General features: G+C 46.6%; 1 protein-coding gene across 1 annotated transcript; it reads right to left on the reverse strand.

Annotated features, from left to right (window-relative positions):
* Positions 1-11,269: 11,269 nt before the first annotated feature.
* LOC141222263 (protein kinase C theta type-like) lies at positions 11,270-112,888 on the reverse strand. Its single transcript, XM_073666653.1, has 4 exons — positions 112,373-112,888; positions 19,996-20,075; positions 12,677-12,807; positions 11,270-11,382 (listed from the first exon to the last, which is right to left on the reverse strand). Exons 1-3 carry the CDS (start codon positions 112,760-112,762, stop codon positions 12,747-12,749), a joined length of 531 nt encoding a protein of 176 aa, XP_073522754.1. The 5' UTR covers positions 112,763-112,888; the 3' UTR covers positions 11,270-11,382; positions 12,677-12,746.
* Between the last annotated feature and the right edge of the window lie 31,291 nt (positions 112,889-144,179).

Consider the following 144,179-nt stretch of genomic DNA (forward strand, 5'->3'; position numbering starts at 1 on the left):
TCCAGCCTGCCCCCTCCCATATATCTGTCCTAAAGCCCCATGTGTCAAGCCTGCCCCCCCATATATCCATCCTGGCCTCCATGTGTCCAGCATGCCCCCCCTACATATCCATCCTGGCCTCCATGTGTCCAGCCTGCCCCCCCCAATATATCCATCCTGGCCTCCATGTTTCCAGCCTGCCCCCCATATATCCATCCTGGCCTCCATGTGTCCAGCCTGCCCCCTCATATATCCATCCTGCCCTTCCCCCCTGCATATATCCATCCTGACACCCCCCCATATATCCATACTGGCCCCCATATGTCCAGCGTGGCCCCTCCATATATTTATCCTGGCCCACGTGTATCGAGCCTGCCCCCCCACATACCTATCCTAGCCCCCCATGTGTCCAGACTGCCCCCCACATATCCATCCTGGCCATCATGTGTCCAGCCTGCCCCGCCCCCCATATATCCGGCCCCCCATATATCCATCCCCCTCACATATCCATCCTGGCCTCCATGTGTCCAGCCTGCCCCACCATATAGCCATCCTGCCCACCCTTTCCCATGTGTCCAGCCAGGCTCCCCCCCTTGTGTGTCCAGCCAGGGTTCCCCCTTGTGTGTCCAGCCAGGCTCACACACTTGTGTGTCCAGCCAGGGTTCCCCCTTGTGTGTCCAGCCAGGCTCTCACCCTTGTGTGTCCAGCCAGTGTTCCCCCTTGTGTGTCCAGCCAGGGTTCCCCCTTGTGTGTCCAGCCAGGGTTCCCTCTTGTGTGTCCAGTCAGGGCTTCCCCTTGTGTGTCCAGCCAGGGCTCCCCCTTGTGGGTCCAGCCAGGGTTCCCCCTTGTGTGTCCATCCAGCTCCCCCCTTGTGTGTCCAGCCAGGGCTCCCCCTTGTGTGTCCAGTCAGGGCTCCCCCTTGTGTGTCCAGCCAGGGCTTCTCCTTGTGTGTCCAGCCAGGGCTCCCCCTTGTGTGTCCAGCCAGGGTTCCCCCTTGTGTGTCCAGCCAGGGCTCCCCCTTGTGTGTCCAGCAAGGCCCCCCTTGTGTGTCCATCCGGTCCCCCCCTTGTGTGTCCAGCCAGGGTCCCCCCTTGTGTGTCTAGCCGGGCCCCCCCTTGTGTGTCCAGCCAGGGGCCCATCCCATTCTGCATCCACTCATATACACACAGACACACACACAGACACCTCTTACCTTCCTGCTCTCCCGTGCGGTGTCCTCCTTCTCCGGCGGCTGAGTTGCGCGCCTCCTTCACTGCAGGCGCATGACGATGACGTCATACGCCGGCCGGGGAAGGGAGACGCGCAGCTTCAGCTGCTTCACTGGGACGTGTGTCGCGGCGGTTCAGGTAATGAACGCCGCGTGAGCGCGTCCCTGCATACACTGTGCCTGCGCTTTTAAAGGGCCCGTGCCCCTTAAAACCGCAGGTTTTTTTATTTTTTCATTCTCTTCTCCCCCTCTCCTCTGCAGAAGGGTACCCCGCCAGCCCAGTCCCACCCTGTTGATGACTTATCCTAAAATCGGTCATTAATATATAAGTCCTGGACAGTCCCGTTAAGCTTGTTTTACCTAGTTATAAAAGCCCTTTAAGTCCTCATTATAAGGTAAGGTATGAATGGATCTAATTAAATTCTCCAAAGAGAACTATTTATACATTTTAGTCACTGTGAGCTTTCTACAAGATATTGCGGGCAGTATATAGCGAATATACGGACACAGAGCCATTCGCCGGCTCAGATTGCCAATAAGCACCTTGTAAATATGAGACCTTGACATCATAGGTTACTTGGCTTAATATGAAATTGTCCCTCATGTGTACCGCATTGTGGGCAGGGACTATATGTACATCACTGCAGAATATGTTGGCAATAAAAAGTCAACAGAAATGAATATCATGCAGATCCTCACCAGGACTCCAGCAGTGTCACCATCCTGCCACCATACAGCTATAGAAGGACAATAAACCTGCAGGGTTCTCCCCTCAGTTATTTTTTCCTTTAATTTTATTATCTGTTTCTTACTCACAGTGACAGAACAGTCATCAGATATTTTATTGTTCACTTTTTATTTTACAGTCTCAGCTCTGAAGAATAGAACGTCTTATGAATAAATGACAGCTCACTTATTACAGTGGTGGCCAAAAGTATTGGCACCCCTGCAATTCTATCAGATAATACTCAGTTTCTTCCTGAAAATGATTGCAATCACAAATTCTTTGGTATTATTATCTTCATTTAATTTGCTTGCAAGGAAAAAACACAAAAGAGAATGAAGCAAAAATCAAAACCTTGATCATTTCACACAAAACTCCAAAAATGGGCCAGACAAAAGTATTGGCACCCTCAGCCTAATACTTGGTTGCACAACCTTTAGCCAAAATAACTGCGAACAACCGCTTCCGGTAACCATCAATGAGTTTCTTACAATGCTCTGCTGGAATCGTAGACCATTCTTCTTTGGCAAACTGCTCCAGGTCCCTGATATTTCAAGGGAGCCTTCTCCAAACTGCCATTTTGTGATCTCTCCACAGGTGTTCTATGGGACTCAGGTCTGGACTCATTGCTGGCCACCTTAGAAGTCTCCAGTGCTTTCTCTAAAACCATTTTATAGTGCTTTTGGAAGTGTGTTTTGGGTCATTGTCCTGCTGGAAGACCCATGACCTCTAAGGGCGACCCAGCTTTCTCACACTGGGCCCTACATTATGCTGCAAAATTTGTTGGTAGTCTTCAGACTTCATAATGCCATGCACACGGTCAAGCAGTCCAGTGCCAGAGGCAGCAAAGCAACCCCAAAACATCAGGGAACCTCCGCCATGTTTGACTGTAGGGACCATGTTCTTTTCTTTGAATGCCTCTTTTTTTTTCCTGTACACTCTATGTTGATGGTTTTTCCCAAAAAGCTCGACTTTTGTCTCATCTGACCAGAGAACATTCTTCCAAAACATAGTAACATAGTTTGTAAACATAGTTAGTAAAAGGCGAATAAAGACTTGCGTCCATCAAGTTCGACCTGTTAGTTCTGTAATTGGTAAAGTTGATCCAGAGGAGGGCAAAAACCCCAAATGATTTGGCCAATCTTCACCTGAGGAAAAATTCCCTCCTGACTCTGAAACCAGCAGTCAGAATAAATCCCTGTATCAACTTACTATTTTATTTTATTTTTAAGTATATGCTGAAATCTGCCTGGTATCTAGAAATGCATCCAGTCCCCGCTTGAACTGGTGTAGTGAATCTGACATCACCGTCTCCTCACTCAGTGAATTCCATATTCTCACTGCTCTTACCGTAAAGAACCCCTTCCTATGCTGGTGCTGAAACCTTTTCTCTTCCAGTCTTAGTGAATGCCCTCTTGTTACCGTAATATCCCTCCTTCTGAACAAATCCCTGGCAAGGTCTCTATACTGTCCCCTAACATATTTGTACACATTTATTATGTCCCCCCTCAACCTTCTCTTTTCCAGGCTGAATAGTCCTAGTTTTGCCAACCTCTCTGGGTATTGCAGTCCCTCCATTCCCTTTATTAATTTTGTTGCCCTCCTTTGTACCTTTTCAAGCTCATTTATATCCTTTCTATATATTGGGGCCCATAACTGAGCACAGTATTCCAAGTGTGGTCTGACCAGTGCTTTGTACAGTGGAAGAACAATGTTCTCATCCTTTGCAGCTATACCTCTTCTGATACATCCCATTACCCTGTTTGCCCTTACAGCAGCGGCCTGACTTTGGGCACTCCAATTTAGTTTGCCATCAATTAAGATGCCCAAGTCCTTCTCCATCTCTGAATTCCCCAATGATTTCCCATTCAGTGAGTACTGGTGACTTCCATTTTTCCTTCCCATATGTATGACCTTACATTTCTCCTCGTTAAACCTCATTTGCCATTTAATGCTCCACCTACCCAGCTTATCCAAATCCCTCTGTAGGTCTGCACTGTCCTCTTTTGTATTAATTGTTTTACATAACTTTGTGTCATCTGCAAATATTGATATTTTACTATTTATCCCGTTGACTATGTCGTTAATAAAGATATTAAATAACATTGGGCCTAGTACAGACCCCTGTGGTACCCCACTAGTGACGCTTACCCAATCTGAGTATATTCCATTTATAACCACCCTCTGCCTTCTATCCCTTAGCCAGTTAGCTACCCACTTGCAGACATTTTCCCCCAGCCCCATCATTCTCATTTTGTATACCAACCTATTATGTGGCACGCTATCGAAAGCTTTTGAGAAGTCGAGATACACGACATCCACTGGTTCCCCCTGATCTACTCGAGAGCTAACCTCCTCGTAGAAGTCAATCAGGTTTGTTTGGCAGGAGCGATTCCTCATGAATCCATGTTGGTTCGGGATTAAAAGATTATTAGCATCAAGATGCTCCGCAATCGCCTCTTTAATGAAGCTTTCAAAAATTTTGCCCACAACGGACGTCAGACTCACCGGCCGATAGTTTCCGGCTTCACTTTTTGCTCCCTTTTTGAATATTGGCACTACATTCGCCTGTCGCCAATCAAGTGGCACAGACCCAGTCTCAACAGAGTCCTTAAATATAAGATATAACGGTCTGTCTATCACATTACTTAGTTCCCTTAGTACCCGTGGGTGTATGCCATCAGGTCCTGGTGATTTGTTTATTTTAATGTTACTGAGGCGTTTCTGTACCCCAGCTTGGGTTAGATTTGTCATACTTAGTGGAGGATTAAGCTTGTCACTTCTCATTTCTCCTGTTAGTTCGATTTCCTTTGTGAAAGTTGTCGAAAAAAAATTATTTAATAGATTAGCTTTATCCTCATCTTTCTCTATGATTTTGCCTTCCTCACTTTTTATTGGTCCAATATTATCCGATTTAATCCTTTTACTATTTATATACGTAAAGAACAGTTTGGGATTTGATCTACTTTCCCTAGCAATACGTCTCTCTGTTTCCTCCTTCGCTATTTTTATTTGTTTTTTACAGGTTCTCGTTTTTTCCTTGTAACACATTAGTGCCTCCTTACTGTTTTCCTGTTTTAATCTCTTGAATGCCTCTTTTTTGCTATTTAACGCCCCTTTTACGTTCTTGTTCAACCATACTGGTTTCCTCTTATTTCTGGCCCTTTTATTCCCATACGGTATATACCTCTCGCACTGAGTATTCAGAATTCTTTTGAAGGTTTCCCATTTACTTTTCGTATTCCTTTGATTAAGAATTTTGTCCCAGTCAATAAGTTGAAGGCTTTCTTTCAGCTGATCAAACTTCGCCCTCCTAAAGTTTAATGTTTTTGTTGTTCCCTTATTGATAACCCTACTGAAGGGCATTTTGAAGTCGATAATATTATGGTCGCTATTACCTAGGTGCCCCCCTATCTGTACCTCAGTTATTCTATCAGGCCTATTAGTCAATATTAAGTCCAACACGGCCTTCCCTCTCGTTGGTTCCTGCACTAGTTGGGAGAGATAATTATCCTTAATATTTGTCAAGAACCTTTTTCCTTTCTGAGATCTACAGGTTTCTGTTTCCCAGTCAATATCCGGGTAGTTGAAGTCCCCCATAACAATCACTTCATTATGTTTTGCTACTTTGTCTATTTGTCCTAATAGCAGATTCTCATTCTCCTCTGTTATATTTGGTGGCTTATAGCAGACCCCCAGTAATATTTTATTATTTTTTGCCCCCTCTATCTCTACCCACATGGACTCGACCCCCTCTTCTCCCTCTCCTATATCTTCCCTTAGTCTGGGCTTTAGACATGACTTTACATATAAAGTCTCTGTTATACCTACGATGTCATACCTCTCCTCCGATATAAGCGCCCGCAGCTCATCCGCCTTATTGGTCAGGCTTCTTGCGTTGGTCAGCATGCAAGATAAAACTTTGGGGTTATTTAGCATCCTATTCTTCTCTAACGATCTAACTGTACTATCCCCACCCCCCTCTCCACCCTCATTATATTCACTTCTCCCGTTCCCCCTTGCTTGCCTCACATCCCACCTATTTCCTTGGTCCCCCCCCCATCTCTAGTTTAAAAACTCCTCCAACCTATTAGCCATCTTCTTCCCCAGCACCGCTGCACCCTCCCCATTGAGGTGCAGCCCGTCCCTACGGTAGAGCCTGTAGCCGACCGCGAAGTCGGCCCAGTTCTCCATGAACCCAAACCCTTCTGCCTTGCACCAACTCTTTAGCCACTTATTCACCTCCCTAACCTCCCGTTGGCGCTCCTGTGTGGCTCGCGGGATTGGTAGTATTTCTGAGAAAACTACCTTGGAGGTCCTTGCCCTAAGCTTCCTACCTAGGTCCCTGAAATCATTTTTAAGGACCCTCCATCTACCACTCACTTTGTCATTGGTGCCGATGTGGACCATGACCGCTGGGTCTTCGCCAGCCCCACCCAGTAACCTGTCAACCCGATCCGCGATGTGCCGGACTCGAGCGCCAGGGAGGCAGCACACCGTTCGGCGATCCCGGTCTTTGTGACAGATTGCCCTGTCTGTCCCCCTAATAATAGAGTCACCCACTACCAGAACCTGTCTTGCCTGCCCTACACTTCCCCCCTCCCCCTCATTACTGGAGCATACACTCCCCCGGCGGTCAGAGGATCTGTCGTGCTCCAATAATGCCGGTTCTGAACCAGCCTTCCTATACTTCTTCCTTCTATCCCTCCTAACTGTTATCCAGCTCCCTGCCTGTTCAGCCTGCACTTCCCCTCTATGCTCCACCCCCAGTATTGACCCATTGAGTGTCTGCTCGGTGAGCAGCAAACTCCGTTCCATGTTGTCGATGCTCCTCAGTACCGCTATCTGAGCACTTAGATCCAGAATTTGGGCTTCCAAGTGCACGATATGCTCACATCTCTCGCAGCAGTATGGATCCTCGAGCGGATGCTCACGGAATGCATACATTGCGCAAGATGTACACTGCACGGCTCCGGCCAACATGGACGTCATTCTAAATATGGGGATACAGTCAGTATATATATACAAGTACAAAACACAATTATTTATATATAGGTGTATGGACGGGGATCAATTAGGGATGTGCAGGTGTATCAATTAGATATCGGTGGGGGATCAGTTAAGTATGGACGGGGGATCAATTAAGTATCAAGTATGGATGGGGAAATCAGCTAAGTAGGTCAGGTGGATTAATCAAGTAAAAAGTAAAGTAAAGAAATTAATGAAATACAGTCAGCAATTCAGTCCAAAGTCCTTCCTTCCAAACTCCCTGAAAACAAAGTCACTGAAAAACAAGTCACACACTTACTTTCGTTCGCACTTACGCTCCGGACACACGCAGCTCGTTCACACTCACAAACTAAGAGATTTAAAGAGTTTTTTGTTGTTGTTTTTTTGTTTTTTTTTCCTTTTCCAGCAATGTACCCTTCACCTCAATGCACTTCCAAAGGACTTGATGCCCAACCAGCTGTCCCTTATAAACGCTTAATTATGACCCCTTCCCCTTAATTAACCCCTTGTGAGTAAATCTACACCTCAGGATTTTAGTGCAATGTAGTTAACCCTTAAATACACAGGTAGTAAACTAAGAAACTAAAACTGTAATGAGAAAATAGATTTTAAAAAGCCCAATAAATCTAAACAGGTAGAAAAGCACTCAGCAGGTCACAATGCAGCCACTCACCGCAATTCACACAGGTATTTTCTGCAGGATTCCCAAATACCTCTTCACTGAAAAACAAGTCACACACTTACTTTCGTTCGCACTTACGCTCCGGACACACGCAGCTCGTTCACACTCGCAAACTAAGAGATTTAAAGAGTTTTTTTTTTTTTTTCCTTTTCCAGCAATGTACCCTTCACCTCAATGCACTTCCAAAGGAGAGGTAGGATATGCGCCAAAACGCTGACCACCTCAGGCCTAGCCGCTACTACATACATGCGCTTGCATTCCAACAAAACAAAGCAGATGCTAACTTGTATCATCATCATCATGGTCCTCACCTTGGCACTCTCAACTCCCCTGATGGAGAAGCCAGGGCCCACCGGAGGAGTCTGGTTCTCTGGTGGGCTCGTCCAATGCTGCCCTAAAGCAGGCCAGGCTAAGAAAAGTGTGTGGGGGGATGTTCCAAGGAGAAATAGGGGCGGCTGGGGACCATTTATGGACACCCGGCTGCCCCCAGGCGGCTGGGGACCGTGTGTGAACACCCGGCCGCGGGGCGGCTGGGGACCGAGTATGGACACCCGGCAGCCGGGGACTGAGTATGGATTCCAGGCCGCCAATGCTGCCATGACGCGGTGGTCAGATTCTGCCTCCACGTGCCTAAAAAGGCCCAATTTCAAGTGCAAGCAAGCAAGCAGTATGGTATTGCAGCCTGGCGGTGGGTGGGTGGCAGGCTGCACACTTACGCTTGCATTCCAAGAAAACAAAGCAGATGCTAACTTGTATCATCATCATCATGGTCCTCACCTTGTCACTCTCAACTCCCCTGATGGAGAAGCCAGGGCCCACCGGAGGAGTCTGGTTCTCTGGTGGGCTCGTCCAATGCTGCCCTAAAGCAGGCCAGGCTAAGAAAAGTGTGTGGGGGGATGTTCCAAGGAGAAAGAGGGGCGGCTAGGGACCATTTATGGACACCCGGCTGCCCCCAGGTGGCTGGGGACCGAGTATGGACACCCGGCCGCCCCCTGGCGGTTGGGGACCGAGTGTGGACACCCCGCCGCCGGGCGGCTGGGGACTGGATACCAGGCCGCCAACGCTGCCATGACATGGTGGCCAGATTCCGCCTCCACATGCCTAAAAGGCCCAATTTCAAGTGCAAGCAAGCAGTATGGTATTGCAGCCTGGGGGTGGGTGGGTGGGTGGTTGGCTGCATATTTGCGCTTGCATTGCAAGGAATGGGGGAGGTACAATTGAACACTGCCCTGGGACAAGAACTTGCACGGGGATAGTTGCAAGTCTGCATCTTCTGATGCGGCAAGGATGACTTCTGATGGGCACACTTTTAGGCAGTGACCGGGGAGTCAGAGATGCTTCCAGGGGTCTTCCCCATGCTGTCCCCATGTCTTTTCAGCACTGTATGCATGTGTCACACAGCACATGGCCAGATAAGGTTGTAAAATGTTAAAATGACATTTCCCGGTGAATGCATTTGTCACGGTTGAAGCAATACAAAAGTGCAAAAACGCATTAAAAATGCTACTTGTGAACATAGCCCAAGGTGTGGAGGAGTATTTATTTTTTTTGTTATTTATTTTACCTTATACACAAGTCTTTACCCTGGAAAGGAACTTCCTTAACATATTTCACAGGAAAGCAGTTTCAGTTTAGTTTTTGAACGTTTTATTGTGAGCCCTTAAAAGTGGCTTAATACCTCTGACCACGTTGTTGGCAGCAGTGACCTGGGGGTCAGAAATGCTTCCTGGGGCGATCCCCATGCTGTCCCCATGTTATTTGAGCACTGTCACTATCGTTTTGGGCACTTGTTAGGCTTTTAAAAGACAGCCGGGGATGCCGCCGCGAAAATGCTCGGGTCTCCCATAGACTAACATTGGGCTCGTGGCTCAGGTCGAGCAACTGAGTATCATGGCGAGCTCGGCCCGAGCTTTGAGCACCCGAGCATTTTAGTGCTCGCTCTTCACTACTAAATACCCTTCATTATTTATTATTTTTGCACTTTGCGATTTACCCATTTACTTCCAGTTACTTGGGTATTTTGCTTGCTGTTGGTTTTTCTTTGTCTAGTGGCCTTGTGTGAACATGCATTTACATTTTGCATGCACATCAATTTATGTTTCAGTTCAGACTTCTAGGTTTTTTCTTTGTAGTTCAGTGTGCTTTAGTACATATTAGGGTGTGGCCACCCTTTGTCTGAGCTGAAATGTTTATTCTGCCTCAGGTCTATGCTTCTACTAGGGGGTCAGTCTCTCTGCCCTTAGCCATATGTACGTCACTTGACAAATGGTAAGGTTTTAATATTAGCGTTAGGACTGTCCCATAAGGGTTGCCGTGATGTGGCAGGATAGCTTTTACATTATTTTTATCAAAATTATGTTAACTAAATACCCTTCATTATTTATTATTTTTGCACTTTGCGATTTACCCATTCACTTCCGGTTACTTGGGTATTTTGCTTGTCTTTGGTTTTTCTTTGTCTAGTGGCCTTGTGAGAACATGCATTTACATTTTCCATGCACATCAATTTATGTTTCAGTTCAGACTTCTAGGTTTTTTCTTTATATGCTATATATGCTGTATGTGCGGGAAGGGAGCTTGTCTGTACACTGCTTGCTATGTGTGGGGGAGGGAAGCTGTTGGACAAAGAGGGGTCCTGCAAACATCCAACTAATGGCCCCCCATATATATTACAGGAAGGTAGGTCAAACCTAAGGATTTTTGCTGGAGCAGCCGACCATGTGCTGTGTATGGGGCCATCTCCCCCACACATATAACCACATTCATGTATATGGGGGAGTCGGGATGTGTTGTGTGGACAAGCGTCCGGTCTAAAACTAACTAGTGTATGGGCACCTGAGACTAAGGCAAGTTATCATCCAGAAAGTCATTCTCCAGCCTGCTGCAAAAATGCCGGATAGAGAAAGGCTTTTATCACCTAAGCCAGATCTCACTGGAGGGGAAGCAAGAAGAAAAAAGGAGAAATGTAAAATAAGACACAAGTCCAGACAGTTGTCATCCAAAACTTTATCTGGTATCGACCAAGAAAATTACAATCAGTAAAAGTATAATCCACATTTAGGAAAAACACAGATGAGCTGCGGGACCATCGCTTCTTCTTCTGGGACTTTTAGGCGGACAGGTTGCTCTGCTGTCGGAGGCCTTTCTTGTGCTTGGACTTCTCCTTCATGTGGATTCTGAAGACTAGGAGGCTCCTGAGGGTCCATCTCTCCTGCCGGCAGCTCAGAATGACTTGGAGATATGTTTCCTTCAGTCCAGGAAAGCAAGAGAGGAAAAAGATGAATGTGATGTAATAACAAGACAAAGCTAAAAAAAAAACATGTATAAAAAATCATGTAACTGCAAACTGCACAAAAATGACCCCAATAACGTAAGTGCTGTAGTATTAAAGAACCTGCAAAACGAGTGGTGTGAAAAGACCTGGGACTTGTCAGAAATATGTAATGTTTTGTCTAAAATGACAAAAAAAAAGAAAAGATTCAAGGGATGAGCAGCATTTTATAACAGGTAAAAAATATACAAATTTGTGACAAGTGATCGGTATTAAGTATTGTGGATGATAACCAGACGTTTATTTCAAATGAAGAGTTTAATGAACGTCTTGTATTTGGCCAATTGGAACCTTCCCGGAAATGTCTGCGCCGGTGATAAAATCTACTTACTAATAGAGCTCCCGACTGGACACAAAGAACTGCAGCTCATGGAGGAATGAAGCTTCTTTCCTTCTCAGCCAAGAACTTCTTATACCAGTCCCGTATGGCCTCTATCATGTGCTGATATCTAGCAGAAAGAGAAAAAATCAATTATAAACTAAATAAAATTTATTAAAGAAAAAAAAACCTCCTGCAAACATGAAGCATTTGTAGCAAAGCACAGCCATTATTTACAGGGCACAATTGTTTTACTTTATTCTATATTAGTGGCCGCTCTGTGCAAAAACTTGTGGGAAATTACTGCAGCACTAATATTGTCCGTCCAGAGAGCACCCAAGTATTCCCCAATTTCTGACTCCACCGCCCGATTGCCCCCACAAGCACAATGCTGCACCGCTGTCACCTGCCTGGTACAGGCTCCTTTATAGGGTCCTTTCAGCTGTTGTTCACCAAGATGTGAAGTAATCCGAGTACAGGGTTTCCCATGTCTGAGTGCAGGGGTGGAGAGCAGAGAGGATCAGACAGAGACAGGCCCATACACAGACTGCTGGTATATAGAGGACAAATCTCACTGAACAGCAGCCACAAGAAGCTTCTGGATGGGGGCAGTGGGGGTGAGACAGCACTTCAGCAACGTGTTTGGGAGAGAAGGAAGAAAATAAGCAAATGAAGAAAATTTATAAAGTTCACAAGTCTGCAATGTGAGGAGGATAATTACATGAAGAAAACCCTCTAGGTGCAGCGTCGGCAACCGGAAAACCGCCCCAAGGTCCACCTGTGTCATCAGCGCCCCCCTGCTGGACCCCTAATCAGTTGTACTGCAGACTCTGATGATTGATAGTGACACTAGGTCAGCTCTTTCCCTATGGCGGCACTAGCTGACCATCCTGTGGATAGGACAGGTGCCGGATCATTCAGTCCTTTCCCTCTTCCCCAACGTGAAGCAAACATCCCTCTGACCAGACAAACATCCCTCTGACCAGACAAACATCCCCCTGACCAGGCAAACATCCCCCTGACCAGGCAAACATTCCCCTGACCAGGCAAACATCCCCCTGACCAGGCAAACATCCCTCTGACCAGGCAAACATACAACCCCTTATTTTCTTTCCCATTTTACTTCCTTTATTAATTTCTCCTCCAACATTACTGACAACTCCAAGTTCAATAGTTTGATAGTCTCATCTCCTGCCTTTGTATGTGGAGGAGGCAATAAACAGCCGTATACATCCTAAACCTGTCACAAGGACTTTCTCTGCAACTCCCTACTCTCAGCTGTCCCCCTGTAACAATCCACCTTTTTCTCTTTCTCGCTCATACATTTCAGACACTTTATTAACTTGTTAATCATATTTCCAAACTTACTGCATTCCACTTCATCTGATCATACATCACCGTTTAAAAGAATCACAATCACTTACTTGTCTGCTGCTGTAATTCTTGGATTGTTTTCTTGCTGTTACTTGGTCTTATTTTGCTTTTTTGCTGTCCTTAAACCACCATCTGCCGCACAGAGTCCACATCTTGTTCCACCGGGTCGCTCTTTTGATCCCTGCAACAACAGACACTATGCGAGTATGACTTCACATGTGACATTTCCAAGTCCCTTTACCATTGTGGTGCCAATGGAGTACCCCTTTTCTCATTATCATGCCCCCGAAGCACCCCATTTCCCGCTAGCATGCCACCGTAGCACACCTTTTCCCGTTAGTATGCCACCGGGCACACCTATTCCCGTTAGCATGCCACCGGAGCACACCTTTACCGTTAGCATGTGACCGGAGCACACCTTTACCGTTAGCATGCCACCGGAGCACACCTTTACCATTAGCATGCCACCGGAGCACGCCACTTTCCCGTTGGCTTGCCACCGGAGCACGCCACTTCCCCGTTGGCTTGCCACCGGAGCACGCCAATTCCCCGTTGGCTTGCCACCGGAGCACGCCACTTCCCCGTTTGGTTGCCACCGGAGCACGCCACTTTCCCGTTTGCTTGCCACCGCAGCACGCCACTTTCCCGTTGGCTTGCCACCGCAGCACGCCACTTTCCCGTTGGCTTGCCACCGGAGCACGCCTCTTTCCCGTTGGCTTGCCACCGGAGCACGCCTCTTTCCCGTTGGCTTGCCACCGGAGCACGCCACTTTCCCGTTGGCTTGCCACCGGAGCACGCCACTTTCCCGTTGGCTGGCCACCGGAGCACGCCACTTTCCCGTTGGCTGGCCACCGGAGCACGCCACTTTCCCGTTGGCTGGCCACCGGAGCACGCCACTTTCCCGTTGGCTTGTCACCGCAGCACGCCACTTTCCCGTTGGCTTGCCACCGGAGCACGCCACTTTCCCGTTGGCTTGCCACCGGAGCACGCCACTTTCCCGTTGGCTTGCCACCGGAGCACGCCACTTTCCCATTGGCTTGCCACCGGAGCACGCCACTTCCCAGTTGGCTTGCCACCGGAGCACGCCACTTCCCAGTTGGCTTGCCACCGGAGCACGCCACGTCCCCGTTGGCTTGCCACCGGAGCACGCCACTTCCCCGTTGGCTTGCCACCGGAGCACGCCACTTTCCCGTTGGCTTGCCACCGGAGCACGCCACAGTCCCGTTGGCTTGCCACCGGAGCACGCCACTTTCCCGTTGGCTTGCCACCGGAGCACGCCACTTCCCCGTTGGCTTGCCACCGGAGCACGCCACTTTCCCGTTGGCTTGCCACCGGAGCACGCCACTTTCCCGTTGGCTTGCCACCGGAGCACGCCACTTTCCCGTTGGCTTGCCACCGGAGCACGCCACTTTCCCGTTGGCTTGCCACCGGAGCACGCCACTTTCCCGTTGGCTTGCCACCGGAGCACGCCACTTTCCCGTTGGCTTGCCACCGGAGCACGCCACTTTCCCGTTGGCTTGCCACCGGAGCACGCCACTTTCCCGTTGGCTTGCCACCGGAGCACGCCACTTCCCCGTTGGCTTGCCACCGGAGCACGCCACTTCCCCGTTGGCTTGCCACCGGAGCACGCCACTTCCCCCTTGGCTTGCCACCGGAGCACGCCACAGTCCCGTTGGCTTGCCACCGGAGCACGCCACAGTCCCGTTGGCTTGCCACCGGAGCACGCCACTTTCCCGTTGGCTTGCCACCGGAGCACGCCACTTTCCCGTTGGCTTGCCACCGGAGCACGCCACTTTCCCGTTGGCTTGCCACCGGAGCACGCCACTTTCCCGTTGGCTTGCCACCGGAGCACGCCACTTTCCCGTTGGCTTGCCACCGGAGCACGCCACTCTCCCGTTGGCTTGCCACCGGAGCACGCCACTTTCCCGTTGGCTTGCCACCGGAGCACGCCACTTTCCCGTTGGCTTGCCACCGGAGCACGCCACAGTCCCGTTGGCTTGCCACCGGAGCACGCCACAATCCCGTTGGCTTGCCACCGGAGCACTCCACAGTCCCGTTGGCTTGCCACCGGAGCACGCCACAGTCCCGTTGGCTTGCCACCGGAGCACGCCACAGTCCCGTTGGCTTGCCACTGGAGCACGCCACTTTCCCGTTGGCTTGCCACCGGAGCACGCCACTTTCCCGTTGGCTTGCCACCGGAGCACGCCACTTTCCCGTTGGCTTGCCACAGGAGCACGCCACTTTCCCGTTGGCTTGCCACCGGAGCACGCCACTTCCCCGTTGGCTTGCCACCGGAGCACGCCACTTTCCCGTTGGCTTTCCACCGGAGCACGCCACTTTCCCGTTGGCTTGCCACCGGAGCACGCCACTTTCCCGTTGGCTTGCCACCGAAGCACGCCACTTTCCCGTTGGCTTGCCACCGGAGCACGCCACTTTCCCGTTGGCTTGCCACCGAAGCACGCCACTTTCCCGTTGGCTTGCCACCGGAGCACACCACTTTCCCGCTGGCTTGCCACCGGAGCACACCATCATCCATTTAATAAAATGGGCCACACTTAGCTTTTTCTTTTATATAATGGGCCCATATAGTTTTTCATTGAATATATTGGGCCCCACATAACCTTACATTTAATATATATAATCGTCTTATCATGTCTGTCTGTCTGTCCTTCTGTCCAGGAAGTCCTGCGTCGCTGATTGGTCCGACCGTGGTCAATCAGCGACGTGGGATTTCAGAAAAAGATGGCGGCCATTAGCGGCTCATCTGCCGCACGGAGGTCAGCGGCGATGAAGCCGGGAGATGACCGGCGCTAGCGGTCAACTTCCGGCTCGCAGCAGAAGTACCCCGACCGGCGGCGCCGCTGACCTCCATGCGGCTACCATCGGGAAATCAGCGGTTAGGGCTGCTGATCTTCCGACGGCAAGTGTGAAGGGAGGATCGGGGAGCGGCGCCACCGGTCGGGATACTTCTGCTGCGAGCAGCCGGTCATCTCCCGGCTGCTCGCAGCGGAAGTACCCGCACAGGCAGCGCCGCTCCCCTGTCCTCACTAATACGATTCGGCGGCCGCGACCAATCAGCGATATTGGCTCCAAATTTAAACACCGCTCTGCACAGAGGTCAGTGGCGATGCAGCCGGTCATCTCCCAGCTGCTCGCAGCAGAAGTACCCCGACCGGCGGCGCCGCTGACCTCCATGCGGCTACCGTCGCTAGATCAGTGGCTAGGGCCGCTTATCTCCCGACGGCAAGTGTGAAGGGAGGACCGGGGAGCGGCGCCGCCGGTTGGGATACTTCTGCTGCGAGCAGCCGGTCATCTCCCGGCTGCTCACAGTGGAAGTACCCGCTCCCCGGTTCTCACTAATACGATTCGCTGATTGGTCGCGGCCGCCGTCCGTGACCAATCACCGGTTTTGGCGCCAAATTTAAACATGCTCTCCGGTCCTCACTAACACGGTTCGCTGATTGGTCGCGGCCGGCCGCATACATATTCTAGAATAACCGATGAGTTAGAATCGGGCCACCATCTACTTTAATATAATGGGTCACAAATTGCCTTCTACTTATTACAAGAGGTCCTGCATAGTCTTCCATTTATTTTAATAGGCCCCATATAACCTTTCAGCATCTGAAACAACGGATACTGAAAGCCTGTGCTAGCATTTCTTCTGCGGTGTTGCTATCAGTGTGTCAAGAGTGGGAGAAGAGGGTTGCATTGACAATCCAACACAATGGGCAGTACTTTGAACACATTTTATAAGTGGTCATAAACTTGTAAAAAATTCATGAAAGAATAAAGTTATGTTAAAACCAAGCACGCCATTGTATTTTCTTATGAAATTCTCAATGAGTTTGATGTGTCACATGACCCTCTTCCCATTGAAAAAAATAAAGTTAGATCCAAAATGGCCGACTTCAAAATGGCCGCCATAGTCACCACCCATCTGGAAAAGTTTCCCCCTCCCATATACTAATGTGTCATAAACAGGAAGTTGACATCACCAACCATTCCCATTTAATTTAGGTGTATCCATATAAATAGCCCACCCTGTATTATTACCATTTTTATTATTGCTGTACATACTGTAGCTTTTCATTTAATTTATTGGGCCCCATATAGGCTTCCATTTAATATAATGGGCCCCACATAGCCTTCCATTTAATTTAATGGGGTCCACATAGCCTTCCATTTAATTTAATGGTGTCCTCATAGCCTTCCATTTAATTTAATGGGGCCCACACATGTTTTTATTTAATATAAAGAGCCCCACATAAGCCCCTAATTAATATAATGGGCCCCACCTTGCTTTCCATATAAAATAATGGGTCCCACATAGCCCTCCCTTTTGTTATCATGAGCCTTACATATCACACCATTTCCCGATGGTCTGCCACCGAAGTACACCATTGGCTGCTGGGGTGCCACTGGAACACACTCTTTACAGTTGGGGTGCCAACAGAGCACACCTTTCACCATTAGCATGCCACCGGAGTACACTTTTTGCCACTGGCATGCCACTGAAGCACACCCTTTACCATTGGAGTACCATCGGGCACACCCTTTACCGTTGGCGTGCCATCGGAGAACTCTATTTCCCGTAGGCCTACCAGAGGGGCCCAATATGTGACCTTTTTTGCTTACCACTGGGGCACCCATCTTGAGCTTTTTAGCTTCCACCGGGGTGCACTCTTTGGCCTTTTAGCTTACCACCGGGGCACCCATCTTGGGCTTTTTAACTGCGACCGGGGTACACTCTGACCATTTTGCTTACCACCGGGGCACTCTTAGGCTTTTTTAGCCTGCTACCGGAGTGCACTTTTTGGCCTTATTGCTTACCACTGGGGCGCACTCTAGGGCTTTTTAGCCTGCCACCAGGGTGCATTCTTTGGCCCCTATTGCTTACCACTGGGGCGCATTCTAGGGCTGCTCAGTCTGCCACCAGGGTCTACTCTTTGGCCTTTTTGCCATTGGTGTGCCACCAGAGCACACCCTATGACGTTGGAGTGCCACCGGAGCACACCCTTTACCTTTGGAGTGCCACCGGAGCACACAATTTGCCATTGGCAAAATTATAATGGACCCCCACATAGAATTCTATAAAGTATAATGGCCCCCACATAGCCCTCTATATAGTATAATGAGCCGCACATTGCCTTCCATGTACTATAATTTAATTTATTGGGCTCCACATAGCTTTTCATTTAATTTATTGAACCCCATATAACCTTCAATTTAATATAATAGGCCGCACTGGACTCCATTTAATATATTGGACCTGACATAGCCTTCCATTTAATAAAATGGGGCCAAAATATCCCTCTATTTAATATAATGGGCACCAAAAAGCCTTCCATGTTTTATATTGGGCACCACATAGCCCTCTATTTAATACAATTGGCCCCACTTAACCTTCCATTTAAAATATTGGGCCCCACATAGCTTTACATTTAATTTACTGGGCTCCATATAGGCTTCCATTTAATATAATGGGCCCCACATAACCCTCCATTTAATATAATGGTCCCCACATTGCCTTCCATTTATTATAATGGAGGCAAGATACATCTCTATTTAATATAATGGACAAAACATAGGCTTCCATTTAATATAATTGGCGCTACATAGCCCTTTATTTGATAAATGTGCCTCACATAGCCCTCCATATAATATTATGGGCTCCGCAACGCTTTCCATTTAATTTAATAGGCCTCACATAACCCTCAATTTAATACAGAGGGACCCACAAAACCTTCCAGATAACATAGTGGGCCCCAATATAGCTTTCTTTTTAATGTATTGGTCCACACATAGCCCTCTATTAAATATAATGGGCTCCACATAGCCTTCCATTTAATATCATGTGCCCCACATAGAATTTATCATAATTAAATGGGCCCCGCATAGCCTTCCATTAAATATAATGGAACACACAGTCATCCATTTAATATAATGGGCCCCATATAGTCATACATTTATTATAATGGGCCATACGTAGCTCTCTCTTTAATATAATGGGCCCCACATAGCCATCCATTTAATATAATGGGCCCTACGTAGATGTCCCTTTAAGATAACGGGCCCCACATAGCTTTCCCTTTAATATAATGGGCCCCACATAGCTTTCCCTTTAATATAATAGGCCCCACATAGCTTTCTCTTTAATATAATGGGCCCCACATAGCTTTCCCTTTAATATAATGGGCCCACATAGCTTTCTCTTTAATATAATGGGCCCCACATAGCTTTCCCTTTAATATAATTGGCCCCACATAGCTTTCTCTTTAATATAATGGGCCCCACATAGCTTTCCCTTTAATATAATGGGCCCCACATAGCTTTCTCTTTAATATAATGGGCCCCACATAGCTTTCCCTTTAATATAATGGGCACCACATAGATTTTATTATTATATAATGGGCCCCACATAGCTTTCCTTTTAATATAATGGGCCCCACATAGCTTTCCCTTTAATATAATGGGCCCCACATAGCTTTCTCTTTAATATAATGGGCCCCACATAGCTATCCCTTTAATATAATGGGCCCCACATAGCTTTCCCTTTAATATAATGGGCCCCACATAGCTTTCTCTTTAATATAATGGGCCCCACATAGCTTTCTCTTTAATATAATGGGCCCCACATAGCTTTCTCTTTAATATAATGGGCCCCACATAGCTTTCTCTTTAATATAATGGGCCCCACATAGCTTTCTCTTTAATATAATGGGCCCCACATAGCTTTCTCTTTAATATAATGGGCCCCACATAGCTTTCTCTTTAATATAATGGGCCCCACATAGCTTTCTCTTTAATATAATGGGCCCCACATAGCTTTCTCTTTAATATAATGGGCCCCACATAGCTTTCTCTTTAATATAATGGGCCCCACATAGCTTTCCCTTTAATATAATGGGCCCCACATAGCTTTCTCTTTAATATAATGGGCCCCACATAGCTTTCTCTTTAATATAATGGGCCCCACATAGCTTTCCCTTTAATATAATGGGCCCCACATAGCTTTCCCTTTAATATAATGGGCCCCACATAGCTTTATCTTTAATATATTGGGCCCCTCATAGCTTTCCCCTTAATATAATTGGCCCCACATAGCTTTCCCTTTAATATAATTGGCCCCATATAGCTTTATCTTTAATATATTGGGCCCCACATAGCTTTCCCTTTAATATAATGGGCACCACATAGATTTTATTATTATATAATGGGCCCCACATATCCGTCCCTTTAATATTATGGACCCCACATAGATTTGTTATAATATAATGGGCCCCACATAGATTTATTATAATATAATGGGCCCCACCTAACCCTCCAGTTTATACACTGCAGTCGCTCTCTTTCTTCTCTTCTTTACCTAGTCCAGTCTTTCGTGACGACTTCCCGCCATGATTCGTCTTTGCAGTTTGCTGTCCAGGTTTCGGCTGCTCCGCACTCCTGAAAAACAAAAATGTTACAAATATAAGCGACTTAAATAAATAATGCCGCCCACTGTGCCACCAAATGCAAATATGTGCCACACTGTGCCCATGAGTATATCATTCACCGCAATGAAGTCTGCTCCACTGAGAATATAAATCAGTCACTAGCTTGTGCTCCCATTATAAATAGTGTTGAGCGAGCACTAAAATGCTCGGGTGCTCGAAGCTCGGCCCGAGCTCGCCGTGATACTCGAGTGCTCGACCTGAGCAACGAGCCCATGTTAGTCTATGGGAGACCCGAGCATTTTTGCGGCGGCACCCCTGGCAGTCTGTAGAAAGCCTAAAAAGTGCCCAAAATGATAGTGACAGTGCTCAGATGACATGGGGACAGCATGGGGATCGCCCCAGGAAGCATTTATGACCCCCAGGTCACTGTTGTCAACTATGTGTTCAGAGGTATTAAGCCACTTTTACAGGCTCATAAGAAAACGTTCAAAAACGAAAGTGAAACTTTTTTCCTGTGAAATATGTTAAGGAACATCCTTTCCAGGGTAAAGACTTGTGTATAAGGTAAAATAAATAACCAAAAACAAAAATACTCCTCCACACCTTGGGCTACGTTCACAAGTAGCATTTTTTATGCGTTTTTGCACTTTTGTATTGCTTTCAACTGTGACAAATGCATTCACTGGGAAATGTCATTTAAACATTTTACAACCTTATCTGGCCATGTGCTGTGTGACACATGCATACAGTGCTGAAAAGACATGGGAACAGCATGGGGAAGCATCTCTGACTCCCAGGTCACTGCCTAAGTGTGCCCATCAGATGTGATCCTTGCCGCATCAGAAGATGCAGACTTGCAACTATCCCCGTGCAAGTCCTTGTCCCAGGGCAGTGTTCAATTGTACCTCCCCCATTCCTTGCAATGCAAGCGCAAATATGCAGCCAACCACCCACCCCCAGGCTGCAATACCATACTGCTAGCTTGCACTTGAAATGGGGCCTTTTAGTTTTGAGGAGGCCGAAGCTGGCCACTACCTCATGGCTGCTTCGGCAGCGAGGTATCCATACTCAGTCCCCAGCCGCCCGGCGGCCGGGTGTCCACACTCGGTCCCCAGCCGCCCCGCGGCTGGGTGTCCACACCTGGTCCCCAGCCGCCTGGGGGCAGCGGGGTGTCCATAGACAGTCCCCAGCCACCCCGATTTCTCCGCGGAACATCCCCACACACTTTTCTTAGACTGGCCTGCTTTAGGGCAGCATTGGACGAGCCCACTAGAGAACCCGACTCCATCAGGGGAGGTGAGAATGCCAAGGTGAGGAGCATGATGATGATAGAAGTTAGCATCTGCATTGTTTTGTTGGAATGCAAGCATAAGTGTGCAACCTGCCACCAACCCACCCCCAGGCTGCAATACCATACTGCTAGCTTGCGTGCACTTGAAATTGGGCCTTTTAGGCATGTGGAGGCCGAAGCTGGCCACTATCTCATGGCTGCTGCGGCAGCGAGGTATCCATACTCAGTCCCCAGCCGCCCGGCGGCTGGGTGTCCACGCACGGTCCCCAGTCGCCAGGGGGCGGCCGGGTGTCCACACTCGGTCCCCAGCCGCCCCGCGGCCAGGTGTCCATAAACGGTCCCCAGCCGCCCCGATTTCACCGCGGAACATCCCCACACACTTTTCTTAGACTGGCCTGCTTTAGGGCAGCATTGGACGAGCCCACCAGAGAACCCGACTTCTCCGGTGGGCCCCGGCTTCTCTATCAGGGGAGTTGAGAGTGCCAAGGTGAGGAGCATGATGAGGATGATAGAAGTTAGCATCTGCTTTGTTTTCAAGGAATGCAAGCGCATGTATGTAGTAGCGGCTAGGCCTGAGGTGGTCAGCGTTTTGGTGCATATCCTACCTCCTCTGAGGATTGCTGGATGTTTTCCTGCTACTATCCAAGTTCTATGACTCTCGTTAAAACAAAGCTTCAAGTGATAAATGATGGATGAGGTAGTGGCAAAGGAGAAAGAGCAGGAGGAACAGGGACCATTCACATCAATATCAGGCCAGTCAACCACATATGTCTTGTAGGATATGTTTCTGTAATAAAAAGAGCGGTTCGGCTACACAGTTATAGGGCATACAGTGAGTGCAATGCCTACCAAAACTTTTGAGGCACTCCAATGCCCCTTGGAAATGACATGGAGGTCAGAGGGCCTTAACTAAACCTTTTTTTCCATTTATAGCAACTGGGTCTCCTGTGCACTGTTGGCCTAAGCAGTGAATGGAAGGCTTTCCAAAATTATGAGGAACTGCAATGCCCCTTGGAAATGACATGGAGATCAGAGGGCCTTAACTAAACCGTTTTTCCATTTATAGCAACTGGGTCTCCTGTACACTGTTGGCCTAAGCAGTGAATGGAAGGCTTTCCAAAAATTATGAGGAACTGCAATGCCCCTTGAAACAGACGTGGATTACAGCGTACTAAAAACCTTCTACCCATTATTGGGGAGTGTGTTTCCCTTAGTTTTCACCTTTGCATTGAAAAGCAAAAGCTGACTAAAATTAGGAGGAAATGCAATGCCCGTTGGAAGAGTCGTGGAGATTAGAGGTAAGGTAATTAAAAACAACATTTCAATGCCCCTTGGAAGAGCTGTGGAGTTCAGAGTGGCTTAAGAAGACGCTTTTAATGCCCCTTTGAAGAGACGTGGAGGTCACAGTAGCTTAACAAGATGGTTTTAATGCCCCTTACAAGAGCCATACATGACAGCATCTTAAAAACATTATTCCCATTATTGGGGAGTGGGTCTCCCATAGTATTTGCTTATGCCTTCCAAGCAAAAGCTTCCAAAAATTATGAGGAAATGCAATGCCCGTTCGAAGAGTCGTGGAGGTCCCAGTAGCTTAACAAGACGCTTTTAATGCCCCTCAGAAGAGACGTGGATGACAGAGTGGTATAACAAGACGCTTTTAATGCCCCTTACAAGACACGTGGAGGTCAGAGTGGTATAACAAGACGCTTTTAATGCCCCTTACAAGACAACTGGAGGTCAGAGTGGTATAACAAGACGCTTTTAATGCCCCTCAGAAGAGACGTGGAGGTCAGAGTGGTATAACAAGACGGTTTTAATGCCCCTTACAAGAGACGTGGAGGTCAGAGAGGTATAATAAGATGGTTTTAATGCCCCTCAGAAGAGACGTGGAGGTCAGAGTGGTATAACAAGATGGTTTTAATGCCCCTTACAAGAGATGTGGAGGTCAGAGTGGTATAACAAGACTCTTTTAATGGCCCTCAGAAGAGACGCGGAGGTCAGAGTGGTATAGCAAGACGCTTTTAATGCCCCTTACAAGAGACGCTCATTATTCTGGCATTTGGCAAATATTAAAAATTATGGTAATCCTAATTGACCTAAAATGGGAAAGGTTTATTCTGATTTCATGTCAGATATTGAGAAAAACATGCAGATGTGTCTATTTATACAGTGTATGGAAACTTCTGATTTCAACTGTATATATATATATGTATATGTGTATATATTATATACACGGCGAAGCTCACACACCACAACACCCACAGCAGAGGAACGGGCTGCACACACACCTGCTCCTGTCAGTGCTGTGAGCGCCCCTCATATCGCTGCTGGCTCCGCCCCTCATGTCGCTGCTGGCTCCACCCCTCACATCGCTGCTGGCTCCGCCCCTCGTGTCGCTGTTGGCTCCACCCCTCATATCGCTGCTGGCTCCGCCCCTCATGTCGCTGTTGGCTCCGCCCCTCATATCGCTGCTGGCTCCGCCCCTCATGTCGCTGCTGGCTCCGCCCCTCATGTCGCTGCTGGCGCTCCGCCCCTCATATCGCTGCTGGCTCCGCCCCTCACATTGCTGCTGGCTCCGCCCATCAGCCGCTCACAGTCCTCAGCAATATGGAGACATCCGCACTGATCAGAATCCTCGGGGGCGTGGCCTGTCACTGTAGTCACACAAGGGTTGTCATGGAGATCTCAAGGGAAGGCAGGTGGGCGGGGCTTAGAGCAGGAAGTAGACGCCGTGCAGTGTGATTGGCTCCTTACCTTCTGCCAGTAATGGAGCAGATATATGGCTCCTATATAATGGAGGGGGCTCAGGAGGGGTTCCCCACCCTAAAGGTCAGGGGATAAATAATACTGGACATGAGCGAGGGCAGGAGGACATTATTCTATATTGTAAGAAATCTGATTTCTTCTTTCCTCACAGTTTTTCCTGTGCAAGGCCACATGTATTGTGCGATAATCTGTGAATATGGGGGGGATCTGCTCCTCACATCCACATCAATCCCCCCACGTCTGAGCTCTCCCTTACAGGGGTCTTCTGCTCTGCACATTGATGCCGTATCCATGGAGATGACATCATGGCCGGTACATGCGGATCTCCCCGATGGGACCCTCATGTATCTGGAGGACGAGGCACTGCTGCTCCTCGGGGAGAGGGGGCACAATTCCTGTACACATGATACAGGGGCTTCTGCCATCTCTGGGCTGAGAATAATGCTGGCAGCGCGCAGTCTACATGATGTGAGGATTACAAGTCTGCAGTCACAGAGAGTCACACAGGTGACTGCAGGCCTTCAGCTTCACACCGGACAATCCCTTTAAATACATGTATATTGCTCTAAAAAGACTTTTTACTATTTCTCTTCATGTAACATTTGCTCTGTTCGGCCTTTACCAGCTTTTTGTTTCCCAGCAGCACATTGATGGCTGCAGAATGAGTTAACTTGAGATTCAGTCAGTGAGCTCCTTATGATGTGGAGTTTCCAGCTCTTTTATTTCTGCGATGATTTATGACTGAATCAGAGATCAGCCCAACTTTCATGCTGGTCTGTGAACATAATCAGCACAGAGAAGGTCAGAATGAGCTCACTGATAAATTCTCAGTGAGCTCAATCTGCAACTAGCAATGCAAAGGAAATAAAAAAGCCAAATTGTTTATGAAACGTTATTGAAAAAATATTTGTATGTATATATTTAGCCCAAAATGTCTGAGTGTCCATATCCTTAGTACCAGCACAGCTGAGGATTTGGTACAATCAGGGGCGTACATAGGAATCATGGGGCCCCATAGCAGAAGTTCTAATTGGGCCCCCCCCCGAAAATTTTTTTTTAAAAATGTAAATAATTGTCGGAGTCACAGAAGAGCAGATCTCACAACCTTCCAACCTTTACATAGTAATTTTCCTCCTGCTGAAGTCCTACATCCCTTTTTCATTGCCCATAAAGTGTGGTGCCAACAAAAGTGCCCCCCAAACATGCTATGATACCCCCATGGTGAATTCCTCCATATGCGCAGTATAATGATCCTACTGTACCCGACCTCAACTCCCAGGGTAAAGTATGATCCCCCAACTGCCCCACACCTCTCCACACTCCATAGAGTATAATGCATTGGCCATGGTCCTCCACACAGTATAAGACTCTCGCCATGGTTCTCCACGCAGTATAATGCACTCCCTCGTGGTCCTCCACGCAGTATAATGCACTCCCTCGTGGTCCTCCACGCAGTATAATGCACTCCCACGTGGTCCTCCACACAGTACAATGCACTCCCCCATGGTCCTTCACACAGTACAATGCACTCCCCCATGGTCCTCCACACAGTACAATGCACTCCCCCATGGTCCTCCACTCAGTATAATGCACTCCTCCATGGTCCTGTACGCAGTATAATGCAGTCCCCCATAGGGTAAAATGCAGCCCCACCCCCCACCCGTAGGGTAAAATGCAGCCCCCCCGTAGGGTAAAATGCAGCCCCAGTCCTCCAGTATTATCAGTACACACTGATTTAAAAAATAAATACATACTTACCGCTCCTCGTTCCCCGCTGCTTCAGTCTCTGCAGCTGATCACCTCAGCAGCTGCCAGCTCCACTGTCTGACACAGCGTGGCGCGTCATCATGCCGCTGCGTCAGACGCAGAGGAGGAATGATGGGAGAGGGAGTGTCACATGATGCTCCCTCCTCCAGGTTTTCGTGGGCCCCGGGCGAAAGAGTCTCAGTGGCCCCTTTAACACAGCCAACCATTCATGATGCACAGATACAGCAGAGAAATTATAGATATAGATATAGTACAATGCCAAAAATGTCACTGACTTCTTACATTTCATGAGTGATATCTATTGTAAATTCTACAATAGCTCAGAAACCGGTGAATCCTCACAGCGCACAGTGCAGACCGGACAGTATAGTCCTCCATACAGTGTTATGGCACCACTAAGTCCTCCATACAATATTATGGGCACCACATAGTCCTCCATACAGTATTATGAGCCCCATATAATGCTCCATACAAAATACTGGATCCCATATAATTCACCATAGAGAATACTGCCTGGTCCCCATGTAATGCCATATGCAGGCTGGACCCCATACAGAGGCCCCACAAGCCCGCTGCATCCTCCCCGGGGCCCCCACAAGCCGGCTGCATACCCCCGGGGCCCCCACAAGCCTGCAGCACCCCACCCCAGAGCCCCCACAAGCCTGCAGCATCCCCCCCAGAGACCCCACAAGCCTGCAGCATCCCCCCCAGAGCACCCACAAGCCCGCAGCATTCCCCCCTAGAGCACCCACAAGCCCGCAGAATCCCCCCCAGGGCCCCACAAGCCCACAGCATCCCCTTAGGGCCCCCACAATCCTGCAGCATCCCCCCATGGCCCCCACAAGCCCTGGACCGTTCCTGCATCACCACCAGTAAAGGTATTGAAGTTTACCCTTGTGTGTGTGCCTGTACTTCCTCTGGGACCGTCCTGCCGTCTCCCTCCTGCTTCCACCATCTTTCTACACCTCTACACTGCCCTGAGGCCTGCTCTACCTGTGGGGAGCCGTCCCATCATAGCTGCCCCTAACATCAGCCTCAGTGGACTGTCGCAGCGCTGGTAACCTCTTACCAGAATCCACAGGTGGCGTCACGACAAATTCCCCTATAAGCATTCCCCCCCTTTTGAGTGACCGCCCTGAGCCATGGACCGGGCCAGCCACCGTGATATCCCCCGGCAACCAGAGGCCCGGCTGCCGAGTGCCCCACGGCCCTGGGGGCGAGTCACTATGCACAGTGGTTCATGAATTAATATTCACAGTGACCCTCCATCCTGTGATTAAAAGGGTCCGTACATTTGACACCTCCGTCTGACTCCCACAGTCTCCTCCGCACAGATCGATATTAAGATGGCCACCGCAATGGCATGGGGAGTGCAGCGGTGAGTCCAGAGCGCAGCTCCTCGCTCTAAAATGCCCATCAGAAAGAAGAGGTCAGACATTTATTTTCTATGAGCGCTCTATTATCCTATTTATCAAACATCAGCACTACAAGAATCCGTCCTGAGCCGTGCTGGGATCTTTGAACGTGGGCCCCCGGGAGGATCGGGCCCCTCATGGTGGAGCAGATCACACTCATTATAATCCATCACTGATAGAAGATACATAAACAACAATACAGGATGATTGTAAAACAGTGAGGCAATATTTTATTGAGCCACCAAACACACAATAAACATATCGAACAGTCCCAGCAAATACCTAATATGGTGCAAATTACAGAGTCTCACCCTTCCGCTGACTCGCCGGGATTAAAGCAGCTGCCAATCTGAGGGGCTTATGGGGCTGACTACCCCCACCAATGGCACCCCCACCAAAGAGCACCCACAAAGAGGAGGTAACAACAAGCTTAGAAAGCTGACAGTCCATTGAGGTACGTGGCCAGGAGACCAGAAAGTTCCAACCTGGCTTCTCCGAACATATCCATGGAACTAGGTGATCGGAAGGTCCCGACTTGGCTTTTTCCGAGCATATTCACGAGTTCCAGGTGGCCGGAGTGTCCCAACCTGGCTACTCCAAACATCTCCATGGGACCAGGTGACTGGTGGGTCCCAACCTGGTTTTCCCAGATGTATCCATGGGTTCTGTGGTAGTCAATGGAGCAGATCTGTATTCCTCCAGCCAGGGCTGTGGTCCCTTAAGCTGGCATCCTGTAGAAACCAAATCTGTGTCCCTCTTAATGGATTTATGGTGTTCTGTAGAGCTGTCCCATAGAGTGTTCCTGGCAGTGGTTTTGTAAAAAGACTCCTTTATGTAGTTCACAACTGTCCTTCTTCATGACTTCATCCACAGGTCAAGAGAAAGGGGTGGTGTTACTAATTCCCATTACTGGAGCATCCACAGTTCATCCCCCAATGTTGACTTGCAAACATTGCAAACATTGAAGGATAAACTATAAATTCCGAAACAATGCAAGTCAACAAATTGCATGGACTTATAAAATGGTAATCAACATATTTAGCAAACATCCATTGTTCAAAGAGCCTGCGTCCCTGTATTGTAAAGATAACAGTACAATAAACCAGAAGAGTTGATATAAGAGGTAAATAACCATTTATCAATTAACAAATATCACCTCAACCTACAAGATGAGTCAACATTCAGACTCATGACAAAAGATTATGTGCGTTGACCAACCGAAGAAAGAAACACATAAATTCAATAGTTAATAATTCAGGCAATAGTCTATCATTCTGGGCCTATGGAATTTACATCTGGATAATTACGATTAAATGCTGTGTCGTCACAGGCCCCTTTAGTTTTAGGGACTGGCAGGGGTCCTTTACAGTTGCTCTCCCACTAGTTCATCCTTCTTCCCTTTACTCCATTTCAATAAAATATTTGGAAATATACAAAGTAAAAACTCAAATATAATTTTTTTTCTTACATTAAAACTTGATTTTATTAAAATAAACCCCCAAAAAACAAGAACAAAAAAACTAAACCTGATTAACATCGCAAAGAACAACAACCCAAACAGTACAACGATCACATGATTTATCCGGCACGAAAAACAGCATCAAGAATAAAATAGTAATAATTAATGGCAAAATTGTAGCTTTTGTTCATTTTGTCTCTATACTGCACGATAAACGCTGGAAAGAAAAAATATAAGAACCATTCCTGGGGTTTTGCCATTGAATGCTGGAAAAAATAAAAAAACATCAGCAGAATTGTTTTTTTATTAATCTCACGCAAAAGAAAAATGGAATAAAAATTATAAAAACTTTGTTCCCCAAAATGTTCCCAGTGAATCCTATAGCAGCTCCGCATGGACCCAAACTGGTAAACTAAAAACTCCTGCATGCCCCGTGTGTGTGTATGTATATATATATATATATATACATACACATATATATATACTCCTCTGTACTATATACACGGCAGAGCTCACACACCACAACACGCTCCGCTGCGGCGCCACAAAAAGAGCGGACCTGGCTGCACACACACCTGCTCCTGTCACCTGTATACACGGTTGAAACCAGAAATTTACATACACTATATAAATGTTAGAACCCTCCTGTTTGTTTTTCCATCTTGTGTTTTGCGGTCATGTGACCATCTGCCTTTATATTCCAGCTCCGCCCTTTTGGCTGTGTTGGACTTCAGTGTTGTTTGACTGCTTTGCTAGCCAAGTGCTTCTGTGCCTTTCTCTGTCAGTTCGCTTGGTCCTTCTGGGACCTCTAGTACCTTTTTGTCAGTTTATCTTTTTGTGTTCTGTAACAACTTCTCTGTTTAGGAGATGTCCCATTTTTGTTCCAGTCCTTAGTTCTTTTAGGGACCCCTCTCCTTTATGCTATAGGTCTTCGTTCAGACTAGCCGAGGACTAAGGCGGGTCTGTTCGCTAGGAACAGGCAGTCCGCTACATCGTAGGGATTCAGCTTAGTCTTACTGTAGGGACAGCTTTCTCCCTTCTTTCCTTAGTACTTGTTGCAGATCATAACAATAAAAAGACACATCTGCATGTTTTTCTCAATATCTGACATGAAATCAGAATAAACCTTTCCCGTTTTAGGTCAATTAGGATTACCATCATTTTTAAGATTTGCCAAATGCCAGAATAATAAGAGAGAGAGAGAATGTTTTAAAGCATTTTTATTACTTACTGCAAAGTCATAAGTTTACATACACTAATATTGCTATACCTTTAACAAATTCTGGACTGCCCATATGATGATGTCATGTGTTTGGAAACTTCTGATAGCTTTTTTGGCAACATCTCAGTTAATTAGAGACACACCAGTGGATGTATTTTAATGCACACCTGAAACACACTGCTTCTTTGTGTAGCATCATGGGAAAGTCTAAAGAAATCAACCAAGATATCAGGAAGAGAATTGTGGACTTGCACAAGTCTGGCTCATCCTTGGGTACAATTTCAAGATACCTGAAGGTGTCTCGTTAATCTGTACAAACAATTATATGCAAGTACAAACAAGATGGGAATGTTCAGCCATCATACCGCTCAGGAAGGAGACGGGTTCTGTGTCCCAGAGATGAACGTGCTTTGGTCCGATATGTGCATATCAAGGACAAAAGCAAAAGATCTTGTGAAGATGATAGGGGAAGCTGATAAGATTGTGTCAATATCCACAGTGAAATGAGTACTGTATCAATATAGGCTGAAAGGCCACTGTGCCAGGAAGAAGCCATTACTCCAAAAGAAAGCTAAAAAAGCCAGATTAATGTTTGCAAATGCACACAGGAACAAAGACCTTAATTTTTGGAGACATGTCCCGTGGTCTGATGAAACTAAAATTGAACTTTTTGGGCATAGTGACCATCGTTACTTTTGTAAGGAAAAAGGAGAAGCTTGGAAGCCTAAGAACACCATCCCAACTGTGAAACATGGGGGTGGCAGCATCATGTGGGGTTGATTTCCTGTAGGAGGGACTGGCGATAGCGCCACTCACAGGCATCACGTGACCTCCCGGCTGCAGCCGGCTCTTTCTTCCGCTGATGTCACGTCAAATGAGGGGTGACATTCGAGTCGCGGACCCCGCGGTGGATGCTGGGCTGTGGGCGGGGGTTACCCCGCGCGTCCCACCCAGCATCCTCCGCGCCCCACTCCCAATGAATGAGGAGAGGGAAAGAGGGAAACTTTTGACTTAGCAGTAAGTAATAAAAATGTCCTAAAACATTCTCTCTCTCCCATTATTCTGGCATTTGGCAAATATTAAAAATGATGGTAATCCTAATTGACCTAAAATGGGAAAGGTTTATTCTGATTTCATGTCAGATATTGAGAAAAACCTGCAGATGTGTCTATTTATACAGTGTATGGAAACTTCTGATTTCAACTCTGTATATATATATATATATATGTGTATAATATATACACGGCGAAGCTCACACAACACAACACCCACAGCAGAGGAACTGGCTGCACACACACCTGCTCCTGTCAGTGCTGTGAGCGCCCCTCATATCGCTGCTGGCTCCGCCCCTCATGTCGCTGCTGGCTCCACCCCTCACATCGCTGCTGGCTCCGCCCCTCATGTCGCTGCTGGCTCCGCCCCTCATGTCGCTGCTGGCTCCGCCCCTCATATCACTGCTGGCTCCGCCCATCATATCTCTGCTGGCTCCGCCCCTCATATAGCTGCTGGCTCCGCCTCTCATATCGCTGCTGGCTCCGCCCTCATATCGCTGCTGGCTCCGCCCCTCATGTCGCTGCTGGCTCCGCCCTTCATATCGCTGCTGGCTCTGCCCATCATATCGATGCTGGCTCCGCCCCTCATGTCGCTGCTGGCTCCACCCCTCATATCGCTGCTGGCTCCGCCCCTCACGTCGCTGCTGGCTCCGCTCCTCATGTCGCTGCTGGCTCAGCCCCTCATATCGCTGCTGGCTCTGCCACTCACATCGCTGCTGGCTCCGCCCCTCATGTCGCTGCTGGCTCCGCCCCTCACATCGCTGCTGGCTCCGCCCCTCACATCGCTGCTGGCTCCGCCCCTCACATCGCTGCTGGCTCCGCCCCTCATGTCGCTGCTGGCTCCGCCCCTCACATCGCTGCTGGCTCCGCCCCTCACATTGCTGCTGGCTCCGCCCATCAGCCGCTCACAGTCCTCAGCAATATGGAGACATCCGCACTGGTCAGAATCCTCGGGGGCGTGGCCTGTCACTGTAGTCACACAAGGGTTGTCATGGAGATCTCAAGGGAAGGCAGGTGGGCGGGGCTTAGAGCAGGAAGTAGAAGCCGTGCAGTGTGATTGGCTCCTTACCTTCTGCCAGTAATGGAGCAGATATATGGCTCCTATATAATGGAGGGGGCTCAGGAGGGGTTCCCCACCCAAAAGGTCAGGGGATAAATAATACTGGACATGAGCGAGGGCAGGAGGACATTATTCTATATTGTAAGAAATCTGATTTCTTCTTTCCTCACAGTTTTTCCTGTGCAAGGCCACATGTATTGTGCGATAATCTGTGAATATGGGGGGATCTGCTCCTCACATCCACATCAATCCCCCCACGTCTGAGCTCTCCCTTACAGGGGTCTTCTGCTCTGCACATTGATGCCGTATCCATGGACATGACATCATGGCCGGTACATGCGGATCTCCCCGATGGGACCCTCATGTATCTGGAGGACGAGGCACTGCTGCTCCTCGGGGAGAGGGGGCACAATTCCTGTACACATGATACAGGGGCTTCTGCCCTCTCTGGGCTGAGAATAATGCTGGCAGCGCGCAGTCTACATGATGTGAGGATTACAAGTCTGCAGTCACAGAGAGTCACACAGATGACTGCAGGCCTTCAGCTTCACACCGGACAATCCCTTTAAATACATGTATATTGCTCTAAAAATACTTTTTACTATTTCTCTTCATGTAACATTTGCTCTGTTCGGCCTTTACCAGCTTTTTGTTTCCCAGCAGCACATTGATGGCTGCAGAATGAGTTAACTTGATTTCTGCGATGATTTATGACTGCATCAGAGATCAGCCCAACTTTCATGCTGGTCTGTGAACATAATCAGCACAGAGAAGGTCAGAATGAGCTCACTGATAAATTCTCAGTGAGCTCATTCTGCAACTAGCAATGCAAAGGAAATAAAAAAGCCAAATTGTTTATGAAACGTTATTGAAAAAATATTTGTATGTATATATTTAGCCCAAAATGTCTGAGTGTCCATATCCTTAGTACCAGCACAGCTGAGGATTTGGTACAATCAGGGGCGTACATAGGAATCATGGGGCCCCATAGCAGAAGTTCTAATTGGGCCCCCCCCCAACAAAAAAATGTAAAAATGTAAATAATTGTCGGAGTCACAGAAGAGCAGATCTCACAACCTTCCAACCTTTACATAGTAATTTTCCTCCTGCTGAAGTCCTAGATCCCTTTTTCATTGCCCATAAAGTGTGGTGCCAACAAAAGTGCCCCCCAAACACGGTATGATACCCCCAAGGTGAATTCCTCCATATGCGCAGTATAATGACCCCACTGTACCCGACCTCAACTCCCAGGGTAAAGTATGATCCCCCAACTGCCCCACACCTCTCCACACTCCATAGAGTATAATGCACTCAGTATAAGACTCTCGCCATGGTTCTCCACACAGTATAAGGCACTCGCCATGGTCCTCCACACAGTATAAGACTCTCGCCATGGTTCTCCACACAGTATAAGGCACTCGCCATGGTCCTCCACGCAGTATAATGCACTCCCTCGTGGTCCTCCACGCAGTATAATGCACTCCCTCGTGGTCCTCCATGCAGTATAATGCACTCCCACGTGGTCATCAACACAGTACAATGCACTCCCCGTGGTCCTCCACACAGTATAATGCACTCCCCCATGGTCCTCCACACAGTACAATGCACTCCCCCATGGTCCTTCACACAGTACAATGCACTCCCCCATGGTCCTCCACACAGTACAATGCACTCCCCCATGGTCCTCCACACAGTATAAGACACTCGCCATGGCTCCCCACTCAGTATAATGCACTTCTCCATGGTCCTGTACGCAGTATAATGCAGCCCCCCATAGGGTAAAATGCAGCCCCCCCCCCCCCACCCGTAGGGTAAAATGCAGCCCCCCCCACCCGTAGGGTAAAATGCAGCCCCAGTCCTCCAGTATTATCAGTACACACTGATTTAAAAAATAAATACATACTTACCGCTCCTCGTTCCCTGCTGCTTCAGTCTCTGCAGCTGATCACCTCAGCAGCTGCCAGCTCCACTGTCTGACACAGCGTGGCGCGTCATCATGCCGCTGCGTCAGACGCAGAGGAGGAATGATGGGAGAGGGAGTGTCACATGATGCTCCCTCCTCCAGGTTTTCGTGGGCCCCGGGCGAAAGAGTCTCAGTGGCCCCTTTAACACATCCAACCATTCATGATGCACAGATACAGCAGAGAAATTATAGATATAGATATAGTACAATGCCAAACATTTCACTGACTTCTTACATTTCATGAGTGATATCTACTGTAAATTCTACAATAGCTCAGAAACCGGTGAATCCTCACAGCGCACAGTGCAGACCGGACAGTATAGTCCTCCATACAGTGTTATGGCACCACTAAGTCCTCCATACAATATTATGGGCACCACATAGTCCTCCATACAGTATTATGAGCCCCATATAATGCTCCATACAAAATACTGGATCCCATATAATTCACCATAGAGAATACTGCCTGGTCCCCATGTAATGCCATATGCAGGCTGGACCCCATACAGAGGCCCCACAAGCCCGCTGCATCCTCCCCGGGGCCCCCACAAGCCGGCTGCATACCCCCGGGGCCCCCACAAGCCTGCAGCACCCCCCCCAGAGCCCCCACAAGCCTGCAGCATCCCCCCCAGAGACCCCACAAGCCTGCAGCATCCCCCCCAGAGCACCCACAAGCCCGCAGCATTCCCCCCTAGAGCACCCACAAGCCCGCAGAATCCCCCCCAGGGCCCCACAAGCCCGCAGCATCCCCTTAGGGCCCCCACAAGCCTGCAGCATCCCCCCCGGGGCCCCCAGAAGCCCAGGACCGTACCTGCATCACCACCAGTAAAGGTATTGAAGTTTACCCTTGTGTGTGTGCCTGTACTTCCTCTGGGACCGTCCTGCCGTCTCCCTCCTGCTTCCACCATCTTTCTACACCTCTACACTGCCCTGAGGCCTGCTCCACCTGTGGGGAGCCGTCCCATCATAGCTGCCCCTAACATCAGCCTCAGTGGACTGTCGCAGCGCTGCTAACCTCTTACCAGAATCCACAGGTGGCGTCACGACAATTTCCCCTATAAGCATTCCCCCCCTTTTGAGTGACCGCCCTGGGCCACGGACCGGGCCAGCCACCGTGATATCCCCCGGCAACCAGAGGCCCGGCTGCCGAGTGCCCCACGGCCCTGGGGGCGAGTCACTATGCACAGTGGTTCATGAATTAATATTCACAGTGACCCTCCATCCTGTGATTAAAAGGGTCCGTACATTTGACACCTCCGTCTGACTCCCACAGTCTCCTCCGCACAGATCGATATTAAGATGGCCACCGCAATGGCATGGGGAGTGCAGCGGTGAGTCCAGAGCGCAGCTCCTCGCTCTAAAATGCCCATCAGAAAGAAGAGGTCAGACATTTATTTTCTATGAGCGCTCTATTATCCAATTTATCAAACATCAGCACTACAAGAATCCGTCCTGAGCCGTGCTGGGATCTTTGAACGTGGGCCCCCGGGAGGATCGGGCCCCTCATGGTGGAGCAGATCACACTCATTATAATCCATCACTGATAGAAGATACATAAACAACAACACAGGATGATTGTAAAACAGTGAGGCAATATTTTATTGAGCCACCAAACACACAATAAACATATCGAACAGTCCCAGCAAATACCTAATATGGTGCAAATTACAGAGTCTCACCCTTCCGCTGACTCGCTGGGATTAAAGCAGCTGCCAATCCGAGGGGCTTCTGGGGCTGACTACCCCCACCAATGGCACCCCCACCAAAGAGCACCCACAAAGAGGAGGTAACAACAAGCTTAGAAAGCTGACAGTCCATTGAGGTACGTGGCCAGGAGACCAGAAAGTTCCAACCTGGCTTCTCCGAACATATCCATGGAACTAGGTGACCGGAAGGTCCCGACTTGGCTTTTTCCGAGCATATTCACGAGTTCCAGGTGGCCGGAGTGTCCCAACCTGGCTACTCCAAACATCTCCATGGGACCAGGTGACTGGTGGGTCCCAACCTGGTTTTCCCAGATGTATCCATGGGTTCTATAGTAGTCAATGGAGCAGATCTGTATTCCTCCAGCCAGGGCTGTGGTCCCTTAAGCTGGCATCCTGTAGAAACCAAATCTATGTCCCTCTTAATGGATTCATGGTGTTCTGTAGAGCTGTCCCATAGAGTGTTCCTGGCAGTGGTTTTGTAAAAAGACTCCTTTATGTAGTTCACAACTGTCCTTCTTCAAGACTTCATCCACAGGTCAAGAGAAAAGGGTGGTGTTACTAATTCCCATTACTGGAGCATCCACAGTTCATCCCCCAATGTTGACTTGCAAACATTGCAAACATTGAAGGATAAACTATAAATTCCGAAACAATGCAAGTCAACAAATTGCATGGACTTATAAAATGGTAATCAACATATTTAGCAAACATCCATTGTTCAAAGAGCCTGCGTCCCTGTATTGCAAAGATAACAGTACAATAAACCAGAAGAGTTGATATAAGAGGTAAATAACCATTTATCAATGAACAAATATCACCTCAACCTACAAGATGAGTCAACATTCGGACTAATGACAAAAGATCATGTGCGTTGACCAACCGAAGAAAGAAACACATAAATTTAATAGTTAATAATTCAGGCAATAGTCTATCATTCTGGGCCTATGGAATTTACATCTGGATAATTACGATTAAATGCTGTGTCGTCACAGGCCCCTTTAGTTTTAGGGACTGGCAGGGGTCCTTTACAGTTGCTCTCCCACTAGTTCATCCTTCTTTCCTTTACTCCGTTTCAATAAAATATTTGGAAATATACAAAGTAAAAACTCAAATAAATTTTTTTTTCTTACATTAAAACTAGATTTTATTAAAATAAACCCCCAAAAAACAAGAACAAAAAAACTAAACCTGATTAACATCGCAGAGAACAACAATCCAAACTGTACAACGATCACATGATTTATCCGGCACGAAAAACAGCATCAAGAATAAAATAGTAATAATTAATGGCAAAATTGTAGCTTTTGTTCATTTTGTCTCTATACTGCACGATAAACGCTGGAAAGAAAAAATATAAGAACCATTCCTGGGGTTTTGCCATTGAATGCTGGAAAAAATAAAAAAACATCAGCAGAATTGTTTTTTTATTAATCTCACGCAAAAGAAAAATGGAATAAAAATTATAAAAACGTCTGTTCCCCAAAATGTTACCAGTGAATCCTATAGCAGCTCCGCATGGACCCAAACTGGTAAACTAAAAACTCCTGCATGCCCCGTGTGTGTGTATGTATATATATATATATATACATACACATATATATATACTCCTCTGTACTATATACACGGCAGAGCTCACACACCACAACACGCTCCGCTGCGGCGCCACAAAAAGAGCGGACCTGGCTGCACACACACCTGCTCCTGTCACCTGTATACACAGTTGAAACCAGAAATTTACATACACTATATAAATGTTAGAACCCTCCTGTTTGTTTTTTCCATCTTGTGTTTTGCGGTCACAAGACCATCTGCCTTTATATTCCAGCTCCGCCCTTTTGGCTGTGTTGGACTTCAGTGTTGTTTGACTGCTTTTCTAGCCAGGTGCTTCTGTGCCTTTCTCTGTCAGTTCGCTTGGTCCTTCTGGGACCTCTAGTACCTTTTTGTCAGTTTATCTTTTTGTGTTCTGTAACAACTTCTCTGTTTAGGAGATGTCCCATTTTTGTTCCAGTCCTTAGTTCTTTTTGGGACCCCTCTCCTTTATGCTATAGGTCTTCGTTCAGACTAGCCGAGGACTAAGGCGGGTCTGTTCGCTAGGAACAGGCAGCCGCTACATCGTAGGGATTCAGCTTAGTCTTACTGTAGGGATAGCTTTCTCCTTTCTTTCCTTAGTACTTGTTGCAGATCATAACAATAAAAAGACACATCTGCATGTTTTTCTCAATATCTGACATGAAATCAGAATAAACCTTCCCGTTTTAGGTCAATTAGGATTACCATAATTTTTAAGATTTGCCAAATGCCAGAATAATAAGAGAGAGAGAGAATGTTTTAAAGCATTTTTATTACTTACTGCAAAGTCATAAGTTTACATACACTAATATTGCTATACCTTTAAACAATTCTGGACTGCCCATATGATGATGTCATGTGTTTGGAAACTTCTGATAGTTTTTTTGGCAACATCTCAGTTAATTAGAGACACACCTGTGGATGTATTTTAATGCACACCTGAAACACACTGCTTCTTTGTGTAGCATCATGGGAAAGTCTAAAGAAATCAACCAAGATATCAGGAAGAGAATTGTGGACTTGCACAAGTCTGGCTCATCCTTGGGTACAATTTCAAGATACCTGAAGGTGCCTCGTTAATCTGTACAAACAATTATATGCAAGTACAAACAAGATGGGAATGTCCAGCCATCATACCGCTCAGGAAGGAGACGGGTTCTGTGTCCCAGACATGAACGTGCTTTGGTCCGATATGTGCATATCAAGGACAAAAGCAAAAGATCTTGTGAAGATGATAGGGAAAGCTGATAAGATTGTGTCAATATCCCCAGTGAAATGAGCACTGTATCAATATAGGCTGAAAGGCCACTGTGCCAGGAAGAAGCCATTACTCCAAAAGAAAGCTAAAAAAGCCAGATTAATGTTTGCAAATGCACACAGGAACAAAGACCTTAATTTTTGGAGACATGTCCCGTGGTCTGATGAAACTAAAATTGAACTTTTTGGGCATAGTGACCATCGTTACTTTTGGAAGAAAAAAGGAGAAGCTTGGAAGCCTAAGAACACCATCCCAACTGTGAAACACGGGGGAGGCAGCATCATGTGGGGTTGATTTCCTGTAGAAGGGACTGGCGATAGCGCCACTCACAGGCATCACGTGACCTCGCGGCTGCAGCCGGCTCTTTCTTCCGCTGATGTCACGTCAAATGAGGCGTAACATTAGTGTCGCGGACCCCGCGGTGGATGCTGGGCTGTGGGCGGGGGTTACCCCGCGCGTCCCACCCAGCATCCTCCGCGCCCCACTCCCAATGAATGAGGAGAGGGAAAGAGGTAAACTATTGACTTAGCAGTAAGTAATAAAAATGTCCTAAAACATTCTTTCTCTCTCATTATTCTGGCATTTGGCAAATATTAAAAATGATGGTAATCCTAATTGACCTAAAAAGGGAAAGGTTTATTCTGATTTCATGTCAGATATTGAGAAAAACCTGCAGATGTGTCTATTTATACAGTGTATGGAAACTTCTGATTTCAACTGTGTGTATATATATATATATATATATATATATATATATATATGTGTGTATATTATATACACGGCGAAGCTCACACACCACAACACCCACAACAGAGGAACTGGCTGCACACACACTTGCTCCTGTCAGTGCTGTGAGCGCCCCTCATATCGCTGCTGGCTAAGCCCCTCATATCGCTGCTGGCTCCGCCCCTCATATCGCTGCTGGCTCCGTCCCTCATATCGCTGCTGGCTCCGCCTCTCATATCGCTGCTGGCTCCGACCCTCATATCGCTGCTGGCTCCGCCCCTCATATCGCTGCTGGCTCCGCCCCTCATATCGCTGCTGGCTCCGCCCCTCATATCGCTGCTGGCTCCGCCCCTCATATCGCTGCTGGCTCCGCCCATCATATCGCTGCTGGCTCTGCCCCTCATATCGCTGCTGGCTCCGCCCATCATATCGCTGCTGGCTCCGCTCCTCATATCGCTGCTGGCTCCGCCCATCATATCGCTGCTGGCTCTGCCCCTCATATCGCTGCTGGCTCTGCCCCTCATATCGCTGCTGGCTCTGCCCCTCATATCGCTGCTGGCTCTGCCCCTCATATCGCTGCTGGCTCTGCCCCTCATATCGCTGCTGGCTCCGCCCCTCATATCGCTGCTGGCTCCGCCCATCATATCGCTGCTGGCTCTGCCCCTCATACCGCTGCTGGCTCTGCCCCTCATATCGCTGCTGGCTCCGCCCATCATATCGCTGCTGGCTCTGCCCCTCATATCGCTGCTGGCTCTGCCCCTCATATCGCTGCTGGCTCCGCTCCTCATATCGCTGCTGGCTCCGCCCATCATATCGCTGCTGGCTCTGCCCCTCATATCGCTGCTGGCTCTGCCCCTCATATCGCTGCTGGCTCTGCCCCTCATATCGCTGCTGGCTCCGCCCATCATATCGCTGCTGGCTCTGCCCCTCATATCGCTGCTGGCTCCGCCCCTCACATCGCTGCTGGCTCCGCCCATCAGCCGCTCACAGTCCTCAGCAATATGGAGACGTCCGCACTGATCAGAATCCTCGGGGGCGTGGCCTGTCACTGTAGTCACACAAGGGTTGTCATGGAGATCTCAAGGGAAGGCAGGTGGGCGGGGCTTAGAGCAGGAAGTAGAAGCCGTGCAGTGTGATTGGCTCCTTACCTTCTGCCAGTAATGGAGCAGATATATGGCTCCTATATAATGGAGGGGGCTCAGGAGGGGTTCCCCACCCAAAAGGTCAGGGGATAAATAATACTGGACATGAGCGAGGGCAGGAGGACATTATTCTATATTGTAAGAAATCTGATTTCTTCTTTCCTCACAGTTTTTCCTGTGCAAGGCCACATGTATTGTGCGATAATCTGTGAATATGGGGGGGATCTGCTCCTCGCATCCACATCAATCCCCCCACGTCTGAGCTCTCCCTTACAGGGGTCTTCTGCCGTATCCATGGAGATGACATCATGGCCGGTACATGCGGATCTCCCCGATGGGACCCTCATGTATCTGGAGGACGAGGCACTGCTGCTCCTCGGGGAGAGGGGGCACAATTCCTGTACACATGATACAGGGGCTTCTGCCATCTCTGGGCTGAGAATAATGCTGGCAGCGCGCAGTCTACATGATGTGAGGATTACAAGTCTGCAGTCACAGAGAGTCACACAGATGACTGCAGCCTTCAGCTTCACACCGGACAATCCCTTTAAATACATGTATATTTCTCTAAAAATACTTTTTACTATTTCTCTTCATGTAACATTTGCTCTGTTCGGCCTTTACCAGCTTTTTGTTTCCCAGCAGCACATTGATGGCTGCAGAATGAGTTAACTTGAGATTCAGTCAGTGAGCTCCTTACGAAGTGGAGTTTCCAGCTCTTTTATTTCTGCGATGATTTATGACTGCATCAGAGATCAGCCCAACTTTCATGCTGGTCTGTGAACATAATCAGCACAGAGAAGGTCAGAATGAGCTCACTGATAAATTCTCAGTGAGCTCATTCTGCAACTAGCAATGCAAAGGAAATAAAAAAGCCAAATTGTTTATGAAACGTTATTGAAAAAATATTTGTATGTATATATTTAGCCCAAAATGTCTGAGTGTCCATATCCTTAGTACCAGCACAGCTGAGGATTTGGTACAATCAGGGGCGGACATAGGAATCATGGGGCCCCATAGCAGAAGTTCTAATTGGGCCCCCACCCAACAAAAATATGTAAAAATGTAAATAATTGTCGGGGTCACAGAAGAGCAGATCTCACAACCTTCCAGCCTTTACATAGTAATTTTCCTCCTGCTGAAGTCCTAGATCCCTTTTTCATTGCCCATAAAGTGTGGTGCTAACAAAAGTGCCCCCCAAACACGGTATGATACCCCCATGGTGAATTCCTCCATATGCGCAGTATAATGACCCTACTGTACCCCACCTCAACTCACAGGGTAAAGTATGACACCAACACAGTATGATCCCCCAACTGCCCCACACCTCTCCACACTCCATAGAGTACAATGCACTCGCCATGGTCCTCCACACAGTATAAGACTTTCGCCATGGTCCTCCACACAGTATAAGGCACTCGCCATGGTCCTCCACGCAGTATAATACACTCCCCATGGTCCTCCACGCAGTATAATGCACTCCATCGTGGTCCTCCACGCAGTATAATGCACTCCCTCGTGGTCCTCCACGCAGTATAATGCACTCCCACGTGGTCCTCCACACAGTACAATGCACTCTCCGTGGTCCTCCACACAGTACAATGCACTCCCCCATGGTCCTCCACACAGTACAATGTACTCCCCCATGGTCCTCCACACAGTATAAGACACTCGCCATGGTTCTCCACTCAGTATAATGCATTCCCCCATGGTCCTGTACGCAGTATAATGCAGCCCCCCATAGGGTAAAATGCAGCCCCCCCCCCCCCACCCGTAGGGTAAAATGCAGCCCCAGTCCTCCAGTATTATCAGTACACACTGATTTAAAAATAAATACATACTTACCGCTCCTCGTTCCCTGCTGCTTCAGTCTCTGCAGCTGATCACCTCAGCAGCTGCCAGCTCCACTGTCTGACACAGCGTGGCGCGTCATCATGCCGCTGCGTCAGACGCAGAGGAGGAATGATGGGAGAGGGAGTGTCACATGATGCTCCCTCCTCCAGGTTTTCGTGGGCCCCGGGCGAAAGAGTCTCAGTGGCCCCTTTAACACATCCAACCATTCATGATGCACAGATACAGCAGAGAAATTATAGATATAGATATAGTACAATGCCAAACATTTCACTGACTTCTTACATTTCATGAGTGATATCTATTGTAAATTCTACAATAGCTCAGAAACCGGTGAATCCTCACAGCGCACAGTGCAGACCGGACAGTATAGTCCTCCATACAGTGTTATGGCACCACTAAGTCCTCCATACAATATTATGGGCACAACATAGTCCTCCATACAGTATTATGAGCCCCATATAATGCTCCATACAAAATACTGGATCTCATATAATTCACCATAGAGAATACTGCCTGGTCCCCATGTAATGCCATATGCAGGCTGGACCCCATACAGAGGCCCCACAAGCCCCCCACAAGCCTGCAGCATCCCCCCCAGAGCCCCCACAAGCCTGCAGCATCCCCCCCCAGAGCACCCACAAGCCGGCAGCATCCCCCCCAGAGCACCCACAAGCCCGCTGCATCCCCCCCAGAGCACCCACAAGCCCGATGCATCCCCCCCAGGGCCCCCACAAGCCTGCTGCATCCCCCCGGGGCCCCCACGAGCCTGCAGCACACACCCCCAGAGCTCCCACAAGCTCGCAGTATCCCCCAAGGGCCCCCACAAGCCCACAGCATCCCCCCCAGGGCCCCCACAAGCCCACAGCATCCCCCCACCAGAGCCCCCACAAGCCCGCAGCATCCCCCCCCAGAGCACCCACAAGCCCACAGCAACCCCCCCAGAGCACCCACAAGCCCGCAGCATTCCCCCCTAGAGCACCCACAAGCCCGCAGAATCCCCCCCAGGGCCCCACAAGCCCACAGCATCCCCTTAGGGCCCCCACAAGCACGCATTATCCCTGCATTATTCCCCAGAGCCCCCTAAGATCTCCACAAGCATTAATTAACCCCACCAGACTGCCCTCCAGCATTAACCCCCCCAAATCCCTCACTCGCAAGTATCAAGCCCCCTCACCCCAAAAACAACAAGAAGAAAAGACATCAGACCAGCAATTAATAGAACAATCTCCTGTTTCTCAGCTTAGGATACTGACCTCCTCCTGCAGCTTCACCGGCAGCTCTGTCTCTGCATGAGACTCTGGCATCTGGTGCTGAATTAGAACACGCCCCCGGAAATGACATCATACCTGGAAGGATCCCATACATTCTAGCGTCTAGGGCACCGGAAGAGGTAAGTATTGTGTCGGCCGGTGCCCTGAGCAGGCGGGGGTGGCCCATGGCGCGCCGGGATGCCCGACGGCGAGTAAGCCCCCCGCCTGCTCAGGGCCCCTCCGCTTGCCTGGGTGCAGGAGGGGGACCCGATGCGGGGGTACACAGTGCAGGCGACTGCTATGGGGCCCCCCCAGCTCACGGGCCCCATAGCAGTCGCGTGGCCTGCCGCCATTGGCGGGTCGCCACTGGGTACAATGGTGTCTGGCCTGGACAATCCTCTGTAAGGGAAACCAAGTCCAAACTGATAGATTTTCCCAGCACTGATACATTGTAGCAAACGGTCAGGACAGGAGGGGGATCGTCTAGACTGAATACCATTGTAATAAATGCTCCGCTGCTGTCAGGATTAGATTTTTTTCAGGTTCTGGATATTAACAAGAATGATTTTATTCTCAGACAACAAGCAGAGATCTTACAAATGGCAGAAAAGTTGAATAATCCTTCATTGCAGAGAGGAGAACTTTCCTCCTGTATCCGGCGGATCGTCCTGTGGCTGAGAACAGTGTTTGCGGAGCGATTCCTTACTATGAGGGGAACGTCGGCGCGGTGGAGCTGCTGTATCAGCCACGGAGGGGAATGAAGAGCAAGATAGATTTATCCCTCATCCTGGAGGATCCGGAGCTGAAGACTGCGGAGATCAAAGCTGAAGGTGAAGCCACATGTGATCTGTATACATCGGCAGAGGGGTCGTCACATGAGGAAATCCCCCCATATATATGGAGATGGCGATCTGTGGGGGCCGGACACAGAATGGGTGTGTGGTGTAACCAAAGAGAACACTAAGTCAGCACAGGAGCTGTGTACACAAAACGGAAGCATTCTGCAAAGTTACTTTATTCTCTTTATCCCCTTCCCGACATCCGCAGAATTTAAGTGTCGCAATTCCAATGAGTTGTGGATTTTTGGTTCAAGTTGCCCAACGGGACCAAAAAATAATGTGATAGAAAAGTATTAAAATTGAAATTTATATATATAAAAAAAATCCTTTGAAATTTCCTACCTCCATTTGTCAATACAAAGCAAGACTAAAAGATTATATATATATATATTTATTTATTTAGTATTGACACACTGACAAAAAGTCCGATCTATCAAATCATAAATATATTAACCCCTACAGCAAATGCCCAACAGCAAAGATAATCTAAACACCCAATTTTTTTTTCTTTTTGGGTAATTTTACCTCCCAAAAAATGCATCAAAAAGAGATGAAAAGTTTGTAGACAGCAGAGAATGGCATCAATAACCCCCGCAGGTCGGCGAGCAGAAAGCGAACCTCGCCCAGATTCATCAGCAGAAACATGGAACAAATGCAGGGTCCCACAAAATGGTGACACAATACCGGGTTATTTATTACTGTTTGGTGACACCATAATACAGCAATTCTGGCTTCTTAATTTATTTTTCCGCTATTTAACGTGCGGTTTAAATAATTTGGGCTTTGATAGGTCGGACTTTTACAGACACGACAATATAAAATGTTTCTTTTTTAATTTCTTTTTTTTTACCTCGGAAAATAGGGGTGATTTAACATTTTTGTTTATTTTTTTTCCTTTATAAAACTTTTTCTTTTTTTTCCATTTTTACTTTCTTTTTTTATGTCCCCTTAGGGCACTTGAACCTGCAATCTCTTGACTGCTTATTCTATATACAGTAATCCTCTAGTAATGCAGTATACAGTTTATAAGATTAAGTTCAGACTGTGGATGAACTTCACAGGAGTACCAAGATGGCAGCCATGCAGGCCTTCACCATTCCCCTGACTGCCATTGTCATCCATTTCCTGGCGATAGCTCAATTTAAATGCCGCTGTTGGCTCAGGTGGCCACAGTCTACTCAAGTCGCTGCTGTCGGCTCAGGTCACCGCTGTTCTGGGCTGGCTGGCAAATTGCACACAGTAGCAACCCATCCTTATTGAGTTTTATCTGTGGCTGATTCATAAAGTGAGTAAAGGTTACAAAGCTTTAAAAAGATAAAGCCAGTGTTATGATGTAATAGTTGAGGTCAAATGCCGACTAGATTCTCATCCACTTCTATCAGTGGGCTACTCAGAGAGGTGTCTGAGACTCTAGCCAGCATGTGACCGGGCTCGGACTGGCCTGCTGGGGAATTCCCCGGTGGGCTCCACTGCAGGGCCAGCACTGACAAGAGAAGGAAGGCTCCTCCCACTCCTACCCTAGCACAGCTATGCACTTGTCTATACATCGTATGCTGTGTGTGTGGGGGTGTGTGGTTTGACTTGTCTATATACCGTATGCTGTGTGTGGGGGGGACTTGTCTATATACTGTATGCTGTGTGTGTGGGGGGGGACTTGTCTATATACCGTATGCTGTGTGTGGGGGACTTGTCTATATACCGTATGCTGTGTGTGGGGGACTTATCTATATACTGTATGCTGTGTGTGGGGGACTTGTCTATATACCGTATGCTGTGTGTGGGGGACTTGTCTATATACTGCATGCTGTGTGTGGGGACTTGTCTATATACCGTATGCTGTGTGTGGGGGACTTGTCTATATACCGTATGCTGTGTGTGGGGGACTTATCTATATACTGTATGGTGTGTGTGGGGGACTTGTCTATATACCGTATGCTGTGTGTGGGGGACTTGTCTATATACTGTATGCTGTGTGTGGGGGACTTGTCTATATACCGTATGCTGTGTGGGGGACTTGTCTATATACTGTATGCTGTGTGTGGGGGACTTGTCTATATACAGTATGCTGCGTGTGGGGGACTTGTCTATATACTGTATGCTGTGTGTGGGGTACTTGTCTATATACTGTATGCTGTGTGTGGGTGACTCGTCTATATACTGTATGCTGCGTGTGGGGGACTTGTCTATATACCGTATGCTGTGTGTGGGGGACTTGTCTATATACTGTATGCTGTGTGTGGGGGACTTGTCTATATACCGTATGCTGTGTGTGGGGGACTTGTCTATATACCGTATGCTGTGTGGGGGGACTTGTCTATATACTGTATGCTGTGTGGGGGGACTTGTCTATATACCGTATGCTGTGTGGGGGGACTTGTCTATATACCGTATGCTGTGTGGGGGGACTTGTCTATATACTGTATGCTGTGTGTGGGGGACTTGTCTATATACCGTATGCTGTGTGGGGGGACTTGTCTATATACTGTATGCTGTGTGTGGGGGACTTGTCTATATACCGTATGCTGTGTGTGGGGGACTTGTCTATATACCGTATGCTGTGTGGGGGGACTTGTCTATATACCGTATGCTGTGTGTGGGGGACTTGTCTATATACCGTACGCTGTGTGGGGGGACTTGTCTATATACTGTATGCTGTGTGGGGGGACTTGTCTATATACTGTATGCTGTGTGTGGGGAACTTGTCTATATACCGTATGCTGTGTGTGGGGAACTTGTCTTTATACCGTATGCTGTGTGTGGGGAACTTGTCTATATACCGTATGCTGTGTGTGGGGGACTTGTCTATATACCGTATGCTGTGTGTGGGGGACTTGTCTATATACTGTATGCTGTGTGTGGGGGACTTGTCTATATACCGTATGCTGTGGGGGGGACTTGTCTATATACTGTATGCTGTGTGTGGGGAACTTGTCTATATACCGTATGCTGTGTGTGGGGGACTTGTCTATATACCGTATGCTGTGTGTGGGGAACTTGTCTATATACCGTATGCTGTGTGGGGGGACTTGTCTATATACCGTATGCTGTGTGTGGGGGACTTGTCTATATACCGTATGCTGTGTGTGGGGGACTTGTCTATATACAGTATGCTGTGTGTGGGGGACTTGTCTATATACCGTATGCTGTGTGTGGGGGACTTGTCTACATACCGTATGCTGTGTTGGGGAGACTTGTCTATATACCGTATGCTGTGTGTGGGGGACTTGTCTATATACCGTATGCTGTGTGTGGGGGACTTGTCTATATACCGTATGATGTGTGGGGGGGACTTGTCTATATACCGTATGCTGTGTGTGGGGGACTTGTCTATATACCGTATGATGTGTGGGGGGGACTTGTCTATATACCGTATGCTGTGTGTGGGGGACTTGTCTATATACCGTATGCTGTGTTGGGGGGACTTGTCTATATACCGTATGATGTGTGGGGGGGACTTGTCTATATACCGTATGCTGTGTGTGGGGGGGACTTGTCTATATACCGTATGATGTGTGGGGGGGACTTGTCTATATACCGTATGCTGTGTGTGGGGGGGACTTGTCTATATACCGTATGATGTGTGGGGGGGACTTGTCTATATACCGTATGCTGTGTGTGGGGGACTTGTCTATATACCGTATGATGTGTGTGGGGGACTTGTCTATATACCGTATGCTGTGTGTGGGGGACTTGTCTATATACTGTATGCTATGTGTGGGGGACTTGTCTATATACCGTATGCTGTGTGTGGGGGACTTGTCTATATACCGTATGCTGTGTGTGGGGGACTTGTCTCTATACCGTATGCTGTGTGGGGGACTTGTCTATATACTGTATTCTGTGTGTGGGGGACTTGTCTATATACCGTATGCTATGTGGAGGACTTGTCTATATACCGTATGCTGTGTGTGGGGGACTTGTCTATATACTGTATGCTGTGTGGGGGACTTGTCTATATACTGTATGCTGTGTGTGGGGGACTTGTCTATATACCGTATGCTATGTGGAGGACTTGTCTATATACTGTATGCTGTGGGGGGGGGGGGACTTCTCTATATACCGTATGCTGTGTGGGGGGGACTTGTCTATATACCGTATGCTGTGTGTGGGGGGGACTTGTCTATATACCGTATGCTGTGTGGGGGGACTTGTCTATATACTGTATGCTGTGTGGGGGGGACTTGTCTATATACCGTATGCTGTGTGGGGGGGACTTGTCTATATACTGTATGCTGTGTGTGGGGGGGACTTGTCTATATACCGTATGCTGTGTGTGGTGGACTTGTCTATATACTGTATGCTGTGTGGGGGGGACTTGTCTATATACCGTATGCTGTGTGGGGGACTTGTCTATATACCGTATGCTGTGTGTGGGGGACTTGTCTATATACTGTATGCTGTGTGTGGGGGGGGACTTGTCTATATACCGTATGCTGTGTGGGGGGACTTGTCTATATACCATATGCTGTGTGTGGGGGACTTGTCTATATACTGTATGCTGTGTGGGGGGACTTGTCTATATACCGTATGCTGTGTGGGGGGGACTTGTCTATATACTGTATGCTGTGTGTGGGGGGGACTTGTCTATATACCGTATGCTGTGTGGGGGGACTTGTCTATATACCGTATGCTGTGTGTGGGGGACTTGTCTATATACCGTATGGGGGGGACTTGTCTATATACCGTATGCTGTGTGTGGTGGACTTGTCTATATACTGTATGCTGTGTAGGGGGGACTTGTCTATATACCGTAAGCTGTGTGTGGGGGACTTGTCTATATACTGTATGCTGTGTGGGGGGACTTGTCTATATACCTTATGCTGTGGGGGGGGACTTGTCTATATACCTTATGCTGTGTGTGGGGGGACTTGTCTATATACCGTATGCTGTGTGTGGGGGACTTGTCTATATACTGTATGCTGTGTGTGGGGGACTTGTCTATATACCGTATGCTGTGTGGGGGGGACTTGTCTATATACTGTATGCTGTGTGGGGGGACTTGTCTATATACCGTATGCTGTGTATGGGGGACTTGTCTATATACCATATGCTGTGGGGGGGGACTTGTCTATATACCTTATGCTGTGTGTGGGGGGACTTGTCTATATACCGTATGCTGTGTGTGGGGGACTTGTCTATATACTGTATGCTGTGTGTGGGGGACTTGTCTATATACCGTATGCTGTGTGGGGGGGACTTGTCTATATACTGTATGCTGTGTGGGGGGACTTGTCTATATACCGTATGCTGTGTATGGGGGACTTGTCTATATACCGTATGCTGTGTGGGGGGGACTTGTCTATATACCGTAAGCTGTGTGTGGGGGACTTGTCTATATACTGTTTGCTGTGTGGGGGGGACTTGTCTATATACCGTATGCTGTGTGGGGGGGACTTGTCTATATACTGAATGCTGTGTGTGGGGGACTTGTCTATATACTGTATGCTGTGTGGGGGGACTTGTCTATATACTGTATTCTGTGTGTGGGGGACTTGTCTATATACTGTATGCTGTGTGGGGGGACTTGTCTATATACTGTATGCTGTGTATGGGGGACTTGTCTATATACTGTATGCTGTGTGTGGGGGACTTGTCTATATACCGTATGCTGTGTGGGGGGGACTTGTCTATATACTGTATGCTGTGTGGGGGGACTTGTCTATATACTGTATGCTGTGTGGGGGGACTTGTCTATATACTGTATTCTGTGTGTGGGGGACTTGTCTATATACTGTATGCTGTGTGGGGGGACTTGTCTATATACTGTATGCTGTGTATGGGGGACTTGTCTATATACTGTATGCTGTGTGTGGGGGACTTGTCTATATACTGTATGCTGTGTATGGGGGACTTGTCTATATACCGTATGCTGTGTGTGGGGGACTTGTCTATATACCGTATGCTGTGTGTGAGGGACTTGTCTATATACTGTATGCTGTGTGTGGGGGACTTGTCTATATACCGTATGCTGTGTGTGAGGGACTTGTCTATATACTGTATGCTGTGTATGGGGGACTTGTCTATATACCGTATGCTGTGTGTGGGGGGACTTGTCTATATACCGTATGCTGTGTGTGGGGGACTTGTCTATATACTGTATGCTGTGTGGGGGGGACTTGTCTATATACCGTATGCTGTGTGGGGGGGACTTGTCTATATACCGTATGCTGTGTGGGGGGGACTTGTCTATATACCGTATGCTGTGTGTGGGGGACTTGTCTATATACTGTATGCTGTGTATGGGGGACTTGTCTATATACTGTATGCTGTGTGTGGGGGACTTGTCTATATACCGTATGCTGTGTGTGGGGGGCTTGTCTATATACTGTATTCTGTGTGTGGGGGACTTGTCTATATACCGTATGCTGTGTGGGGGGGACTTGTCTATATACCGTATGCTGTGTGTGGGGGACTTGTCTATATACCGTATGCTGTGTATGGGGGACTTGTCTATATACCGTATGCTGTGTGTGGGGGACTTGTCTATATACTGTATGCTGTGTGTGGGGGACTTGTCTATATACCGTATGCTGTGTGTGGGGGACTTGTCTATATACCGTATGCTGTGTGTGGGGGACTTGTCTATATACTGTATGCTGTGTGTGGGGGACTTGTCTATATACCGTATGCTGTGTATGGGGGACTTGTCTATATACTGTATGCTGTGTGTGGGGGACTTGTCTATATACCGTATGCTGTGTGTGGGGGACTTGTCTATATACCGTATGCTGTGTGTGGGGGACTTGTCTATATACCGTATGCTGTGTATGGGGGACTTGTCTATATACCGTATGCTGTGTGGGGGGGACTTGTCTATATACTGTATGCTGTGTGTGGGGGACTTGTCTATATACTGTATGCTGTGTGGGGGGACTTGTCTATATACTGTATGCTGTGTGTGGGGGACTTGTCTATATACTGTATGCTGTGTGGGGGGACTTGTCTATATATCGTATGCTGTGTGGGGGGACTTGTCTATATACTGTATGCTGTGTGGGGGGGACTTGTCTATATACCGTATGCTGTGTGTGGGGGACTTGTCTATATACTGTATGCTGTGTGTGTGGGGGGGGACTTGTCTATATACCGTATGCTGTGTGGGGGGGACTTGTCTATATACTGTATGCTGTGTGGGGGACTTGTCTATATACTGTATGCTGTGTGGGGGGGACTTGTCTATATACTGTATGCTGTGTGTGTGGGGGGGGACTTGTCTATATACCGTATGCTGTGTGGGGGGGACTTGTCTATATACTGTATGCTGTGTGGGGGACTTGTCTATATACCGTATGCTGTGTGTGGGGGACTTGTCTATATACCGTATGCTGTGTGTGGGGGACTCGTCTATATACCGTATGCTGTGTGTGGGGGTCTTGTCTATATACCGTATGCTGTGTGGTGGGGGAGGGGGTGCTGGACTTGGTTCTCTTTGCTATATGTGGGGGAGGGAGACCTGGATAAATATGCTATACATGGAGAAGGGGATCTTGGCTATATACTTTGTGTGGGGGAGCGGAGACCTGGATAAATATGCTATACATGGAGGAGGGGACCTTGGCTATATACTGTGTGTGGGGGAGCGGAGACCTGGATAAATATGCTATACATGGAGGAGGGGACCTTGGCTATATACTGTGTGTGGGGGAGCGGGGACCTGGCTATATACTTTGTGTGGGGGAGCGGGGACCTGGCTATATACTTTGTGTGGGGGAGGGAGACCTGGGTAAATATGCTATACATGGAGGAGGGGAGCTTGGCTATATACTTTGTGTGGGGGAGCGGGGGCCTGGCTATATACTTTGTGTGGGCGAGCGGGGACCTTGGCTCTATACTTTGTGTGGGGGAGCGGGGGCCTGGTTATATACTTTGTGTGGGGGAGCGGGGACCTTGGCTCTATACTTTGTGTGGGGGAGCGGGGACCTGGCTATATACTTTGTGTGGGGGAGCGGGGACCTTGGCTATATACTTTGTGTGGGGGAGCGGGGACCTTGGCTATATACTGTGTGTGGGGGAGGGAGACCTGGATAAATATGCTATACATGGAGGAGGGGACCTTGTCTATATAATTTGTGTGGGGGAGCGGGGACCTGGCTATATACTTTGTGTGGGGGAGCGGGGACCTGGCTATATACTGTGTGTGGGGGAGCGGGGACCTGGCTATATACTGTGTGTGGGGGAGCGGGGACCTGGCTGTATACTGTGTGTGGGGGAGCGGGGATCTTGGCTATATACTGTGTGTGGGGGAGCGGGGACCTGGCTATATACTGTGTGTGGGGGAGCGGGGACCTGGCTATATACTGTGTGTGGGGGAGCGGGGGCCTGGCTATATACTGTGTGTGGGGGAGCGGGGATCTTGGCTATATACTGTGTGTGGGGGAGCGGGGACCTGGCTATATACTGTGTGTGGGGGAGTGGGGACCTGGCTATATACTGTGTGTGGGGGAGCGGGGACCTGGCTATATACTTTGTGTGGGGGAGCGGGGACCTGGCTATATACTTTGTGTGGGGGAGCGGGGACCTGGCTATATACTGTGTGTAGGGGAGCGGGGACCTGGCTATATACTGTGTGTGGGGGAGCGGGGACCTGGCTATATACTGTGTGTGGGGGAGCTGGGACCTGGCTATATGTGGTAGGTGTGGGGCAGTTGATGTTACGGGGGCAGCTTTATTGTGAATGTATATGTAGTGGGTACAATGTGGAGGACTCTTTATAGATCACAGACATCATATGTGCTGATCAGGAGCCTTTCTGTGAATGCTATGTGTCAGGTCAGAGCTGCACTATTGCTAGATGATCTTGTGGGTGAACGTCTCATTCAGACGTCTGTTTTTTTACATCCATGTTATTGACAGACATAATACGTACCTTTATCATCTATGGGGCAGCTCACATATCCATATATATATATATTTTTTTATTTGCATATAGTAACAAACATTGATACAATTCGGATCGATCCCTTTGATGAAAATCAGTTTTGTTTTTTTTCCTTTTTTTTATGTACCAGAAAACTACAGATGTCTGAATGAGGCCTGAAGATCTGTTCAAATGTGGCAGATTGTTCCTGGAGGATTTCCATAGAAAATCAGAGCAAATTAGGAAAAATCCGCAAGAAAATCCACAACAGCAAATTTGCACTCCATGATTTTGGTGCAGATCTTTCTGGTAATTCACTGTGGAAAACAGCAGCGTGTAAAATAAAAAGAAATAAACTTGCTGGGAGTTGTAGTCCCTCACCACATACTGCAGTGCTATTATGACGCAGTGATGATTTAGTTACATGATCGGTGCCTGCGCTGTCACTTGCTGGGAGTTGTAGTCCCTCACCACATACTGCAGTGCTATTATAACGCAGTGATGGTTTAGTTAAATGACCAGTGCCTGCGCTGTCACTTGCTGGGAGTTGTAGTCCCTCACCACATACTGCAGTGCTATTATGACGCAGTGATGGTTTAGTTACATGATCGGTGCCTGCACTGTCACTTGCTGGGAGTTGTAGTCCCTTACCACATACTGCAGTGCTATTATGACGCAGTGATGGTGAACTGTGTATCTAATCCTATCCTGTGTGATACTGTTTGCTGAGCCATGTATCTAATCCCGCCCTGTGCGATACTGTCTGCTGAGCCGTGTATCTAATCCACTCCTGTGTGATACTGTCTGCTGAGCTGTGTTTCTAATCCTATGCTGTGTGATACTGTCTGGTGAGTAGTGTATCTAATCCTCTCTTGTGTGATACTGTCTGCTGAGCTGTGTATCTAATCCTCTCCTGTGTGATACTGTCTGCTGAGCCGTGTATCTAATCCTCTCCTGGTGAAACTGTGTGCTGAGCTGTGTATCTAATGCCATCCTGTGTGATAATGTCTGCTGAGCAGTGTATCTAATCCTCTCCTGTGTGATACTGTCTGCTGAGCTGTGTATCTAATCCTCTAATGTGTGATACTGTCTGCTGAGCTGTGTATCTAATCGTCTCCTGTGTGATACTGTCTGATGAACTGTGTATCTAATCCTATCCTGTGTGATACTGTCTGCTGAGCCGTGTATCTAATCCCGCCCTGTGCGATACTGTCTGCTGAGCCGTGTATCTAATCCACTCCTGTGTGATACTGTCTGCTGAGCTGTGTATCTAATCCTATGCTGTGTGATACTGTCAGCTGAGCTGTGTATCTAATCCTCTTCTGTGTGATACTGTCTGCTGAGCCGTGTATCTAATCCTCTGTGTAATACTGTGTGTTGAGCCGTGTATCTAATCCTCTCCTGTGTGATACTGTCTGCTGAGCAGTGTAACTAATCTTATCCTGTGTGATACTGTCTGCTGAGCTTTGTATCTAATCCGCTCCTGTGTGATACTGTCTGCTGAGCTGTGTATCTAATCCTATGATGTGTATCTAATCCTCTCCTGTGTGATACTGTCTACTGAGCCGTGTATCTAATCCCCTCCTGTGATACTGTCTGCTGAGCCGTGTATCTAATCCTATCCTGTGTGATACTGTCTGCTGAGCTGTGTATCTAATCCTATCCTGTGTGATACCATCTGCTGAGCAGTGTATCTAATCCTATCCTGTGTGATACTGTTTGCTGACCTGTGTATCTAATCCTATTCTGTGTGATACTGTCTGGTGAGCTGTGTATCTAATCCTGTACAGTGATACTGTCTGCTGAGCAGTGTATCTAATCCTATCCTGTGTGATACTGTCTGCTGAGCTGTGTATCTAATCCTGTCCTGTGTGATACTGTCTGCTGAGCTGTGCATCTAATCCTATCCTGTGTGATACTATCTGCTAAACAGTGTATCTAATCATCCCCTGTGTGATACTGTCTGCTGAGCTGTGTATCTAATCCTCTCCTATGTGATACTGTCTGCTGGGCCGTGTATCTAATCCTATCCTGTGTGATACTGTCTGCTGAGCCGTGTATCTCTAATCCTACCCTGTGGGACACTGTCTGCTGAGCTGTGTATCTAATCCTCTCCTGTGTGATACCGTCTGCTGAGCTGTGTATCTAATTCTCTCCTGTGTGATACCGTCTGCTGAGCTGTGTATCTAATACTTTCCTGTGTGATACTGTCTGCTGAGCAGTGTATCTAATACTCTCCTGTGTGATACTGTCTGCTGAACCGTGTATCTAATCCCGCCCTGTGCGATACTGTCTGCTCAGCCGTGTATCTAATCCACTCCTGTGTGATACTGTCTGCTGAGCTGTGTATCTAATCCTATGCTGTGTGATACTGTCTGCTGATCTGTGTATCTAATCCTCTCCTGTGTGATACTGTCTGCTGAGCTGTGTATCTAATCCTACGCTGTGTGATACTGTCTGCTGAGCTGTGTATCTAATCCTCTCCTGTGTGATACTGTCTGCTGAGCTGTGTATCTAATCCTGTCCTGTGTGATACTGTCTGCTGAGCCGTGTATCTAATCCTATGCTGTGTGATACTGTCTGCTGAGCTGTGCATCTAATCCTCTCCTGTGTGATACTGTCTGCTGAGCTGTGTATCTAATCCTGTCCTGTGTGATACTGTCTGCTGAGCCGTGTATCTAATCCTATGCTGTGCGATACTGTCTGCTGAGCTGTGTATCTAATCCTATGCTGTGTGATACTGTCTGCTGAGCTGTGTATCTAATCCTATGCTGTGTGATACTGCCTGCTGAGCTGTGTATCTAATCCTATGCTGTGTGATACTGTCTCCTCAGCTGTGTATCTAATCCCCTCCTGTGTGATACTGTCTGCTGAGCCGTGTATCTAATCCTATGCTGTGTGATACTGTCTGCTGAGCCATGTATCTAATCCTCTCCTGTGAGATACTGTCTGCTGAGCTGTGTATCTAATCCTCTCCTGTGTGATACTGTCTGCTGAGCCGTGTATCTAATCCTCTCCTGTGTGATACTGTCTGCTGAGCTGTGCATCTAATCCTCTCCTGTGTAATACTGTCTGCTGAGCTGTGTATCTAATCTTATCCTGTGTGATACTGTCTGCTGAGCTGTGTATCTAATCTTATCCTGTGTGATACTGTCTGCTGAGCTGTGTATCTAATCCTCTTCTGTGTGATACTGTCTGCTGAGCCGTGTATCTAATCCTCTGTGTAATACTGTGTGTTGAGCCGTGTATCTAATCCTCTCCTGTGTGATACTGTCTGCTGAGCAGTGTAACTAATCTTATCCTGTGTGATACTGTCTGCTGAGCTTTGTATCTAATCCCATCCTGTGTGATACTGTCTGCTGAGCTGTGTATCTAATCCTATGATGTGTATCTAATCCTCTCCTGTGTGATACTGTCTACTGAGCCGTGTATCTAATCCCCTCCTGTGATACTGTCTGCTGAGCCGTGTATCTAATCCTATCCTGTGTGATACTGTCTGCTGAGCTGTGTATCTAATCCTATCCTGTGTGATACCATCTGCTGAGCAGTGTATCTAATCCTATCCTGTGTGATACTGTTTGCTGACCTGTGTATCTAATCCTATTCTGTGTGATACTGTCTGGTGAGCTGTGTATCTAATCCTGTACAGTGATACTGTCTGCTGAGCAGTGTATCTAATCCTATCCTGTGTGATACTGTCTGCTGAGCTGTGTATCTAATCCTGTCCTGTGTGATACTGTCTGCTGAGCTGTGCATCTAATCCTATCCTGTGTGATACTATCTGCTAAACAGTGTATCTAATCATCCCCTGTGTGATACTGTCTGCTGAGCTGTGTATCTAATCCTCTCCTATGTGATACTGTCTGCTGGGCCGTGTATCTAATCCTATCCTGTGTGATACTGTCTGCTGAGCCGTGTATCTCTAATCCTACCCTGTGGGACACTGTCTGCTGAGCTGTGTATCTAATCCTCTCCTGTGTGATACCGTCTGCTGAGCTGTGTATCTAATTCTCTCCTGTGTGATACCGTCTGCTGAGCTGTGTATCTAATACTTTCCTGTGTGATACTGTCTGCTGAGCAGTGTATCTAATACTCTCCTGTGTGATACTGTCTGCTGAACCGTGTATCTAATCCCGCCCTGTGCGATACTGTCTGCTCAGCCGTGTATCTAATCCACTCCTGTGTGATACTGTCTGCTGAGCTGTGTATCTAATCCTATGCTGTGTGATACTGTCTGCTGATCTGTGTATCTAATCCTCTCCTGTGTGATACTGTCTGCTGAGCTGTGTATCTAATCCTACGCTGTGTGATACTGTCTGCTGAGCTGTGTATCTAATCCTCTCCTGTGTGATACTGTCTGCTGAGCTGTGTATCTAATCCTGTCCTGTGTGATACTGTCTGCTGAGCCGTGTATCTAATCCTATGCTGTGTGATACTGTCTGCTGAGCTGTGCATCTAATCCTCTCCTGTGTGATACTGTCTGCTGAGCTGTGTATCTAATCCTGTCCTGTGTGATACTGTCTGCTGAGCCGTGTATCTAATCCTATGCTGTGCGATACTGTCTGCTGAGCTGTGTATCTAATCCTATGCTGTGTGATACTGTCTGCTGAGCTGTGTATCTAATCCTATGCTGTGTGATACTGCCTGCTGAGCTGTGTATCTAATCCTATGCTGTGTGATACTGTCTCCTCAGCTGTGTATCTAATCCCCTCCTGTGTGATACTGTCTGCTGAGCCGTGTATCTAATCCTATGCTGTGTGATACTGTCTGCTGAGCCATGTATCTAATCCTCTCCTGTGAGATACTGTCTGCTGAGCTGCGTATCTAATCCTCTCCTGTGTGATACTGTCTGCTGAGCCGTGTATCTAATCCTCTCCTGTGTGATACTGTCTGCTGAGCTGTGCATCTAATCCTCTCCTGTGTAATACTGTCTGCTGAGCTGTGTATCTAATCTTATCCTGTGTGATACTGTCTGCTGAGCTGTGTATCTAATCTTATCCTGTGTGATACTGTCTGCTGAGCTGTGTATCTAATCCTCTTCTGTGTGATACTGTCTGCTGAGCCGTGTATCTAATCCTCTGTGTAATACTGTGTGTTGAGCCGTGTATCTAATCCTCTCCTGTGTGATACTGTCTGCTGAGCAGTGTAACTAATCTTATCCTGTGTGATACTGTCTGCTGAGCTTTGTATCTAATCCCCTCCTGTGTGATACTGTCTGCTGAGCTGTGTATCTAATCCTATGATGTGTATCTAATCCTCTCCTGTGTGATACTGTCTACTGAGCCGTGTATCTAATCCCCTCCTGTGATACTGTCTGCTGAGCCGTGTATCTAATCCTATCCTGTGTGATACTGTCTGCTGAGCTGTGTATCTAATCCTATCCTGTGTGATACCATCTGCTGAGCAGTGTATCTAATCCTATCCTGTGTGATACTGTTTGCTGACCTGTGTATCTAATCCTATTCTGTGTGATACTGTCTGGTGAGCTGTGTATCTAATCCTGTACAGTGATACTGTCTGCTGAGCAGTGTATCTAATCCTATCCTGTGTGATACTGTCTGCTGAGCTGTGTATCTAATCCTGTCCTGTGTGATACTGTCTGCTGAGCTGTGCATCTAATCCTATCCTGTGTGATACTATCTGCTAAACAGTGTATCTAATCATCCCCTGTGTGATACTGTCTGCTGAGCTGTGTATCTAATCCTCTCCTATGTGATACTGTCTGCTGGGCCGTGTATCTAATCCTATCCTGTGTGATACTGTCTGCTGAGCCGTGTATCTCTAATCCTACCCTGTGGGACACTGTCTGCTGAGCTGTGTATCTAATCCTCTCCTGTGTGATACTGTCTGCTGAGCTGTGCATCTAATCCTCTCCTGTGTGATACTGTCTGCTGAGCTGTGTATCTAATTCTCTCCTGTGTGATACCGTCTGCTGAGCTGTGTATCTAATACTTTCCTGTGTGATACTGTCTGCTGAGCAGTGTATCTAATACTCTCCTGTGTGATACTGTCTGCTGAACCGTGTATCTAATCCCGCCCTGTGCGATACTGTCTGCTCAGCCGTGTATCTAATCCACTCCTGTGTGATACTGTCTGCTGAGCTGTGTATCTAATCCTATGCTGTGTGATACTGTCTGCTGATCTGTGTATCTAATCCTCTCCTGTGTGATACTGTCTGCTGAGCTGTGTATCTAATCCTACGCTGTGTGATACTGTCTGCTGAGCTGTGTATCTAATCCTCTCCTGTGTGATACTGTCTGCTGAGCTGTGTATCTAATCCTGTCCTGTGTGATACTGTCTGCTGAGCCGTGTATCTAATCCTATGCTGTGTGATACTGTCTGCTGAGCTGTGCATCTAATCCTCTCCTGTGTGATACTGTCTGCTGAGCTGTGTATCTAATCCTGTCCTGTGTGATACTGTCTGCTGAGCCGTGTATCTAATCCTATGCTGTGCGATACTGTCTGCTGAGCTGTGTATCTAATCCTATGCTGTGTGATACTGTCTGCTGAGCTGTGTATCTAATCCTATGCTGTGTGATACTGCCTGCTGAGCTGTGTATCTAATCCTATGCTGTGTGATACTGTCTCCTCAGCTGTGTATCTAATCCCCTCCTGTGTGATACTGTCTGCTGAGCCGTGTATCTAATCCTATGCTGTGTGATACTGTCTGCTGAGCCATGTATCTAATCCTCTCCTGTGAGATACTGTCTGCTGAGCTGCGTATCTAATCCTCTCCTGTGTGATACTGTCTGCTGAGCCGTGTATCTAATCCTCTCCTGTGTGATACTGTCTGCTGAGCTGTGCATCTAATCCTCTCCTGTGTAATACTGTCTGCTGAGCTGTGTATCTAATCTTATCCTGTGTGATACTGTCTGCTGAGCTGTGTATCTAATCTTATCCTGTGTGATACTGTCTGCTGAGCTGTGTATCTAATCCCCTCCTCTGTGATACTGTCTGCTGAGCTGTGTATCTAATCCCCTCCTGTGTGATACTGTCTGTTGAGCCGTGTATCTAATCCTATGCTGTGTGATACTGCCTGCTGAGCTGTGTATCTAAACCTATGCTGTGTATCTCATCCTCTCCTGTGTGATACTGTCTGCTGAGCTGTGTATCTAATCCTCTCCTGTGTGATACTGTCTGCTGAGCTATGTATCTAATCCTGTGTGATACTGTCTGCTGAGCTGTGTATCTAATTCTCTTCTGTGAGATACCGTCTGCTGAGCTGTGTATCTAATCCTGTCCTGTGTGATACTGTCTGCTGAGCCGTGTATCTAATCCTATGCTGTGCGATACTGTCTGCTGAGCTGTGTATCTAATCCTATGCTGTGTGATACTGTCTGCTGAGCTGTGTATCTAATCCTATGCTGTGTGATACTGCCTGCTGAGCTGTGTATCTAATCCTATGCTGTGTGATACTGTCTCCTCAGCTGTGTATCTAATCCCCTCCTGTGTGATACTGTCTGCTGAGCCGTGTATCTAATCCTATGCTGTGTGATACTGTCTGCTGAGCCATGTATCTAATCCTCTCCTGTGAGATACTGTCTGCTGAGCTGCGTATCTAATCCTCTCCTGTGTGATACTGTCTGCTGAGCCGTGTATCTAATCCTCTCCTGTGTGATACTGTCTGCTGAGCTGTGCATCTAATCCTCTCCTGTGTAATACTGTCTGCTGAGCTGTGTATCTAATCTTATCCTGTGTGATACTGTCTGCTGAGCTGTGTATCTAATCTTATCCTGTGTGATACTGTCTGCTGAGCTGTGTATCTAATCCCCTCCTCTGTGATACTGTCTGCTGAGCTGTGTATCTAATCCCCTCCTGTGTGATACTGTCTGTTGAGCCGTGTATCTAATCCTATGCTGTGTGATACTGCCTGCTGAGCTGTGTATCTAAACCTATGCTGTGTATCTCATCCTCTCCTGTGTGATACTGTCTGCTGAGCTGTGTATCTAATCCTCTCCTGTGTGATACTGTCTGCTGAGCTATGTATCTAATCCTGTGTGATACTGTCTGCTGAGCTGTGTATCTAATTCTCTTCTGTGTGATATTGTCTGCTGAGCAGTGTATCTCATCCTCTCCTGTGTGATACTGTCTGCTGAGCTGTGTATCTAATCCTCTCCTGTGTGATACTGTCTGCTGAGCTATGTATCTAATCCTGTGTGATACCGTCTGCTGAGCTGTGTATCTAATACTCTCCTGTGTGATACTGTCTGCTGAGCCATGTATCTAATCCTGTGTGATACCGTCTGCTGAGCAGTGTATCTAATACTCTCCTGTGTGATACTGTCTGATGAACCGTGTATCTAATCCCGCCCTGTGCGATACTGTCTGCTGAGCCGTGTATCTAATCCACTCCTGTGTGATAATGTCTGCTGAGCTGTGTATCTAATCCTATGCTGTGTGATACTGTCTGCTGATCTGTGTATCTAATCCTCTCCTGTGTGATACTGTCTGCTGAGCTGTTTATCTAATCCTCTCCTTTGTGATACTGTCTGCTGAGCTGTGTATCTAATCTTGTCCTGTGTGATACCGTCTGCTGAGCTATGCATCTAATCCTGTCCTGTGTGATACCGTCTGCTGAGCAGTGTATCTAATCTTATCCTGTGATACTGTCTGCGGAGCTGTGTATCTAATCCCCTCCTGTGTGATTCTGTCTGCTGAGAAGTGTATCTAATCCTATGCTGTGTGATACTGTCTGCTGAGCTGTGTATCTAATCCTATGCTGTGTATCTAATCATCTCCTGTGTGATAATGTCTGCTGAGCCGTGTATCTAATCCTATCCTGTGTGATACTGTCAGCTGAGCTGTGTATCTAATCCTATCCTGTGTAATACCATCTGCTGAGCAGTGTATCTAATCCTATCCTGTGTGATACTGTCTGCTGAGCTGTGTATCTAATCCTCTCCTGTGTGATACTGTCTGCTGAGCCGTGTATCTAATCCTCTCCTGTGTGATACTGTGTGCTGAGCTGTGTATCTAATCCTCTCCTGTGCGTTACTGTCTGCTGAGCTCTGTATCTAATCCTCTCCTGTGTGATACTGTCTGATGAACTGTGTATCTAATCCTGTCCTATGTGATACTGTCAGCTGAGCTGTGTATCTAATCCTCTCCTGTGTGATACTGTCTGCTGAGTCATATATCTAATACCGCCCTGTGCGATACTGTCTGCTGAGCCGTGTATCTAATCCACTCCTGTGTGAAACTGTCTGATGAACTGTGTATCTAATCCTGTCCTATGTGATACTGTCAGCTGAGCTGTGTATCTAATCCTCTCCTGTGTGATACTGTCTGCTGAGCTGTGCATCTAATCCTGTCCTGTGATACCGTCTGCTGAGCTATGTATCTAATCCTTTCCTGTGTGATACTGTCTGCTGAGCTGTGTATCTAATCCTCTCCTGTGCGATACTGTCTGCTGAGCCGTGTATCTAATCCTCTCCTGTGCGATACTGTCTGCTGAGCAGTGTGTCTAATCCTTTCCTGTGCGATACTGTCTGCTGAGCTGTGTATCTAATCCTCTCCTGTGTGATACTGTCTGCTGAGCAGTGTATCTAATCTTATACTGTGTGATACTGTCTGCTGAGCTGTGTATCTAATCTCCTCCTGTGTGATACTGTCTGATGAGCTGTGTATCTAATCCTCTCCTGTGTGATACTGTCTGCTGAGCTGTGTGTCTAATCCTATCCTGTGTGATACTGTCTGCTGAGCCGTGTATCTAATCCTCTCCTGTGTGATACTGTCTGCTGAGCCGTGTATCTAATCCTCTCCTGTGTGATACTGTGTGCTGAGCTGTGTATCTAATCCTCTCCTGTGCGTTACTGTCTGCTGAGCTGTGTATCTAATCCTCTCCTGTGTGATACTGTCTGCTGAGCCGTGTATCTAATCCCATCCTGTGTGATACTGTCTGCTGAGCTGTGTATCTAATCATGTAATGTGTGATACTGTCTGCTGAGCTGTGTATCTAATCGTCTCCTGTGTGATACTGTCTGATGAACTGTGTATCTAATCCTATCTTTCGTGATACTGTCTGCTGAGCCGTGTATCTAATCCACTCCTGTGTGATACTGTCTGATGAACTGTGTATCTAATCCTGTCCTATGTGATACTGTCAGCTGAGCTGTGTATCTAATCCTCTCCTGTGTGATACTGTCTGCTGAGCTGTGCATCTAATCCTGTCCTGTGTGATACCGTCTGCTGAGCTATGTATCTAATCCTTTCCTGTGTGATACCATCTGCTGAGCTGTGTATCTAATCCTCTCCTGTGTGATACTGTCTGTGGAGCCGTGTATCTAATCCTCTCCTGTGCGATACCGTCTGCTGAGCTGTGTATCTAATCCTCTCCTGTGCGATACTGTCTGCTGAGCTGTGTATCTAATCCTCTCTTGTGTGATACTGTCTGCTGAGCAGTGTATCTAATCTTATACTGTGTGATACTGTCTGCTGAGCTGTGTATCTAATCCTCTCCTGTGTGATACTGTCTGCTGAGCTGTGTATCTAATCCTCTCCTGTGTGATACTGTCTGCTGAGCCGTGTATCTAATCCTATGCTGTGATAATCTGCTGAGCAGTGTATCTAATCTTATACTGCGTGATACTGTCTTCTGAGCTGTGTATCTAATCCCCTCCTGTTTGATACTGTCTGCTGAGCTGTGTATCTAATCCTCTCCTGTGTGATACTGTCTGCTGAGCAGTGTATCTAATCTTATACTGTGTGGTACTGTCTGCTGAGCTGTGTATCTAATCCCCTCCTGTGTGATACTGTCTGCTGAGCCGTGTATCTAATCCTCTCCTGTGTGATACCGTCTGCTGAGCTATGTATCTAATCCTGTCCTGTGTGATACTGTCTGCTGAGCTGTGTATGTATCTAATCCCCTCCTGTGTGATAATGTCTGCTGAGCTGTGTATCTAATCCTCTCCTGTGTGATAATGTCTGCTGAGCTGTGTATCTAATCCTGTCCTGTGTGATACCGTCTGCTGAGCTGTGTATCTAATCCTATCCTGTGTGATACTATCTGCTGAGCCGTGTATCTAATCCTCTCCTGTGTGATACTATCTGCTGAGCTGTGTATCTAATCCTACCCTGTATGATACTGTCTGCTGAGCCGTGTATCTAATCCTCTCCTGTGTGATACTGTCTGCTGAGCTATGTATCTAATCCTCTCCTGTGTGATACTGTCTGCTGAGCCGTGTATCTAATCCTCTCCTGTGTCATACTGTCTGCTGAGCCGTGTATCTAATCCTCTCCTGTGTGATACTGTCTGCTGAGCTGTATCTCTAATCCTCTCCTGTGTGATACCATCTGCTGAGCCGTGTATCTAATCCTCTCCTGTGTGATACTGTCTGCTGAGCCGTGTATCTAATCCTCTCCTGTGTGATACTGTCTGCTGAGCCGTGTATCTAATCCTCTCCTGTGTGATACTGTCTACTGAGCATTGTATCTAATCCTCTCCTGTGTGATACTGTCTGCTGAGCAGTGTTTCTAATCCTCTCCTGTGTGATACTGTGTGCTGTGTATCTAATCCTCTCCTGTGTGATACTGTCTGCTGAGCTGTGTATCTAATCTTCTCCTGTGTGATACTGTCTGCTGAGATGTGTATCTAATCTTCTCCTGTGTGATACTGTCTGCTGAGCTGTGTATCTAATCCTATTCGGTGTGATACTGTCTGCTGAGCAGTGTATCTAATCCTCTCCTGTGTGATACTGTCTGCTGAGCAGTGTATCTAATCTTATACTGTGTGATACTGTCTGCTGAGCTGTGTATCTAATCCCCTCCTGTGTGATACTGTCTGATGAGCTGTGTATCTAATCCTCTCCTGTGTGATACTGTCTGCTGAGCTGTGTGTCTAATCCTATCCTGTGTGATACTGTCTGCTGAGCCGTGTATCTAATCCTCTCCTGTGTGATACTGTCTGCTGAGCCGTGTATCTAATCCTCTCCTGTGTGATACTGTGTGCTGAGCTGTGTATCTAATCCTCTCCTGTGCGTTACTGTCTGCTGAGCTGTGTATCTAATCCTCTCCTGTGTGATACTGTCTGCTGAGCCGTGTATCTAATCCCATCCTGTGTGATACTGTCTGCTGAGCTGTGTATCTAATCATGTAATGTGTGATACTGTCTGCTGAGCTGTGTATCTAATCGTCTCCTGTGTGATACTGTCTGATGAACTGTGTATCTAATCCTATCTTTCGTGATACTGTCTGCTGAGCCGTGTATCTAATCCACTCCTGTGTGATACTGTCTGATGAACTGTGTATCTAATCATGTCCTATGTGATACTGTCAGCTGAGCTGTGTATCTAATCCTCTCCTGTGTGATACTGTCTGCTGAGCTGTGCATCTAATCCTGTCCTGTGTGATACCGTCTGCTGAGCTATGTATCTAATCCTTTCCTGTGTGATACCATCTGCTGAGCTGTGTATCTAATCCTCTCCTGTGTGATACTGTCTGTGGAGCCGTGTATCTAATCCTCTCCTGTGCGATACCGTCTGCTGAGCTGTGTATCTAATCCTCTCCTGTGCGATACTGTCTGCTGAGCTGTGTATCTAATCCTCTCTTGTGTGATACTGTCTGCTGAGCAGTGTATCTAATCTTATACTGTGTGATACTGTCTGCTGAGCTGTGTATCTAATCCTCTCCTGTGTGATACTGTCTGCTGAGCTGTGTATCTAATCCTCTCCTGTGTGATACTGTCTGCTGAGCCGTGTATCTAATCCTATGCTGTGATAATCTGCTGAGCAGTGTATCTAATCTTATACTGCGTGATACTGTCTTCTGAGCTGTGTATCTAATCCCCTCCTGTTTGATACTGTCTGCTGAGCTGTGTATCTAATCCTCTCCTGTGTGATACTGTCTGCTGAGCAGTGTATCTAATCTTATACTGTGTGGTACTGTCTGCTGAGCTGTGTATCTAATCCCCTCCTGTGTGATACTGTCTGCTGAGCCGTGTATCTAATCCTCTCTTGTGTGATACCGTCTGCTGAGCTATGTATCTAATCCTGTCCTGTGTGATACTGTCTGCTGAGCTGTGTATGTATCTAATCCCCTCCTGTGTGATAATGTCTGCTGAGCTGTGTATCTAATCCTCTCCTGTGTGATAATGTCTGCTGAGCTGTGTATCTAATCCTGTCCTGTGTGATACCGTCTGCTGAGCTGTGTATCTAATCCTATCCTGTGTGATACTATCTGCTGAGCCGTGTATCTAATCCTCTCCTGTGTGATACTATCTGCTGAGCTGTGTATCTAATCCTACCCTGTATGATACTGTCTGCTGAGCCGTGTATCTAATCCTCTCCTGTGTGATACTGTCTGCTGAGCTATGTATCTAATCCTCTCCTGTGTGATACTGTCTGCTGAGCCGTGTATCTAATCCTCTCCTGTGTCATACTGTCTGCTGAGCCGTGTATCTAATCCTCTCCTGTGTGATACTGTCTGCTGAGCTGTATCTCTAATCCTCTCCTGTGTGATACCATCTGCTGAGCCGTGTATCTAATCCTCTCCTGTGTGATACTGTCTGCTGAGCCGTGTATCTAATCCTCTCCTGTGTGATACTGTCTGCTGAGCCGTGTATCTAATCCTCTCCTGTGTGATACTGTCTACTGAGCATTGTATCTAATCCTCTCCTGTGTGATACTGTCTGCTGAGCAGTGTTTCTAATCCTCTCCTGTGTGATACTGTGTGCTGTGTATCTAATCCTCTCCTGTGTGATACTGTCTGCTGAGCTGTGTATCTAATCTTCTCCTGTGTGATACTGTCTGCTGAGATGTGTATCTAATCTTCTCCTGTGTGATACTGTCTGCTGAGCTGTGTATCTAATCCTATTCGGTGTGATACTGTCTGCTGAGCAGTGTATCTAATCCTCTCCTGTGTGATACTGTCTGCTGAGCAGTGTATCTAATCTTATACTGTGTGATACTGTCTGCTGAGCTGTGTATCTAATCCCCTCCTGTGTGATACTGTCTGATGAGCTGTGTATCTAATCCTCTCCTGTGTGATACTGTCTGCTGAGCTGTGTGTCTAATCCTATCCTGTGTGATACTGTCTGCTGAGCCGTGTATCTAATCCTCTCCTGTGTGATACTGTCTGCTGAGCCGTGTATCTAATCCTCTCCTGTGTGATACTGTGTGCTGAGCTGTGTATCTAATCCTCTCCTGTGCGTTACTGTCTGCTGAGCTGTGTATCTAATCCTCTCCTGTGTGATACTGTCTGCTGAGCCGTGTATCTAATCCCATCCTGTGTGATACTGTCTGCTGAGCTGTGTATCTAATCATGTAATGTGTGATACTGTCTGCTGAGCTGTGTATCTAATCGTCTCCTGTGTGATACTGTCTGATGAACTGTGTATCTAATCCTATCTTTCGTGATACTGTCTGCTGAGCCGTGTATCTAATCCACTCCTGTGTGATACTGTCTGATGAACTGTGTATCTAATCATGTCCTATGTGATACTGTCAGCTGAGCTGTGTATCTAATCCTCTCCTGTGTGATACTGTCTGCTGAGCTGTGCATCTAATCCTGTCCTGTGTGATACCGTCTGCTGAGCTATGTATCTAATCCTTTCCTGTGTGATACCATCTGCTGAGCTGTGTATCTAATCCTCTCCTGTGTGATACTGTCTGTGGAGCCGTGTATCTAATCCTCTCCTGTGCGATACCGTCTGCTGAGCTGTGTATCTAATCCTCTCCTGTGCGATACTGTCTGCTGAGCTGTGTATCTAATCCTCTCTTGTGTGATACTGTCTGCTGAGCAGTGTATCTAATCTTATACTGTGTGATACTGTCTGCTGAGCTGTGTATCTAATCCTCTCCTGTGTGATACTGTCTGCTGAGCTGTGTATCTAATCCTCTCCTGTGTGATACTGTCTGCTGAGCCGTGTATCTAATCCTATGCTGTGATAATCTGCTGAGCAGTGTATCTAATCTTATACTGCGTGATACTGTCTTCTGAGCTGTGTATCTAATCCCCTCCTGTTTGATACTGTCTGCTGAGCTGTGTATCTAATCCTCTCCTGTGTGATACTGTCTGCTGAGCAGTGTATCTAATCTTATACTGTGTGGTACTGTCTGCTGAGCTGTGTATCTAATCCCCTCCTGTGTGATACTGTCTGCTGAGCCGTGTATCTAATCCTCTCCTGTGTGATACCGTCTGCTGAGCTATGTATCTAATCCTGTCCTGTGTGATACTGTCTGCTGAGCTGTGTATGTATCTAATCCCCTCCTGTGTGATAATGTCTGCTGAGCTGTGTATCTAATCCTCTCCTGTGTGATAATGTCTGCTGAGCTGTGTATCTAATCCTGTCCTGTGTGATACCGTCTGCTGAGCTGTGTATCTAATCCTATCCTGTGTGATACTATCTGCTGAGCCGTGTATCTAATCCTCTCCTGTGTGATACTATCTGCTGAGCTGTGTATCTAATCCTACCCTGTATGATACTGTCTGCTGAGCCGTGTATCTAATCCTCTCCTGTGTGATACTGTCTGCTGAGCTATGTATCTAATCCTCTCCTGTGTGATACTGTCTGCTGAGCCGTGTATCTAATCCTCTCCTGTGTCATACTGTCTGCTGAGCCGTGTATCTAATCCTCTCCTGTGTGATACTGTCTGCTGAGCTGTATCTCTAATCCTCTCCTGTGTGATACCATCTGCTGAGCCGTGTATCTAATCCTCTCCTGTGTGATACTGTCTGCTGAGCCGTGTATCTAATCCTCTCCTGTGTGATACTGTCTGCTGAGCCGTGTATCTAATCCTCTCCTGTGTGATACTGTCTACTGAGCATTGTATCTAATCCTCTCCTGTGTGATACTGTCTGCTGAGCAGTGTTTCTAATCCTCTCCTGTGTGATACTGTGTGCTGTGTATCTAATCCTCTCCTGTGTGATACTGTCTGCTGAGCTGTGTATCTAATCTTCTCCTGTGTGATACTGTCTGCTGAGATGTGTATCTAATCTTCTCCTGTGTGATACTGTCTGCTGAGCTGTGTATCTAATCCTATTCGGTGTGATACTGTCTGCTGAGCAGTGTATCTAATCCTCTCCTGTGTGATACTGTCTGCTGAGCAGTGTATCTAATCTTATACTGTGTGATACTGTCTGCTGAGCTGTGTATCTAATCCCCTCCTGTGTGATACTGTCTGATGAGCTGTGTATCTAATCCTCTCCTGTGTGATACTGTCTGCTGAGCTGTGTGTCTAATCCTATCCTGTGTGATACTGTCTGCTGAGCCGTGTATCTAATCCTCTCCTGTGTGATACTGTCTGCTGAGCCGTGTATCTAATCCTCTCCTGTGTGATACTGTGTGCTGAGCTGTGTATCTAATCCTCTCCTGTGCGTTACTGTCTGCTGAGCTGTGTATCTAATCCTCTCCTGTGTGATACTGTCTGCTGAGCCGTGTATCTAATCCCATCCTGTGTGATACTGTCTGCTGAGCTGTGTATCTAATCGTCTCCTGTGTGATACTGTCTGATGAACTGTGTATCTAATCCTATCTTTCGTGATACTGTCTGCTGAGCCGTGTATCTAATCCACTCCTGTGTGATACTGTCTGATGAACTGTGTATCTAATCCTGTCCTATGTGATACTGTCAGCTGAGCTGTGTATCTAATCCTCTCCTGTGTGATACTGTCTGCTGAGCTGTGCATCTAATCCTGTCCTGTGTGATACCGTCTGCTGAGCTATGTATCTAATCCTTTCCTGTGTGATACCATCTGCTGAGCTGTGTATCTAATCCTCTCCTGTGTGATACTGTCTGTGGAGCCGTGTATCTAATCCTCTCCTGTGCGATACCGTCTGCTGAGCTGTGTATCTAATCCTCTCCTGTGCGATACTGTCTGCTGAGCTGTGTATCTAATCCTCTCTTGTGTGATACTGTCTGCTGAGCAGTGTATCTAATCTTATACTGTGTGATACTGTCTGCTGAGCTGTGTATCTAATCCTCTCCTGTGTGATACTGTCTGCTGAGCTGTGTATCTAATCCTCTCCTGTGTGATACTGTCTGCTGAGCCGTGTATCTAATCCTATGCTGTGATAATCTGCTGAGCAGTGTATCTAATCTTATACTGCGTGATACTGTCTTCTGAGCTGTGTATCTAATCCCCTCCTGTTTGATACTGTCTGCTGAGCTGTGTATCTAATCCTCTCCTGTGTGATACTGTCTGCTGAGCAGTGTATCTAATCTTATACTGTGTGGTACTGTCTGCTGAGCTGTGTATCTAATCCCCTCCTGTGTGATACTGTCTGCTGAGCCGTGTATCTAATCCTCTCCTGTGTGATACCGTCTGCTGAGCTATGTATCTAATCCTGTCCTGTGTGATACTGTCTGCTGAGCTGTGTATGTATCTAATCCCCTCCTGTGTGATAATGTCTGCTGAGCTGTGTATCTAATCCTCTCCTGTGTGATAATGTCTGCTGAGCTGTGTATCTAATCCTGTCCTGTGTGATACCGTCTGCTGAGCTGTGTATCTAATCCTATCCTGTGTGATACTATCTGCTGAGCCGTGTATCTAATCCTCTCCTGTGTGATACTATCTGCTGAGCTGTGTATCTAATCCTACCCTGTATGATACTGTCTGCTGAGCCGTGTATCTAATCCTCTCCTGTGTGATACTGTCTGCTGAGCTATGTATCTAATCCTCTCCTGTGTGATACTGTCTGCTGAGCCGTGTATCTAATCCTCTCCTGTGTCATACTGTCTGCTGAGCCGTGTATCTAATCCTCTCCTGTGTGATACTGTCTGCTGAGCTGTATCTCTAATCCTCTCCTGTGTGATACCATCTGCTGAGCCGTGTATCTAATCCTCTCCTGTGTGATACTGTCTGCTGAGCCGTGTATCTAATCCTCTCCTGTGTGATACTGTCTGCTGAGCCGTGTATCTAATCCTCTCCTGTGTGATACTGTCTACTGAGCATTGTATCTAATCCTCTCCTGTGTGATACTGTCTGCTGAGCAGTGTTTCTAATCCTCTCCTGTGTGATACTGTGTGCTGTGTATCTAATCCTCTCCTGTGTGATACTGTCTGCTGAGCTGTGTATCTAATCTTCTCCTGTGTGATACTGTCTGCTGAGATGTGTATCTAATCTTCTCCTGTGTGATACTGTCTGCTGAGCTGTGTATCTAATCCTATTCGGTGTGATACTGTCTGCTGAGCTGTGTATCTAATCCTATTCGGTGTGATACTGTCTGCTGAGCTGTGTATCTAATCCTATCCGGTGTGATACTGTCTGCTGAGCTGTGTATCTAATCCTATCCGGTGTGATACTGTCTGCTGAGCTGTGTATCTAATCCTACCCTGTATGATACTGTCTGCTGAGCCGTGTATCTAATCCTCTCCTGTGTCATACTGTCTGCTGAGCCGTGTATCTAATCCTCTCCTGTGTGATACTGTCTGCTGAGCCGTGTATCTAATCCTCTCCTGTGTCATACTGTCTGCTGAGCCATGTATCTAATCCTCTCCTGTGTGATACTGTCTGCTGAGCCGTGTATCTAATCCTCTCCTGTGTGATACTGTCTGCGGAGCATTGTATCTAATCCTCTCCTGTGTGATACTGTCTGCTGAGCAGTGTTTCTAATCCTCTCCTGTGTGATACTGTCTGCTGAGCTGTGTATCTAATCTTCTCCTGTGTGATACTGTCTGCTGAGCTGTGTATCTAATCCTATTCGGTGTGATACTGTCTGCTGAGCTGTGTATCTAATCCTATTCGGTGTGATACTGTCTGCTGAGCTGTGTATCTAATCCTATCCGGTGTGATACTGTCTGCTGAGCAGTGTTTCTAATCCTCTCCTGTGTGATACTGTCTGCTGAGCCGTGTAACTAATCCTCTCCTGTGTGATACTGTGTGCTGAGCTGTGTATCTAATCCCATCCTGTGTGATACTGTCTGCTGAGCTGTGTATCTAATCATGTAATGTGTGATACTGTCTGCTGAGCTGTGTATCTAATCGTCTCCTGTGTGATACTGTCTGATGAACTGTGTATCTAATCCTATCTTTCGTGATACTGTCTGCTGAGCCGTGTATCTAATCCACTCCTGTGTGATACTGTCTGATGAACTGTGTATCTAATCCCGTCCTATGTGATACTGTCAGCTGAGCTGTGTATCTAATCCTCTCCTGTGTGATACTGTCTGTGGAGCCGTGTATCTAATCCTCTCCTGTGCGATACCGTCTGCTGAGCTGTGTATCTAATCCTCTCCTGTGCGATACTGTCTGCTGAGCTGTGTATCTAATCATCTCCTGTGTGATACTGTCTGCTGAGCAGTGCATCTAATCTTATACTGTGTGATACTGTCTGCTGAGCTGTGTATCTAATCCTCTCCTGTGTGATACTGTCTGCTGAGCTGTGTATCTAATCCTCTCCTGTGTGATACTGTCTGCTGAGCCGTGTATCTAATCCTATGCTGTGATAATCTGCTGAGCAGTGTATCTAATCTTATACTGTGTGATACTGTCTTCTGAGGTGTGTATCTAATCCCCTCCTGTTTGATACTGTCTGCTGAGCTGTGTATCTAATCCTCTCCTGTGTGATACTGTCTGCTGAGCAGTGTATCTAATCTTATACTGTGTGGTACTGTCTGCTGAGCTGTGTGTCTAATCCCCTCCTGTGTGATACTGTCTGCTGAGCCGTGTATCTAATCCTCTCCTGTGTGATACCGTCTGCTGAGCTATGTATCTAATCCTGTCCTGTGTGATACTGTCTGCTGAGCTGTGTATGTATCTAATCCCCTCCTGTGTGATAATGTCTGCTGAGCTGTGTATCTAATCCTCTCCTGTGTGATAATGTCTGCTGAGCTGTGTATCTAATCCTGTCCTGTGTGATACCGTCTGCTGAGCTGTGTATCTAATCCTATCCTGTGTGATACTATCTGCTGAGCCGTGTATCTAATCCTCTCCTGTGTGATACTGTCTGCTGAGCTGTGTATCTAATCCTACCCTGTATGATACTGTCTGCTGAGCCGTGTATCTAATCCTCTCCTGTGTCATACTGTCTGCTGAGCCGTGTATCTAATCCTCTCCTGTATGATACTGTCTCCTGAGCTATGTATCTAATCCTCTCCTGTGTGATACTGTCTGCTGAGCCGTGTATCTAATCCTCTCCTGTGTCATACTGTCTGCTGAGCCGTGTATCTAATCCTCTCCTGTGTGATACTGTCTGCTGAGCTGTATCTCTAATCCTCTCCTGTGTGATACCATCTGCTGAGCCGTGTATCTAATCCTCTCCTGTGTGATACTGTCTGCTGAGCCGTGTATCTAATCCTCTCCTGTGTGATACTGTCTGCTGAGCCGTGTATCTAATCCTCTCCTGTGTGATACTGTCTACTGAGCATTGTATCTAATCCTCTCCTGTGTGATACTGTCTGCTGAGCAGTGTTTCTAATCCTCTCCTGTGTGATACTGTCTGCTGAGCCGTGTATCTAATCCTCTCCTGTGTGATACTGTCTGCTGAGCTGTGTATCTAATCTTCTCTTGTGTGATACTGTCTGCTGAGCTTTGTATCTAATCTTCTCCTGTGTGATACTGTCTGCTGAGCTGTGTATCTAATCCTATTCGGTGTGATACTGTCTGCTGAGCTGTGCATCTAATCCTGTCCTGTGTGATACCGTCTGCTGAGCTATGTATCTAATCCTTTCCTGTGTGATACCATCTGCTGAGCTGTGTATCTAATCCTCTCCTGTGTGATACTGTCTGTGGAGCCGTGTATCTAATCCTCTCCTGTGCGATACCGTCTGCTGAGCTGTGTATCTAATCCTCTCCTGTGCGATACTGTCTGCTGAGCTGTGTATCTAATCCTCTCCTGTGTGATACTGTCTGCTGAGCAGTGTATCTAATCCTCTCCTGTGTGATACTGTCTGCTGAGCTGTGTATCTAATCTTCTCTTGTGTGATACTGTCTGCTGAGCTTTGTATCTAATCTTCTCCTGTGTGATACTGTCTGCTGAGCTGTGTATCTAATCCTATTCGGTGTGATACTGTCTGCTGAGCTGTGCATCTAATCCTGTCCTGTGTGATACCGTCTGCTGAGCTATGTATCTAATCCTTTCCTGTGTGATACCATCTGCTGAGCTGTGTATCTAATCCTCTCCTGTGTGATACTGTCTGTGGAGCCGTGTATCTAATCCTCTCCTGTGCGATACCGTCTGCTGAGCTGTGTATCTAATCCTCTCCTGTGCGATACTGTCTGCTGAGCTGTGTATCTAACCCTCTCCTGTGTGATACTGTCTGCTGAGCTGTGTATCTAATCCTCTCCTGTGTGATACTGTCTGCTGAGCCGTGTATCTAATCCTATGCTGTGATAATCTGTTGAGCAGTGCATCTAATCTTATACTGTGTGATACTGTCTTCTGAGCTGTGTATCTAATCCCCTCCTGTTTGATACTGTCTGCTGAGCTGTGTATCTAATCCTCTCCTGTGTGATACTGTCTGCTGAGCAGTGTATCTAATCTTATACTGCGTGGTACTGTCTGCTGAGCTGTGTATCTAATCCCCTCCTGTGTGATACTGTCTGCTGAGCCGTGTATCTAATCCTCTCCTGTGTGATACCGTCTGCTGAGCTATGTATCTAATCCTGTCCTGTGTGATACTGTCTGCTGAGCTGTGTATCTAATCCTGTCCTGTGTGATACTGTCTGCTGAGCTGTGTATCTAATCCTCTCCTGTGTGATAATGTCTGCTGAGCTGTGTATCTAATCCTGTCCTGTGTGATACCGTCTGCTGAGCTGTGTATCTCATCCTATCCTGTGTGATACTATCTGCTGAGCCGTGTATCTAATCCTCTCCTGTGTGATACTGTCTGCTGAGCTGTGTATCTAATCCTACCCTATATGATACTGTCTGCTGAGCCGTGTATCTAATCCTCTCCTGTGTCATACTGTCTGCTGAGCCGTGTATCTAATCCTCTCCTGTGTGATACTGTCTGCTGAGCTGTGTATCTAATCCTCTCCTGTGTGATACTGTCTGCTGAGCCGTGTATCTAATCCTCTCCTGTGTGATACTGTCTGCTGAGCCTTGTATCTAATCCTCTCCTGTGTGATACTGTCTGCTGAGCTGTATCTCTAATCCTCTCCTGTGTGATACCATCTGCTGAGCCGTGTATCTAATCCTCTCCTGTGTGATACTGTCTGCTGAGCCGTGTATCTAATCCTCTCCTGTGTGATACTGTTTGCTGAGCCGTGTATCTAATCCTCTCCTGTGTGATACTGTCTGCTGAGCAGTGTTTCTAATCCTCTCCTGTGTGATACTGTCTGCTGAGCTGTGTATCTAATCTTCTCCTGTGTGATACTGTCTACTGAGCTGTGTATCTAATCCTATTCGGTGTGATACTGTCTGCTGAGCTGTGTATCTAATCCTATTCGGTGTGATACTGTCTGCTGAGCTGTGTATCTAATCCTATCCGGTGTGATACTGTCTGCTGAGCTGTGTATCTAATCCTATCCGGTGTGATACTGTCTGCTGAGCTGTGTATCTAATCCTACCCTGTATGATACTGTCTGCTGAGCCGTGTATCTAATCCTCTCCTGTGTCATACTGTCTGCTGAGCCGTGTATCTAATCCTCTCCTGTGTCATACTGTCTGCTGAGCTGTGTATCTAATCCTCTCCTGTGTGATACTGTCTGCTGAGCCGTGTATCTAATCCTATGCTGTGGGATACGGTCTGCTGAGCCATGTATCTAATCCTCTCCTGTGAGATACTGTCTGCTGAGCTGCGTATCTAATCTTCTCCTGTGTGATACTGTCTGCTGAGCCGTGTATCTAATCCTCTCCTGTGTGATACTGTCTGCTGAGCCGTGTATCTAATCCACTCCTGTGTGATACTATCTGCTGAGCTGTGTATCTAATCTTATCCTGTGTGATAATGTCTGCTGAGCTGTGTATCTAATCTTATCCTGTGTGATACTGTCTGCTGAGCTGTGTATCTAATCCCCTCCTCTGTGATACTGTCTGCTGAGCTGTGTATCTAATCCCCTCCTGTGTGATACTGTCTGTTGAGCCGTGTATCTAATCCTATGCTGTGTGATACTGCCTGCTGAGCTGTGTATCTAAACCTATGCTGTGTATCTCATCCTCTCCTGTGTGATACTGTCTGCTGAGCTGTGTATCTAATCCTCTCCTGTGTGATACTGTCTGCTGAGCTATGTATCTAATCCTGTGTGATACTGTCTGCTGAGCTGTGTATCTAATTCTCTCCTGTGTGATACCGTCTGCTGAGCTGTGTATCTAATACTCTCCTGTGTGATACTGTCTGCTGAGCAGTGTATCTAATACTCTCCTGTGTGATACTGTCTGATGAACCGTGTATCTAATCCCGCCCTGTGCGATACTGTCTGCTGAGCCGTGTATCTAATCCACTCCTGTGTGATACTGTCTGCTGAGCTGTGTATCTAATCATCTCCTGTGTGATACTGTCTGCTGAGCTGTGTATCTAATCCTACGCTGTGTGATATTGTCGGCTGAGCTGTGTATCTAATCCTCTCCTGTGTGATACTGTCTGCTGAGCTGTGTATCTAATCCTGTCCTGTGTGATACTGTCTGCTGAGCCGTGTATCTAATCCTGTCCTGTGTGATACTGTCTGCTGAGCCGTGTATCTAATCCTATGCTGTGTGATACTGTCTGCTGAGCTGTGTATCTAATCTTATACTGTGTGATACTGTCTGCTGAGCTGTGTATCTAATCCTCTCCTGTGTGATACTGTCTGCTGAGCTGTGTATCTAATCCTCTCCTGTGTGATACTGTCTGCTGAGCCGTGTATCTAATCCTATGCTGTGATAATCTGCTGAGCAGTGTATCTAATCTTATACTGTGTGATACTGTCTTCTGAGGTGTGTATCTAATTCCCTCCTGTTTGATACTGTCTGCTGAGCTGTGGATCTAATCCTCTCCTGTGTGATACTGTCTGCTGAGCTATGTATCTAATCCTGTCCTGTGTGATACTGTCTGCTGAGCTGTGTATCTAATCCCCTCCTGTGTGATAATGTCTGCTGAGCTGTGTATCTAATCCTCTCCTGTGTGATAATGTCTGCTGAGCTGTGTATCTAATCCTGTCCTGTGTGATACCGTCTGCTGAGCTGTGTATCTAATCCTATCCTGTGTGATACTATCTGCTGAGCCGTGTATCTAATCCTCTCCTGTGTGATACTGTCTGCTGAGCTGTGTATCTAATCCTACCCTGTATGATACTGTCTGCTGAGCCGTGTATCTAATCCTCTCCTGTGTCATACTGTCTGCTGAGCCGTGTATCTAATCCTCTCCTGTGTGATACTGTCTGCTGAGCTATGTATCTAATCCTCTCCTGTGTGATACTGTCTGCTGAGCCGTGTATCTAATCCTCTCCTGTGTCATACTGTCTGCTGAGCCGTGTATCTAATCCTCTCCTGTGGGATACTGTTTGCTGAGCTGTATCTCTAATCCTCTCCTGTGTGATACCATCTGCTGAGCCGTGTATCTAATCCTCTCCTGTGTGATACTGTCTGCTGAGCCGTGTATCTAATCCTCTCCTGTGTGATACTGTCTGCTGAGCCGTGTATCTAATCCTCTCCTGTGTGATACTGTCTACTGAGCATTGTATCTAATCCTCTCCTGTGTGATACTGTCTGCTGAGCAGTGTTTCTAATCCTCTCCTGTGTGATACTGTGTGCTGAGCCGTGTATCTAATCCTCTCCTGTGTGATACTGTCTGCTGAGCTGTGTATCTAATCTTCTCCTGTGTGATACTGTCTGCTGAGCTTTGTATCTAATCTTCTCCTGTGTGATACTGTCTGCTGAGCTGTGTATCTAATCCTATTCGGTGTGATACTGTCTGCTGAGCTGTGCATCTAATCCTCTCCTGTGTGATACCGTCTGCTGAGCTATGTATCTAATCCTTTCCTGTGTGATATCATCTGCTGAGCTGTGTATCTAATCCTCTCCTGTGTGATACTGTCTGTGGAGCCGTGTATCTAATCCTCTCCTGTGCGATACCGTCTGCTGAGCTGTGTATCTAATCCTCTCCTGTGCGATACTGTCTGCTGAGCTGTGTATCTAATCCTCTCCTGTGTGATACTGTCTGCTGAGCTGTGTATCTAATCCTCTCCCGTGTGATACTGTCTGCTGAGCCGTGTATCTAATCCTATGCTGTGATAATCTGTTGAGCAGTGTATCTAATCTTATACTGTGTGATACTGTCTTCTGAGCTGTGTATCTAATCCCCTCCTGTTTGATACTGTCTGCTGAGCTGTGTATCTAATCCTCTCCTGTGTGATACTGTCTGCTGAGCAGTGTATCTAATCTTATACTGTGTGGTACTGTCTGCTGAGCTGTGTATCTAATCCCCTCCTGTGTGATACTGTCTGCTGAGCCGTGTATCTAATCCTCTCCTGTGTGATACCGTCTGCTGAGCTATGTATCTAATCCTGTCCTGTGTGATACTGTCTGCTGAGCTGTGTATCTAATCCTGTCCTGTGTGATACTGTCTGCTGAGCTGTGTATCTAATGATCTCCTGTGTGATAATGTCTGCTGAGCTGTGTATCTAATCCTGTCCTGTGTGATACCGTCTGCTGAGCTGTGTATCTCATCCTATCCTGTGTGATACTATCTGCAGAGCCGTGTATCTAATCCTCTCCTGTGTGATACTGTCTGCTGAGCTGTGTATCTAATCCTACCCTGTATGATACTGTCTGCTGAGCCGTGTACCTAATCCTCTCCTGTGTCATACTGTCTGCTGAGCCGTGTATCTAATCCTCTCCTGTGTGATACTGTCTGCTGAGCTGTGTATCTAATCCTCTCCTGTGTGATACTGTCTGCTGAGCCGTGTATCTAATCCTCTCCTGTGTGATACTGTCTGCTGAGCTGTATCTCTAATCCTCTCCTGTGTGATACCATCTGCTGAGCCGTGTATCTAATCCTCTCCTGTGTGATACTGTCTGCTGAGCCGTGTATCTAATCCTCTCCTGTGTGATACTGTTTGCTGAGCCGTGTATCTAATCCTCTCCTGTGTGATACTGTCTGCTGAGCAGTGTTTCTAATCCTCTCCTGTGTGATACTGTCTGCTGAGCAGTGTATCTAATCTTCTCCTGTGTGATACTGTCTGCTGAGCTGTGTATCTAATCATATCCGGTGTGATACTGTCTGCTGAGCTGTGTATCTAATCCTCTCCTGTGTGATACTGTTTGCTGAGCCGTGTATCTAATCCTCTCCTGTGTGATACTGTCTGCTGAGCAGTGTTTCTAATCCTCTCCTGTGTGATACTGTCTGCTGAGCCGTGTATCTAATCCTATCCGGTGTGATACTGTCTGCTGAGCTGTGTATCTAATCATATCCGGTGTGATACTGTCTGCTGAGCTGTGTATCTAATCCTACCCTGTATGATACTGTCTGCTGAGCCGTGTATCTAATCCTCTCCTGTGTCATACTGTCTGCTGAACCGTGTATCTAATCCTCTCCTGTGTCATACTGTCTGCTGAGCTGTGTATCTAATCCTCTCCTGTGTGATACTGTCTGCTGAGCCGTGTATCTAATCCTATGCTGTGTGATACTGTCTGCTGAGCCATGTATCTAATCCTCTCCTGTGTAATACTGTCTGCTGAGCTGTGTATCTAATCTTATCCTGTGTGATACTGTCAGCTGAGCTGTGTATCTAATCCTCTCCTGTGTGATACTATCTGCTGAGCTGTGTATCTAATCCTCTCCTGTGTCATACTGTCTGATGAGCTGTGTATCTAATCCTCTCCTGTGTGATACTGCCTACTGAGCTGTGTATCTAATCCTATCCTGTGTGATACTGTCTGCTGAGTCGTGTATCTAATCCCGCCCTGTGCGATACTGTCTGCTGAGCCGTGTATCTAATCCACTCCTGTGTGATACTGTCAGCTGAGCTGTGTATCTGATCCTCTCCTGTGTGATACTGTCTGCTGAGCCGTGTATCTAATCCTCTCCTGTGTGATACTGCCTACTGAGCTGTGCATCTAATCCTATCCTGTGTGATACCATCAGCTGAGCAGTGTATCTAATCCTATCCTGTGTGATACCATCTGCTGAGCTGTGTATCTAATCCTATCCTGTGTGATACTGTCTGCTGAGCTGTGTATCTAATCCACTCCTGTGTGATACTGTCTGCTGAGCTGTGTATCTAATCCTCTCCTGTGTGATACTGTCAGCTGAGCTGCGTATCTAATCCTCTCCTGTGTGATACTGTCTGCTGAGCCGTGTATCTAATCCTGTCCTGTGTGATACTGTCTGATGAGCTATGTATCTAATCCTCTCCTGTGTGATACTGTCTGCTGAGCTGTGTATCTAATCCTGTCCTGTGTGATACTGTCTGATGAGCTATGTATCTAATCCTCTCCTGTGCGATACTGTCTGATGAGCCGTGTATCTAATCCTCTCCTGTGTGATACTGTCTGCTGAGCTGTGCATCTAATCCTATCCTGTGTGATACTATCTGCTGAGCAGTGTATCTAATCCTCTCCTGTGTGATACTGTCTGCTGAGCCGTGTATCTAATCCTCTCCTGTGTGATACTGTCTGCTGAGCTGTGTATCTAATCCTCTCCTGTGTGATACTGTCTGCTGAGCCGTGTATCTAATTCTATGCTGTGTGATACTGTCTGCTGAGCTGTGTATCTAATCCTATACTGTGTGATACTGTCTGCTGAGCAGTGTATCTAATTCTATCCTGTGTGATACCATCTGCTGAGCTGTGTATCTAATCCTCTCCTGTGTGATACTGTCTGCTGAGCTGTGTATCTAATTCTATGCTGTGTGATACTGTCTGCTGAGCTGTGTATCTAATCCTCTCCTGTGTGATACTGTCTGCTAAGCTGTGTATCTAATCCTACGCTGTGTGATACTGTCTGCTGAGCTGTGTATCAAATCCTCTCCTGTGTGATACTGTCTGCTGAGCTGTGTATCAAATCCTCTCCTGTGTGATACTGTCTGCTGAACCGTGTATCTAATCCTGCCCTGTGTGATACTGTCTGCTGAGCAGTGTATCTAATCCTATCCTGTGTGATACCATCTGCTGAGCTGTGTATCTAATCCTCTCCTGTGTGATACTGTCTGCTGAGCTGTGTATCAAATCCTCTCCTGTGTGATACTGTCTGCTGAGCCGTGTATCTAATCCTACCCTGTGTGATACTGTCTGCTGAACCGTGTATCTAATCCTGCCCTGTGTGATACTGTCTGCTGAGCTGTGTATCTAATTCTATGCTGTGTGATACTGTCTGCTGAGCTGTGTATCTAATCCTCTCCTGTGTGATACTGTCTGCTAAGCTGTGTATCTAATCCTCTCCTGTGTGATACTGTCTGCTGAGCTGTGTATCAAATCCTCTCCTGTGTGATACTGTCTGCTGAGCTGTGTATCAAATCCTCTCCTGTGTGATACTGTCTGCTGAACCGTGTATCTAATCCTGCCCTGTGTGATACTGTCTGCTGAGCAGTGTATCTAATCCTATCCTGTGTGATACCATCTGCTGAGCTGTGTATCTAATCCTCTCCTGTGTGATACTGTCTGCTGAGCTGTGTATCAAATCCTCTCCTGTGTGATACTGTCTGCTGAGCCCTGTATCTAATCATATCCTGTGTGATACCATCTGCTGAGCAGTGTATCTAAACCTATCCTGTGTGATACCAGCTGCTGAGCTGTGTATCTAATCCTATCCTTTGTGATACTGTCTGCTGAGCTGTGAATCTAATCCTTTCCTGTGTGATACCATCTGCTGAGCTGTGTATCTAATCCTCTCCTGTGTGATAATGTCTGCTGAGCCGTGTATCTAATCCTCTCCTGTGTGATACTGTCTGCTGAGCTGTGTATCTAATCCTCTCCTGTGTGATAATATCTGCTGAGCCGTGTATCTAATCCTCTCCTGTGTGATACTGTCTGCTGAGCCGTGTATCTAATCCTATCCTGTGTGATACTATCTGCTGAGCTGTGTATCTAATCCTGTCCTGTGTGATACAGTCCGCTGAGCTATGTATCTAATCCTCTCCTGTGCGATATTCTCTGCTGAGCTGTGCATCTAGTCCTATCCTGTGTGATACTATCTGCTGAGCAGTGTATCTAATCCTATCCTGTGTGATACTCTCTGCTGAGCTGTGCATCTAGTCCTATCCTGTGTGATACTATCTGCTGAGCAGTGTATCTAATCCTATCCTGTGTGATACTGTCTGCTGAGCCGTGTATCTAATCCCGCCCTGTGCGATACTGTCTGCTGAGCCGTGTATCTAATCCACTCCTGTGTGATACTGTCTGCTGAGCTGTGTCTAATCCTACCCTGTATGATACTGTCTGCTGAGCCGTGGATCTAATCCACTCCTGTGTGATACTGTCTGCTGAGCTGTGTATCTAATCCCGCCCTGTGCGATACTGTCTGCTGAGCCGTTTATCTAATCCACTCCTGTGTGATACTGTCTGATGAACTGTGTATCTAATCCTATCCTGTGTGATACTGTCTGCTGAGCCGTGTATCTAATCCCGCCCTGTGCGATACTGTCTGCTGAGCCGTGTATCTAATCCACTCCTGTGTGATACTATCTGCTGAGCTTTGTATCTAATCCTGTGCTGTGTGATACTGTCAGCTGAGTTGTGTATCTAATCCTATCCTGTGTGATACCATCTGCTGAGCTGTGTATCTAATCCTTTCCTGTGTGATACTGTCAGCTGAGTTGTGTATCTAATCTTCTCCTGTGTGATACTGTCTGCTGAGCTGTGTATCTAATCCTATCCTGTGTGATACCATCTGCTGAGCTGTGTATCTAATTCTTTCCTGTGTGATACTGTCTGCTGAGCTGTGTATCTAATCCTCTCCTGTGTGATACTGTCTGCTGAGCTATGTATCTAATCCTCTCCTGTGTGATACTGTTTGCTGAGCTGTGTATCTAATCCTTTGCTGTGTGATACTGCCTGCTGAGCTGTGTATCTAAGCCTATCCTGTGTGATACTGTCTGCTGAGCCATGTATATAATCCTCTACTGTGTGATACTGTCAGGTGAGCTGTGTATCTAAGCCTATCCTGTGTGATACTGTCTGCTGAGCCATGTATATAATCCTATCCTGTGTGATACTGTCTGCTGAGCAGTGTATCTAATAAAATCCTGTGTGATATTGTCCGCTGAGCCGTGTATCTAATCCACTCCTGTGTGATACTATCTGCTGAGCTTTGTATCTAATCCTGTGCTGTGTGATACTGTCAGCTGAGTTGTGTATCTAATCCTATCCTGTGTGATACCATCTGCTGAGCTGTGTATCTAATCCTCTCCTGTGTGATACTGTCTGCTGAGCTGTGTATCAAATCCTCTCCTGTGTGATACTGACTGCTGTGCTGTGTATCTAATCCTATGCTGTGTGATACTGTCTGCTGAGCTGTGTATCTAATCCTATGCTGTGTGATACTGTCTGCTGAGCTGTATCTCTAATCCTACCCTGTGTGATACTGTCTGCTCAACCGAGTATCTAATCCTCTCCTGTGTGATACCGTCTGCTGAGCAGTGTATCTAATCCTCTCCTGTGTGATACCAGCTGCGGAGCTGTGTATCTAATCCTCTCCTGTGCGATACTGTCTGCTGAGCTGTGTATCTAATCCTCTCCTGTGTGATACTGTCAGCTGAGCTGTGTATCTAATCCTCTCCTGTGTGATACTGTCTGCTGAGCTGTGTATCTAACCCTGTCCTGTGTGATACTGTCTGATGAGCTATGTATCTAATCCTCTCATGTGCGATACTGTCTGCTGAGCTGTGTATCTAATCCTCTCCTGTGTGATAGTCAGCTGAGCTGTGTATCTAATCCTCTCCTGTGTGATACTGTCTGCTGAGCCGTGTATCTAATACTGTCCTGTGTGATACTGTCTGATGAGCTATGTATCTAATCCTCTCCTGTGTGATACTGTCTGCTGAGCTGTGTATCTAATCCTGTCCTGTGTGATACTGTCTGCTGAGCTGTGTATCTAATCCTCTCCTGTGCGATACTGTCTGATGAGCCGTGTATCTAATCCTCTCCTGTGTGATACTGTCTGCTGAGCTGTGCATCTAATCCTCTCCTGTGTGATACTATCTGCTGAGCAGTGTATCTAATCCTCTCCTGTGTGATACTGTCTGCTGAGCCGTGTATCTAATCCTCTCCTGTGTGATACTGTCTGCTGAGCTGTGTATCTAATCCTCTCCTGTGTGATACTGTCTGCTGAGCCGTGTATCTAATCCTACCCTGTGTGATACTGTCTGCTGAACCGTGCATCTAATCCTGCCCTGTGTGATACTGTCTGCTGAGCAGTGTATCTAATTCTATCCTGTGTGATACCATCTGCTGAGCTGTGTATCTAATCCTCTCCTGTGTGATACTGTCTGCTGAGCTGTGTATCAAATCCTCTCCTGTGTGATACTGTCTGCTGAGCCGTGTATCTAATCCTACCCTGTGTGATACTGTCTGCTGAACCGTGTATCTAATCCTGCCCTGTGTGATACTGTCTGCTGAGCTGTGTATCTAATCCTATCCTGTGTGATACCATCTGCTGAGCTGTGTAACTAATCCTCTCCTGTGTGATACTGTCTGCTGAGCCCTGTATCTAATCATATCCTGTGTGATACCATCTGCTGAGCAGTGTATCTAAACCTATCCTGTGTGATACCAGCTGCTGAGCTGTGTATCTAATCCTATCCTTTGTGATACTGTCTGCTGAGCTGTGTATCTAATCCTCTCCTGTGTGATACTATCTGCTGAGCAGTGTATCTAATCCTCTCCTGTGTGATACTGTCTGCTGAGCCGTGTATCTAATCCTCTACTGTGTGATACTATCTGCTGAGCAGTGTATCTAATCCTATCTTGTGTGATACCATCTGCTGAGCTGTGTATCTAATCCTCTCCTGTGTGATAATGTCTGCTGAGCCGTGTATCTAATCCTCTCCTGTGTGATACTGTCTGCTGAGCTGTGTATCTAATCCTGTCCTGTGTGATACAGTCCGCTGAGCTATGTATCTAATCCTGTCCTGTGTGATACCGTCCGCTGAGCTGTGTATCTAATCCTCTCCTGTGCGATATTGTCTGCTGAGCTGTGTATATAATCCTCTCCTGTGTGATACTGTCTGCTGAGCTGTGTATCTAATCCTCTCCTGTGTGATACTGTCTGCTGAGCCGTGTATCTAATCCCGCCCTCTGCGATACTGTCTGCTGAGCCGTGGATCTAATCCACTCCTGTGTGATACTGTCTGCTGAGCTGTGTATCTAATCCCGCCCTGTGCGATACTGTCTGCTGAGCCGTGTATCTAATCCACTCCTGTGTGATACTGTCTGATGAACTGTGTATCTAATCCTATCCTGTGTGATACTGTCTGCTGAGCCGTGTATCTAATCCCGCCCAGTGCGATACTGTCTGCTGAGCCGTGTATCTAATCCACTCCTGTGTGATACTATCTGCTGAGCTTTGTATCTAATCCTGTGCTGTGTGATACTGTCAGCTGAGTTGTGTATCTAATCCTATCCTGTGTGATACCATCTGCTGAGCTGTGTATCTAATCCTTTCCTGTGTGTTACTGTCTGCTGAGCTGTGTATCTAATCCTCTCCTGTGTGATACCGTCTGCTGAGCCGTGTATCTAATCCTCTCCTGTGTGATACTGTCTGCTGAGCTATGTATCTAATCCTCTCCTGTGTGATACTGTTTGCTGAGCTGTGTATCTAATCCTTTCCTGTGTGATACTGCCTGCTGAGCTGTGTATCTAAGCCTATCCTGTGTGATACTGTCTGCTGAGCCATGTATATAATCCTCTACTGTGTGATACTGTCAGGTGAGCTGTGTATCTAATCCTCTCCTGTGTGATATTGTCAGCTGAGCTGTGTATCTAATCCTGTCCTGTGTGATACTGTCTGCTGAGCAGTGTATCTAATTCCATCCTGTTTGATACCATCTGCTGATCCGTGTATCTAATCCTCTCCTGTGTGATACTGTCTGCTGTGCTGTGTATCTAATCCTATGCTGTGTGATACTGTCTGCTGAGCCGTGCATCTAATCCTGTCCTGTGTGATGCCGTCTGCTGAGCAGTGTATCTAATCCTATCCGGTGTGATACTGTCTGCTGAGCTGTGTATCTAATCCTATGCTGTGTGATACTGTCTGCTGAGCTGTATCTCTAATCCTACCCTGTGTGATACTGTCTGCTCAACCGTGTATCTAATCCTCTCCTGTGTGATACCGTCTGCTGAGCAGTGTATCTAATCCTCTCCTGTGTGATACCGGCTGCTGAGCTGTGTATCTAATCCTCTCCTGTGCGATACTCTCTGCTGAGCTGTGTATCTAATCCTTTCCTGTGTGATACTGTGTGTTGAGCTGTGTATGTAATCCTCTGTGTGATACTGTCTGATGAGCTGTTTATCTAATCCTCTCCTGTGTGATACTGTCTACTGAGCTGTGTATCTAATCCTCTCCTGTGTGATACTGTCTGCTGAGCCGTGTATCTAATCCCGGCCTGTGCGATACTGTCTGCTGAGCCGTGTATCTAATCCACTCCTGTGTGATACTGTCTGCTGAGCTGTGTATCTAATCCTCTCGTGTGATACAGTCTGCTGAGCTGTGTATCTAATCCTATGCTGTGTGATACTGTCTGCTGAGCTGTGTATCTAATCCTCTCCTGCGTGATACTGTCTGATGAACTGTGTTTCTAATCCTCTCCTGTGTGATACTGTCTGCTGAGCTGTGTATCTAATCCTCTCCTGTGTGATACTGTCTGCTGAGCTGTGTATCTAATCCTCTCCTGTGTGATACTGTCAGCTGAGCTGTGTATCTAATCCTCTCCTGTGTGATACTGTCTGCTGAGCTGTGTATCTAATCCTCTCCTGTGTGATACTGTCTGCTGAGCTGTGTATCTAATCCTCTCCTGTGTGATACTGTCTGATGAGCTGTGTATCTAATCCTCTCCTGTGTGACTCTGTCTGCTGAGCCGTGTATCTAATCCTCTCCTGTGTGATACTGTGTGCTGAGATGTGTATCTTATCCTATCCTGTGTGATACTGTCTGCTGAGCTGTGTATCTAATCCTATCCTGTGTGATACCATCTGCTGAGCTGTGTAACTAATCCTCTCCTGTGTGATACTGTCTGCTGAGCCCTGTATCTAATCATATCCTGTGTGATACCATCTGCTGAGCAGTGTATCTAAACCTATCCTGTGTGATACCAGCTGCTGAGCTGTGTATCTAATCCTATCCTTTGTGATACTGTCTGCTGAGCTGTGTATCTAATCCTCTCCTGTGTGATACTATCTGCTGAGCAGTGTATCTAATCCTCTCCTGTGTGATACTGTCTGCTGAGCCGTGTATCTAATCCTCTACTGTGTGATACTATCTGCTGAGCAGTGTATCTAATCCTATCTTGTGTGATACCATCTGCTGAGCTGTGTATCTAATCCTCTCCTGTGTGATAATGTCTGCTGAGCCGTGTATCTAATCCTCTCCTGTGTGATACTGTCTGCTGAGCTGTGTATCTAATCCTGTCCTGTGTGATACAGTCCGCTGAGCTATGTATCTAATCCTGTCCTGTGTGATACAGTCCGCTGAGCTGTGTATCTAATCCTCTCCTGTGCGATATTGTCTGCTGAGCTGTGTATCTAATCCTCTCCTGTGTGATACTGTCTGCTGAGCTGTGCATCTAATCCTCTCCTGTGTGATACTGTCTGCTGAGCCGTGTATCTAATCCCGCCCTCTGCGATACTGTCTGCTGAGCCGTGGATCTAATCCACTCCTGTGTGATACTGTCTGCTGAGCTGTGTATCTAATCCCGCCCTGTGCGATACTGTCTGCTGAGCCGTGTATCTAATCCACTCCTGTGTGATACTGTCTGATGAACTGTGTATCTAATCCTATCCTGTGTGATACTGTCTGCTGAGCCGTGTATCTAATCCCGCCCAGTGCGATACTGTCTGCTGAGCCGTGTATCTAATCCACTCCTGTGTGATACTATCTGCTGAGCTTTGTATCTAATCCTGTGCTGTGTGATACTGTCAGCTGAGTTGTGTATCTAATCCTATCCTGTGTGATACCATCTGCTGAGCTGTGTATCTAATCCTTTCCTGTGTGTTACTGTCTGCTGAGCTGTGTATCTAATCCTCTCCTGTGTGATACCGTCTGCTGAGCCGTGTATCTAATCCTCTCCTGTGTGATACTGTCTGCTGAGCTATGTATCTAATCCTCTCCTGTGTGATACTGTTTGCTGAGCTGTGTATCTAATCCTTTCCTGTGTGATACTGCCTGCTGAGCTGTGTATCTAAGCCTATCCTGTGTGATACTGTCTGCTGAGCCATGTATATAATCCTCTACTGTGTGATACTGTCAGGTGAGCTGTGTATCTAATCCTCTCCTGTGTGATATTGTCAGCTGAGCTGTGTATCTAATCCTGTCCTGTGTGATACTGTCTGCTGAGCAGTGTATCTAATTCCATCCTGTTTGATACCATCTGCTGATCCGTGTATCTAATCCTCTCCTGTGTGATACTGTCTGCTGTGCTGTGTATCTAATCCTATGCTGTGTGATACTGTCTGCTGAGCCGTGCATCTAATCCTGTCCTGTGTGATGCCGTCTGCTGAGCAGTGTATCTAATCCTATCCGGTGTGATACTGTCTGCTGAGCTGTGTATCTAATCCTATGCTGTGTGATACTGTCTGCTGAGCTGTATCTCTAATCCTACCCTGTGTGATACTGTCTGCTCAACCGTGTATCTAATCCTCTCCTGTGTGATACCGTCTGCTGAGCAGTGTATCTAATCCTCTCCTGTGTGATACCGGCTGCTGAGCTGTGTATCTAATCCTCTCCTGTGCGATACTCTCTGCTGAGCTGTGTATCTAATCCTTTCCTGTGTGATACTGTGTGTTGAGCTGTGTATGTAATCCTCTGTGTGATACTGTCTGATGAGCTGTGTATCTAATCCTCTCCTGTGTGATACTGTCTACTGAGCTGTGTATCTAATCCTCTCCTGTGTGATACTGTCTGATGAACTGTGTATCTAATCCTATCCTGTGTGATACTGTCTGCTGAGCCGTGTATCTAATCCCGGCCTGTGCGATACTGTCTGCTGAGCCGTGTATCTAATCCACTCCTGTGTGATACTGTCTGCTGAGCTGTGTATCTAATCCTCTCGTGTGATACAGTCTGCTGAGCTGTGTATCTAATCCTATGCTGTGTGATACTGTCTGCTGAGCTGTGTATCTAATCCTCTCCTGCGTGATACTGTCTGATGAACTGTGTTTCTAATCCTCTCCTGTGTGATACTGTCTGCTGAGCTGTGTATCTAATCCTCTCCTGTGTGATACTGTCTGCTGAGCTGTGTATCTAATCCTCTCCTGTGTGATACTGTCAGCTGAGCTGTGTATCTAATCCTCTCCTGTGTGATACTGTCTGCTGAGCTGTGTATCTAATCCTCTCCTGTGTGATACTGTCTGCTGAGCTGTGTATCTAATCCTCTCCTGTGTGATACTGTCTGATGAGCTGTGTATCTAATCCTCTCCTGTGTGACTCTGTCTGCTGAGCCGTGTATCTAATCCTCTCCTGTGTGATACTGTGTGCTGAGATGTGTATCTTATCCTATCCTGTGTGATACTGTCTGATGAACTGTGTACCTAATCCTATCTTGTGTGATACCATCTGCTGAGTCGTGTATCTAATCCCGCCCTGTGCGATACTGTCTGCTGAGCCGTGTATCTAATCCACTCCTGTGTGATACTGTCTGATGAACTGTGTATCTAATCCTCTCCTCTGTGATACTGTCTGCTGAGCTGTGTATCTAATCCTCTCCTGTGTGATACTGTCTGCTGAGCTGTTTATCTAATCCTCTCCTTTGTGATACTGTCTGCTGAGCTGTGTATCTAATCTTGTCCTGTGTGATACCGTCTGCTGAGCTACGCATCTAATCCTGTCCTGTGTGATACCGTCTGCTGGGCAGTGTATCTAATCTTATCCTGTGATACTGTCTGCTGAGCTGTGTATCTAATCCCCTCCTGTGTGATTCTGTCTGCTGAGAAGTGTATCTAATCCTATGCTGTGTGATACTGTCTGCTGAGCTGTGTATCTAATCCTCTCCTGTGTGATACTGTCTGCTGAGCCGTGTATCTAATCCTCTCCTGTGTGATACTTTGTGCTGAGCTGTGTATCTAATCCTCTCCTGTGCGTTACTGTCTGCTGAGCTGTGTATCTAATCCTCTCCTGTGTGATACTGTCTGATGAACTGTGTATCTAATCCTGTCCTATGTGATACTGTCAGCTGAGCTGTGTATCTAATCCTCTCCTGTGTGATACTGTCTGCTGTGTCATATATCTAATCCCGCCCTGTGCGATACTGTCTGCTGAGCCGTGTATCTAATCCACTCCTGTGTGATACTGTCTGATGAACTGTGTATCTAATCCTGTCCTATGTGATACTGTCAGCTGAGCTGTGTATCTAATCCTCTCCTGTGTGATACTGTCTGCTGAGCTGTGCATCTAATCCTGTTCTGTGTGATACCGTCTGCTGAGCTATGTATCTAATCCTTTCCTGTGTGATACTGTCTGCTGAGCTGTGTATATAATCCTCTCCTGTGCGATACTGTCTGCTGAGCCGTGTATCTAATCCTCTCCTGTGCGATACCGTCTGCTGAGCAGTGTGTCTAATCCTTTCCTGTGCGATACTGTCTGCTGAGCTGTGTATCTAATCCTCTCCTGTGTGATACTGTCTGCTGAGCAGTGTATCTAATCTTATACTGTGTGATACTGTCTCCTGAGCTGTGTATCTAATCCCCTCCTGTGTGATACTGTCTGCTGAGCTGTGTATCTAATCCTCTCCTGTGTGATACTGTCTGCTGAGCCGTGTATCTAATCCTATGCTGTGTGATAGTCTGCTGAGCAGTGTATCTAATCTTATACTGTGTGATACTGTCTGCTGAGCTGTGTATCTAATCCTATCCTGTGTGATACTGTCTGCTGAGCCGTGTATCTAATCCTCTCCTGTGTGATACTGTCTGCTAAGCCGTGTATCTAATCCTATCCTGTGTGATACTATCTGCAGAGCAGTGTATCTAATCCTATCCTGTGTGATACTGTCTGCTGAGCTGTGTATCTAATCCTCTCCTGTGTGATACTGTCTGCTGAGCCGTGTATCTAATCCTCTCCTGTGTGATACTGTGTGCTGAGCTGTGTATCTAATCCTCTCCTGTGCGTTACTGTCTGCTGAGCTGTGAATCTAATCCTCTCCTGTGTGATACTGTCTGCTGAGCCGTGTATCTAATCCCATCCTGTGTGATACTGTCTGCTGAGCTGTGTATCTAATCATGTAATGTGTGATACTGTCTGCTGAGCTGTGTATCTAATCGTCTCCTGTGTGATACTGTCTGATGAACTGTGTATCTAATCCTATCTTTCGTGATACTGTCTGCTGAGCCGTGTATCTAATCCACTACTGTGTGATACTGTCTGATGAACTGTGTATCTAATCCTGTCCTATGTGATACTGTCAGCTGAGCTGTGTATCTAATCCTCTCCTGTGTGATACTGTCTGCTGAGCTGTGCATCTAATCCTGTCCTGTGTGATACCGTCTGCTGAGATATGTATCTAATCCTTTCCTGTGTGATACCATCTGCTGAGCTGTGTATCTAATCCTCTCCTGTGTGATACTGTCTGTGGAGCCGTGTATCTAATCCTCTCCTGTGCGATACCGTCTGCTGAGCTGTGTATCTAATCCTCTCCTGTGCGATACTGTCTGCTGAGCTGTGTATCTAATCCTCTCCTGTGTGATACTGTCTGCTGAGCAGTGTATCTAATCTTATACTGTGTGATACTGTCTGCTGAGCTGTGTATCTAATCCTCTCCTGTGTGATACTGTCTGCTGAGCTGTGTATCTAATCCTCTCCTGTGTGATACTGTCTGCTGAGCCGTGTATCTAATCCTATGCTGTGATAATCTGCTGAGCAGTGTATCTAATCTTATACTGTGTGATACTGTCTTCTGAGCGGTGTATCTAATCCTCTCCTGTTTGATACTGTCTGCTGAGCTGTGTATCTAATCCTCTCCTGTGTGATACTGTCTGCTGAGCAGTGTATCTAATCTTATACTGTGTGGTACTGTCTGCTGAGCTGTGTATCTAATCCCCTCCTGTGTGATACTGTCTGCTGAGCCGTGTATCTAATCCTCTCCTGTGTGATACCGTCTGCTGAGCTATGTATCTAATCCTGTCCTGTGTGATACTGTCTGCTGAGCTGTGTATGTATCTAATCCCCTCCTGTGTGATAATGTCTGCTGAGCTGTGTATCTAATCCTCTCCTGTGTGATAATGTCTGCTGAGCTGCGTATCTAATCCTGTCCTGTGTGATACCGTCTGCTGAGCTGTGTATCTAATCCTATCCTGTGTGATACTATCTGCTGAGCCGTGTATCTAATCCTCTCCTGTGTGATACTGTCTGCTGAGCTATGTATCTAATCCTACCCTGTATGATACTGTCTGCTGAGCCGTGTATCTAATCCTCTCCTGTGTCATACTGTCTGCTGAGCCGTGTATCTAATCCTCTCCCGTGTGATACTGTCTGCTGAGCTATGTATCTAATCCTACCCTGTATGATACTGTCTGCTGAGCCGTGTATCTAATCCTCTCCTGTGTCATACTGTCTGCTGAGCCGTGTATCTAATCCTCTCCTGTGTGATACTGTCTGCTGAGCTATGTATCTAATCCTACCCTGTATGATACTGTCTGCTGAGCCGTGTATCTAATCCTCTCCTGTGTCATACTGTCTGCTGAGCCGTGTATCTAATCCTCTCCTGTGTGATACTGTCTGCTGAGCTATGTATCTAATCCTACCCTGTATGATACTGTCTGCTGAGCCGTGTATCTAATCCTCTCCTGTGTCATACTGTCTGCTGAGCCGTGTATCTAATCCCCTCCTGTGTGATACTGTCTGCTGAGCTATGTATCTAATCCTCTCCTGTGTGATACTGTCTGCTGAGCCGTGTATCTAATCCTCTCCTGTGTCATACTGTCTGCTGAGCCGTGTATCTAATCCTCTCCTGTGTGATACTGTCTGCTGAGCTGTATCTCTAATCCTCTCCTGTGTGATACCATCTGCTGAGCCGTGTATCTAATCCTCTCATGTGTGATACCATCTGCTGAGCCGTGTATCTAATCCTCTCCTGTGTGATACTGTCTGCTGAGCCGTGTATCTAATCCTCTCCTGTGTGATACTGTCTGCTGAGCCGTGTATCTAATCCTCTCCTGTGTGATACTGTCTACTGAGCATTGTATCTAATCCTCTCCTGTGTGATACTGTCTGCTGAGCAGTTTCTAATCCTCTCCTGTGTGATACTGTCTGCTGAGCCGTGTATCTAATCCTCTCCTGTGTGATACTGTGTGCTGAGCTGTGTATCTAATCCCATCCTGTGTGATACTGTCTGCTGAGCTGTGTATCTAATCATGTAATGTGTGATACTGTCTGCTGAGCTGTGTATCTAATCGTCTCCTGTGTGATACTGTCTGATGAACTGTGTATCTAATCCTATCTTTCGTGATACTGTCTGCTGAGCCGTGTATCTAATCCACTCCTGTGTGATACTGTCTGATGAACTGTGTATCTAATCCCGTCCTATGTGATACTGTCAGCTGAGCTGTGTATCTAATCCTCTCCTGTGTGATACTGTCTGCTGAGCTGTGCATCTAATCCTGTCCTGTGTGATACCGTCTGCTGAGCTATGTATCTAATCCTTTCCTGTGTGATACCATCTGCTGAGCTGTGTATCTAATCCTCTCCTGTGTGATACTGTCTGTGGAGCCGTGTATCTAATCCTCTCATGTGCGATACCGTCTGCTGAGCTGTGTATCTAATCCTCTCCTGTGCGATACTGTCTGCTGAGCTGTGTATCTAATCCTCTCCTGTGTGATACTGTCTGCTGAGCAGTGTATCTAATCTTATACTGTGTGATACTGTCTGCTGAGCTGTGTATCTAATCCTCTCCTGTGTGATACTGTCTGCTGAGCTGTGTATCTAATCCTCTCCTGTGTGATACTGTCTGCAGAGCCGTGTATCTAATCCTATGCTGTGATAATCTGCTGAGCAGTGTATCTAATCTTATACTGTGTGATACTGTCTTCTGAGCTGTGTATCTAATCCCCTCCTGTTTGATACTGTCTGCTGAGCTGTGTATCTAATCCTCTCCTGTGTGATACTGTCTGCTGAGCAGTGTATCTAATCTTATACTGTGTGGTACTGTCTGCTGAGCTGTGTATCTAATCCCCTCCTGTGTGATACTGTCTGCTGAGCCGTGTATCTAATCCTCTCCTGTGTGATACCGTCTGCTGAGCTATGTATCTAATCCTGTCCTGTGTGATACTGTCTGCTGAGCTGTGTATGTATCTAATCCCCTCCTGTGTGATAATGTCTGCTGAGCTGTGTATCTAATCCTCTCCTGTGCGATACTGTCTGCTGAGCTGTGTATCTAATCCTCTCCTGTGTGATACTGTCTGCTGAGCAGTGTATCTAATCTTATATTGTGTGATACTGTCTGCTGAGCTGTGTATCTAATCCTCTCCTGTGTGATACTGTCTGCTGAGCTGTGTATCTAATCCTCTCCTGTGTGATACTGTCTGCTGAGCCGTGTATCTAATCCTATGCTGTGATAATCTGCTGAGCAGTGTATCTAATCTTATACTGTGTGATACTGTCTTCTGAGCTGTGTATCTAATCCCCTCCTGTTTGATACTGTCTGCTGAGCTGTGTATCTAATCCTCTCCTGTGTGATACTGTCTGCTGAGCAGTGTATCTGATCTTATACTGTGTGGTACTGTCTGCTGAGCTGTGTATCTAATCCCCTCCTGTGTGATACTGTCTGCTGAGCCGTGTATCTAATCCTCTCCTGTGTGATACCGTCTGCTGAGCTATGTATCTAATCCTGTCCTGTGTGATACTGTCTGCTGAGCTGTGTATGTATCTAATCCCCTCCTATGTGATAATGTCTGCTGAGCTGTGTATCTAATCCTCTACTGTGTGATAATGTCTGCTGAGCTGTGTATCTAATCCTGTCCTGTATGATACCGTCTGCTGAGCTGTGTATCTAATCCTATCCTGTGTGATACTATCTGCTGAGCCGTGTATCTAATCCTCTCCTGTGTGATACTGTCTGCTGAGCTGTGTATCTAATCCTACCCTGTATGATACTGTCTGCTGAGCCGTGTATCTAATCCTCTCCTGTGTCATACTGTCTGCTGAGCCGTGTATCTAATCCTCTCCTGTGTGATACTGTCTGCTGAGCTATGTATCTAATCCTCTCCTGTGTGATACTGTCTGCTGAGCCGTGTATCTAATCCTGTCCTGTGTCATACTGTCTGCTGAGCCGTGTATCTAATCCTCTCCTGTGTGATACTGTCTGCTGAGCTGTATCTCTAATCCTCTCCTGTGTGATACCATCTGCTGAGCCGTGTATCTAATCCTCTCCTGTGTGATACTGTCTGCTGAGCCGTGTATCTAATCCTCTCCTGTGTGATACTGTCTGCTGAGCCGTGTATCTAATCCTCTCCTGTGTGATACTGTCTACTGAGCATTGTATCTAATCCTCTCCTGTGTGATACTGTCTGCTGAGCAGTGTTTCTAATCCTCTCCTGTGTCATACTGTCTGCTGAGCCATGTATCTAATCCTCTCCTGTGTCATACTGTCTGCTGAGCTGTGCATCTAATCCTCTCCTGTGTGATACGGTCTGCTGAGCTGTATCTCTAATCCTCTCCTGTGTGATACTGTCTGCTGAGCTGTGTATCTAATCCTACCCTGTATGATACTGTCTGCTGAGCCGTGTATCTAATCCTCTCCTGTGTCATACTGTCTGCTGAGCCTTGTATCTAATCCTCTCCTGTGTGATACTGTCTGCTGAGCTGTGTATCTAATCCTCTCCTGTGTGATACTGTCTGCTGAGCCGTGTATCTAATCCTATCCTGTGTCATACTGTCTGCTGAGCCGTGTATCTAATCCTCTCCTGTGTGATACTGTCTGCTGAGCCGTGTATCTAATCCTCTCCTGTGTGATACTGTCTGCTGAGCATTGTATCTAATCCTCTCCTGTGTGATACTGTCTGCTGAGCTGTGTATCTAATCTTCTCCTATGTGATACTGTCTGCTGAGCTGTGTATCTAATCTTCTCCTGTGTGATACTGTCTGCTGAGCTGTGTATCTAATCCTATTCGGTGTGATACTGTCTGCTGAGCTGTGTATCTAATCCTATTCGGTGGGATACTGTCTGCTGAGCTGTGTATCTAATCCTATCCGGTGTGATACTGTCTGCTGAGCAGTGTTTCTAATCCTCTCCTGTGTGATACTGTCTGCTGAGCTGTGTATCTAATCCTCTCCTGTGTGATACTGTGTGCTGAGCTGTGTATTTAATCCCATCCTGTGTGATACTGTCTGCTGAGCTGTGTATCTAATCATGTAATGTGTGATACTGTCTGCTGAGCTGTGTATCTAATCGTCTCCTGTGTGATACTGTCTGATGAACTGTGTATCTAATCCTATCTTTCGTGATACTGTCTGCTGAGCCGTGTATCTAATCCACTCCTGTGTGATACTGTCTGATGAACTGTGTATCTAATCCCGTCCTATGTGATACTGTCAGCTGAGCTGTGTATCTAATCCTCTCCTGTGTGATACTGTCTGCTGAGCTGTGCATCTAATCCTGTCCCGTGTGATACCGTCTGCTGAGCTATGTATCTAATCCTTTCCTGTGTGATACCATCTGCTGAGCTGTGTATCTAATCCTCTCCTGTGTGATACTGTCTGTGGAGCCGTGTATCTAATCCTCTCCTGTGCGATACCGTCTGCTGAGCTGTGTATCTAATCCTCTCCTGTGCGATACTGTCTGCTGAGCTGTGTATCTAATCCTCTCCTGTGTGATACTGTCTGCTGAGCAGTGTATCTAATCTTATACTGTGTGATACTGTCTGCTGAGCTGTGTATCTAATCCTCTCCTGTGTGATACTGTCTGCTGAGCTGTGTATCTAATCCTCTCCTGTGTGATACTGTCTGCTGAGCCGTGTATCTAATCCTATGCTGTGGTAATCTGCTGAGCAGTGTATCTAATCTTATACTGTGTGATACTGTCTTCTGAGCTGTGTATCTAATCCCCTCCTGTTTGATACTGTCTGCTGAGCTGTGTATCTAATCCTCTCCTGTGTGATACTGTCTGCTGAGCAGTGTATCTAATCTTATACTGTGTGGTACTGTCTGCTGAGCTGTGTATCTAATCCCCTCCTGTGTGATACTGTCTGCTGAGCCGTGTATCTAATCCTCTCCTGTGTGATACCGTCTGCTGAGCTATGTATCTAATCCTGTCCTGTGTGATACTGTCTGCTGAGCTGTGTATGTATCTAATCCCCTCCTGTGTGATAATGTCTGCTGAGCTGTGTATCTAATCCTCTCCTGTGTGATAATGTCTGCTGAGCTGTGTATCCAATCCTGTCCTGTATGATACCGTCTGCTGAGCTGTGTATCTAATCCTATCCTGTGTGATACTATCTGCTGAGCCGTGTATCTAATCCTCTCCTGTGTGATACTGTCTGCTGAGCTGTGTATCTAATCCTACCCTGTATGATACTGTCTGCTGAGCCGTGTATCTAATCCTCTCCTGTGTTATACTGTCTGCTGAGCCGTGTATCTAATCCTCTCCTGTGTGATACTGTCTGCTGAGCCGTGTATCTAATCCTCTCCTGTGTCATACTGTCTGCTGAGCCGTGTATCTAATCCTCTCCTGTGTGATACTGTCTGCTCAGCTGTATCTCTAATCCTCTCCTGTGTGATACCATCTGCTGAGCCGTGTATCTAATCCTCTCCTGTGTGATATTGTCTGCTGAGCCGTGTATCTAATCCTCTCCTGTGTGATACTGTCTGCTGAGTCGTGTATCTAATCCTCTCCTGTGTGATACTGTCTACTGAGCATTGTATCTAATCCTCTCCTGTGTGATACTGTCTGCTGAGCAGTGTTTCTAATCCTCTCCTGTGTCATACTGTCTGCTGAGCCGTGTATCTAATCCTCTCCTGTGTGATACTGTCTGCTGAGCTGTATCTCTAATCCTCTCCTGTGTGATACTGTCTGCTGAGCTGTGTATCTAATCCTACCCTGTATGATACTGTCTGCTGAGCCGTGTATCTAATCCTCTCCTGTGTCATACTGTCTGCTGAGCCGTGTATCTAATCCTCTCCTGTGTGATACTGTCTGCTGAGCTGTGTATCTAATCCTCTCCTGTGTGATACTGTCTGCTGAGCCGTGTATCTAATCCTCTCCTGTGTCATACTGTCTGCTGAGCCGTGTATCTAATCCTCTCCTGTGTGATACTGTCTGCTGAGCTGTATCTCTAATCCTCTCCTGTGTGATACCATCTGCTGAGCCGTGTATCTAATCCTCTCCTGTGTGATACTGTCTGCTGAGCCGTGTATCTAATCCTCTCCTGTGTGATACTGTCTGCTGAGCATTGTATCTAATCCTCTCCTGTGTGATACTGTCTGCTGAGCAGTGTTTCTAATCCTCTCCTATGTGATACTGTCTGCTGAGCTGTGTATCTAATCTTCTCCTGTGTGATACTGTCTGCTGAGCTGTGTATCTAATCCTATTCGGTGTGATACTGTCTGCTGAGCTGTGTATCTAATCCTATTCGGTGTGATACTGTCTGCTGAGCTGTGTATCTAATCCTATCCGGTGTGATACTGTCTGCTGAGCAGTGTTTCTAATCCTCTCCTGTGTCATACTGTCTGCTGAGCCGTGTATCTAATCCTCTCCTGTGTGATACTGTGTGCTGAGCTGTGTATCTAATCCCATCCTGTGTGATACTGTCTGCTGAGCTGTGTATCTAATCATGTAATGTGTGATACTGTCTGCTGAGCTGTGTATCTAATCGTCTCCTGTGTGATACTGTCTGATGAACTGTGTATCTAATCCTATCTTTCGTGATACTGTCTGCTGAGCCGTGTATCTAATCCACTCCTGTGTGATACTGTCTGATGAACTGTGTATCTGATCCCGTCCTATGTGATACTGTCAGCTGAGCTGTGTATCTAATCCTCTCCTGTGTGATACTGTCTGCTGAGCTGTGCATCTAATCCTGTCCTGTGTGATACCGTCTGCTGAGCTATGTATCTAATCCTTTCCTGTGTGATACCATCTGCTGAGCTGTGTATCTAATCCTCTCCTGTGTGATACTGTCTGTGGAGCCGTGTATCTAATCCTCTCCTGTGCGATACCGTCTGCTGAGCTGTGTATCTAATCCTCTCCTTGCGATACTGTCTGCTGAGCAGTGTATCTAATCCTCTCCTGTGTGATACTGTCTGCTGAGCAGTGTATCTAATCTTATACTGTGTGATACTGTCTGCTGAGCTGTGTATCTAATCCTCTCCTGTGTGATACTGTCTGCTGAGCTGTGTATCTAATCCTCTCCTGTGTGATACTGTCTGCTGAGCCGTGTATCTAATCCTATGCTGTGATAATCTGCTGAGCAATGTATCTAATCTTATACTGTGTGATACTGTCTTCTGAGCTGTGTATCTAATCCCCTCCTGTTTGATACTGTCTGCTGAGCTGTGTATCTAATCCTCTCCTGTGTGATACTGTCTGCTGAGCAGTGTATCTAATCTTATACTGTGTGGTACTGTCTGCTGAGCTGTGTATCTAATCCCCTCCTGTGTGATACTGTCTGCTGAGCCGTGTATCTAATCCTCTCCTGTGTGATACCGTCTGCTGAGCTATGTATCTAATCCTGTCCTGTGTGATACTGTCTGCTGAGCTGTGTATGTATCTAATCCCCTCCTGTGTGATAATGTCTGCTGAGCTGTGTATCTAATCCTCTCCTGTGTGATAATGTCTGCTGAGCTGTGTATCTAATCCTGTCCTGTGTGATACCGTCTGCTGAGCTGTGTATCTAATCCTATCCTGTGTGATACTATCTGCTGAGCCGTGTATCTAATCCTCTCCTGTGTGATACTGTCTGCTGAGCTGTGTATCTAATCCTATCCTGTGTGATACTATCTGCTGAGCCGTGTATCTAATCCTCTCCTGTGTGATACTGTCTGCTGAGCTGTGTATCTAATCCTACCCTGTATGATACTGTCTGCTGAGCCGTGTATCTAATCCTCTCCTGTGTTATACTGTCTGCTGAGCCGTGTATCTAATCCTCTCCTGTGTGATACTGTCTGCTGAGCTATGTATCTAATCCTCTCCTGTGTGATACTGTCTGCTGAGCCGTGTATCTAATCCTCTCCTGTGTCATACTGTCTGCTGAGCCGTGTATCTAATCCTCTCCTGTGTGATACTGTCTGCTGAGCTGTATCTCTAATCCTCTCCTGTGTGATACCATCTGCTGAGCCGTGTATCTAATCCTCTCCTGTGTGATACTGTCTGCTGAGCCGTGTATCTAATCCTCTCCTGTGTGATACTGTCTGCTGAGCCGTGTATCTAATCCTCTCCTGTGTGATACTGTCTACTGAGCATTGTATCTAATCCTCTCCTGTGTGATACTGTGTGCTGAGCAGTGTTTCTAATCCTCTCCTGTGTGATACTGTGTGCTGAGCCGTGTATCTAATCCTCTCCTGTGTGATACTGTCTGCTGAGCTGTGTATCTAATCTTCTCCTGTGTGATACTGTCTGCTGAGCTGTGTATCTAATCTTCTCCTGTGTGATACTGTCTGCTGAGCTGTGTATCTAATCCTATTCGGTGTGATACTGTCTGCTGAGCTGTGTATCTAATCCCATTCGGTGTGATACTGTCTGCTGAGCTGTGTATCTAATCCTATCCGGTGTGATACTGTCTGCTGAGCTGTGTATCTAATCCTATCCGGTGTGATACTGTCTGCTGAGCTGTGTATCTAATCCTACCCTGTATGATACTGTCTGCTGAGCCGTGTATCTAATCCTCTCCTGTGTCATACTGTCTGCTGAGCCGTGTATCTAATCCTCTCCTGTGTGATACTGTCTGCTGAGCTGTGTATCTAATCCTCTCCTGTGTGATACTGTCTGCTGAGCCGTGTATCTAATCCTCTCCTGCGTCATACTGTCTGCTGAGCCGTGTATCTAATCCTCTCCTGTGTGATACTGTCTGCTGAGCTGTATCTCTAATCCTCTCCTGTGTGATACCATCTGCTGAGCCGTGTATCTAATCCTCTCCTGTGTGATACTGTCTGCTGAGCCGTGTATCTAATCCTCTCCTGTGTGATACTGTCTGCTGAGCATTGTATCTAATCCTCTCCTGTGTGATACTGTCTGCTGAGCAGTGTTTCTAATCCTCTCCTGTGTGATACTGTCTGCTGAGCTGTGTATCTAATCCTATTCGGTGTGATACTGTCTGCTGAGCTGTGTATCTAATCCTATTCGGTGTGATACTGTCTGCTGAGCTGTGTATCTAATCCTATCCGGTGTGATACTGTGTGCTGAGCTGTGTATCTAATCCTATCCGGTGTGATACTGTCCGCTGAGCTGTGTATCTAATCCTATCCGGTGTGATACTGTCTGCTGAGCTGTGTATCTAATCCTATCCGGTGTGATACTGTCTGCTGAGCTGTGTATCTAATCCTATCCGGTGTGATACTGTCTGCTGAGCTGTGTATCTAATCCTCTCCTGTGTGATACTGTCTGCTGAGCTGTGTATCTAATCCTATCCGGTGTGATACTATCTGCTGAGCAGTGTATCTAATCCTATCCTGTGTGATACTGTCTGCTGAGCTGTGTATCTAATCCTCTCCTGTGTGATACTGTCTGCTGAGCCGTGTATCTACTCCTCTCCTGTGTGATACTGTGTGCTGAGCTGTGTATCTAATCCTCTCCTGTGCGTTACTGTCTGCTGAGCTGTGTATCTAATCCTCTCCTGTGTGATACTGTCTGCTGAGCCGTGTATCTAATCCCATCCTGTGTGATACTGTCTGCTGAGCTGTGTATCTAATCATGTAATGTGTGATACTGTCTGCTGAGCTGTGTATCTAATCGTCTCCTGTGTGATACTGTCTGATGAACTGTGTATCTAATCCTATCTTTCGTCATACTGTCTGCTGAGCCGTGTATCTAATCCACTCCTGTGTGATACTGTCTGATGAACTGTGTATCTAATCCTGTCCTATGTGATACTGTCAGCTGAGCTGTGTATCTAATCCTCTCCTGTGTGATACTGTCTGCTGAGCTGTGCATCTAATCCTGTCCTGTGTGATACCGTCTGCTGAGCTATGTATCTAATCCTTTCCTGTGTGATACCATCTGCTGAGCTGTGTATCTAATCCTCTCCTGTGTGATACTGTCTGTGGAGCCGTGTATCTAATCCTCTCCTGTGCGATACCGTCTGCTGAGCTGTGTATCTAATCCTCTCCTGTGCGATACTGTCTGCTGAGCTGTGTATCTAATCCTCTCCTGTGTGATACTGTCTGCTGAGCAGTGTATCTAATCTTATACTGTGTGATACTGTCTGCTGAGCTGTGTATCTAATCCTCTCCTGTGTGATACTGTCTGCTGAGCTGTGTATCTAATCCTCTCCTGTGTGATACTGTCTGCTGAGCCGTGTATCTAATCCTATGCTGTGATAATCTGCTGAGCAGTGTATCTAATCTTATACTGTGTGATACTGTCTTCTGAGCTGTGTATCTAATCCCCTCCTGTTTGATACTGCCTGCTGAGCTGTGTATCTAAACCTCTCCTGTGTGATACTGTCTGCTGAGCAGTGTATCTAATCTTATACTGTGTGGTACTGTCTGCTGAGCTGTGTATCTAATCCCCTCCTGTGTGATACTGTCTGCTGAGCCGTGTATCTAATCCTCTCCTGTGTGATACCGTCTGCTGAGCTATGTATCTAATCCTGTCCTGTGTGATACTGTCTGCTGAGCTGTGTATCTAATCCTGTCCTGTGTGATACTGTCTGCTGAGCTGTGTATCTAATCCTCTCCTGTGTGATAATGTCTGCTGAGCTGTGTATCTAATCCTGTCCTGTGCGATACCGTCTGCTGAGCTGTGTATCTAATCCTATCCTGTGTGATACTATCTGCTGAGCCGTGTATCTAATCCTCTCCTGTGTGATACTGTCTGCTGAGCCGTGTATCTAATCCTCTCCTGTGTCATACTGTCTGCTGAGCCGTGTATCTAATCCTCTCCTGTGTGATACTGTCTGCTGAGCTGTGTATCTAATCCTCTCCTGTGTGATACTGTCTGCTGAGCCGTGTATCTAATCCTCTCCTGTGTGATACTGTCTGCTGAGCCGTGTATCTAATCCTCTCCTGTGTGATACTGTCTGCTGAGCTGTATCTCTAATCCTCTCCTGTGTGATACCATCTGCTGAGCCGTGTATCTAATCCTCTCCTGTGTGATACTGTCTGCTGAGCCGTGTATCTAATCCTCTCCTGTGTGATACTGTTTGCTGAGCCGTGTATATAATCCTCTCCTGTGTGATACTGTCTGCTGAGCAGTGTTTCTAATCCTCTCCTGTGTGATACTGTCTGCTGAGCTGTGTATCTAATCTTCTCCTGTGTGATACTGTCTACTGAGCTGTGTATCTAATCCTATTCGGTGTGATACTGTCTGCTGAGCTGTGTATCTAATCCTATTCGGTGTGATACTGTCTGCTGAGCTGTGTATCTAATCCTATCCGGTGTGATACTGTCTGCTGAGCTGTGTATCTAATCCTATCCGGTGTGATACTGTGTGCTGAGCAGTGTATCTAATCTTCTCCTGTGTGATACTGTCTGCTGAGCTGTGTATCTAATCTTCTCCTGTGTGATACCGTCTGCTGAGCTGTGTATCTAATCCTATCCGGTGTGATACTGTCTGCTGAGCTGTGTATCTAATCCTATCCGGTGTGATACTGTCTGCTGAGCAGTGTATCTAATCTTCTCCTGTGTGATACTGTCTGCTGAGCTGTGTATCTAATCTTCTCCTGTGTGATACCGTCTGCTGAGCTGTGTATCTAATCCTATCCGGTGTGATACTGTCTGCTGAGCTGTGTATCTAATACTATGCTGTGTGATACTGTCTGCTGAGCTGTGTATCTAATCTTCTCCTGTGTGATACTGTCTGCTGAGCTGTGTATCTAATCTTCTCCTGTGTGATACCGTCTGCTGAGCTGTGTATCTAATCCTGTCCTGTGTGATACTGTCTGCTGAGCTGTGTATCTAATCCTATCCGGTGTGATACTGTCTGCTGAGCAGTGTATCTAATCTTCTCCTGTGTGATACTGTCTGCTGAGCTGTGTATCTAATCTTCTCCTGTGTGATACCGTCTGCTGAGCTGTGTATCTAATCCTATCCGGTGTGATACTGTCTGCTGAGCTGTGTATCTAATACTATGCTGTGTGATACTGTCTGCTGAGCTGTGTATCTAATCTTCTCCTGTGTGATACTGTCTGCTGAGCTGTGTATCTAATCTTCTCCTGTGTGATACTGTCTGCTGAGCTGTGTATCTAATCATATCCGGTGTGATACTGTCTGCTGAGCTGTGTATCTAATCCTATCCGGTGTGATACTGTCTGCTGAGCTGTGTATCTAATCCTCTCCTGTGTGATACTGTCTGCTGAGCAGTGTATCTAATCCTCTCCTGTGTGATACTGTCTGCTGAGCAGTGTATCTAATCCTATCCGGTGTGATACTGTCTGCTGAGCTGTGTATCTAATCCTATCCGGTGTGATACTGTCTGCTGAGCAGTGTATCTAATCCTCTCCTGTGTGATACTGTCTGCTGAGCAGTGTATCTAATCCTCTCCTGTGTGATACTGTCTGCTGAGCTGTGTATCTAATCCTCTCCTGTGTGATACTGTCTGCTGAGCTGTGTATCTAATCCTATGCTGTGTGATACTGTCTGCTGAGCTGTGTATCTAATCCTATGCTGTGTGATACTGTCTGCTGAGCTGTGTATCTAATCCTCTCCTGTGTGATACTGTCTGCTGAGCTGTGTATCTAATCCTATCCTGTGTGATACTGTCTGCTGAGCTGTGTATCTAATCCTATCCTGTGTGATACTGTCTGCTGAGCTGTGTATCTAATCCTATCCTGTGTGATACTGTCTGCTGAGCTGTGTATCTAATCCTATCCGGTGTGATACTGTCTGCTGAGCTGTGTATCTAATCCTATCCGGTGTGATACTGTCTGCTGAGCTGTGTATCTAATCCTCTTCTGTGTGATACTGTCTGCTGAGCAGTGTATCTAATCCTCTCCTGTGTGATACTGTCTGCTGAGCAGTGTATCTAATCCTATCCGGTGTGATACTGTCTGCTGAGCTGTGTATCTAATCCTATCCGGTGTGATACTGTCTGCTGAGCAGTGTATCTAATCCTCTCCTGTGTGATACTGTCTGCTGAGCAGTGTATCTAATCCTCTCCTGTGTGATACTGTCTGCTGAGCTGTGTATCTAATCCTCTCCTGTGTGATACTGTCTGCTGAGCTGTGTATCTAATCCTATGCTGTGTGATACTGTCTGCTGAGCAGTGTATCTAATCCTATGCTGTGTGATACTGTCTGCTGAGCTGTGTATCTAATCCTCTCCTGTGTGATACTGTCTGCTGAGCTGTGTATCTAATCCTATCCTGTGTGATACTGTCTGCTGAGCTGTGTATCTAATCCTATCCTGTGTGATACTGTCTGCTGAGCTGTGTATCTAATCTTCTCCTGTGTGATACTGTCTGCTGAGCTGTGTATCTAATCCTATCCGGTGTGATACTGTCTGCTGAGCAGTGTATCTAATCCTCTCCTGTGTGATACTGTCTGCTGAGCAGTGTATCTAATCCTCTCCTGTGTGATACTGTCTGCTGAGCTGTGTATCTAATCCTCTCCTGTGTGATACTGTCTGCTGAGCTGTGTATCTAATCCTATGCTGTGTGATACTGTCTGCTGAGCAGTGTATCTAATCCTATGCTGTGTGATACTGTCTGCTGAGCTGTGTATCTAATCCTCTCCTGTGTGATACTGTCTGCTGAGCTGTGTATCTAATCCTATCCTGTGTGATACTGTCTGCTGAGCTGTGTATCTAATCCTATCCTGTGTGATACTGTCTGCTGAGCTGTGTATCTAATCTTCTCCTGTGTGATACTGTCTGCTGAGCTGTGTATCTAATCCTATCCTGTGTGATACTGTCTGCTGAGCAGTGTATCTAATCCTATCCTGTGTGATACTGTCTGCTGAGCTGTGTATCTAATCCTATCCGGTGTGATACTGTCTGCTGAGCTGTGTATCTAATCCTATCCGGTGTGATACTGTCTGCTGAGCAGTGTATCTAATCCTCTCTCATGTTATGTCTTCATCTTTTAATATTTCTAACGGCACCAGGCAGGGATGCCCGCTTTCCCCTCTCCTTTTTATTCTTACACTAGAACCTTTACTACAAAAGCTCAGAGAGGAGGGGAGGATCGTTGGCATCAAATCAGCTGGTACTGAACATAAAATCGCAGCATACGCAGACGATCTACTTATCATGACCTCTAACCCGAGAATATCTGTCCCAGTTATCCTGACATTACTCAAGGAATACGGTGCACTATCAAATTTTAAGGTGAATCTTAGCAAATCTCAAGTCTTAAATATAAATATCCCAGAACCACAAAAAACACAAATGGCAATCGGGTCCCCCTTTACCTGGTCCCCCCCATCAATACGTTTCTTGGGAGTTGAGATTTCTCCAAACCTACAAGAACTTTATAAGTTAAACTTCCCACCGCTATTGCAGAAAATCCAGAAACTTACCCCCAACTGGAATATCTCATACATCTCCTGGTTGGGTAGGAAAAATCTCCTTAAATGTATGATATGGCCAAAAATAACTTATCTAGTGCAAGCCCTTCCAATCCACCTACCTAATTCTTTTTTCATTGACATACGAAAACTCCTCAGCCGTTTTCTGTGGCACAACCAAAAACCCAGACTTCCCTTACAAATATTATCCCTCCCACACTCTGAAGGAGGTATAGATCTGCCAGATCTAAAGATACTTCAACAAGCCACTCATCTCCAAAGAGTCGTGGATGGATCAGGCTCCCACCACAGAAGCAATGGATTAAAGTAGAAGAAACAATCCTTAAATTCCCCCTTAGACAGCTCATCCTCACGCCCTCAAGTAGTACTAGGTATACATCAATTAAAAACCCTTTCACCGCCACTACTTTTAAAATCTGGTCCAATCCCCATATAAGACAAATATGCTCCCCGTTTCCCTCCCCTCTCCTACAAGTTACAGACCTAGTTCTCTCCTTTCTCCAGCCCATAATGCCACAATACACAACTCAATTCGCAACTTGATAACACCACTCCAAAAAATTACAGATAATGGGGTCATGCCCTGCTTGGCAGAACTCAATCAAATGCTAGATACTATCTCTTTTCACCCCTTTATGTACCAGAAATTTATGTCTAACTTAAAACTAGTCTTTAAAACTCCAAATTATATTAGGGAAATGACTGATTTTGAAAAACTTATAGCTGCAAAAAACCCCTAAAAAAGAACGTTATCAGCTCTACAAAAACAATTATGCCTAGCCAGAACCCCTAAGAAACTGCCATATGTAATGAAGTGGGAACAGGATCTGAATAGGCCTTTCACCCCATCTGAAATTAAAAGATTACTACTAGCACCTAAAGTCTCCTCTAGATGTGTTAGAGTACAAGAGAATGGCTATAAAGTTCTCTCCAGGTGGTATATGACTCCATCAAAACTTCAGAAATGTTACAAAGGACTTGATCCTAACTGCTGGAGATGCTCTTCTGATGTGGGCACTATGCTCCACATGTGGTGGAACTGTACATTGATTAAGCCCTTCTGGACAAAAAGAATTCAAACTATTAATACAATTTTAAACTTGCAACTCTTGACCTCGCCGGAGATCTGCCTTCTGTTTCTGTTCCTAGATAACTTCCCTAAAATAAAATTAACCCTTCTTAGACAGCTCCTGGCCTCGGCTAAGTTACTTGTGACATCCTTATGGAAATCTGCGAAGACCCCAAATATCTCACTCTGGGAAATGAAGGTTGAACAAGTATACAGGCTAGAAGAATTGGCTAGCTGGGATGAAAAAAGGCATAAACAATTCTCGTTGATATGGCGTCCCTGGCATAAATATATTCTCTTGAAGCTCATCAAGAGAATGCCAAGAGTGTGCAAAGCAGTCATCAAAGCAAAAGGTGGCTACTTTGAAGAACCTAGAATATAAGACATATTTTCAGTTGTTTCACACTTTTTTGTTAAGTATATAATTCCACATGTGTTAATTCATAGTTTTGATGCCTTCAGTGTGAATGTACAATATTCAGAGTCATGAAAATACAAAAAAATCTTTAAATAAACTTTTGGTCTGTACTGTATATATAATATAACACTACAAGCCGCCCTCTGTCTGAAGCCTTTAAAGACTTGGCAAGTGCTACATGCCTGCGCAGTCTGGCTCTAGACAGAAGAACCCATTACGTTACAGGTAAGAGGAGTGTGTATGGCGCCGGAGATTGCGGTATGCGTAGACACTGAACACATACCGCGATCTCCGGCGCCATACTTACCTGACCGGGAGGAGCGTTGCAGCGGTGCTTCTCTTCTCGCCGGAGACCAGGGCAGGAGTGAAGGCGTTGGAATCGGCACATATGCATAGCTCTATCCGGCGCCATTTTACTGAAGACATATTTGCAGTGTGTCTTCAGCAAAATGGCGTTGAACAGCACGGTATGGGCACACGCGTACTCTGGCGCCGCACTGCTCCCCGGCAGAACAGGATACAGAAGCGCTGGAGCACAGGGAAGAAAGGTGAGTATGTGTTTATTTTTTTGTATCTGTGCACCGTGAAAGGGATGAGGGGTGCCATACATACCAGCAATGGGGTGTGAAGGGTACCATACATACCAGGAAAGGGGTGTGAGGGGTACAATGCATACCAGGATTTGGGGGCTGACTGAACCATGAAAACCAGGATTGGGGGGTGAGGGGTGCCATACATACCAGGATTGGGGGGTGAGGGGTGCCATATATACCAGGATTGGGGGGTGAGGGGTGCCATACATACCAGGATTTGGGGGGTGACTGAACCATGAAAACCAGGATTGGGGGTGAGGGGTGCCATACATACCAGGATTGGGGGGTGAGTGGTGCCATACATACCAGGAATGGGGGGTGAGGGGTACCATACATACCACTATACCAGGATAAGGATGAGGGGTGTCATGCATACCGGGACAGGGATGAGGGGTGCCATGCATACCGGGACAGGGATGAGAGGTGCCATGCATACCGGGACAGGGATGAGGGGTGCCATGCATACCGGGACAGGGATGAGGGGTGCCATGCATACCGGGACAGGGATGAGGGGTGCCATGCATACCAGGATAGGGATGAGGGGTGCCATGCATACCGGGATAGGGATGAGGGGTGCCATGCATACCAGGATGGGGATGGGGACCACGTATAAAAGGAAGGTGGGGGGCATATATACCAGGATGGGGGATATTGTCAGAATTGGGGGACATTACCCCTATACCAGTGTCAGCAGACGACCCCCTCCCCCTTAAAAGTGCATCAGGAACACATTTTTGGCTTAAATTTTTTTATTTTTATTTTCCTCCTCTAAAACCTAGGTGCGTCTTATGGTCCGGTGCATCTTATAGTCCGAAAAATACGGTACTTCTTACATTACATGAGTGATATCTATTGTAAATTCTATAATAGCTCAGAAACCGGCGAATCCTCACAGTGCATGGGGCGTGTCATGGGGGGATTCAAAAGTTTTCATTTTAGACTGTACATTATAGTCCTCCATACAGTAGTATGAGCACCACATAGTCCTCCATACAGTATTGCGGACACCACAAAGTCCTCCATACAGTATTATGGGCACTACATAGCACTCCATACAGTATTATGGGCACCACATAGTCCTCTATACAGAATGGGCTCCATACTGAATAATGGACCCCATATAATGTTCCATACAGAATAATAGGCCCCATATAATGCTCTATACAGAATAATGAACCCCATATAATGCTCATTACACCATAATTGACCCCATATATTACTCCATGAAGAATAATGGGCGTCATGTAATATGCCATACAGAATAATGGGCCCCATATAATGCTCCATAGGGAATGGGCCCCATATAATGCTCCATAGAGAATGGGCCCCATATAATGCTCCATAGAGAATGGGCCCCATATAATGCACCATAGAGAATGGGCCCCATATAATGCTCCATAGAGAATGGGCCCCATATAATGCTCCATAGAGAATGGGCTCCATACATAAAAAATAAATAATAAAATACTCACCTCTCCTCATACCCTGCTGGCTACCAGTCCTGTCTCTTCAACACTGAGACGTGACAGAGTCAGAAGACGCAGAGGAGACTGGACCTGCGGCCAGCAGGGTATGACGAGAGGTGAGTATTTCAAACACCGTAAAGCACGGAGGGGGGGGGGGTTACACCGGGCCCCCCCAACTCACAGGCCCAATAGAGTTCCAGTGTCCCCAACTGTGAGTGGGCCCCCCCCCTCTTGCCCAGGGCCCTGGCACTTGCCCTGGTGCAATGGGTGGTTATGCCGGCTCTGGCCCTGTAGCTGGTGCAGGATCAGTCTGGGGCAGGGGTCTGTATAGTAAGGTCTGAAGTGTCTCGATCTCAGGTCCGATGTGATTTGAACATTCATACAGATCGAGAGCCGATGATCTCACACTGACAGCGCGACCCCAACCTGCTTGAAGGGTCCATCTGCTACAATAAATCTTTCTGATCCTCAGCAGAGCGACCATAGATAACATTCAGGATCTGGCCCTGGACTTGTCAGGAGGTGAGCAGCATCCTGCCACTTCCACACTCTACAAAAAGTATAAATCTCCTGTCCTGACCACTATCCGGCCCCACTATCAGTATTTGGTCAGTATATTTTCTCAGGAGTGGGAGCCAAAACCAGGTCAGTAACAATCAGAGAAAAGGTATAATAGAAACAAGTCACCAATTCTGCATTTATCACCAACTCCTGGTTTTGTCTCCAACTCCTGAGAAAAAATACTGACCGAATACTGACCAAATACTGATAGTGGGGTCGTGGCCTTACAAGAATCAAAGATGTCTGCCCTCTCGTACTGCTCAGCGGCTGAAGCTTCTCTCCGGCAGGCATAAGAACGTGGCCTGTGCCGGCTGTTCTGGGCTGCAGATGCCCAGCTGGCACATGTACACAATGAAAGATACAGGGCCGCCCTGCATTCTGTAAAGAAGCAGCTGCTTGGCCACCGGCTTGGAGGGCATGTGCCCCTCTGGCCCACCTCACCCCTGGTCAATATGATACCATCTTTTTCATTAGTTGGTGAGGTTAGAAGAAATTTCACTCCAAGACAGTGGATTTTGTACTTTATTCCAGTATATTTATACATAGAAAACATGGCAATGAAAAACAAGTAGATGCACGTGCATAAAAATGTCCCAACATTAATTAACAAAAGCCTTTAAGATACAGATAATACTTGTATACAAAAATATTAACACATTCTCAAATTGTATATAAAGTGCACAAAAGTCAATAGCCCTGACATATAGTGTACACAGGGTCCGGTCCCCCCACATGGTATACACAAAATACAATGTCATCCAGGAAATAACAAAAAATAACAAATACATTTAATCTATTGTGAAATCCCATGTCTATACAAGATAATAATATGTAAAATTCTACAGTGTGAAAGAAATGAGCTAGAGACTACTACATGGTGATGATGCCTACAAACAAGATAATGCCCAGCTAATGCTGTAAATGATACAGATATTACCAGTCACCCAATTAGACACATGAGGTCCGGGCAAGTGATTTTCTACAGTTCATTGACCTCTATGATGACATCTAATATTTTCAATCATTTATAGAGCGGGGTACATTGGGCCTCATTAATAAATCTGCTCACTAGAAAACTAGTTGCCCATACTAACCAATTAGAGCTCAGCTAAGGTTGTTTTAACTGACCTGGAAAAGTAAAAGCTGTTCTGTGATTGGCTGGGATAAGTAAAAAGGCTGTTTTAATAAATGATTCCCAATGTACCAAGCCCCGCCATAAATGTTATTGATTACAGTAGGGGCCACAATATCCCATGTGTATAGTCATCACATTCATCTTATTGTCTGCGGTTACCTTGGGACATGCTATATTGAAATGTAAGATGATATCAGTGGGGTCCATGAGGCAGAGCAGTGTGTGGTACGTGTGACATTTCCTAATATCGAGCAATCAATACTGTACCTTGATCTGGAATGCAAAGTCTGCGTGGACAAGGAAGGGGCTCCCAGATGCCAGCTGTAAAACCCGTCGCTCCAGCATCACACGCTCATCACCGTCAGCAAGCAGGGCTCTTTTGCCGATGATCTTAACAGCAAAATGTTTGCGGGTAGATGAATCTTCCGCCAGCAGGACCGTTCCATAGCATCCCCGGCCAAGCACTTGATGGAATAATAATCTCCTCTTGATGGTATCAGAGACTGTGCTTTTGGAGCCAGTTGGCCGAACACCGCTGCTTCCTTCAGCCTTCTGCTTTAGATCCATGGGTTTCTGTCCTGATGTAATCCTTCTTCTTTTCTTCTCCTTTTTGTCCCCTGATGAGATGAAGATGGCTCCTCTCTTCTTGGCTCCCATCTTCTGACTTTCTACCTTCTCCTTTTCTTCCACTTCTTCTTTCTTCTGGACTGGTTGTTTTGTCCTGTTGACTGAAGACTTCCTCTCATCATCAGATGTGTCATGGGAAGGTCTTAGTCTCTTCGCTCCTTCTCTCCTCACCACGTTCTCCTCTACTTCTTCTTTCTTCTGGACTGGTGGTTTTGTCCTGTTGACTGAAGACTTCCTCTCATCATCAGATGTGTCATGGGAAGGTCTTAGTCTCTTCGCTGCTTCTCTCCTCACCACGTTCTCCTCTACTTCTTCTTTCTTCTGGACTGGTGGTTTTGTCCTGTTGACTGAAGACTTCCTCTCATCATCAGATGTGTCATGGGAAGGTCTTCGTGTCTTCAATCTTTCTCTGCTCACCACAATCTCCTCCTCTTTTATATTCATATTATTGCTTTGCTTAGAGTTAGTCGACATCTCTTCCACTGTTGTTGGTCAATTCCAACTGTCACTTCCAACTGTCACTCAGTGCACTTCATATGGAATCATCATGCATGCACCACCACTGGTCATGTGATCAGCATCTGACCAATGATATTTAAGAGATAAATGAACATTAGCTGAGATTAAATATTCAGGTAATATTCAGATATTCTGTGGAACACAAGGTGCCACATTTACTAATAGTAATAGAACTGCACTAAGTCGCCAATTTAATTTACATTGTTACTACAGAGCATCAGATGAATGTAATATAATAAATATTAGCAAGATGTATGATTTCCATCCACTCTACGTATCATAGAAATACAGATGTACTATCTTTTTATATAGAGATGTAGCAGAAGCCATCCTGATTGTTTGCAGCATGCTATGGTGATAGAGAAGCATGAATGACTGTGCCATGCAAATGGTGAGGAGCACCAAAATGGGACATATGATTCACGTAGCCAGGGGTGTAATGTCCGCGGTCGCAGTGGCAGTCACTGCGACCGGGCCCAGGGGGGGTTGGGGCTTGTAAACGCCAGCAGAAATTTCAACAGGATGTGTGTATCGCAGTGCACAGTCGCTTCGGGTCCGTGCGTGACAAATCAGGGGCTGGGGTGTCTGGGGCCCACCAGGGACATTGACTCCAGGGGCCCACCCGGGCCCACCCACCCTTCAGCTATTTGCAAATACCTGTTAGCCGTTATACCCATTATATTGGCGGCTCCTGCCCATCACTGTGCGCTCACCAGAACTGCGATGTACAATTACTGTAGTTTGCATTAAAGGGTTTTTATTGGTGAAAACAAGTTCTCAGCGATGCACAGGTTGGGAAGGTGATCACTTATTTATTGGTGGAATCCGCACTGTCAGAAGATTGTGGCACTTTGAGTATTTGGTGAGATTTTTACCTCTGTATTTATAAGACAAAACCAGGAGTGGAGCAATCCGAGGTCATGTTTTATGCATTTCTCACCCACTCCTGGTTTTGTCTTATAAATACAGAGGTGAAAATCTCACTAAATGCCAACTTGCTTTCTCTGGTGAACTTCTGCTGCTGTGTAATAGTCACAGGGCAGGGAGGGGTTAAACATCCAAGTATTTAATATCTATTGGAAATAAAGAGGTTTCCCCTTATTGATATCAGATAAAACAAATGACCAGCCACAATCCACTCTACCAAGACCAATATTACCAGATAGAAGGCAGAAATACCACCACACCGTGACCAGATCACATATTACCACCACATAGTGCCCAAATAATGCCACATACAAGGCACAAATACCGCCACACCATGACCAAAGCACATAATACCACCACATAGTGATCAAATGCTACCAGATACAAGGTATAAATACTGACACACCATGAGACCACATATTACCACCACATAGTGACTGAATAATACCACATAGAAGGGACAAATATCGTCATGTCATGACCAAAGCACATAATGCCACCACATAGTGACAAATAATGCTAAAATAATAAAAATGTAAAAAAGCTCAGTATATTGGGTCAGTGTACAGGTTATACAGTGATCACCAGTGACATTATGCACAGGAGCTCTGTATATAGTGTACAGGTTATACAGTCATCACCAGTGACATTATACACAGAAGCTCTGTATATAGTGTCAGTGTACAGGTAATGCAATGATCACCATTGATATTATACACAGGAGCTCTGTATATAGTGTACAGGTAATACAGTGATCACCAGTGACATTATACACAGGAGCTCTGTATATAGTGTCAGTGTACAGGTAATACAGTGATCACCAGTGACATTATACACAGGAGCTCTGTATATAGAGTCAGTGTAGAGGTAATACAGTGATCACCAGTGACATTATACATAGGAGCTCTGTATATAGTGTCAGTGTAGAGGTAATAAAGTGATCATCAGTGACATTATACACAGGAGCTCTGTATATAGTGTCAGTGTAGAGGTAATACAGTGATCACCAGTGACATTATACACAGGAGCTCTGTATATAGTGTCAGTGTAGAGGTAATACAGTGATCATCAGTGACATTATACACAGGAGCTCTGTATATAGTGTCAGTGTACAGGTAATATAGTGTTCACCAGTGACATTATACACAGGAGCTCTGTATATAGTGTCAGTGTACAGGTAATACAGTGATCACCAGTGACATTATACATAGGAGCTCTGTATATAGTGTCAGTGTACAGGAAATACAGGGATCACCAGTGACATTATACACAGGAGCTCTGTGTTTGGTGTCAGTGTACAGGTAATACAGTGTTCACCAGTGACATTATACACAGGAGCTCTGTATATAGTGTCAGTGTACAGGTAATATAGTGATCACCAGTGACATTATGCATAGGAGCTCTGTATATAGTGTCAGTGTACAGGTAATATAGTGATCACCAATGACATTATGCACAGGAGCTCTGTATATAGTGTCAGTGTACAGGTAATATAGTGATCACCAGTGACATTATACACAGGAGCTCTGTATATAGTGTCAGTGTACAGGTAATATAGTGATCACCAGTGACATTATACACAGGAGCTCTGTATATAGTGTCAGTGTGTGTGTGTATAGGTAATACACATACTCACCAGTGATGTCTCTAGGTGAAGTTCTTTATCTGCAGACCGATATATCACATCTTCTATGCAGGACTTATCTCTGCAGAAAATAACATAGTTAGCTATAACTGATCACTTCCAGAGCACAATCCACACTTTTCCCAAGATTTCTACACTGCATGAAATGACAAAATGCAACATAGTGCCGCACTACACAGTAAAAATAAAACACAAAATACATTTAGGGACTCCATCTTTAATAAAAAAAAAACATCATGAGAGATCAGAGATTATGGGGCCCAGTCAGGGATCGTACATAGAAATCATGTGGCCCAGTCAGGGGCGTATACAGAAATCATGGGGCCAATCAGGTTAGGGGTGTACATAGAGATCATGGGGCCCAGTCAGAGGCGTACATAGAGATCATGGGGCCAATCAGGTTAGGGGTGTACATAGAGATCATGGGGCCCCCTCAGCGGCGTACATAGAGATCATGGGGCCCAGTCACCGGAGTACATAGAGATCATGGGGCCCAGTCAGCGGCGTACAAAGAGATCATGGGGCCCAGTCAGCGGCGTACATAGAGATCATGGGGCCGAGTCAGCGGCGTACATAGAGATCATGGGGCCCAGTCAGGGATCGTACATAGAGATCATGGGGCCCAGTCAGGGATCGTACATAGAGATCATGGGGCCGAGTCAGCGGTGTACATAGAGATCATGGGGCCCAGTCAGCGGTGCACATAGAGATCATGGGGCCCAGTCAGCGGCGTACATAGAGATCATGGGGCCCAGTCAGCGGTGTACATAGAGATCATGGGGCCGAGTCAGCGGCGTACATAGAGATCATGGGGCCCAGTCAGGGATCGTACATAGAGATCATGGGGCCCAGTCAGGGATCGTACATAGAGATCATGGGGCCGTATGAGGTGAGGCTCTCACCTCCTCAGGGAGCTCTCACAGGACATCACAGGCCTTAGTATGAAGCAATATTAGAAGACTTGTGGTATTGCTTCATACTAAGGCCTGTGATGCCCTGTGGGAGCTCCTGAGGGCACCATACTGGGGAGGTGAGATCCTCACTTGGCAGTAGTAGGAGCAGCATCTCCATAGTGTGGCATTCACATCACACTACATGCTGCACTGTACAGGACTCCCAGCCGGCAGCAGGACAGATGAGGAGGTAACTGTCTGGGACCAGCGCCGGACTGGACTACCTGGGGCCCACCAGGAAAAAATCAATCTTGGGACCCACCAGCACCATGCAGTTACCGTATATAGGAATAACATAAGTCCACAAACTCTTTCAAAATGAATCAACTTTATTAACCAATAAATCTCTGCTGCTGTGTAGTAGTCACAACACAGGGAGAGGTTAAACATCCAAGTATTTAATATGTATTGCAAATAAAGAATGTTCCCATTCTTAATATCCGAAAAAACAAATGACTGACAACCATCCACTATACCTAGACTAATAATACCATATAGAAGAGAGAAATACCGCCACACCATGACCAGAACACATACCACCACATAGAGATCAAATACTACCAAGTACAAGGTATATATACTGCCACACCATGAGAAGACCACATATTACCACCACATAGTGACTGTCTGAATAATACCACATACAAGGGACAAATACCGCCACGCCATGACCATGGCACATAATGGCACCAGATAGTGACTGATAATGAAAATGTAAAAAAGCTCTGTATATAGAGTCAGTGTACAGATAATGTAGAGATTATCAGTGACATTATACACAGGAGCTCTGTATATAGTGTAAGTGTACAGGAAATACAGGGATCACCAGTGACATTATACACAGGAGCTCTGTGTTTGGTGTCAGTGTACAGGTAATACAGTGTTCACCAGTGACATTATACACAGGAGCTCTGTATATAGTGTCAGTGTACAGGTAATACAGTGATCACCAGTGACATTATACATAGGAGCTCTGTATATAGTGTCAGTGTACAGGAAATACAGGGATCACCAGTGACATTATACACAGGAGCTCTGTGTTTGGTGTCAGTGTACAGATAATACAGTGTTCACCAGTGACATTATACACAGGAGCTCTGTATTTAGTGTCAGTGCACAGGTAATATAGTGATCACCAGTGACATTATGCATAGGAGCTCTGTATATAGTGTCAGTGTACAGGTAATATAGTGATCACCAGTGACATTATGCACAGGAGCTCTGTATATAGTGTCAGTGTACAGGTAATATAGTGATCACCAGTGACATTATACACAGGAGCTCTGTATATAGTGTCAGTGTACAGGTAATATAGTGATCACCAGTGACATTATACACAGGAGCTCTGTGTATGGTGTCAGTGTACAGGTAATACAGGGATCACCAGTGACATTATGCACAGCTCTGAATATAGTGTCAGTGTGTGTGTGTATAGGAAATACAGGGATCACCAGTGACATTATACACAGGAGCTCTGTATATAGTGTCAGTGTACAGGTAATACAGTGATCACCAGTGACATTATGCACAGGAGCTCTGTATATTGTGTCAGTGTACAGGTAATACAGTGATCACCAGTGACATTATGCACAGAAGCTCTGTATATAGTGTCAGTGTGTGTGTGTATAGGTAATACACATACTCACCAGTGATGTCTCTAGGTGAAGTTCTTTAACTGCAGACCGATATATCACATCTTCTATACAGGACTTATCTCTGCAGAAAATAACATAGTTAGCTATAACTGATCACTTCCAGAGCACAATCCACACTTTTCCCAAGATTTCTACACTGCATGAAATGACAAAAAAAGAAACATAGCACTGCACTACACAGTAACAGTGCTCCAGTGTCATTCTGTGCCTGCTCACCTGTCAGCAGACATATTTGTCTGATGGCAAAGATCTAAGAGAGATGAAGACAGAAGACCTATGGATTACGTTGGGAGTGAGGATTTTTCTTTATTAAAGATGGAGTCCCTAAATGTGTTTTATTTTTAATAATAAAAAAAAAAATTCTGTCTTTTTTTTTTCTGTTTACTAGAAATTGATGGTGGCTATGTCTAATTTGGCGTGAAACCATGAATTTCGGGCTTAGTACCAGCTGATAAGGCAAAGATGGCCTGGTACTAACCCTATTATTACCCAGTGTGCCACTCACCACCAGGGCCGCTGGAAGAGCCGGGTAAAGCACCTAGAAATGCTGCCATGATGAATGCGCCATTTTCAGGGGTGGCTGCGGGCTGCGATTTTCAGCGTGGAGGGCCAAGAACGCTTGGGCCTTACCATGCTGCGAATCCCAGCCCCCAGCAGCCTGGTTTTATCTGGCTGGCGATCAACATATGGCGGGAAAAAAAAAAGTTAAGTTTAAAACAAATATTCGGCTTCTCTGTCTTTTGATCGCCAGCCAAGGTAAAGCCAGGCAGCTGGGGGTGGCAGTACGTAGCTGTCTGCTTTATCTGCGGTGAGAATCAAAAATTCATTTTTAAAATTTTCTTTTCACACTTCTATATGTGACAGACCCAACAGTCAATCGCAGATGCTGTCAAAGAGGATGGGCTTCTGTGATTGGCTGTTTGAGTAATGTACAATCAGCCCATACATTCTAGTATGGTACTATGTATGGGCTGCTTTCAGGTTACTCAAGCAGCCAGTCACAGACACCCATTCTCTGTGTCAGCCTCTGTGATTGGCTGTTGGGACTGTCACACATATAGAAGTGTGAAAATAAATAAATAATAAAACAAAAATGACATAGCGCTCTACAGAAATTTTGATTCTCAGCGCAGATAGAGGTGGCAGCCCGTAGCTGTCTGCTTTATCTGCCTGGTTTTACCTTGACTGGCGATCAAAAGTCAGGAAAGCCCAATGGTTTTTTTTAATTATTTAAAAAAATAATTTAAAAAAAAAATGCGTGGGCTCCCGCCATATTTTGATCGGGGGGGCTGGGGGCTGGGATTCTCAGCATGGTAGGGCCCAAGCATTCTGGGCCCCCCATGCTGAAAACGGCAGCCCGCAGCCACCCCTGGAATTGGCGCATTCATCGTAGCGCCATTTCCAGGCACTTTATCCGGCTCTTCCAACGGCCCTGGTGGGGGGTGGCACGCTGGGTAATAATGGAGTTAATACCAGCTTTGTATTATCAGCTGGCACTAAGCCTGAAATTCATGGAGTCACGCCAAACTACACATGGCCACCATGAATTTCCAGTAAACAGAAAAAAACACAACACAATTTTTTAATAAAAATAAAACACAAAACACATGTAGGGACTCCATCTTTAATTAAAAACAAAATCCTCGCTCTGACGTAATCCACGGATCTTCTGTCTCCAGCTCTGCTACATCTTTGCCATTAGACAAATATGCCTGCTGACAGAGATGAGCAGGCACAGAATGACACTAGAACCCAGTTGTCAGAGAAGTGCTCAGCTGGCCTCCAGCCGCCGACCATGTTTTCCTGTGCGTTGCAAATAATGCATACTTTCAAACACATGCCTATTTTTGCAATGCAAGTCTACAGTACATTGCATCTGCACGGATTTACAACGGATGCGTTGTAACGCACAGCATAAACGCAATGATAACCCAGCCTAACAGCAGCGAGAAGGGGAGACGGAGCCCTGGAGACCGCCTAGTCAGTCTACTGGTGGTACTATCATGCCCATTGCCCAGTATGTACTGCCAGCCTCTGTGGTATTAGCATTCAAGCTCACATGGCATGTCCTGCCAGCCAGCCACTGGTGTTAGTACTAGCATGATAGTACCACACCACCAGTGGCTGGGTAATGGGCATGCATGATGGTACCAACAGTGGCTGGCAGGACATGCTGGGCATGATTCATGCCTAGTATGTCCTGCCAGCCTCCTTGGTACTATCATGCCCACCCACTATGTCCTGCCAGCCCCTGGTGATAGTACATGCTGCTGGGCATAGTACCAGTAACCAGAGGCTGGCAGCAGGACATGCTGGGCAATGGGCATGATGATAATCATGCCCATTGTCCAGTAGTATTTACTGCCAGCCTCGGCCAGGGGTCCTCCCAGTCCCCCCTCCCCCCTATCCCTTCCTCCCTCCCCTCCCCGTTTCATACTGACGCGTCGAGATGAGCTGCAGCCGCTGCCTGGAGCGACGCAGGGTCCGTACTCCACAGCGCGCACAGGAAGCAGTCCCAGGGCGATGACGTCATCACCCTGAGACTGACCTCCTGCGCACGCGCCGGCAGTGTCGTGCTGCGCAGAGGATGCAGAGGGCCCATCACTAATCATATCGGCAGTGCTGCGAACCGGGGGGGGCCCTCTGTTCTCTGTACAGGGCCCAGGGGTGTAGGGGGCGGGGCCATCGGGACCCGGGGGTTTTCCCGATCCTCCGGTGGGCCAGTCCCCCCTGTAGAGGGGCATATGTATATATGCAGGTCGGCCACATCCCAGTGGTGCAGACACATCCACACTGCACCCTGTATACTTGTGCACTGCCGTCTGCTGCAGTGGTAGGAGCCGCCTGAATGCATCTTCTTCCTGCCGGAGAGGAGCTTGTGGGCCTGTGCGGTGAGGAGGTGGACGCTGCCACCTCCTGAGAAGTATATGGCTCTCCATGTATCTGTGCACATAGTATACCACTCTAGTATATAGCAGAAAGGAGACATCGACCAGAAGAGTCCAGGCATGTGGGTGATGCTAATAATTATTATATTGATAACCAGGTGGAAGAGGAGGAAATGCAAAAAAAGGGGGGAAATAAAAACTATACGCAAAGGGGACGTCGAGACAGGAATTACAATTAACACCAGTGGGAATGGATCATGATTAGAACAGCAAAGGGATAATACAGAGAATCAAGCCACAAATTAATCCAGTATATAAAAATATATATACATATCATTAGTTAGATATATCTGTACATGTGATTGTTTAATTATCATAAACTTTACATAAAGTGCAAGTGCCTCCAAAGAATAAATCTACATAAATTATATATCTCATATGTGAACAAATACAGGTGTTTCTCACTAAATTAGAATATCATCAAAAAGTTATTGTTTATTTCTGTTAATGCTGATGATTATGGCTATACGAGTTTCACTTTTTTGTATTGAAGAACTGAAATAAAGTAACTTTTTGATGATATTCTAATTTAGTGAGATGCACCTGTATATGTATATATACAAGGGCTGGTCCCTTATTATTTGGAGGTCGGTGTGAATCCTGTAGAAAGTAGTGCACTGACTTGGGCATATGTGCTGTTGACAGATATGTATTTGTATCCACTTTAAGCGTTTTTAAAAAAGGTGACCACATGTGCATTGTACTCACGCTATAGCAGATGCAGATCCCACTCCTGAATGGCGTCCACCCGACGTATGTTTCGGCTTCTTGTCTTCGTCAGGGGGTGGCATCATTCGGAAAGAGCTAAGAGTTAAACGGCCAACTATAGTCAATCAGGATGGAGGTATGTCTCCACCAACCAATGGGTGCTGAGGAGGCGTGGCGCGATACACAACGCGCACCAACGCTACGAGGAAACTATGTGACCTGTGATGCTGCGAGCACGTGATGGAGACACTTGATCGGGGGTCACGGGGCACATATAGATACAGTCGGGGAGGATGATGTGGAGACGTTCATGTGTATCGCCTCTCCAGCAGACATCTAATCTACTGATTGAGTGTGGATATATCGGATAAAGTGGAAAATCTTCTTAATTTATAATGATGGATAACGAGTATAGGTTATATATTACAGCAATACACAGGAATAGGGGGTAGTGAGTGTTACATGTATATAAGCATAGGCGGATTATAATGAGGACGATATGGGCTACCGCCCGGGGCCCCGAACCTCCAGGGGGCTCCGGGGTGTCTATGGCCAGATTGTCCTCATTATATGTGCGGCGCCACGGCACATACCGGCAGACAGTGGGGGGGGGCCCAGGATCGCTCCCCCAGCAGCGGCACACAGCCGCTGCTTCTTCTTCGGCCGGGCCAGCACTGCAGCAGTTAACTTCCCTGTGCTGGCCCGGCCACGTCACTGCTAGGAGACACGGCCCTGTGCGCGGCCGTGTCTCCTAGCTGTGACGTCACGCAGTGCGCACCCGGCCTGCAGTGCTGCACCGGAAAAGAGCTGGAGCCGAGTCGGGATGGTGAGTGTGTGTGTGTGTATGTATATGTATGTATGTGTGTGTGTGTGCAGGCAGATGTCATTGTGTGATGTCTGTTTATATGTATTTTTATGTTTCAAATGTGTTTATGCGTGTATGTATATGTCTGTATATGTTTGTGTGTGCGTGACTGCGTGCGGCCTCCTGCTGAGTATAGATGGCGCCGTGCGGCCTCCTGCTGTCTCTGGGGGGGCGCCGTGCGGCCTCCCGCTGTGTATAGATGGCGCTGTGCGGCCTCCTGCTGTCTCTGGGGGGGGGCGCCGTGCGGCCTCCCGCTGTGTATAGATGGCGCCGTGCGGCCTACTGCTGTCTCTTGGGGGGGGCGCCGTGTAGCCTCCCGCTGTGTATATATGGCGCCGTGCAGCCTCCCGCTGTGTATAGATTGCGCCGTGCGGCCTCCCGCTGTGTATAGATGGCATTGTGCGGCCCCCTGTGTATAGATGGCATCGTGCGGCCTTCCGCTGTTTATAGGTGGCGCCGTGGGGCCTCCCGCTGTGTATAGGTGGCGCCGTGCGGCCTCCCGCTGTGTATAGGTGGCGCCGCCCGCTGTGCATAGGTGGCGCCGTGCGGCCTCCCGCTGTGTATAGGTGGCGCCTCCCGCTGTGTATAGGTGGCGCCGTGCGGCCTCCCGCTGTGTATAGGTGGCGCCGTGCTGCCTCCCGCTGTGTATAGGTGGCGCCGTGCGGCCTCCCGCTGTGTATAGGTGGCGCCGTGCGGCCTCCCGCTGTGTATAGGTGGCGCCGTGCGGCCTCCCGCTGTGTATAGGTGACGCCGTGCGGCCTCCTGCTGAGTATAGATGGCGCCGTGCGGCCTCCTGCTGTCTTTGGGGTCGGGTGCGCCGTGCGTCCTCCTGCTGAGTATAGATGGCGCCGTGCGGCCTCCTGCTGTCTCTGTGAGGGGGGCGCTGTGCGGCCTCCCGCTATGTATAGATTGCGCCGTGCGGCCTCCTGCTCTCTCTGGGGGGGGCGCTGTGGGCCTCCCGCTGTGTATAGGTGGCGCCGTGTGGCCTCCCGCTGTGTATAGATGGCGCCGTGCGGCCTCCCGCTGTGTATAGATGGCGCCGTGCGGCCTCCCGCTGTGTATAGATGGCTACGTGCGGCCTCCCGCTGTGTATAGATGGCTACGTGCGGCCTCCCGCTGTGTATAGATGGCTACGTGCGACCTCTCGCTGTGTATAGATGGCTTAGTGCGGCCTCCCGCTGTGTATAGATGGCTACGTGCGGCCTCCCGCTGTGTATAGATGGCTACGTGCGGCCTCCCGCTGTGTATAGATGGCTACGTGCGGCCTCCTGCTGTGTATAGATGGCTACGTGCGGCCTCCAGCTGTGTATAGATGGTTACGTGTGCTCAATATTGAGTCATACAATTAATGTAAGGCTATGTGCCCACGATGCAGAAATGCTCCGGATTTTTTTTGAGCGTTTCCGCATCTCCCTGGCAGAAAAAACGCATGTGGATTGTACATGCGGATTGTACATGCTTTTTTCCTGCCTGGGACTTGCTGATGTGAAGCGTTCTTCACTTGCATTTCCGCATGCGGGTTGACAAGCGCTATCCAAGCGATTTTAGCATCACTTGAAAAGTGCTTGACAACTTGGTCACACTATATAAATACATGCAACCGGCATGGATTTATATAGTGTGACCATAAAAGAATGGTAAAAAATAAATATATAATTACCTTCTGATGGCCTGCCGACGTCAGCGGTCGCGTGACCCGTCACATGACTAAATGACGTCACGGCAGGTCCTTTTCAGACCATCGCGAGCTGCTGGCAAGCCAGGACGCATCGGATAAAGACACCGGGGGCCATCAGAAGGTAAGTATAATATTTATTTTTTATTTTATTCTTTTTTTACAGGTTCTATGGTACCCGGGTCCGGAGGAGAGTCTCCTCTTCTCCAAACCCGGGTACCATCCGCACATTGAAGCGCATGGATTCTGCATGTACAGATCCAGTGATGCGGATTCCATGTGTTCTAATGCAAGTCAATGGCGGCGAAAGCGCCACGCTTCCGCAAAATAATTGGTAGTGCAGCGGATTTTTCCGCAATGATAATTCGCAGCTGAAATTTACACAGCATGTGCACAGCACATGCGGATTATCATTGGGGAACATGGCCGACCTTCTATCAAGCGTTTTTAAGCGTTTCTGCAGCGGAATTGCCACCGCGGAAACGCTTAAAAAACGCATAGTGGGCACACAGCCTAAAAAAAATTATTATAATTAATATTGTGTTCTCCCCGCCTCAGTCCTCACAGCACAACGCAGAACACGAGCTCCTCATCACCATCCTCCTGTCCCGGCACAATGTGCGCACTGCTGCAGCTGCAGGGGGAATAGTGTCCACTGACTGAGAAGGCCCCGCCCCTTCTGGTGACATCATGATTCCATGAAATCACTCCTCCCCCTCAAGAAATCAACTCCAATCTAGACGCTCCCCTGTTGCTGAGGCGTGGTGACGCTGTAGCTGGGTGATTGCAGTCAGAGTAGTGGTGTTTGGCGTCTGTACTACAGGTAAGAAGATGGGAATGTGCCAAGGTGATTACTACATTCAGGACAATAAGTAGCTAGCTGTAGGTGTGCAGAATCCCACTCCCAATATTGTCAGGGTCTCGCACCCCCTCGTGTCGTGGGCTGTCAGGCTCCCGCACCCCCTCGTGTCGTGGGCTGTCAGGCTCCCGCACCCCCTCGTGTCGTGGGCTGCCAGGCTCCCGCATCCCCTCGTGCTGTGGGCTGTCAGGCTCCCGCACCCCCTCGTGTCGTGGGCTGCGAGGCTCCCGCACCCCCTCGTGTCGTGGGCTGCCAGGCTCCCGCACCCCCTCGTGTCGTGGGCTGTCAGGCTCCCGCATCCCCTCGTGCTGTGGGCTGTCAGGCTCCCGCACCCCCTCGTGTCGTGGGCTGTCAGGCTCCCGCATCCCCTCGTGCTGTGGGCTGTCAGGCTCCCGCACCCCCTCGTGTCGTGGGCTGCCAGGCTCCCGCACCCCCTCGTGTCGTGGGCTGCCAGGCTCCCGCACCCCCTCGTGTCGTGGGCTGTCAGGCTCCCGCACCCCCTCGTGTCGTGGGCTGTCAGGCTCCCGCGCCCCCTCGTGTCGTGGGCTGTCAGGCTCCCGCACCCCCTCGTGTCGTGGGCTGTTAGGCTCCCGCACCCCCTCGTGTCGTGGGCTGTCAGGCTCCCGCACCCCCTCGTGTCGTGGGCTGTCGGGGCTCCCGCACCCTCTCGTGTCATGGGCTGCCAGGCTCCCGCACCCCCTCGTGTCGTGGGCTGTCAGGCTCCCGCACCCCCTCGTGTCGTGGGCTGTCAGGCTCCTGCACCCCCTCGTGTCGTGGGCTGCCAGGCTCCCGCACCCCCTCGTGTCGTGGGCTGCCAGGCTCCCGCACCCCCTCGTGTCGTGGGCTGCCAGGCTCCCGCACCCCCTCGCGTCGAGGGCTGTCAGGCTCCCGCCCCCCGTCGTGTCATGGGCTGTCAGGCTCCCGCACCCCCTCGTGTCGTGGGCTGTCAGGCTCCCGCACCCCCTCGTGTCGTGGGCTGTCAGGCTCCCGCACCCCATCTTGTCGTGGGCTGCCAGGCTCCCGCACCCCCTCTTGTCGTGGGCTGCCAGGCTCCCGCACCCCCTCGTGTCGAGGGCTGTCAGGCTCCCGCACCCCCTCATGTCGTCGGCTGTCAGGCTCCCGCACTCTCCCCTTGTCGTTGTCTGTGGAGAAGATTAATACATATTTTCATTTTTCAGGTTTTCTCTTATAAAACAAGATCTCTGAGCTTCTGTCTTTGACCGAAAAAATGGCGTCTGACAAGTCGCTGCTGTCTGCAGAAATGAACACAAACATGGAGGAAGCGCTGTATGAACAGATGCTGATGAAGGTACGAAGATGAATTGGAGAGGCCAGCAATCACCGGGTGAATGTCTCCTTCGTCAGCCGCCGGGGGCGCGGCAGTCTCCAACATTTACCTAATGTGTATTGTTGGCTTTAGACCCCTCACAGTTGTACTATTTTGGTGCAGGAAAAATCAGTTTGCAGAACCATCCTGTTCATGTTACTCACTGATTCTCACTTGTTGCCTCATTTCAGGCCAAACAGGAGATACAGAGCAGAATACCGAACTTACCAGAAAGCAGAGAGATCAGACCCCAGCCGGGTGAGATGGGCGTCCTCTGATTATTATCCAGATTACTTTGTGCATGTTATGTGACAGATACCACAGTGGGGCAGTGGGGTCTTATTGACTGCAACGGTCACATGATGCAACCAACGTGGGGGGTCACATAATTTCTTATGCAGTTGATTACATGTAAATGCTGCTTGGCTTTTGCCGATTTTATTGTGTTTTTGTTCACTTTTTGTTTTTATTTCTGTGTTAGGTTTCTGCATTAAAACTCGCACATCCAAAAATACCAAAAGCTTTATTAACATCTGCAAGTCGAACCAGATCCCAGCGGCCCCGGACCTGACGGAGCAGGAGTTAGTCAGCATCCTGGAATCTGATGATCCCTCCGGCTATCGAGTCCCCATGAGCCTTGGAGAGCCCCACGTTGAAGTTGATAATAGTACGTTTTTTTTTAATACAGCGCTTCTCTTTTTAAAGGGATAGTCCAGAGATATCCTTAAAGGGGTTAAAATAGCAAGTATTACAACTTACTAATCCTCAATGGTCAAAGGTGCCATCTCCACAGGTTCTGGTAGGTCCACTTCCAGTCTGCGGAATAAAGTTTGACATCTTGTTGTTGACTTTTGAACTTTTTTGGTTTAGATTTGGGACTTAGAGGGATTGTCCACTACTTGGATTCCCCTTTAAGAACTTATACCACTTATTCATAGCAGCCCTACTAAGGTCAATGGATTGAGTCGGCACCGCAAAGTATCTAAGTCCTGGTGCACTTTGTCCTACAGGTAGAGGCGGCTGCTCGGCGTACGACATAGTGATTAATGGCACCTTCTTTGAGAAAATTACGGTAACTGCAATTGCTTATTCCGACATACGAGCTGTCTGCTCTCCTTTGTGTCAGCTCCTTACTTTGTATTTTTTTTATTAGAATAATGAGCTTTTCAGGGAATTTTTTATCACCGTGGCCATGGAGGGACTAGAGAACAAGTACGAAATGGAGCTGTCAAGAGGTAACGACCGCATCACTGATCTTTTCCTTGATTTTTCCATCGACCACACAAGGACTTGTTCTTTCGTGGAGCAAGTTTACCATATAATATATTGAACATTTTTATGTACCAACCTGTTGTATGGCACCGTATCAAATGCCTTTGAAAAGTCCAGATAGACAACATCCACTAAGTTTCCCTGGTCCAACCTGAACTTACCTCCCCATAGAATCTTTTCAGATTAGTTTGCAGGACAGATCCCTCATAATCATATGTTTAGGTTATTCTTATTGAGGTGCTCCAGGTTAGTATCTCTTAGAAAACCCTCAAAGTTGTTGCCCACAGTACAAGTTAAACTTACCGACCTATAAATTCCAGGCTCAGATGTTATCCCCTTCTTGAATATTGGTACCACATTTGCTATGTGGGTGTAACCCTGGTGGATATGGACCCACTGCCCCACGGGAGGGTTGTGACTAGGTGTCTACTGGGTCTCCACTAGAACCTCTGGTGGTGAGGATAGACTGGGCCTCCGGTAGACACCAGGTACCACTTCATTGCAGTTCCCGGGACTGCAGCAGCATTCCGGAGGTACCAGGGTACCAGACTCAGGAGAGCGAAGACAAGGACTAGGTCAGACAGTCCGAGATCAGGGCAGGAAGCACAGGTTCAGGATAGAGAAAAATGGCAAGGGGGACAGGGGTTTTTGATACCAGAAAACTCCTTTAACGCTTGCAACCTCTGTTGCTTGACTGCTACTCAAACAGTCAAATCAGTCAGTAAGAATTTAGGGAACTTCCATGGCGATATTTTGCATCAGTATTTGTTAGCAGACGCCAGGAGTGGATCCAAAACAGAAGAGGTGAAAGTGTTTCAGTTACTATTTTTCACTGTGTTTGTTCCCCTCTGGTTTTCAGCTTACAAATACTGATGTAAATTAGTGCCCAAAATACTCACTGTGTGAATGAGACGAGGAAGCTGCTTGTAGTACTGTAATAGAAGTCCTTATTCTGAGGATGAGTTCTGTAATTCTTGTCTTCTCTGCTCCATCAAACTCCCCAGAGCAGGGGCAACCCCTGGAGCAAAACTTCTGGCGGCAGATGTCCAGACGTATGACTCAGTGATGTGTGATGGACCCCGACTCCCAAACAAAATGAATCAGACACATACAAAATAAATACACAAATCATTGCAATTAGGTGTCAAACGTTCTCAACTTTATTTAAATTTACATGACACCGAAAATGGCACAACCCTCGACTCACGAAGAGTCACCCTCCAGCTCTCAGGAGAGGAAAACCCCCTGTGGAGGAAACCTCTAGGGAACCATGGCTGGAGGGCTGCCCTTCCCTTGGGCTTAGAGAGTTAGTGCCGATATATGACGGAGTTTTAGAATTTCTACATATTTACAGAGAACGACATAACAAATATAGACTATTAATGTGATAAACTGGATGTGGGAGAGATCTGGCTGCGATATCTGTCACCACATTTATTGCTGGAACGAATTTAGTTGATCTGATTTCCCAGGTGGATCTACCACTTCTCCCTTACAGATCCAGCTCCGTCTCTCAAGATGTTGGGTACTTGGTTACAGGGGTTGCTCATTATGGATAACCCCTAATAGGATGAGTATCCCCTCCCCCTCCCAATTTATCACCCATTAAAGTCAAGGATCCATCTATGAACTCCCAAAGAAGAGCAGCTCTTTGTACATAGTAACAGAAGGGGATCCTGTTTTGGGGACCCCCCCTCTGTTACCTTCCCTTCCCCCCGGGGTGTCTAAGAAGACAACCCCTTTCCCTGCTAGAACCTCCAAATTACACCAACATTGGCACATTACGTGGGGTGGTCAAGCTCAAGGTCCTCAGGCGCATCATCAGTAATGGCGCTGATCATGGCAGCGCGGCATTCTTTTATGGAATCTTCTTTATGACACTTGTTTATGCCCTCACAATAGTTGTCATGGTTACTACAAGGGCTATTACTGATGCAGGGTCCAAGTATTAACCCTTTCATCATTGGTAATTCACTTTCATTATGGAGGCAAATAACTGCACTTGTTACCAAGCAGGAGTCTTATCATTACGGCTTCCCTTAGGCTGTGTGCCCACGTAGCATTTTTCAAGCGTTTTTGATGCGGAATTTCCGCAGCGGAAACGCTTGTAAAACGCTTGGTAACACGCACCCCATGGTCCCCAATGGGATTCCGCAAGTTCTATGCACATGCTGCGGATTTTTCCGCAGCGTTTATGCTGCGTTCAAAAATCCGCAGCATGTCATTTAATTTTGCGTTTCCGCAAGCAGAATTGCCTTTGTTCAATGCATAAAAAACGCAAGGCAATTCCGCATGTGGAAAACGCGTGATAAACGCGCGAAAAAAGCGCGATAAACGCGTGCGGAATTCCGCATGCGTTTTTCCGGGAGAGGACTTGCATTTATGCAGCAGAAATTTTCTGCTTCATAAATGCAACGTGGGCACATAGCCTTAGGCACCATAAGAAATAAAGATTATAGAACATACGTACAAGTGTTTCAGGAGTGTTTTGCACTTTTTAGATCCATAGATTGGGCTTATAACTAGCACTTTACAAAGCGGAAAATTAAGAGGAAATTACTTGTAAAATAATATTATAGGGAATTGCATTTCAAGCATTTTCCTAATGTGCATTCTGCATACTTGCATAGTTACATAGGTTGAAAAAGTTTTAACTTTAATGTCCTTGGTCTATCTCCAAAGTTATACATTTTCTATTACTAGATTATTTATAACCCACAATGTCATGTTTTGTTAAAAAAGTATCCAGCCCTTCTATAAATGCTGTTATACTATCTGCCATTACTATATCTTGTGGTTGGCATTCCACAGTCTGACTGCTCTAACTGTAAAGAATCCTTTCCTATTAAGTTGCCAGAATCGCCTCACCTCCGCTTGTTATGAATGTTCCTGGTGCTTTGTAAGGTCCTGGAAAGTGATAAGTCATGTGCCAGTACTATGCATTGACCACATACAGTGCCTACAAGTAGTATTCAACCCCCTGCAGATTTAGCTGGTTGACACATGCGGAATTAACTTGGCATTGTGACATTTGTACTGTAGATCAGCCTGGAAGTGGGAAATGCACTGCAGCAAATTTTGTTTTTGGTTTTTTTTTTTTTTTTTAAGAAAAACGTTAAAAGTTAATTCAGAGTGTCATTTATTATTCAACCCCTCAAACCACAAGAATTCTGTTTGGTCCCCCAAAAGTATTAAGAAGTAGTTCAGGCACCAAGAATAATGAGCTTCACATGTGTGGATTAAAGATCTCTTTTGCCAGCCTTTTCTGACTATTTAAGACCCTCCCCAAACTTGTGAACAGCACTCAGACATGGTCAACATGGGAAAGACAAAGGAGCATTCCAAGGCCATCAGAGACAAGATTGTGGAGGGTCACAAGGCTAGCAAGGGGTACAAAACCCTTTCCAAGGAGTTGGGCCTACCTGTCTCCACTGTTGGGAGCATCATCCGTAAGTGGAAGGCTTATGGAACTACTGTTAGCCTTCCACGGCCAGGACAGCCTTTGAAAGTGTCCTCCCGTGCCGAGGCCAGGCTTGTCCGAAGAGTCAAGGCTAACCCAAGGACAACAAGGAAGGAGCTCCGGGAAGATCTCATGGCAGTGGGGACATTGGTTTCAGTCAATACCATAAGTAACGTACTCCACCGCAATGGTCTCCGTTCCAGACGAGCCCGTAAGGTACCTTTACTTTCAAAGCGTCATGTCAAGGCTCGTCTACAGTTTGCTCATGATCACTTGGAGGACTCTGAGACAGACTGGTTCAAGGTTCTATGGTCTGATGAGACCAAGATCGAGATCTTTGGTGCCAACCACACACGTGACGTTTGGAGACTGGATGGCACTGCATACGACCCCAAGAATACCATCCCTACAGTCAAGCATGGTGGTGGCAGCATCATGCTGTGGGGCTGTTTCTCTGCCAAGGGGCCTGGCCATCTGGTCCGCATCCATGGGAAGATGGATAGCACGGCCTACCTGGAGATTTTGGCCACGAACCTCCGCTCCTCCATCAAGGATCTTAAGATGGGTCGTAATTTCATCTTCCAACAAGACAACGACCCAAAGCACACAGCCAAGAAAACCAAGGCCTGGTTCAAGAGGGAAAAAGTCAAGGTGTTGGAGTGGCCTAGTCAGTCTCCTGACCTTAACCCAATTGAAAACTTGTGGAAGGAGCTCAAGAATAAAGTCCACATGAGACACCCAAAGAACCTAGATAACTTGGAGAAGATCTGCATGGAGGAGTGGGCCAAGATAACTCCACAGACCTGTGCCGGCCTGATCAGGTCTTATAAAAGACGATTATTAGCTGTAATTGCAAACAAGGGTTATTCCACAAAATATTAAACATAGGGGTTGTATAATAATTGACCCACACTTATGTTTAAAATTTAATAAAATTCAACTGAGCAACATAACTTTTTGGTTTGTAAGATTTATGCTTCTGTTCATAAAACCTACTCTCGTTTGCAGTTTGAAGGCTCTAACTTATTTGCATCTTATCAAACCAGCTAAATCTGCAGGGGGTTGAATACTACTTGTAGGCACTGTATGTATTTATACATATAAATGTATATTTATGAAGGAGATGATAATTACCCTTCATAGAGGTGTTATGATCATTCATAAATTGCTTTCATAGGTTTGATCTCCAGGATTAGGAGAGATTTGGGGTGTAAACGTAATAAACAATGAGTAAAACATCAAAGCAAACGAAAAAGGGTTTGTGACCCAAACTGGTAGGTGAGACCGGCTAGCCCCATATTATACAAGGTCACAACCAGGTTTCGCCTGAGGAGGGCAGCACTAATGAGTCCTCAGGAGCGCATAACCCTGAAATATGCAGCGATTCTACACTACCCATTATAAAAGGGTTTCATATGCTACTTACTACCATGTTTTAGCTAAGATACAAGGCATACTTGTAAGGAGAGATGAAAAAGGTGATGGGGGACAACATATAAATATACTGAGGAACTCTATACACTAGTGGCCAAAATTGAGGCAACACCCCCAAGATTTATGAATTTTTAGCATTTTGCCAATACAAATACAAATTTCATGAATGTTTTTGATTTCACAGTAAAGTTTTTAAGTAGAAATAAAATCTCATATAGAAACACAATATTAGCAGGAAATTTGTTCATTTGTCAACAAATTGGACACTATTGTCACTCAGATGACTGTGGGAGAAAAGCCATTGATTTGTCCTATTTTCATATCTAACACTAAATGTTAATACTCAGTTGGATAGCCCTCGGCCTTGATGACTGCCTGGCATCTACTTGGCATGCTATCTACCAGTTTGTGTAAATCAGATGGTGTGATGATATGAAGCCATGATTTGATGATGGCTGCAATGAGTTCCTGCTTGTGTGAAGCCCGCTGTTTTGACACCGCTCTTTTGAGCCGAGCCCAGAGATTCTCAATAGGATTGAGATCTGGGCTGTTTCCTGGCCAATTCAATAGCTGGACATTTTTGTCCTTGAACCAAGAGAGCCATTTTTTAGCTGTATGGCATGGGGCTCCATCTTAAAATAAACGGTGTCCCTTCACCAAATACATCACGTGCCGAAGGAATGAGTTTAGGCTGAAGGACTTCCTTGATGTACTTTTCAGCATTAACTGTTTCTTCAATTACCTGCAGCCGACCACCTGCATCTCTGGACACACAGCCCCCTACCATAACACTCAGAGGAGGCTTCATGGTGGGTATTGTACCCTCTGGCAACCAGTCCTCTCCAGGTCGTCGTCGAACGTAGCAGACACCGTCGCTGCCAAAGATGGATATGCGTGTCTCATCGCTCCATATAACATTTCACCATTGTTCAATGGTCCATTTACAATGTTCTTTGGCCCCTGCAGACGTTTCTGACGCTGTGAGGCATTCAGAAATGGCTTTTTACCTGGTATTCTGGCTCTTAACCCTGCATTTACCAATCGTCGTCGAACCGTCCGATCAGACACTGTCACTCCGGTGTTGACAAGCTCCTTGTTGATGTTAACAGCCATTTATTTCCTGTTATTTAGGGCGATTCTAACAATTCTTCTATCAGTCTGAGGAGTTGTAGCCTTCTTCCTTTCTCTACCTGGTTTATTCTTTATCGAACCAGTCTCTTGAAACCGCTTACACACTTTGAGAACGAAAACATGTAATTGCTTACCTTTTGATGACAAACTGGCTTTAAAATATAAAAAACGCATTTTAATCGCACAATATCTGTCTTACAACCCACACCCAGGTCACTATAAACCAACATAGAATACATATGGCAGAAGAGGGCGTGTGTACAAGTAAGTAGGTCAGTGAAATCCTCCATTAAATATTGGTGATGGTGAAAAACTGAAAGTGTTGCCTCAATTTTGGCCACTAGTGTATAACACAAAATATAAACAAAAAAGAAAGGAAAGAACATTTCTGCACAAAAAACGTGTCGCTCGGCAGGAAAATCCCGTTGATGTTGCGTTTTTTGAGATTTTTTTTTCCCTTTCTTTAGAAACGCTGCAAAAATACTGAAAGAATAGACATGAAACTGCTTCAAATCTGCAAGGATTCACTTTTCCTGCTTTTCCTGGTACTATCAAGCATAGCGTTTTTGGGAACTTGGAGCTCTATATTACAAATATGTCCGTCCCTCCAGTTGAAAGAAATTAACATTTTCCTGGAGGGAAGTTTATATTTTACATTATGTCAGTTTTTGTCTATCGATGATAAAGTGCAGTTTGCAGCAATTTTTATTGTGACATATACCCAAATCATTCATGAAAATATTTCACATTCAACGCGCGTCGGGCGGGCCTGCGTCCTCTCACATGCCAGGGCTGAGTTTCAGTTCCAGTCCGACCCTGTTAATCATCTATGGTTTCCCTTCAGAGTGGAAAATGCTGAAAAATTGGAAGTTCCTGGGATCCATTTTTGAACAGAATATCAGAACCAAATCAAAACCGATGATTCATAATAGGGGTAAGTCCTAACTCTAAGGTACAAGTCTATGGCATACAGTCTGTAAAAGACGACAGAGTAGGGTGCTGTTGAGCATCGACGACTTCTTCTCTGATGTTCCTCGCTCATCCATGCAGTACATAGTCGGCCATTCAATTGATTGGATATCTTATAATACCACATTTCCCCTAGGGACACAAAGTATGACGAGCGCCACTCCTCCTGGTGATAGGTTATACCCAACAGATGGGGCAGCGCCACTCCTCGTGGTGATGGGTTACACCCAACAGATGGGGGAGCGCCACTCCTCGTGGTGATGGGTTACACCCAACAGATGGGGGAGCTCCACTCCTCTTGGTGATGGGTTATACCCAACAGATGGGGGAGCGCCACTCCTTGAGGTGATAGGTTATACCCAACAGATGGGGGAGCGCCACTCCTCGTGGTGATGGGTTATACCCAATAGATGGGGGAGCGCCACTTCTCGTGGTGATGGGCTGCACCCAACAGATGGGGGAGCTCCACTCCTTGTGGTGATGGGTTACACCCAACAGATGGGGGAGCTTCACTCCTTGAGGTGATGGGTTATACCCAACAGATGGGGGAGCGCCACTCCTCGTGGTGATGGGTTATACCCAACAGATGGGGGAGTGCCACTCCTCGTGGTGATGGGTTATACCCAACAGATGGGGGAGCCCCACTCCTCGTGGTGATGGGTTAAACCCAACAGATGGAGGAAGTTGCAGAATGGCTTGTTATGGTGCAAGAACAATGTGGACATTGTTTTTTTTTGTTTTTGTTTTAACTATTATGCCTTTATGTTCTTTATTTTTTTCCTACAGACCCTCCCAGCTAACTCCAAGCAAGTCCCTCATCTCAGAAGTTGAAAGGTTTGGGTTTCTTTGAGGTTTAATGCATGCATTTACTTTTTTTAGAATCCCATCTTACAAAAGATATAGGATATCCAACTTCTTGGACTCCAAGAATAAGGGGGCTGCAGCCTGGAAGTAACCCCGCTGCCCTTTTTAAAGAATATGCTGGTGTGGGGCAACTACCCGGATATTCACTATGCAGGAGAACTGCAGCTAAGCCCATTCACTTTGCTGGATCTATGCTGTCGTTCCGCTGCACAGTGGAGGCCATGATGCCGATGTGCAGGGAATGACTGTGAAAGGGGCTGTTCCTCATTACCAGCATCAGTGCCCCTTTATTATATTAGAGATCGACCCCAACAGATCATAAATTGATGGTGTACCCTTGCAATATACTGCTGCCTTCCTTTTTTTTATCAGTTCACCCGTGAAACCAGATTACATGATTGTGGCGGAACCTCCTGTAGGACACCCAAGTTTTCTGGTGGCTGAAATCTCTTTACCTAAAGTGGTGAGACCCTCAGATGTGGTTTAGGATTGTGACCTTTTTGTATTTCATGTGATCTCCAATAGTCTTCCCTTATTAAAAGTCTGTGCCAACCTCGTGCTACCGGTCCTCCTCTGCCAACTTTTATCATCACAGCTTTGATGTGTCCACAGTAGCCAATTGCTGGCAGCTGTGACACATTTGCTGGATGATGATGATCTAATTTTTTTTTCATACCATGGTGGGTTGTTTGCAAGCTGTTGGAATGGGAAAGAAGATCTCTGTAAACGACTCTGTCAGCAGAGAACGACTGTTCAAACCAAGCACAGACGCCCAGTGCTTCACGGCGGGACCAGTCATTTATATAAACCTTCCCCCCTGCTTGTTTCCCCTCCATCTCCACCATCACCTCTTCTTTGACAGTTCTGGCTTCATAGATCCAGAGAGGAGATAGAGGGAAAACAAGCTGGTGGGAAGATGTATATATTATTATTGTTATTTAATTATATAGTGCCATTGATTCCATGGTGCTGGTGCATATAAATGATGTTATAATGATGATATAAATGATGAAAGAGGCTTGTTGCAATAGTGTAGAACACGCCGCTCTTTATTTTTTCTATATTAATGCGACATTTGGAGGAATCGCACAGAAAATGCTTTAAATGTATTTATTTTTTAATTTGATTTTTCTCATGTCCATGATTCACATTGCGTTAAATGAGGCATAATGAAGATTAAGAATGTTTCAGCTAATGTAGCCTTCATCAGACAGGATAATGTAGCTTGAGGGGACCCACTTGGTTAAATATAGGGGTCAGTTCTGGTCTTCCCAAAAAGCAGATTAAGTAGTCACCACACGGGAATCTGGTGATTACTGGGTTTGCTTTTGGGGACCCCAGATTTCTTCATATAACCGAGTGGGCCTTCTGCCTAATGAAGGCTACATTATGTGAAATTCTGGTACCATTCATTATGCCTCACTTAAAGGGGTTGTCTGGCACTTTAATATTGATGACCTATCCTAAGGATATTCCATTAGTATTAAAGTGGTGGACAACCCCTTTTAATGCAGTGTGAATCCTAAAAAATATTTGAAGCCTTTTCTGTGAGCAGTTCCTCCACGTGTCAGATTTAATGTATGAGACGTGTGGAGCTACACAGTAACTTCTAGTTGGCCACGTATCAAGATAAAAGTTTAGATTTTTGTGCACTTGTTGGTTACAACTTTCTTTCCCGTACAGAAGCATTCAGCGACATAAGCGTTGTTACCACGCTGGTCTTCTCTTTACAGTCTTCTGCTAGATCTCTTGTGTTGGACTTGGGTGAAGACAGAATAGTCAGACGTCCCGATTTGTATCATCTAGACGTCTTCATTCCTTACAATATCATCCAAGAACAAAGTGGAGCTCAGTTCAACAAGGACAGTAAGGTGAGACAATTAAGCAAAGCTGGACATGTCTTATAGCCCATTCTGAAATCTCCTTCTTAAAGAGGTTCTCTGAGAAAATGTATAAAATAAAATTTTAAAAAATGTATACATTTATTTAGCAAAAATAAATTGTTTTAATTAGTGAATAATTCTATGTGAATACTTTTATGCCCAAAAATGGCAAAAGTATTCTCGGAGTGATACCTTTATTGGCTAACCAGAAAAAAAAAATATATATGCAAGCTTTCAGAGCACAGAGGCTCCTTCTTCAGGCAATATTACAAATGAATTCATAACATTTGTAATCCTGCCTGAAGAAGGAGCCTGTGTGCTCTGTAAGTTTGCATATATATTTTTTTTTTTCTGGTTAGCCAATAAAGGTATCACTCCGAGAATACTTTTGCCATTTTTGGGCATAAAATTATTTCCATCAAATTTTCTGGCTAACACGGTACCACAATATAAATTTGTATTGTACATCACAATTAGGGGATAATAATTGCGTATGGACATAATGGCCAACGATGTCAGCAGCCATCCATCCTAGATGGGTGAAAGTAAACTGTTTGAGACGGACTTCTCTGACCTACCTGTCGGAATTAAGAACGTGCATCTATGTCATCGATTGACTGACTGATCACGTCCATGAGTCAACATGTTGTAAACCTGTCATGATGAGTGAGCAGATAGGATGCTGCCCCTCACCCTGACAGGAACTTATCTATCACAACATATAGTTGCCCAGAGACATCTGAATGCATCGGCTTTCCTTTATGCCATTCATCAAACATGTCGTATATTTTGTGTATAGCGAGTCACAAGCCTCGCACTGCTCTGCGTCTTATCATTTGGTTCTATGAGCTGCAGTAAAACGTGACGTATATTCCAGGTGCTGACGATCACAATGCCGGTGCAGCCAGCATAGCGGTAGGCTCAGAAGATCGGCTTTGGAAAACGTTCCTCTTATATAGATCCAGTGGATCCTACTTACATTTGCTGCTGTTTACATTGTATGGTTACAATTCTATTTAGACTTCAATATGACTCCAGAATAAATTTTTGTCTTTCTTATACTTGCCGTATATTTTTCCCAAGGAAGGGGGTTTAGGTATTGTGCTTTTTTTTTTTTTTTTATTTATTTCTACTGTAATATTTCATAATATCTGTGAATAAGTCTTGAAAATAATTTGCATTGAAAAGGTTGAGATCCTCTGAATCTACAGGGATTTTTAGGAATTAAAAATCTACAGCAGTAAATCTGCAGCAGAATTTACATTTTGCACCATGTCTGGATTTAGTAGGAGCTGCCCCTTTAAATGGAATATGTCAGCAGGTTTTTGCTATCCCATTTGAGAGCAGCATAATCCGAGGCCCTGATTCCAACGATGTATCACTTACTGGGCTGCTTGGTGTTATTTTGATAAAATTGCAGTTTTTTTTTTCTCATGCAGATCTCTGAATGCTGAGCTCTGTATAATAACCCCACCCACACCACTGATTGGCAGCTTTCTGTGTACACTGTATATAAACTGCCAATCAGTGGTGGGGGGCGTGGTTGGACTACCTGGCAGCAGGTTTACTAGTCCTCTAGTGATAATCTTCTGCTAATAAAAGTGTGATTTTTATCAAAACTACAACAAGCAGCCCTGTAAGTGAGACGTCCCTAGAATCAGGGTCTTTGTCTCTACATCATGCTGCTCTCAACAACAACCAATATATGATACATCCGACAAGGGGTCAATGTGTTAAAAAAGACCTTTATTATAACAATTTGGGTACATGGCGGGAAAGAAAAGAGCACACACACATATATATAGTAATACCATATAATAGTGAGGAGGTATAATGTAAATATTTGAATTGCAGAGACACCAGGGCTAAATAGTAGTAGCTCCAATTGTGCTAATGCATACTGATAGTATATCCTAGGTCACATAGTAAAAGGATATAATCCCAAATAATAAAAGCCAATATAGGCATTCCCAAGATAATGACCTTTTGGTATATACATATCAAGGGATGTATTATATCCAAGTAGGTTAATTCCCAAGTAACAATAATGTTGTATTGGATTCATTCATACCTGGTATATATTGTCTGCACGTCTTGCAATAGCTCTGGGCTCGGTGGTCCTACTCCTAGTGTGGCGCTCACCCCATCATGCTGCTCTCAGAATAGCCAAGAAAAACCTGCTGACAGATTCCCTTTACAAATAGCTGAAATGGCTCCTAGATACCAGAGAAGGAAAACGTTATTAAAACGGTTTTGTTTCCTAAATAGAAAAGCAAATTAAACACCACTGGATAATGTGGTGTGTGAAACCGTCCATTGGATTGCTGTTTCGGGTGGGCTCAGGAGCAGAGCCCCCATCCTACACAGCTGACATCTTGCTGTAACAGCAGCGGCCAGAGCGGAGCGTCAATCACTGCTGTTTAACCATTTATATGCTGTCAATCACTGATGGCAAGTTAAATAGCGCAATCACCGGTACGCTATGCAATGTTACTAGAATTTTTTTTTTTACTTTTCCATTTCCTTGAATTACTTGTTGTGATTTGCGGATCCATTGACTGGCCAAGTGGAAGGGCTGCAGCCGATCATTCATGTCCGTAGCAGATACACATTTACATGTGTAAATAGGCCCTTATAGAAATCAATCAATAGAACGTATACCTGCATATCCAGGTTTATCCTTTGCATACATTTAAAGAGGTATAAGTCATGGCATATTACTAGGATGTCATTCTTGGGGGTCTGACAGCCTAATTTAGAAAGAAGTGGATGCATTATTTTTTTCGCGCTCCCAATTTAACAATTTGAGTACAGTTGGATCTATTGTTTTTTTTATTTTTTGCACTGTGGGTGGGTGGTTGGGAGCACAGCTGTGCAGGAAAAAAAAAGCTTACAGGTTCTCAATTCCTTCATTCTTGGGATCGGTGGCGGAACCACAGGTCGGACCATCGCCAATCAAGATATTATATCCCTTCACACTCATCATTGCTCACAATTAACAATTTGAGTACGTGCATTTTTTTAGGGTATTTTTGCTCAATGGGTGGGAGCACAACTGTGCAGGAAAAAAAGCTGATAGGTTCCCCATTTCTTCATTCTCAGAATCAGTGGATGGAACATCGCCAATCACAATATTATATCCTTCACACTAATCGTTGCTCCCAATTATCAATTTGAGTACGGTTATACCTATTGTTTTTTTAGGGTTTTTTTTTGCACTGTGGGCGGTTGGGAGCACAGCTGTGCAGGAAAAAAAAAGCTGATAGGTTCCCCATTCCTTCATTCTCAGGATCAGTGGTGGAACCAGAGGGTGGATCATCTCCAATCAAAATATTATATTATTCACAATAATCATTGCTCCTAGTTAACAATTTGAGTACGGTTGAACCCATTGTGTTTTTTTAGGGTTTTTTTTTTTTTTTGCACTATGGGTGCAAGTTATAGTAATATGTGTCACCTTAAAAAAAAAACTAATAGTGTCTCCTGATTGTTCAGACACAAATATATCTGTTGAAAATAGTCTGGTATTCACCAGTAAATTATAACTGTGGTTTTGCTGTTCCACGGTAAAAAATCTCTATTATCCTGCTTTTGGCATTTTTTGCCGCAAAGAAAAACAGTAGTAGTGTCTCCTGATTGTTCAGACACAAATATATCTGTTGAAAATAGTCTAGTATACACCACTAAATTATAACTGTGGTTTTGCTGTCCCACGGTAAAAATCTCTATTATCCTGATCTTGGCATTTTTTGCCGTAAAAAAAAACTAATAGTGTCTCCCTGATTTTTCAGACACAAATATATCTGTTGAAAATAGTCTGGTGTGGGCCCGAGAAATACAAGTGTGGTTTTGCAGTTCCACGGGTCAAATCTTTGTATTATCCACTTTTGGGCCATTTTTACCTAAAAATAAACAGTTTGAGTGTGTCGCTCATTGTTCAGCCGCAAATATATCTATTCAAAATTTTCTGGTATACCCCAGTAAACAATAACTGTGGTTTTGCCATTCCACGGTAAAAATCTCTATTATTCACCTTTTGGTATTTTTTCCGTAAAGAAAAACAGTAATAGTTTCTCCCTGATTGTTCAGATTGTTTAAAAGAGTCGGGTGTAGGCCAGAGAAATAGAACTGTGATTTTCCTCTTCCACGGTTCTAATCTACTTTATTACCCTTTTTCCATTGATAGTGCGAGTGTAAGCTATTTTACTTACTTTACAATGGGCAAGGCGCGTGGCAAGGGACATGGAAGTGGACGTTCTGGTGATGGTACATGCAGAGGACGGGGCCGTGGCCAAGGTGAAAATGTGCCACAACCAACAGCCATATCTTCTCGCTCCCACTTCTTGACCGAATTACTAGGGAAGCACAGAACAACACCAGTATTGCGAACTGATCAGTGTGAACAGGTTATTAATTGGATAGCAGACCACCACTTCCGGTCTGTCTTCCACACGGTCAACTCTTAGTAGCCGTGAGTCTCGACCGCATACTCCTCCTCACCCTGATGCTCCTTCCTCCCACCATGCCGAGTATCGTCAGACAGCAACTGATCCCACACTTGGACACTCTGAAGAGCTGTTCACTGGTCCATTTCCAGATTTGTGCCCCTCGCCTGCTCCGCTTGAAGTGGTGGAAGAGGAGATCCCATGTAGAGATGCCCAAATATTTGAACAGCCACGGCCACAGGAAGTCAACGCTGGCAATTTGTCACAAGAGGTTGACGATGACGAAACACAATTGCCAAGAAGTGAGGAGGAGGATCGTGGTGCGCAAGTGGAAGAGGAGGAGGTGGTGGATGATCTAGTAACTGACCCAACGTGGCAGGAGGACATGCAGAGCAAGGCCAGCAGCAGACCGGGTGAGGGAGACAGAGTACCCCAACAGGCAGGAAGAAGCAGTGTGGTGGCCGCACACAGAAGGCCGGCAACAGTTCCCCGTAACACCAACACGAGGGACGTTGCCAGTACAACCTGTGGGTCTTCCAGAGTCTGGAATTTTTTTAAAGACTCTGCTGATAACCCCAAAAAGGCCATTTGTACCACCTGCCATGCCAGCATCAGCAGGGGTGACAAAACTACCAGCCTGACCACCACCAGCATGATCAGGCACATGGCAGTAAAGCACCCGACTTTGTGGGGCGAACCCCAGGGTCCATGACCAGTGTCAGCAGGTGTCACCTGTTGTGTGTGCATGGCAATCCCCTGTCCATACTGCATGCAAAGATGCCCCCTCCTCTCAGTCTTTATGGCAGTCTCTCAAGTGTGTGCAAAGCAGTCATCAAAGCAAAAGGTGGCTACTTTGAAGAATCTAGAATATAAGACATATTTTCAGTTGTTTCACACTTTTTTGTTAAGTATATAATTCCACATGTGTTAATTCATAGTTTTGATGCCTTCAGTGTGAATGTACAATTTTCATAGTCATGAAAATACAGAAAAATCTTTAAATGAGAAGGTGTGTCCAAACTTTTGGTCTGTACTGTATGTACCATCTTGACCAACTTTGAGGAGTCCACCAAGATGGTGAGTGGCGATGACTCCATCATTAGCGTCAGCATTCCACTTGTCTGTCTTTTGCAATGCTCTCTGCAGAGAATTAAAGAGGAGGCATTGCAGCCAGAGTATGATGAGATGGATCAAGAAGCCGTAGCGGTCTATTACACACAGCCCAGCCTCATCTCATCCCAACGTGCATTGGGGGATAATGAGGGAGAGGAGGAGGAGGAAGAACAGGAGCTTGTATCATGCGCTGTAGGCGGTAGTACCTGTACAACTGTCATACCGTCGGTTCAGCGTGGGTGGCCTGAGGACGGGGGGAGGAGGAGGAGGAGAGCATGGTCATTCGTCATCTTGGTGTGGACACGGAAGTCTTGCCCGTTACCAGTCTGGCGCGCATGGCTGACTTTGTTACTCTGCCTTAACCGTGACCCTCGCGTTGTCAAAATGTTGGGTGACAGTCATTACTGGTTGGTGACACTTTTAGACCCCCGCTACAAGGAGAACGTTCACTCTCTTATTCCTGAGGTGGAGAGGTCTACAAAAATGGGGCAGTACCAGAAGGCCCTTGCTGCAGAACTGTTAAAAAAAAATTCCATCTGAAGACACTAGCGGCAGAGGTCACAGTTCGTTGACCAACCAAGGCGTACAAGCGAGAGAGAGGCAACTCCAATCCAGCAGAGGCAGGGGAACACTGTCAACATTCTGGGACAGTTTTCTGAGACCTGCCCAGCTTACAGGCCCTGAGGCGCGGGGTACTCTCACAAGGAGTGGAAAGTTTCAAAAGATGGTGAGGGAGTACCTTGCCGACTGTACCAGCGTCCTCCGTGATTCCTCTGTGCCTTTTAATTATTGGGT

The sequence above is a fragment of the Phyllobates terribilis genome, unplaced genomic scaffold, assembly GCF_046119375.1.
Source record: "Phyllobates terribilis strain yellow unplaced genomic scaffold, ASM4611937v1 Scaffold_353__1_contigs__length_1967111, whole genome shotgun sequence".
Taxonomy (NCBI): Eukaryota; Metazoa; Chordata; class Amphibia; order Anura; family Dendrobatidae; genus Phyllobates; species Phyllobates terribilis.

Coding starts and splice junctions, on each gene's coding strand:
- LOC141222263 (XM_073666653.1), bottom strand. CDS start 112,762: ATGGGAGCCAAGAAGAGAGGAGCCATCTTCATCTCATCAGGGGACAAA. Junction 20,076..112,372: donor ACTTTGCATTCCAGATCAAG/GTACAGTATTGA, acceptor TTTGTTTTTCAG/GAGTGCGGAGCAGCCGAAAC. Junction 12,808..19,995: donor GTCACGAAAGACTGGACTAG/GTAAAGAAGAGA, acceptor CTGTTGTTGCAG/GGATCAAAAGAGCGACCCGG.